Source organism: Panicum virgatum, chromosome 6K (genome assembly GCF_016808335.1).
Source record: "Panicum virgatum strain AP13 chromosome 6K, P.virgatum_v5, whole genome shotgun sequence".
Taxonomy (NCBI): Eukaryota; Viridiplantae; Streptophyta; class Magnoliopsida; order Poales; family Poaceae; genus Panicum; species Panicum virgatum.
In genome coordinates, this window is record NC_053141.1 from 10,267,530 (window position 1) to 10,408,907 (window position 141,378).

The 141,378-nt window shown below is 45.6% G+C and overlaps 8 protein-coding genes, 1 long non-coding RNA gene and 1 pseudogene across 38 annotated transcripts; 2 read left to right on the forward strand and 8 right to left on the reverse strand.

Moving 5' to 3' along the window:
• Positions 1-6,987: 6,987 nt before the first annotated feature.
• LOC120711683 (putative F-box/LRR-repeat protein 9) lies at positions 6,988-9,831 on the reverse strand. 3 transcript variants are annotated; one of them, XM_039997290.1, is made up of 3 exons: positions 9,094-9,831; positions 8,126-8,192; positions 6,988-8,032 (listed from the first exon to the last, which is right to left on the reverse strand). In XM_039997290.1, the coding sequence occupies exons 1-3, from the start codon at positions 9,771-9,773 to the stop codon at positions 7,430-7,432; spliced, it is 1,350 nt and encodes a 449-aa protein (XP_039853224.1). In that variant the 5' UTR covers positions 9,774-9,831; the 3' UTR covers positions 6,988-7,429. The 3 variants fall into 3 exon arrangements, with proteins under 3 accessions (XP_039853224.1, XP_039853223.1, XP_039853221.1); XM_039997289.1 differs by lacking the exon at positions 8,126-8,192 and having other exon boundaries at positions 6,988-8,099; XM_039997287.1 differs by having other exon boundaries at positions 6,988-8,192; positions 9,094-9,829.
• Positions 9,832-25,843: 16,012 nt separating this feature from the next.
• Positions 25,844-34,149, reverse strand: LOC120711684 (F-box protein SKIP19-like). 24 transcript variants are annotated; one of them, XR_005690417.1, is made up of 13 exons: positions 33,913-34,149; positions 33,447-33,776; positions 33,256-33,373; positions 31,735-32,580; positions 31,588-31,618; positions 31,458-31,497; positions 31,308-31,347; positions 31,072-31,188; positions 30,561-30,630; positions 30,037-30,178; positions 28,642-29,045; positions 26,808-27,317; positions 25,844-26,512 (listed from the first exon to the last, which is right to left on the reverse strand). XR_005690417.1 is itself a non-coding variant. In XM_039997294.1 (9 exons), the coding sequence occupies exons 6-9, from the start codon at positions 30,612-30,614 to the stop codon at positions 27,203-27,205; spliced, it is 681 nt and encodes a 226-aa protein (XP_039853228.1). In that variant the 5' UTR covers positions 30,615-30,630; positions 31,072-31,188; positions 31,735-32,580; positions 33,256-33,373; positions 33,447-33,776; positions 33,913-34,149; the 3' UTR covers positions 26,527-27,202. The 24 variants fall into 24 exon arrangements, 5 of the variants coding, with proteins under 5 accessions (XP_039853228.1, XP_039853227.1, XP_039853226.1 ...); XR_005690418.1 differs by having other exon boundaries at positions 31,296-31,347; XR_005690411.1 differs by having other exon boundaries at positions 31,072-31,347.
• Positions 34,150-37,843: 3,694 nt separating this feature from the next.
• On the reverse strand, positions 37,844-44,747 carry LOC120711686 (disease resistance protein PIK6-NP-like). Of its 2 annotated transcripts, XM_039997298.1 has the most exons (3): positions 43,834-44,747; positions 38,485-40,448; positions 37,844-38,420 (listed from the first exon to the last, which is right to left on the reverse strand). In XM_039997298.1, exons 1-3 carry the CDS (start codon positions 44,643-44,645, stop codon positions 38,305-38,307), a joined length of 2,892 nt encoding a protein of 963 aa, XP_039853232.1. In that variant the 5' UTR covers positions 44,646-44,747; the 3' UTR covers positions 37,844-38,304. The 2 variants fall into 2 exon arrangements, with proteins under 2 accessions (XP_039853232.1, XP_039853231.1); XM_039997297.1 differs by having other exon boundaries at positions 37,844-40,448.
• A 26,693-nt stretch (positions 44,748-71,440) lies between these two features.
• Positions 71,441-75,948, forward strand: LOC120711687 (disease resistance protein RGA4-like). The gene is made up of 2 exons (XM_039997299.1): positions 71,441-72,306; positions 73,692-75,948. The coding sequence occupies exons 1-2, from the start codon at positions 71,516-71,518 to the stop codon at positions 73,975-73,977; spliced, it is 1,077 nt and encodes a 358-aa protein (XP_039853233.1). The 5' UTR covers positions 71,441-71,515; the 3' UTR covers positions 73,978-75,948.
• A 2,833-nt stretch (positions 75,949-78,781) lies between these two features.
• LOC120711689 lies at positions 78,782-79,713 on the forward strand. Its single transcript, XR_005690422.1, has 2 exons — positions 78,782-79,290; positions 79,384-79,713. It is a non-coding gene; the product is annotated as an uncharacterized LOC120711689 (long non-coding RNA).
• Positions 79,714-89,690: 9,977 nt separating this feature from the next.
• Positions 89,691-92,025, reverse strand: LOC120711691 (putative F-box/LRR-repeat protein 9). Its single transcript, XM_039997300.1, has 3 exons — positions 91,876-92,025; positions 91,430-91,788; positions 89,691-90,076 (listed from the first exon to the last, which is right to left on the reverse strand). Exons 2-3 carry the CDS (start codon positions 91,782-91,784, stop codon positions 89,952-89,954), a joined length of 480 nt encoding a protein of 159 aa, XP_039853234.1. The 5' UTR covers positions 91,785-91,788; positions 91,876-92,025; the 3' UTR covers positions 89,691-89,951.
• A 4,089-nt stretch (positions 92,026-96,114) lies between these two features.
• Positions 96,115-99,393, reverse strand: LOC120711690 (annotated as a pseudogene).
• Positions 99,394-100,656: 1,263 nt separating this feature from the next.
• LOC120713219 (vesicle-associated protein 1-1-like) lies at positions 100,657-103,192 on the reverse strand. The gene is made up of 6 exons (XM_039999221.1): positions 103,075-103,192; positions 102,454-102,524; positions 102,263-102,344; positions 102,061-102,176; positions 101,796-101,915; positions 100,657-100,841 (listed from the first exon to the last, which is right to left on the reverse strand). Exons 1-6 carry the CDS (start codon positions 103,190-103,192, stop codon positions 100,749-100,751), a joined length of 600 nt encoding a protein of 199 aa, XP_039855155.1. The 3' UTR covers positions 100,657-100,748.
• A 2,877-nt stretch (positions 103,193-106,069) lies between these two features.
• LOC120711692 lies at positions 106,070-109,009 on the reverse strand. Of its 2 annotated transcripts, XM_039997302.1 has the most exons (3): positions 106,750-109,009; positions 106,581-106,679; positions 106,070-106,487 (listed from the first exon to the last, which is right to left on the reverse strand). In XM_039997302.1, exons 1-3 carry the CDS (start codon positions 107,316-107,318, stop codon positions 106,388-106,390), a joined length of 768 nt encoding a protein of 255 aa, XP_039853236.1. In that variant the 5' UTR covers positions 107,319-109,009; the 3' UTR covers positions 106,070-106,387. The 2 variants fall into 2 exon arrangements, 1 of the variants encoding a protein (XP_039853236.1); XR_005690423.1 differs by lacking the exon at positions 106,070-106,487 and having other exon boundaries at positions 106,656-106,679; positions 106,750-109,008.
• A 6,449-nt stretch (positions 109,010-115,458) lies between these two features.
• On the reverse strand, positions 115,459-117,374 carry LOC120711693 (probable purine permease 11). 3 transcript variants are annotated; one of them, XM_039997305.1, is made up of 2 exons: positions 117,009-117,374; positions 115,459-116,788 (listed from the first exon to the last, which is right to left on the reverse strand). In XM_039997305.1, exon 2 carries the CDS (start codon positions 116,632-116,634, stop codon positions 115,606-115,608), a length of 1,029 nt encoding a protein of 342 aa, XP_039853239.1. In that variant the 5' UTR covers positions 116,635-116,788; positions 117,009-117,374; the 3' UTR covers positions 115,459-115,605. The 3 variants fall into 3 exon arrangements, with proteins under 3 accessions (XP_039853239.1, XP_039853238.1, XP_039853237.1); XM_039997304.1 differs by having other exon boundaries at positions 115,459-116,753; positions 117,009-117,371; XM_039997303.1 differs by having other exon boundaries at positions 115,459-116,762; positions 117,009-117,357.
• Between the last annotated feature and the right edge of the window lie 24,004 nt (positions 117,375-141,378).

Genomic DNA, 141,378 nt, shown 5'->3' on the forward strand with positions numbered 1-141,378 from the left:
TTATAAGCATCCTAGCTCCCATTACAACCATCAGAAAGAGTATAAACTGCCTAGGCTGGATTTTCCTAGATTTAAGGGTGATAATCCTAAGATCTGGAAGGAGAATTGTGAGAAGTACTTTTCTATGTACTCAGTACCTGTCCACTTATGGGTGCCCTTTGCCACCTTGAATTTTTCTGATAATGCTGCTCTTTGGCTTCAAACCTATGAAACCCAGAATGGTGTTAGTAGTTGGCCTGATTTATGTGTAGCTGTGGACCAGAAGTATGGGAGAGATTTATACCAAAATTACATGAGAGATTTGTTAGCCATTAGACAAACTAGTTCGGTCCTGGAATATGCTGAGCGATTTGAGCAGGCTAAACACAGAGTCCTAGTTCATAATTCTAGCATTGATGATGTGTTTTTTGTACAAAAATTTTTGGATGGATTGAGATATAACATTGGTAATGCAATCACATTACATAAACCAAGAACAGTTGATGCCGCCTTGTCATTGGCCCTCATGCAGGAGGAATTATTGGAAGCCTCTACAAAGAGGTATCATCCCAAGTCATCACGAGATATGGTGAAATTCAGTTCAAGACCTTCAACTGCAGGCTCTGCGGGTGTTCTGGGATCAGCACCATCAGAAATTGTCCCAACAACCCCATCTGCCACACCAACCAAACCAAAGTGGGATGACAAATTGGCTACTCTACGTTCTCAGCGCCGAGCTCAAGGGCTGTGCATGAAGTGCGGAGGCAAATGGGGCCGCAATCATAAGTGCCCAGATCAGATTCCTCTGCACATATTGGAGGAAGTCTTAGCTGCAATGAACATAGAAGAAATGGGTGCTGATGAATTGGAACCAGCAGACAGCTCTAGTGATGAGGAGATCTTGTCCCTATCCTGGTCTGCACAAGAAGGAATTCAAGGGAGAAAAACAATCCGACTGCAAGGACTGATCAAGAATCAGGAAGTGTTAATGCTGGTGGACTCAGGAAGTTCCAGCACATTCATCAGTGCCAATGCAGTGCACAAGCTTCAATTCAAGCAAGATGACACAACTGAGGTACAAGTTACTGTGGCTGATGGCACAAAAATTCCAAGCAACAAGCTGGTCAGAGATATTACATGGTGGACTCAGGGCCACACATTCTCCACCACTGCAAGGGTGCTTGAATTGAAAGGTTATGACATGGTGCTTGGCATGGATTGGTTGGAACAATACAGTCCAATGTGGATTCATTGGAAGAAGAAGAAGATGAGGTTTAATCATTTGGGCAAGAGGATTACACTCACTGGTGTCAAGGACTGTGTATCTAAATGCACAAAACTTAATATCAAGAAATTGAAAGGATTGCTAAGAAAAGGAGGTGTTGCTCAGCTAGTACAGTTGTCTTCCATTCAGACCAGCCGACCTACATCCCAGGAAATTCCACCTGAAATTGAAGGTCTATTGCAAGAACATGGGGATTTATTCAAAGAACCAACAACTCTGCCACCAAGCAGAGCCCAAGATCATCAAATCACCCTACTTCCTGGTGTGCAGCCAGTCAATGTGAAACCCTACAGATACTCACCCACACAAAAGGATGAGATTGAGAGACAGGTCAAAGAGATGTTACTCAATGGAGTGATACAACCAAGCACCAGCCCATATGGTTCACCTGTACTCCTGGTCAAAAAGAAAGATGGGTCCTGGAGATTCTGCATAGATTACAGAAATCTCAATTCCATCACAGTGAAGAACAAATATCCCTTGCCCATAGTGGATGAGCTCTTGGATGAACTAAAGGGAGCTAAATGGTTTACTAAATTGGATATGAGGTCAGGCTACCATCAGGTCAGAATGTTGCCTGCAGATGAGCATAAGACTGCATTTAAAACACACCATGGCCACTGGGAATTCAAAGTGATGCCATTTGGGTTGACTAATGCCCCAGCCACATTCCAGCAAATAATGAACACAATTTTTGCACCAATGTTGAGAAAATTTGTGCTAGTGTTTGTAGATGACATCCTGGTTTACAGCACCAGCTTAAGGGAACATATTCAACACCTGCAGCAAGTATTCAACATACTGCATGAGCACCAGTTTTTGCTGAAACATTCCAAGTGTTCCTTTGCTAAACAGTCTTTGGAATATCTGGGTCACATAATCAGTGCTGAAGGAGTTTCAACTGATCCAACCAAAATTCAAGCTGTTCAGGATTGGCCAGTGCCCACTGACCTGAAACAATTGAGAGGCTTCCTTGGATTATCGGGATATTACAGGAAGTTCATCAAGAACTATGGTATCATCAGCAGACCATTGACAGATTTGCTTAAGAAGAACACTGTATTCTTGTGGACTTCCACACATCAAAAGTCATTTGATACTCTGAAGACTGCTCTGACATCAGCCCCAGTGTTGGCCCTACCAGACTTTTCCAAACCCTTTACAATTGAGACTGATGCTTCAGCCACAGGGATGGGAGCAGTGCTCATGCAAAATAGCCACCCAGTGGCATATCTCAGCAAGGCATTGGGAGTCAAAACACAGGCACTGTCTACTTATGAGAAGGAGTGCTTAGCCCTCATAATGGCTGTCACAAAGTGGAAGCAGTATTTGCAGCACCAAGAATTCACTATCATAACTGACCAGCGCAGTTTGATTCATTTGGGAGAACAGAAAATACATCAAAGCATGCAATAAAAAGCATTCATCAAATTATTAGGCCTCCAATATAAGCTGGTGTACAAAAAGGGGCTTGACAATAAGGCAGCGGATGCATTATCAAGACAATCAACTTCTGAAAACCTCTGTGCCACTTCTGTTAGTACTCCTAAATGGTTGGAAATCATTGTAGAAGGTTATCAGCAAGACCCACAAGCTCAGCAACTTCTCACTGAGTTGAGTGTGGTGACTCCTAATGACAAGGGCTATGCATTAGTGGATGGTATCATTAAGCACAAGGGCAGGATTTGGCTGGGCAATCACAAAGAAGCACATCAAGCTGTGCTCTTGGCATTGCATGCAAGTGGTCTGGGTGGACACAGTGGAATTACAGCAACCTATCACAAGGTCAAAGCTCTGTTTTCGTGGCCCAACATGAAACATGACATACAAGAGTACATCTCCAAATGCCAGGTATGCAGTCAAGCCAAAACTGAGCACTGTCGACTTCCTGGTCTCCTAAATCCCCTACCTGTACCGTCTCAGGCTTGGCATACTATCAGCTTAGATTTCATAGAAGGTTTACCCAAATCAAAAACCTATGACACCATCTTAGTGATAGTTGATAAATTCTCCAAATATGGGCACTTCATACCCTTGTCACACCCATACACTGCTCTATCTGTGGCACAATTGTTTCTCAACCACATTTACAAACTGCACGGGTTACCTACCATGATCATATCTGATAGAGATAGAATATTCACTAGCACACTATGGAAGGAACTGTTTCGCCTTACAGACACAACTCTAAACATGAGCTCCTCCTATCACCCTCAAACCGATGGGCAAACTGAGCGATTGAACCAATGCTTAGAAACTTATTTGAGGTGCCTAGTCCAATCTTGTCCTACAAAATGGTCTCAGTGGGTCTCCTTAGCTGAATATTGATATAATACTACTTATCATTCAGCTTTGGGTAAAACACCATTTGAGGTGCTATATGGATATCCACCACGGCATTTTGGCATTGTTCCTACAGATGCTTCTACCATAACCGATCTCCAAGAGTGGCTCAATGAAAGATCAGCTATGACACAAGCCATCCAACAACACCTGTTGCGTGCTCAACAATGCATGAAATTGCAAGCTGACAAGCACAGAATGGAAAGGGAATTCAATGTTGGTGATTGGGTTTATCTAAAACTTCAACCATATATACAGCAGTCTGTTCATCGCCGTTCCAATTACAAGCTCAGTTTCAGATACTTCGGCCCATACCTCATCCTTCAGCGTGTGGGTAAAGTCGCTTATAAGCTTCAGTTACCAGCCACCTCCCAGATACATTCTGTTGTGCATGTGTCGCAGTTAAAGAAGGCGTTGGAACCTGGAACTACTGTCTCCACGGATGATCAGTTACACCATCTCGCCCTGGATATCACTACATCAGAACCTCAGGTACTTGACATCTGCCTTAAAAAGATTGGTGCTTCTGTTGTTCCTCACGCTCTTGTGCAGTGGAAGGATTGGCCTGCACATTGGGCTCGCTGGGAAAATACATCCCACCTCAAGGAGTGGTTGCCATCGTCTGCCACTTGATCAATTGCGGCAACTCGAGGACAAGTTGCAACTTAAGAAGGGGGGAATGTCACAACAGCTTATGGGCCTGAGGCCGTTATCTATTGTACGAGGCCTGCGAGCCAATTTGGGCCTATGTGCCATGTAATGCTGGGCCCAAGGCCAACCTATTAAACACCCAGATGAACACGGGAAATGGGGATCGAACAAGACAATAGAAAACCTAACTGTCTCCTCTTCCTCTCGTGCTCGAGGTGGCGCCGCCGACCTCATCGCCGCGCGCGACGCCGGCATTTACCCCTAGAATCGTCACATGGTCGAGCCTGCGAGCAAAGGCGGCGGGCGGGGGCAGCCACGGCATCGCTCCCGGGACCTTCACGCGCTCGACAGCCGCCGGACGCGGCACCGCGACGGGGCCCCCCGCGCGCTCGACAGCCGGCCCACCCGTGGCGGCGGCGGGGTGGTCGAGCTTGCGAGCGAAGCCGGCGGGCGGAGGCAGCCGCGGCACCGCTGCGGGGCCCGGCGCGCGCTCGGCGGCCTCCGGATGCGGCGCCGGCTGGTTGCGCCGCCCGCGGCGGGAGGCGGCGGAGGGCGCCATTGCGAGTGCCGACTGGGTAGGGGAAGGGGTTTGGGGTGTTGGCTTCGCGAGTACGGCGTCGGGAGGGGGAAATGAGAAGCGCAAGAGACTGAGACCCCGCGTTCCCATGTCGGACGCGTATTTCGCAGTCATACGCTTTCGCGTTTTTGGCGTACGTGTCATTTTCTTTTTCTCTCACTAAAAAAGGGCTGATAATTAATCAGGGACTTTGAGTAGCAAAATGTCACATAGTGTTGTAGGGGTGTTGCAAGGGTGTATAGCATAGGGATCCATTTCAAATTGATCAGAGAACTTCGCCCATTCCAATTTCAGTGGGGTGTAATTGTGCGTGGCTATCTACAGCACGACTTTTGAATACCGAGAGCATAGCACAAAACACTGTCCAAGTTTTCCTCGAGCAGTACATTGAAAGGTTTGATTTGTGATTCCAATGTTTAATTATCTCGATTGTGATGTGTTAACACGAACAGTTTTTGAATATACTATTTCCCGACTTTGAAACCTAAACGTGGAAGCAAAATCTAATTCCAAAGTGTGGATCATTGGCGGCACCTAAATCCGACTTTGTGGGTCCAAAGTTTCCATCAAAACGACTTGTAAACAAATAACAGAACGAGAAAGACATACAGTCTCTCGTTTTCTTCTTGTCTCAAGAAACAAAGAAAACAGACTAGTACTTTTTTGACCACTCGTCTCATTCAAAAATTTGTGTGAAATATTATTTCTTTTGTTGTAGGTTGCTTTATCAATATAAAAATGGATTGCTCTTCGCTGATTTTATTATCTCGTTTGCACCGTACAGCAGGTGCATCTAAACATACATGTGCATCACCGTGGGCAGCAGCACTCCCACGTGCTCTTATCGCAGTAGCCCCAGTGGGTATTTATCCCATTTCTACTGCACACAGTAGCACAGCCCTGGATATTACACTCTTGCCGCGTTCCAGGCATAAAGCACCGCAGCGACTTTGGCCGCACGGGCACAAACGGTGGCGACGCGCATTTGCCGCCGATGCCTGCAACGCAACACCAATCCAACATGAGAAAAATAAATCAAGGGATGAGATCTGGAGTTAGGTAAAAAAAGGTAGGGATCGGGTGATCACAGTTCCCAGCTTCGCAGGGCGGGGCGATGGAGGACATCACTGCAAGAATCAGCAAAACAGCTGCAGTAGTCGTCCAGCGGCGTTGCATCCTGCTGCTTGCCAAATTGTTGTTGAACATCACCATTTGGAACAGCTAGCGTTACTCTTGCGAAGAGGAAGAGGTGGGGTATATATGTCTCCTTACCTTGGGTGTGCAGGTGTTTATATATATAATCGTCACCTACCCGAATTTTATCTCGTCCTCTTCTATGATATCCTAAGGCTAGGATTCCATATCTTTTGGGACCATGTAGATAGCAATTAGGAAATATGTGAATATCCTTAAAAAATAATTGCAGATCTAGCTTATTGAATAAGAAATCTATGTATATACAACAATGCCTCAGTCGCTGAAACGAAATTGTTTCTGATATCTCGGTCGCTGAAATGAAATTGTTCCTGATATCTCAATGGTAGGGTTTGATATATATCCCCTATCCCACTATAATAAATATCGTAGTACGTATTGAACACACGTGTATGTAAATGTATTTCATATATATAACAGCTGGCCTCGCTCCATTTATATTAATTAGGTGTGCTAGATGCATACATAAGTATCGTTGGAGAAATTGAAACATACTATGTGCCATTTTGCCTCGCACACGCCGGCGGCCGGCCTCTGCCTTGGAGCGCTGGCGTCAAGAGGCCCTGGGAGCTGCGTACCAAGGAACCATCCATTAATTAGGGATGTTTTGTAATATATTGATCCTTATTGTCATCAAATTACCCTAGAACATAATTAACTGCAATTTTATTTTACCTGACAATCACACATAATTACTAGTGTGCCACATTTGTTTCGATCAATACCCCTTATGATACCATGATACTAGTAGTCACAAGTAGTATCAATAGATCAATCTGAACCGTTCAAAGTAGGAAAATAAATGGCTCATGTTTATTTGAAGGTACCGTAAAAGGCAGATGTCTCGTTTCTTTCCTTGTCTCAAGAAACAAAGAAAGCGGACTATATTCATTTCAAGGACTCGAGCAGCAAAGCAACAACATTTACACGGGATTCATTTCAGCAACATGCACGAACACGTCAAAGAACTGGGAATTAACAACAGTTGTTCAGCTTCGTCAAGCCAGATAGAGTAAGAGTCAAACAAAGCAAGCATAGAGTAGTTAACTAGTTATACAGGTCCTCCCAGTACGAGTATGGTCTAATGACATTCACACCACCACATAGGTAAGCAGAATCCGATCATCATTACCTTGTTTTCACTGTAGGCATACAGTGCCATGCAGACTTAGGAAACTGGAAACAAAAGACTCCAAACATTGTTGTGAGCATATAAGAATGGTAGCCAGAACATAAATCACTACAGAACGATAGCTAGCGATATTAATTCCAGCACTACGTGATAGATAAAACCCAACACAACGATCCATTGCACCAGCAGAAGGAATGAGCGCTTGAGACAGGCATCAGGCACTGCTAACACAGCATGCAGATATGTTTCATTTCATGAGCGCCCACAAACTCCTCAGGATCATCCTAGCCTCTTCATCTTTATCCATACCATCGATGTAGTTCGAAGGATCATAGATATCATCGTCATCATCGAGATCGGTGTCCAGCTCATAGTAAACATCGGACCCCGGGTAGCCATCATCAGAGTCATCCTCACTCTGGGAGTTATCGGCCCATATAGGAGGCAAAACTCTGAAGTCGTAATCATCAGTTGAATCATCAGGAAGCCGCAGTGTCTTGATACCAGCACACTTTGCTCGGAGAGTGTTGTCCATTTCAACATTGAAGCAGTGGCATATGTCGAGGGACTCCAGGTAGTGGCAATTGTCCAAGATTGCTGTCAGCCCTGCATTGGTGAGGATATTGCCAAAGATCTGCAGGGAGCGTAGTCCAGTCATAGTTGCTATCCCCAGAGCTTCCCCATCCTTATTGTATTCAACATCTTCAAAACTGATGAAACTGTGTTTACTGAGTCTGAAGCGCTTGAGTTGTGGACATGATTTTCCAACAGTCTCAAACACTTCCTGCCCACATACATTGCTAGAAAGTGAAAGCTCAAGCTCCTCAAGCAGAGGAAGCTTCCTTATAGCCTCTGCAAACCCTTTACTGGAGACATCATAGCAAGATATGAGGCGAAGGCTCTTAAGAGATGGTGCCCTGCAAAGATACCACTTCCTTATAGCCTCTGCAAACCCTTTACTGGAGACATCATAGCAAGATATGAGGCGAAGGCTCTTAAGAGATGGTGCCCTGCAAAGATACCACTATGCTCAATATACAAATACGCACCTTAAGATACATATTAGGAAATATTTTGTTTATCAATTAAAAAGAAGGCAACAAGGGAGTTATGTGGCTGAAATCACTAATCACCAGCCTGTAGCAGGCAAAACAATATATAACTCAGATTGTAATTACTAGCCTGAAAATTTTCAATATCAAGGTTTGTCACTCCTAGCTTTGATACTGTGATTTGTCACTCCTAAAATTGGATTCATGTTCTGCCATCCCGGATTCTACAACAGTTATGATTAGAATTTTCCCTAGTCCTTAATTTAACATTTTCAGTGAGATGCCCACATGCTTATTAGTGCTTTCTATTTTTTCCTTTAAAAAAATGCGATAAGCCTAAGAACAATGCTTCAAAGTTATTGGTCGTCCAGAGTCAGCAATCAGTTCTAACCTTCCTTATTCTCAGCGTGTGGGCAGATAATAGTAGAGACCAATATGCTCAAGAATGTCACTATAACATAAACTAGCCCATTAAAAAAAAGTTGAATGACAATGCTTATGATCAGAAGGATATGCTATTGTAGATACTAGCACGAGGGAAATCTGAATAAACTAAGGACCATTGACTGACTGCCAAACTTTTGTTTACCCAAGTGCATTTAGATACTGCAACTAAGACATCAACTACTCAGACTGTAGTAACCACACTTCCACAACCATATATAGCACGATGCTCAGATCTCAGAAGCACAAGCACCCACAACGCAACAAACTATCTGAATCCTACCGTAGTTCCTCCATCTAGGATAACCAATTTATCCACAAATATTCTAACGATGCAACGCTGATAGCTGCCAACTTGAGGCAAATCAAACACGAACGGAATTAGAATTGCGGGAATCGGAGCAATTGTTCTTACTGCTCGCCGAGGAACAGGAGGAACTCGTCGTTGCCGGCGTACTCGCCCCAGAAGGCCTCGCACTGGCCGTTGGCGCGGCGGACGGCGGCCTGCGCCATCCCGTGGAGGTTGACCTGGTTGAAGAGGTCGGCGTGGCCGCGCATGTCGACGCGGCGCCACAGGGAGGGGTCCTCCCGCGCGGCGCGGCGCCAGGAGCGGCACGCCTGGCCGGCGCCCGTGAGGATCTCGATGTGGTCCAGCTTGCCAAGGATGGTTGCGAGCGCGTCCCGCGGCAGCGACGCCCAGTCGCTCGCCGCACCCGCCTTGCGGCGGCGGCGGCGGCGGCGCCTGGAGGAGGAGGACGAGGAGGAGGGCGGCGGCGTCGGGGCAGGGGCCTGGAGAACGGGAGGGCTAGGGTTTGGGGGAGCGACGATCGGGGCGGGGCGGGGCGGGGCGGGGCGGGGACCTCGCGCGAAGGCGGCGGGCGGCGGCAGGCGCGGCGCCAGGACGGGCCCCCTCGCGCGCTCGGCCGCCGCGGCGTCCGGGCCCGGGTCGAGCTCTCGTGCGAAGCCCGCGGGCGGATGCAGCCGCGGCACCGCTGCGGGTGCGGGGACCGTCGAGCGCCCAACCGCCCCCGGTTGCGCCGCCGGGGGTGCGGGCTTGTTGCGCCCGCGACGGCGAGAGGCGGAGGAAGACGGCATGGCGTTGGGCGCGAGGGGAAGGAGGGTTTGGGCAGGCTTTTCGCGAGTACGGCGGTGGGGGAGGGGGGAAATGGCCAAATGGGGCAGAAGTTCCGCGTGTTCTGGTGCCCAATACGTAAATTAGTAATGTACGCTTTTTACTTTTAAGCTAAGACCGCCCACAGTGGAGGAGCAAATGAAGGAGCAAATACACTGTTTCACACTGTAGATGCACTGTTTGGCACTGTAGACAGAGAGAGCGTGGGAAACGAGGAGGGAGCAAATTTGCTCTTGCTCCCTCCGCTGTGGTCAGCCTAAGGGAGTGTTTGGTTCGGAAAGGCTTAAGCTTCAAATAAGTATATTCAATTTAAACACCTAGGCTGAAGCGTCCCCTCGTAAGAGAAGACTTAAATGTGATACAAACATCAGTCCCAAGAGACTGATGACACATTTATTAAATTAGATGGTTCATTGTCGTACAACTCTACGCGGTAATGGGCAGAGAAGCGCCACTATCGCGAGGATTACAACCCACACCCACACAACGATATTAATTATAAAAAGAGGGTCATCAAAGTCTTGTGCCATACGGAATCTCCTGCGGGTGACCCTAATCCACAGGCAAGGCTGGGTGCAGGACGATACCCTACTCGACGTCGTCGGGAACGAAGTCTCTGTCTTCCTCTGTAAAAATAAAGGATGGGGTGAGTACAAACGTACTCAGCAAGTCCAATCACACCCACGGAGGGGATATAAACAGTATATAATGCACAGGGTAAAACAAGGATAAGGCTAGGGTTTAATTTGCGAAAAAATAATATTTTATGCAGTGGTTCATTTGAAAGAAAGGATTTTCAAAGCGATCTTTTCTTTGTACCGACTAACACATAGTGCTGGCCCACACAGGACCCAATTTTTAAGCTGCTGCCGGACTCCTCATCCGCCATAGCAAACGGCACAACTGCCGAACTCGATTCCAAAACAACTCACGCCAACCCATTCCAAGTAAACACTAGTTATGTGACCACACCGTAACTCGCCCAGTACCGTGGGCATGGCTATTCGAATAGATTTTAACTCTGCAGAGGTGTGCAACTTTAATCACAAGTGGAGTACCGCAACTCGATCACCTTAGTGTCGGTGCAGATCCCAACAAAGCCATTACCCACCTTAGCTAGACCTGACTAGCCATCACGGGATCCACCAAGGGGTCATTGACCTATCACAGAGGTTTTAACTGGGGCATAAGTCACACAGAGCAAATCCCTTCTCCTTGATCACTCGTTGCTCTCAGCTCTCCTGATGGCTATTAGACTAACTAGTGGGGTTTATGCTAAGCCGTTGCCCATTCAACGGTCTAGTGGTTTGCACGATAGTGGAGTTAGGTGAGACGACACACCAACTCGGTCCTTAGTTGTGACAAGATGTATATCTCCCTTCCTTGCCCTGCCACACAGGCACGAGCACACCAATCGGCAAATCACACAGAAATGCCATTCATCTCGTCTAAACTTATCTTTCGAAAATTCCATTTTTATCCCTTCCCACACACACCTTTTCTTTATAAAACAAGTTGTATTGTGTATAAGATCCTAAGCGTTCTAGCAATGATTAACGTCCAAACAAAACACATTCAGATATTAATCTAAGTGGTCAAGGAATGGGTATAACAAATTAAGGGGTGGCTATCCAACCGTGTTTTTAGCAGGCAAAACATATGCAATTTTGTAAAACAGGCCAATAGGTTGTGTTTATAAAAACTAGGACAAAACATGCATCAAAGGGCGGGATTGAACTTGCCGTCTTCAAATCCTTCCGGGGATTCCTCATCGAAGTGCTGTCCTTCGGGCTCGGGGTCGCAGAACTGGTCCTCGTTCGCTTGCTCATAGTACTACTCGTCTACGGGCTCTCCTTCGTTCACCGTGATCTACGACGCATTCAAACAAGCACATAATCAAGAAAAAGAAATAAAAGCTTTATCGTTGAGCTCGAATCGGAAACAATTAAGATATGTAGATAGGAGTAATATTTTAGGGCGGTTTCCTAATGGTATGTGTCGCGGGATTTCTAGGGTACCCACAGCCGGGTGGCGGAACGCACCCGCCTATTCCCAGAGAGGGAGTGCTCGGGAAGGTACTAGGCGATTGGGCTGATCTAGCTCTGAGACAAGCACACAAGAACACACGATCTAGAGTGGTTCGGGCCGCCGGAGCGTAATACCCTACATCCACTGGGAGAGGTTTTGATCTCTGTTGTGTATGAATCTATCCTCTGCCGGGTCTTGGCTTTCACCCAGCCTGAGTTTTTCTTCTAGCGGGCGCCCCCTTTTATAGACCAAGGGGTGCGGATACATAGGACGTTGGGGCCCCGACAAGTGGGCCCAACGTGACTGTGCAGCATACTGCGCAGAGTACTCAAATGGCTACAGTGGTTACGAATCTTTCCTCCGATATGCTTCCATCCCCTGCTGACCCTCTGAGGCTCTGACGAAGGGAGGTCTTCTCTTGTCCCGTCAGCAAGGTGCCCGTTGGGGGAGTGTAGCTTGCGGCGTGACCTGTTGAGGCTATTATGTAGGCGTCATAATGGGTGAAGCCGAGCCGTCGTGTCCATCTGTCATGGCAGACTGACAAGCGCGGCGTGGGCGGCGCCAGCAGCCCCACTATGCATCTTGGTAATACGCGATCAATAGTGCCCCCTGGTCAAAGAATCGCCTCGGCTTCTGCTACATGAATGCGGACGTCCTCCTACCGCAATGAATACAGCGGTAGGTGAACCTTAATATGGAGACCAAGCAGCTTTATATACGTGTCTGTTCTTGCAGACACGTGGCGGCTCCGGACCACCCCGAGGCGGAGTGTCGATTCCTTCCCTTGGCGAGGGGTCCGGTTACTATACCGGGGGTCCGAGACCCCAAAAGGGGGGTCCGGGATTTCGCGGGGATCCGGACCTCCACGGGAGGTCCGGAGCCTCCGGCTGTTCGGGCTGAGCGCCTGCTTCTTCCGGAACACGTGGAGCTCCCAGACCTTTCCCAACCAGAGGACGGGTCCGGGACCGTTGTCGGGTGAACAGGGCTTCCGGACCGCAGGGGTTCGGCTGCTGGACGTAGTTAAAGATAACTACAAAGCTCTTCTTGCCTAGACACATCAAGAGGGGGTACCCCAATCCTGGGGTACCGACAGTATGGCCAAAACTAGGTTATGAGAGGCGTGGTAAAGTTTTAGGTCGATTCGAGGTTGTTTGGCGCATGAAATGATAGGTTATATAAAGGTTTAGGGGTTAAATAAGGAGTCAGAGACTTATTTGTAATTAGTGAAAGGACTTGATTAGAATTTCGGGGAAGGTTTGGGTTACTCTGGAAAATGGTAGGGTTTTATTTACAAATAAGATTATATAGTGGGGGTTTTCTTTGTAAATATTATAAAGGGTAGGGCTTAATTAGCAAAAGGGCTAAAGGGGTGGAGGGGTTTTTAAATAAAAACGACAAAGGGCAGGGGGGGTATGGGCATATTTGCCCTGTCTTCTTCCTCCCGTCGCACTGAGAAACCGGGGAGGGGGTGGCACACGCCGGCGGCTCGAGGTGGCCTAGCCACGACGGCTGGCGGCAGTGGGCGGCTGGTGGCGCTGGGCCGGCGCCCTGGGCTCGATGGTGCTTCGGGAGGAGGGTGAAAAGAGAGAGGAGGAGGTGGGGGTCCTATTCCCCTACCTAGCTCAGGCCGGGGTGGAGCAGGGAGGTGGGGCGACGGGAGCGGGCGGCGGTGGCCACGGCGGCTCTCGGTGGCGGCGCTGTGGGCAGTGGGAGGGCGCTGGTGGTGGCGGCCGGAGTCATGGGGGCGAGAGCGACGCCGAGGTCTCCTTTTATAGGCAGGGAGAGGCGGTGGCGAGGCGGGGGAGGGGAGGAGTAGGTGGTGACGGCCGGTGAGCGGCGCGGCGAGCCTTAATGGCGTTCGGCCGCGTTCGCTCATCGCGGAGCGGCGCACGGGCGGCGAGGCGGTGCAGGGGTGATGGGACGCGTGCAGCAGCAGTGGCGAGCAGGCCAGCGGCACTGTGGTTGACGGCGGGCGGCGCGGCCAGCAGTGTCGCGCGTGGGCGTGCACAGGGGCGGTGCATGTGGGCGGGGCCGGGAGCAGAGGCCGGCGTCGAGCCGCAAGCGGCACGGCGGGCGGCGCGCGTCGTGTGGCGCACGGGCATGCACGAGGAGCGCGTGGCCGAGCGGCCACGGCGTGGCGTGGCGTGGCGGCTCGGCGCAACGAGCACCGTGTGCGTGCGCACACGCGCATGTGCATGGGCGGCCAGGGACGGCGCGGCGAGCTGGTCGCTCTACAACGCGCGGGAGAGGGGAGGGGGAGCCGAGCTGGGCTGTGCGTGCGGGTGCGCGGCGTGTGGGCGAGGCGACGGGCTGAGCAGCGCTCGGGGAAGGGGAGAGGGAAGGAAGGATAGAGAGGGAGAGAAAAAGAAAAAAAAAACAGAAAATAGGAAAAAGAAAAGGGGGAAGGAAAGAAGAGAGAGAGATCGTGCGCGCGCCAGCGAAATCCGCGGCGGCGATCGTGGCTGGTCGGCCACGCGCGTGTTGTCGGGCGACACACAGTGCGTCGCGCGGAGTGGGAAAAAGAAGATGGGACGACAACCAAATTCAGGTGTCGGGACGGCGAAAATCGCCGGGAAGGGTTTCGAAAAAAAATTAGGAGCCTCGGACGGAAGAGATGTTCTGAGCTCAACAACGAAAATTAATTTTGATAATAATTTAGCGAGTGGTTTATCTAGTAAATTTTCCGGGATGTCACAAACCTACCCCACTTAAAATGAATCTCGTCCTCGAGATTCGGCTGGTCCCTAAACATATGGGGAAACTCCCTCTTCATAGCGTCTTCACGTTCCCACATAGCTTCTTCCACTCCATGTCTGCTCCACTGAACTCTTCAAATCTGTACCTCGGAGTTTCTTGTCCTCCTAGTGACAGTGTCCAGAATCTTGACCGGTATCTCCTGATAACGCAGGTCTGGTTGCAGATCTATTGCTTCTATTGGCACGTGTTCTGCTTCGGGTACTCTCAAACACCTTTTTAATTGCGAGACATGAAACACTGGGTGTATGTCCGACATTTCTTCTGGTAGCTCCAGTCGGTACGCTACGGCTCCGACTTTCTTCAGAACTCGGTACGGTCCAATGTACCGAGGGGCCAAGTTTCCTTGTATCTGAAATCTTCGAGTTCCTCGGATGGGTGAAACCTTGAGATACACGAAATCTCCTGGGTTGAAACTTATTTCCCGTCTTTTCTTGTCCGCGTAGCTCTTCTGTCGAGACTGAGCTACTTTCAGCTTTTCTCTAATCTCGTCAACTCTTCTTCTGCTTCCTTTATGAGTGCGGGTCCGACTAGGGCACGTTCTCCAACTTCTGACCACTTTAGGGGAGTTCTGCATTTTCTCCCGTAGAGAGCTTCGAACGGTGACATGCCCAAGCTTGCTTGGTAGCTGTTGTTGTATGAAAACTCAGCGTAGGGTAAACTCTGCTCCCAATCCTTGCCATAGGTAAGGACGCATACTCTCAACATATCCTCCATGATCTGATTCACCCTTTCTGTCTGGCCATCCGTTTGCGGGTGATAAGCGGAGCTGAAATCCAATCTGGTGCCCATGGCTTTATGCAAACTTTTCCAAAACCTAGAGGTGAATTGGGTCCCTCTATCTGAAACAATTCTGCTAGGCACACCATGCAACTTTACTATGTTTTCCACGTAAAGCTTTGCTAGCTTTTCTCCACCGTAATTTATCCGTACGGGTATAAAATGAGCCGATTTAGTGAGTCGGTTCACTATTACCCATATGGAATCATGTCATTTCTGTGTTCTGGGCAAACCCACTACGAAATCCATTCCTATGTCATCCCATTTCCAAACCAGAATGGGTAGGGGTTGCAGCAATCCTGCTGGCTTCTGATGTTCGGCCTTGATCCTTTGGCAAGTATCACAACGGGCGACAAACCGTGCAATGTCCGCCTTCATTCCTTTCCACCAATACTTTTGTTTTAAGTCCATGTACATTTTGGTGGATCCTGGGTGGATGGAGTAGGCCGAGTTATGGGCTTCATCCATGATTATTTGTCGGAAGTCTCCTTTCCGGGACACACAAATTCTATCTTTATACCATAAGGTTCCCTCATTATCCACTCTAAAATCTGGTGCCTTATTTTCTCTAGTTTGTGTTCGGATTCCCATCAAGTCCTTGTCCGAACTTTGAGCCCTTTTGATTCTGTCTTCTAGTGTGGATTGGACGTTCAGCACATGGCTGGAGCCTCGAGGGATAATGTGCACATTCAATCGTGCCATTTCCTCTTGCAGATGCTCATCTTTGGGTCCATAGGATTTTCGGCTTAGGGCATCGGCTACCACGTTAGCCTTGCCAGGGTGGTAATGAATTTCCACATTATAATCCTTAACCAGCTCTAACCACCTTCTTTGCCTTAAATTCAAATGCGGCTGGGTGAAGATATACTTCAAACTCTTATGGTCGGTGTAAATCTCACACTTATTTCCAATCAAATAATGTCTCCAAATCTTAAGGGTATGCACTACGGCTGCAAGTTTCAAATCATGGGTTTGATAATTCTGCTCATGAGGCCTGAGTTGGCGGGAAGCATATGCAACTACTTTCCCGTCTTGCATGAGTACACAATCCAATCCTTATCGGGATGCATCACAATAGATGACAAAATCCCGATGAATGTCCGGTAGGGTCAACACTGGGGCGATCGTCAACCTATTCCTCAATTCTTGAAAACTCCTCACATGACTCTGTCCAGGTGAATTTCTTCTCTTTCTTGAGCAGCTCTGTCATGGGCCGGGCTATCTTGGAAAATCTTTCAATGAATCTCCGATAATATCCAGCTAATCCAAGAAAACTTCTGATTTCGCTAACGTTGGTCGGTTACTGCCAGTTGGAAACTACTTCGACCTTCTCGGGGTCCACTGCTACTCCTTCCGCGGTCAAAATATTACCAAGGAAAGCTACTTTCTCCAACCAGAATTCACATTTGCTGAATTTGGCATATAGCCTATGTACTCTCAATTTTTCCAAAACCACTCTCAGATGTTGCTCATGCTCCTGAACACTCTTCGAGTAAATAAGTATGTCGTCGATGAAGACTATGACAAACTTATCTAACTCGTCCATAAACACCTTGTTCATGAGGTTCATGAAATATACAGGTGCATTGGTGAGTCCAAAAGACATTACGGTAAACTCAAACTGTCCGTAGCGGGTGACAAAAGCTGTCTTTGGAATATCGCTTTCTCTGATCTTAAGATGAAAATATCCTGACTTTAGATCAATCTTGGAGAAGTACTTGGCTCCTTTTAGTTGATCGAAAAGGTCATCAATCCTGGGAAGGGGGTACTTATTCTTGATGGTGACTTCGTTCAGCGCCCGGTAGTCTACACACAACCTCATACTCTCATCCTTCTTCTTAACAAATAGTACTGGGGCTCCCCAAGGCGACGAGCTTGGTCTGATGAACCCAATTCGTTGTAATTCTTCTAGTTGTTTCTTTAATTCTGCCAATTCGGAGGCTGTCATCCTATAGGGTCTCTTGGCTATAGGGGCGGTTCCAGGGACAAGGTCGATAACAAACTCTATATCCCTATCTGGTGGCATCCCAGAGAGTTCTTCCAGGAAAACATCTGGGTACTCATTTACCACCGGGACTTCTTCTAAGGACTTGGCTTCCATGCTAAACACCATTGGGTCCGATCCACTTACCCGGGTATGGCAGGTCACTCGTACTCCTTCCGGGTTTGTTAGGTGTACCACCTTGTCAGTACAACCTATGAGACCATTGTGTCGGCTTAACTAGTCCATTCCAAGTATCACGTCTATTCCCTTATACTTAAGTACTACTAAGTCTGCTAAAAATTCTACCCCACTTAAATTGATCCTTACCCGTAGACAACCTAGTTGACACTTGATATCACCTCCAGGCGTCCGGGTTAATAAGGATGTTTTTAGTAGTACTGTAGGTATATTGTGCTTTTCCACAAAACTCGAGGATATGAATGAGTGTGATGCTCCAGAATCAAATAGTACTGTTGCAAGAGCTGAGCTGACTAGGTACTCACCGAGCACTACGCCCTGAGCTCCTTGAGCCTCCTGCGCGTTGATGTGGTTGACGCGGGCTCGTCCAAATGACTGCTGGGGCTGCCTCATCTGCTGACTGTTGTTGTTGGTGTTGTTGTTGTTGCGGATGGGCACTCGGTTAGCACCTGACAGAACTAGCCTTGGTCCATTCACTGTATTGGAGAAAGCTAATGTAGCCGGCTTGTTCTTGGCATATGGGCAGTTAGCAATGAAATGCCCTGTCTCTCGGCAGTTGAAACAGACCCTATCATTGCTGTTGTTAGTGGTGACTTGGCTTGCATTGCTCTACGGGGCCTTCACGGTGTTCTGGCTCCTAAACTGTGTGTTAGGGGTCTGTGGACCTGTCACCTGAGGTTGAGTCCTATACTGCATAGGGGCCTGGGATCTTGGTGCATTGTAGCTGAAGCTTCTGGGTTTCTAGAAGCGATCCTGCTGACGGGACCGGCTTTCTAAAAACTTGCGCTTGTTATCCTTCCTTTCTTCAATTTTGGCTCTTTCTGTAAGAATCGCCTTGTTCATCAGTGTATTGAAATCAGGGTAGATCTGAGGGGTAAGCAAGGTCCGGAGTTCTAGGTTCAGCCCCTTCTTGAACATGTCCTACTTCTTTTCATCATCGTTCACTTCTTCTGGTGCATATCGGGCCAATTCCGTGAACTGATGGGTGTACTCTTCCACCGACATGCTTCCTTGCTGTAGTGCGCGGAACTCATCCGCCTTGCGCTTCATGGTAGCTGAGGGAATATGATATCGGCAGAATTCTTTCACAAACTCTTTCCATGTGATGGTGGATGCGTCTTCGGCAGCGGCACAATAATTTTCCCACCAGGCTAAGACAGTCCCGGTGAGTTGGTGTGCTGCCAAAAGAACTTTGTCCCGATCTTGGCATTCAAACGACTCGAGCTTCCTCTGGATCACCCGAAGCCAGTCGTCTGCATCCAAGGGGTTGCTGGATCCGGCAAAAGTGGGCGGCTTGGTCCTCAGAAAAGGTGTCAGCTTGTCGTTCATGGTTTGCTCTCGTGACTGCTTGTTGACAAGGGCATTGGCCAGTGTTTCTAGGATGAGGGTCTGGTTGTGTATTATCTGTGCCAGGTCTTCGAGGGGTGGTGGTGGCAGTGGCACTTCTTGATTTTCCCCATGTTCTGGCTCACTTCCTGTTCTTCCTGAGGAGGGTTCTGTCCATTAGGCTGGACTCCCGTACCAGCGACTGCAGGGTTCCGAATGCGGGAGGCCCTCGTAACGCTTCGGGAAGCCATCTGTTGATCGGGTAGAGTTTTTGTGAGATTGGGATTAAGTGATGTTTAAGTTGTTTAATTCGTATTTTTGAAAAGGCAGAATCTACCTTCTGCCGATAAGCACACAAACATAGCAAACAACAAGCACACACAACTTTATTATCGCAAGGGAGGGTACAACACGGGGTAAGACTAAAACGCGTACTACACATCCGGGTACAAGTTCATACTTAAGGGTACAACTTAAGCCAGTGGGGCTGGGAAGTACAACACTAGGGTGGCGTCGGGCATTCTACTCGCACGGCGAGCCTTCTTCTGGGGTGGGGTGTGCGAGTAGTCCTTGCTCGCCGTCCTCTAGGTTTCCATTTGCCAAGGGTTGCGTAGCAGCTTCTCCTTCATCGGCGGCAGTAGACCTTTCAGGGTTCTCGGGTGGGGCTTGTGGGGTTATCACGAGGGGTCCCCATCCTATGACGGGCGTCCCGAGTAGAACATGGTCTTCCCCAATTGCCGGGACTGGGGTTCCACTTCTGGTCCATTCTTGCATACGTCGGTCTCGGGCTTGCCTGAGGCTCTCCTAAGCAGCTGCTTCACTGCTGACTGTAGCTGCGGCTCTTGCCTCGGCTTGGGCTCCTCGGATCTGTTGCAGTCTTATCGCGAGCTCTGCTTGCTCGGCTCGATGGGTCTGCTCCCTCAGAATGTTGGCTTGCTCGTCAAAGAGCTGATCCAGGGAGGTTAGGTAAGTAGCCACTTGGTACAGGGGGTCTTCTTTATGGCAGCGCCGTTCCAGACTCCTCATGCGTGCTTCCCAAACTGGGGTCCTGATGGCCGGCTGAAAGAATCTCATTGGTGTGGAAGCGAGGTGTCTTTCAAAAATCCGGCATAGGTAACGGAATGTCTTTCTAACGGCCAAGGGATAGGTGTCTTGGTGCCTAAATCCTGTAGCGGTCACTCGCCATGGCTGGATGTCGGGGTAGCGGTCACTCATGGCGATGACCAGGATCACCCTGCAGTGGAGGGTACCATGGTGCTCGTACTCTCTGCTGTAGTACCTTGGGCGTTCCGTAACACCAAGGCTTTCCACGGCATTGATCAAGAGGCTGGGGAAGCCAGGTGCAGCTTGGCAATTGCCCTGGGTCCATCCTTCCTCAGCCATCTGAAAAATAAAGATTAGGTGAATCCGTTTTGCATAAAAACGGTCTGTGAGGTTAAACAGGGTTGGACCTAATGAGAAACACTTGGAAAAGGGGTCTCGCTCCTAGGGGTCACGTCCTACGGCCAACCTATGGCTTTGATACCACCTGAAGCGTCCCCTCATAAGAGAAGACTTAAATGTGATACAAACATCAGTCCTAGGAGGCTGATGACACATTTATTACATCAGATGGTTCATCGCCATACAACTCTACGCGGTAATGGGCAGAGAAGCGCCACTATCGCGAGGATTACAACCCACACCCACACAACAATATTAATTATAAAAAGAGAGTCATCAGAGTCTTGTGCCATACGGAATCTCCTGCGGGTGACCCTAATCCACAGGCAAGGCTGGGTGCAGGACGGTACCCTACTCGACGTCATCGGGAACGAAGTCTAGGTCTTCCTCTGTAAAAATAAAGGATGGGGTGAGTACAAACGTACTGAGCAAGTCCAACCACACCCACGGAGGGGATATAAACAGTATATAATGCACAGGGTAAAACAAGGATAAGGCTAGGGTTTAATTTGCGGAAAAACAATATTTTATGCAGGGGTTCATTTGAAAGAAAGGATTTTCAAAGCGATCTTTTCTTTGTACCGACTAACACATAGTGCTGGCCCACACAGGACCCAACTTTTAAGCTGCTACCGGACTCCTCATCCGCCGTAGCACACGGCACAACTGCCGAACGCGATTCCAAAACAACTCACGCCAACCCATCCCAAGTAAACACTAGTTATGTGACCACACTGTAACTCGCCCAGTACCGTGGGCACGGCTATTCGAATAGATTTTAACTCTGCAGAGGTGTGCAACTTTAATCACAAGCGGGGTACCGCAACTCGATCACCTTAGTGTCGGTGCAGATCCCAACAAAGCCATTACCCACCTTAGCTAGACCTGACTAGCCATCACGGGATCCACCAAGGGGTCATTGACCTATCACAGAGGTTTTAACCGGGGCATAAGTCACACAGAGCTAATCTCTTCTCCTTGATCACCCGTTGCTCTCAGCTCTCCTGATGGCTATCAGACTAACTAGTATGGTTTATGCTAAGCCGTTGCCCATTCAACGGTCGAGTGGTTTGCACGATAGTGGAGTTAGGTGAGACGACACACCAACTCGGTCCTTAGTTGTGACAAGATGTATATCTCCCTTCCTTGCCCTGCCAAAACTAGGTTATGAGAGGCGTGGTAAAGTTTTAGATCGATTCGAGGTTGTTTGGCGCATGAAATGATAGGTTATATAAAGGTTTAGGGGTTAAATAAGGAGTCAGGGACTTATTTGTAATTAGTGAAAGGACTTGATTAGAATTTCGAGGAAGGTTTGGGTTACTCTGGAAAAGGGTAGGGTTTTATTTACAAATAAGTTTATATAGTGGGGGTTTTCTTTGTAAATATTATAAAGGGTAGGGCTTAATTAGCAAAAGGGCTAAAGGGGTGGGCTTAATTAGCAAAAGGGCTAAAGGGGTGGAGGGGTTTTTAAATAAAAACGACAAAGGGCAGGGGGTATGGGCATATTTGCCCTGTCTTCTTCCTCCCCTCGCACTGAGAAACAGGGGAGGGGGTGGCACACGCCGGCGGCGGCCTGGGCCCGGGAGCGGCTCTGGAGTGAGGGAAAAGAGAGAGGGAGGAGGGAGGGTCCGATCCCCGGCCGCGGCTCGGCCAGAGGCGGCCCGAGGTGGCCTAGCCACGATGGCCGGCTGCAGCGGGTGGCGGGTGGCGCTGGGCAGGCGCCCTGGGCTCGATGCTGCTTTGGGAGGAGGGGGAAAAGAGAGAGGAGGAGGTGGGGGTTATATTCCCCTACCTAGCTCAGGCCAGGGTGGAGCAGGGAGGTGGGGCGACGGGAGCAGGCGGCGGCGGCTCTCGGTGGCGGCGCTGCGGGCAGTGGGAGGGCGCTGGTGGTGGCGGCCAGAGTCGTCGGGGCGAGAGCGACGCCGAGGTCTCCTTTTATAGGCAGGGAGAGGCGGTGGCGAGGCGACGGAGGGGAGGAGTAGGTGGTGGTGGCCGACGAGCGGCGCGGCGAGCCTTAATGGCGTTCGGCCGCATTCGCTCGTCGCGGAGCGGCGCACGGGCGGCGAGGCGGCGCAGGGGTGATGGGACGCGAGCGGCAGCAGTGGCGAGCAGGCCAGCGGCACTGTGGTTGACGGCGGGCGGCGCGGCGAGCAGTGTCGCGCGTGGGCGTGCACAGGGGCGGTGCACGTGGGCGGGGCCGGGAGCAGAGGCCGGCGTCGAGCCGCAAGCGGCGAGCGGCACGGCGGGCGGCGCGCGTCGTGTGGCGCGCATGTGGGCGCGCGTGGAGCGCGTGGGCGAGCGGCCGCGGCGTGGCGTCGCGGTTCGGCGCACCAAGCACCGTGTGCTTGCGCGCGCGCGCGAGTGCGCACGGGCGGCCAGGGGCGGCGTGGCGAGCTGGCCGCTCTGCAGCGCGCGGGAGAGGGAAGGAAGGAGAGAGAGGGAGAGAAAAAGAAAAAAACAGAAAATATGAAAAAGAAAAGGGGGAAGGAAAGAAGAGAGAGAGAGAGATCGTGCGCGCGCCAGCGAAATCCGCAGCGGCGACCGTGGCTGGTCGGCCATGCGCGCGTTGTCGGGCGACACACAGCGCGTCGTGCGGAGTGGGAAAAAGAAGATGGGACGACAACCAAATTCAGGTGTCGGGACGGCGAAAATCGCCGGGAAGGGTTTCGAAAAAAATTAGGAGCCTCGGACGGAAGAGATGTTCTGAGCTCAACGACGGAAATTAATTTTGAAAATAATTTAGCGAGTGGTTTATCTGGTAAATTTTCCGGGATGTCACATAGGCTTATATGAGCAACTCCAACAGCCTATCTAAATCTATCTAGTTAGCTAAAAATGAAAAAAAAAACCAGCAAAACACTCCATCCAACATACTTAGCTATCAGGCTCTCCATCCCCGGCCTCCCGCAAGGCATATTTCCCGAACTGCTCTGCTAGCCATATGTGGCCCCGCGCCCGCCCTTCCCGTCCTCCAGCCTTGCCGTTGCTGCTTCGCCCTCGCGCTGTTGCATCTCCGCACCTTCTGCCACCCGTCCTAACTGAGGCGAACTCGAGCGCGGGGGTGCGGACGTGCAGAGCAGCGTGACGAGCCCTGGGAGCTCGCCGCGCGCGTGGAGCTCATCCACGAGCTGGCTACGGAGGAGGGAGATGCGGCGGCCGGCGGTGGAGGGAGATGTGGTAGCCGGCGGTGGTGTGAGACGCGGTGGCCGACTGTGGAGGGAGATGCGGCGGAGGGAGACGCGGCGGCCGGCGATGGAGGGAGATGCGGCCGCCGGCGGTGGAGGGAGATGCGGATGCCGAGTGGAGGAGGGAGATGTGGCGGCCGGCGATGGAGAGGGAGGTGGGACACGGCGGTGGAGGGAGATGGGGTGGCCGACTGCTGGGCAAAGGAGGGAGATGCGGCGGCCGGTGGTGGCGGGAGATGACGCGGTCGGTGGCGGAGAGATGGACCGGCGATGGGAGGAGGCGAATGGAGCGGGAGGAGGGAGAAGAGCAGGCGAGAGGCGGAGGAGGACGGCATGGCGTCGGGGCGCAATGGGAAGGAAGTTTGGGGCAGGCTTTTCGCGAGTACGGCGGTGGGGGAGGGGAAATGGTCAAATGGGGGTGAAGTTCCGCGTTGTGGTGCCAAATACGTAATTTAGTAATTTACGCTTTCTACTGTTAAGGGGCTGTTTGGTTTGGAGAGGCTTATAATAAGCCTCACCCAATAAGCTCCAAATAAATCTTATCCCATCTAAACACCTAGGCTTATAAGGGGTGTTTATTATAAGCCTCTCCATAAGCCCATAAGCTCGTTGGATGGGTACTTATGAGGCTTATTTCCTATACACCCCGCCAGAAAAGCACCACTTTTCAACTTTTGCCTCTCCGCTGCCCTACCATATCCATTCAAAAGGCATTAATGAGAGGTACAAAGGCCAATAGAACCAAACACCTATTTGCGCCAGGGGTGGAGCTATGTAGGTTGCGGGGGGTGCCCGTGCTCCCACACCGAAATGAAAACTCAGTGTTAATCATCAAATTTTCACCTTATAAATTAGAGAACTAGCAGCAAAATTATGGGCAGTGCATCCCTCGATTCGGCTCTAGCTTCGCCCCTGATTTGCGCTTATTATAAGCCTCTCTATATGAGGCTTGTGGGGTTATAATAAGCCTCATGTAACAAACACCCCCTAAGATTATTGAAATCTCAAGATATATTTTTGCAATAAAAAAGTTTTATTAATTGGGAAATATTTAATTAATAGTGAAGGACCAACGGCATATGTGGCATATTATGGCCCTCTTTGTTAGGGCTCCGGCTTCAACTCCCAAACTGGCTTCAGCTGGAGCCCTCCCAAAAGATGGAAAACACAGCAGCTCCAAGTCCAGAGCTGCACCTGGAGCCTCTCGCGGCTTCCACACACGAGGCGGAGCCAGAAAAGGTGGCTCCACGTGGCTCCTCCCGTCCCTGGACACCCTTGTCCTCGGGAGGGAAGCGGACGGAGGGAGCGAGGCGCGGCGCGGCGCGCGCAGAGGCGGGCGGGACCGGCGGGGCAGCAAACGTAGGCAGTCATGGCAGCACGCTGCACCACCACGAGAAGGGCCGCTTCATGCGGCCCAGCGGGGAGGAGGACAGTGGTAGCGGGGAGCCGAGGCGGCCGGCGGCGGAGGGAGCGCGCGGCGGCAGGGGCCCTGAGGCGGCCGGCGGCGTGGAGAATGCCGGCGGCGGTGGGAGCTCGCGGCCAAGGCAGGGCTCGAGGTGTCCGGCGGCGTGGAGAAGGAGGAGAGGAGAGGAAGCTAGAGGAGTGGAGGAGAAAGGTCTGAATGGATAAGGAGGAGAGGAGGAAAAAAAGGGAAAGAAAAAGAAAAAGATAGGAAAAATAAGTAGGAAAAAAGAAGAAAAAAGAAAATACAAGGAAGATTAATTTGGACATTATACTATCTCAATTCAATAGGTGAAGCTGTTTTGTCAAACGTTTTTCAAAATGGCTCCAACTCCACCAGAGGAGCCAAAGCCGGAGCTATTTTTAGAGGAGCCAGAGCCCTGCTAAACAAGCCCTATAAATTTCTTTTGGGAGCCGGAACTGTTTTTTTTCTTCTCTGCCAGCTCCGTCTACTCGCACGGCAAAATAGCTCCCGCTCTCCTGCATGCAGCGCACAAGCACTTCTTGCCGATGCGTTTGGTGCGGCTCCTTAGCTCCAGCGTAGGAGCTACCGACGGAGCTGGTGCGGAAGCCGCATTAAATAGCTCCCTATAAATAGCCAATGTGGCACACATATTATCGGTGTTTAGCCGTCAAGCTCTCCTAGGGATACCCCGAGTAGATTGATTGTAGGCAGAAATTTGTCGAGATCAGAATGCGATGGTGCAAGGAACACAAAGATTTAGATAGATTCGGGCCCGCTGAGCGTAATACCCTACGTCATGTATGGTGGTTTGTATTGACTTAGGTGATTGTCGATGTTTTGGAGGGGTCCTTACCTGCCCTTTATAGTTTGGGGTGGGGGGACAAAGTTACATAGAAAGTCCTAATCGAGTACTATTAAATCCTACTCCAACGTGATCGAGTAGTTTTCTTGTACATCAACTAGTCCTACTACTGTACGAGTAGTTACAAGAGAGGTAAGGAACGTCCATGCGCTATCCCTTATTCTAAAATATTCTACGCCTATGAGCAGTCCCGTTGCCTCGGGTCCGACAAATATTTTTCACTATATACAAAAAGTAGGATTCACTTAAAAAAACAAAATGTGGCACATTTCAAAATAATTGACACATTGTCCGCTCCCGTGCACGTATACAAGGGCTACATCTGCGATCTGCCGCATGAGTAGCTTGAAATTCAGCACGAGGAGCGAGGTGCTCAGCTACTGTTTCTCCAACTTAGCCTAGAAGATGCAGACAATCTATATCTTGTTCTTTACGTTCATGATTTTTGGATGGAGCTTCTAAAGTCCCGGATTGTCAGGTAGGAGAAATATGAACCAAAGAACAGAATGGTGACAATCACTCAGCTTTGCACTGCAATTGCAGCATATTGCGTATTTGCGTGGTTTCTCTGACCTCGGCCTGACGTGTTCTTGCAAGGCTCCGAAGAGAACAGACTGCGGGAGACTCTCAATGCAGGAAGAGCTTCTCTGAACTTTGCACTAGGCTCTCCTCTCTTTGTCATGTACTACAAGTTGTAGAAGCATTTTCATTAAAACCTGGCAAGAAGTCGTTTGCAAGCGATCAATATGCTCATCAGATCCATTTCAAAAGAGCATACATGCGAATACATAGTCAGGAAAAGGGTCAGTTGGATCCATGCCACTACAATTTCACGAAGTTGGATTTCATGTTGAAATCCATGCCATTGAGTGGCATGATTTTCAACGTGGAACCCAATTTCACGGATACAATTAACACTTAATCATAAAACTCGACTAGGTAGGATTCAGATTGATAAGCACCACCATGACAAATAAAAACTAAATTCATCACTGCCAGGGTTATCCTGACCTGATGATGCAGCTCGCGGGCTCACAGCCCAGTACAGATTGTAACCATCAGATAATTAAGAGGCCATTAGGGAAGATGTCACCATAGCTGTGATCGACGCACATCTTGATGCCAGCACACTTGGCCCGCATTCCGCCATCCATGACAACGTTGAAGCAACAAAGTAGGTCAAGGGACTCCAGGTGAGGGCAGTTGTCAAGGATGCCAGCCATTGCCTTGTTCAGTTCACCACAAGAAATCTTGAGGGAGCGCAGCCCGTGCATTGTTACGATACCATAGGCTTCGTCATGGCCGAACTTGCCGTATGTTGTGAAATCTTTGTCAGCTACGAATTGCTTTAGGTTTCGGCATGCTTTGCCAACAGCCTCATAGGTTGCACGGCCACCTATACTTTTTCAGGTAGAAAGGTTGAGCTCCTCAAGCAGAGGGAACTTGCTGATTGCCTCAACAAATCCTTCATTGCGGATATGGAAGCATGATATTAGGCGAAGAACCTTGAGAGATGGTGCCCTGTAACATATCACTTATATATCAATTAAGGTTCAAAATTATAGATGAAAGCAAGGTGCAGTAGTTTAAATATATTCAAATTGCAAGAATCTCTTCTGTATGAAGGAACAATCTAGGATATAAAATTCATTTGCATTTCTAATTAGGAACATCAGGAGATCTAAACATTTCCAGTACCCACCACCACCCATATTGGCAGAAGCATTTTCCCCCGTGCAATGGACTACTAGCAACTAAGCTTACTCTACACCGACTAACCCAAGGAAGCATTTGATCCAATAAAAGCAGCAAAAAAACATATCCCTATTAGATGACATGATACAGATTCCACTGTTTGAAATAACTATCGAATTCAATTGTATTTTTCTGGTTAGGAAGACCCATGAAACCAGACGAATGGTAAAGTGAAATGACCTTACGTTGCCTGTGGTGTTAATTAATACCTTCAGAGAGTTATATGCTGGGTGTTACTCACAAATCACAAATCATGATAAATCGGATAAAGAGTGAAAAAATCACCCACTTATGTAAAGCTTAGCTTGCAACCTTTATGTTTTGGAACGACAGTGTTCTATAATTTGAAACAAAGGGAGTGTCAAATTTTCTCTTTAAATGCATTTCAACTAGTGGAAACCATTATTTACGATGATTGCACTCTTTGCAATGGGCAAAAATCTTGAAACATGAACCTAGAGGCCATTGACGAAGATAGAACACCTAACACGGCACCATGGACAGCATAGTACTTCTAAACAAGCAGCAAATCTCCTGCTCTGGCTGTAATCACGGCGTTGGTAACACAAAAGTAGTCAGATTTCCTACATTCAGTAACTCTTTGCAACGTGATCCAAAACCAGGCTAAGTCTCATTAGAACTTCACTGAAATGTGAAGAAAATCTTTATTTTCCCTCCACAAATGACCACATTTGTACGAAAGGTGGAATTGAACACAACAAATTACCAAACTCAGCTATTCCTGAAGATTCTAGTGTTTCAGACTTTCAGTATGTGTAGGGTTTAGATCTCAATAAATAATGATGCGAGTCATTGAGTGCAGGAAACGAGTAATGACTAGGGTTTAGATCTCAATAAATAAATGATGCGCTCTTATTCTTTTTATTTCCTCACGAGTTTCCATTGCCAAAAAACTCCACGTTTTCAAAATGGTACAAGTGTTGCCATGCTTAGGGTTTAGATTTTTTTTTATTCTGTACAAATAAAGATTGCAGAGAAATGCTAACTGAAACAAGCAAAAATTACAGCATTTTTTTTTTTGCTAGCAAGACAATTCTGTTGAGGAATAGAAAATACTACAGCTTATTACCTGCCCCCAATGTACTTGAGCAGGTCATCATCGACAAACTCCTCCCCTACGAACACCTCCAGCTGGCCGGCGGAGCGGTCCACGGCCTTCCTCGCCATGGCACGCAGGGCACCCGCATCGCCGGATCTACACTTGTCCTTGACGACATTGTGGCTGCTCGCCATGTCGAGGTGCTTCCACGGGGAAGAAAGCCCCTCGGCCGCGTGGAGCCACGAGCGGCACACGAGTCCGGCGCCCATCAGGATCTCGACGGGGCCGAGCCTGGCGAAGACCGACGCGATGGCGTCGAGGGGCAGCTCCGCCCAGTCCCTGGCCGTGGCCGGCACCGCTTGCGCAGGCTCGGCGTCTCCCCCGGCCTCCATTGTCCTTGGCAAACACCTGAGTAGAAGGGGAGAGGAAAGGAGCTGTGCTAGATCAGTGTTGGAGTAATGGGCTTGGCCCATTACTTCTAAAGCATTAAAAGAATTTAAAGCCCACTATTAATGCTAGGGAATCAATGTTTAATTTCATATCGGGAATTGAGGAGGATCTCAACCGACTTAAAAGGTGGACTTCGTGTACACCACTTGTGAAGCCGGTAAGAGGAGGACGGTGAACCACACGCGCGCGCACGCTCGCTCGCCTCGCCGGGCCGTGGCCGAGACGCGGCGCGGCCGGACGTGACGTGACGGTGCGGTGCGACGTGATGTGCTGAGATGAGAAGGATGTTTTGCAGTAAAGAGTATTAAAACAGAGGGTTAATGTCGTCACTAATGACCGGACATTGATGGCTCTTTACGACGTCCAGGTTCGTTGAACCTGAGGCACATTAACTGCCGCTAATCAAAGCCATTCATGACGTACAGGTTCGTTGAACCTGAGGCATATCGTGCCTATATAAACCAGCACCCTCTCCTCTCATCCTCACTCATCTCAAGCACTCATCCAGGTACTCCTCTTCAGGAGACCTCTCTCTTCTCCCTCAGCTGCTTTCTGCCTTCCCCACCGCTAGCACTGCGCGCACAGGTCTTCTCCCTCAGCTGCTTTCTGCCTTCCCCACCGCTAGCACTGCGCGCACAGGTCTAGCGAGAGCAGGGCCTCCGGAACCTCTGCTCGCTGAAGGTCCTGCACGGGACGCGGGCAATTAGGTTTTTGGATTGTTAGATATCTAGGCAATTTTTGGTATATTTTAATTCCAAATATTAATATCAATTTCATGATATAGTGAGAATAACATGAACACATGCACATATCTTGTACACACATTATCACTCATCTATATCATGAAATTGATATTAATATTTGGAATTAAAATATACCAAAAATTGCCTAGATATCTAACAATCAGATCCAGTGGTTACTGTAGAGCACAGCGCGTGCGAGAGGTTTATGTCGCAGAAGCACTCTGATCCTCACCTTCGTCGCCACCGGCCGTCGAGGAGAAGACGAGCTCTCGGATCTCTGCTCGGCGAATGAATCCGTCCCACTAGAATTTAAGGAGGCGCACCAAACCTTGGGTCTCATCTGGAACCTTAGGCTAAGTTGGCCCGTGCTAACGCTGCGGGTAAAAAAAAAATAAACATATTTAAGTGCAGCATCACATATTTAAGATGCAGTAAGAATCGAAAACAACCAAAGTTAGCTAAAGCAGCGGATAGATCAGTACAGAATAGTCTGCAAATATACAGATATAGAGTTCTGGAAGCTTAACGGGTAAAATTTAGCAGTCAATTATATGCCACAGCAGCTAAACAATTCTCTAAACTTTCTTATTGTATTTCTTTTGATACACTTATAGATCAGTACCGAAGGATAAGAAGCAAATTCTAAACTTTTTTAATTTCATAGTCATTTTTGTGTAGCACATGCATGTGCAAATAGATTACTGGCTTTAGAATGAATTGTGAAGATGCTTGATATGGGTGTTGCACAGAACTGACCTCTTTCTGACAGAAGCTTATCAATTTGAACAAGTGTTTCAGGGACAAGACCATGGAGAAGTGAGATGTCCTGCATATTTGAGAAAAGATAGTACTGTTGGTATTGCGAAGTGGGAATCCCTGTAACTAAATTAGGCTTAAATATAAACTAAATCTGATTATATAGTGTTGCCCTTTTGGCACATGAATGCAGCTTAGACAGGACAGGTTATGCAAGTATGCCGCCACCATATTGCGCATGACTGAGACATGAACTCAAGGAGATAAAATACAGAGTATGGCACAAGTGACGAAGGAACAAATTTATATTCAATCATTCAGCAAGATAGACAATAACTCAAATAAATACTGCATACTGATGGGAAAAGGTACAAACATCATGATAGAAGAGACAGGTGAATCAAGTGTTATTTATGTGAGTTTCCAGATTATTTTCAACTCAACCTATAAACTTGAATTAAGCATTATTGCACTGCAAACCAAAGACCTTTGAAGTGGAAAATGTTGTTACCATGTCCGAAAATTGCATCGAAAGCAGATGGAAGACCAATACTAAATGGGAGGGCTGTCACTGTTTGCAAAATGGAATCTATCAGTCATGTTCAGCTGTTGCAAGCAAACTCATGTCCTACAAAAGAGCATTGGAGTTACATGAGCATCAATGATTAGGACATGTCTGAGTTATTAAATCATATCATAGACATATATTTAAATAGGTGGCATCAAGAAAAAAACATCTGATCCAACCCCATTGTCCATTGAAATCCTGGATACTTTTTCTGGCCTTCTGCTCAAATGTGTGCAAAGAAAAGAACATGAGTCCTCCAAAATTAAAATGTAAAGCTTAAAAAACAATCAATCAGCAAAGATTATTCCAAATAAATGATGGATCCTCACTGAGATCTTCTCCCCCAATGGGCAGGAAATCCTCTTTCCTCTACGAATTGGAGCACAAACAAAGCAAGAGTGAGAACAGGATCAGACTGAGCATCACAGAAATCAGAGGAGAAGGAAGCGCTTTGCTCACCATCTGGGATGAGGACCTCTCAGATTCCAACCTAGTCAACAGTGATTCATTTTGATTCCAATAGAACTCCTTTTTGTCAAATATAAAACCCCACTAATGCAAGGAAATCATCTATAGATAAAACTTTGCATGATATCTACATGTTACCTGCAAATGTACATGCAATGCTTCAGTCTTCTGTGGATACTCTGGAAGCTTAGCTTCAGATACACTGAAAAGGAACAAACTTCATTAAAAACATGTACCTCTCTTCATGAAAAGATACACTGTTCAACACATTTTACACCAATGCTACCGGTAGTGGTGCATAACATGCAGTAAGTAAATTGCGAAGGTGGTGCATAACATGCTGTAAGTAAATCAACTAATAACCTTTGATGGGGAAATTGAAAGAAGCAAAACATCATTAGTTAATATGGTTCCCAAAAAAGAACCAAGAAAATTATGAAGCAAAACTCTATGACTTGTTCTTTGGGTATTCTAGGTTAGCGACAAACAATTCGAAACATGTGACCCCCAATTAGCTCGGCAAGTCCAAGCATTCCATCAGGTGACCCCACTCCTTCAGGACATAATGTTTCCAAACTAAACTAAAGTACACAAAATGTTCTTGAGGTACTAAATTATTCAAGGACATAATGTTTTTCCTTTCAAATCCAAAACATTGCCACTGTCTCAAAATCATCCATTTTTAGGCCACCCAAACAAACAAATCAGCTAACCAGTTTCAATATGTTTAGCTACAACATAATTTCTGATATATCCAAAACTTCGCTATTGACTCAAAATATATTGGTTCTCACACTGATCAAAACAAACAGTACCCATTATGAATAAAGGAACGAGATATTGCTGGTTACCAGAAAAGTAAGAACTGAGTGGAAAGAGAAATGGAATTGAAGAAAAATATTTGAAGCATAGAACACGGCTTATCCTGTCCCTGTGTTACACATGGAATGTAGCAAATACATCCAATGCATATACAATTTAAATCTGCACACAAAAGGTAAAGAAATTGTCAGGTAGGAAATACAATGAACCACATATAACGAAATAATGTTGCAGTGCACCTCACAATAGCTAACTGACCTACACCTCACAAAAACAAATTTGGGCTTCACTGCAACCCCTCAAATCTCCACCGCATTCTCTAGAATCCTAAATCAATCTACACCTCCTGCTTGCGAAATCCCATAAATCGCCAATCCCAACCTCTTGCTAACGAAATACACCCCACTCCCCCAATTTATCTCCTGCTCGCAAAAAAATCCCAACCTCTTGCTCATGAAATCCCTCTGTAATCCCCACTCGTTTTGACCTAAAACCGTCAAATATACCACCATGTGAAGCCATCTCCTGACCTAAAATCGTCAAATCTACCACCATGCGAAGCCATCTCTTGGGGGGGCTGGGGTAGGACTGCAGGAGGAGCAGTAGAAGGAAGCAAGATTCAATTGCAAGTGGAGGGGTACGGTAGTGCATCTGGTGGAGAGGGAGCAAGCCACGTGAGATTATTCTGGTGAGTGATGGCCATTCCTCTAGCAGCATGCCACACAAATTCCACCACAGCTACGCATCCCTGGAGACTGAGACGAAGAGACCAAGGGGAAACCCGAGTAACAGCCAAGGGGTGGTCGGTGACAAATTGGGGAGGAAGGAGCAGTCTACCTGTGGCTCACCGAAATGGTAGCGCCAGAGTAACGCTACAAAGGCGAATCCCTCGTTCTCATTGGTGTCCTTATCCTTGGTGAGCCTCACTTGTCATTCATTCGTTCATCACAAAGAGCTACGAGCATCAGATTCCAAGTCACGAGCTGAGAAGCAATGCAGAAATACCAGGCGAGAAAGAATCCACGGACCTCATAGATTTCACCCAATGGGTCACGCAGCTCGCGGAGGGTCTCCTCGGTGATGTCCCTGGGCAGGCCGTCAATGGAGACCTCGGATCCGTGCGGCGGCGACGCGAGTAGATCCTCCCACTTCCTCTTCTCCTCCTCGTCCTTGGGCCAGTCCCCATTGGCCCCCTTGTCCACCTCGTCTCCATCGCTGCCTCCCACGGCCGGGTCGGCCGCCATCCCGTCGTCGTCCTGGCCGCGGCGGCAGTACCCATCGTCGTCGTCCCCCTCCAGGTCCACCTGCTCCTCCAGCTCCTCGGACTGTTGCCGATCTGGCATCCTGAAACCACAACCCTAGGGGGCGCAGAGCATCAGAAAATCACCCGCAAAACCCAGAACAAAAAAAAAGATGAGATAACTCGCATCAAAACAACACGAATCGGCGAGGCGGGTTACGGATCTACCGGCGGGGATCGAAAATCGTGGTTACCTTTGAAGTCAACCGCCGCGGCCGGCCGATGCCCAGAGGCGGCGCATCCCGCCGCGGCCTCGCGTCCGCATCCTCGAGACTGCCGTCGCAAGTGCCGCGTCCCCGCTCTGCCGCCGTCGCTCCTCGGGCTGCCTAACTGGGCGGCGCTAGTCGAGGATGGGCGACGCGGCTTCGGACCTTTCTTTCTTCCTCTTTTGTTTAGCCGCCCGTGGGATTCGAACCCTGGCGCAGTGTGGGGAGGCAGTGCGAGCCTGGGGGGGGGGGGATACGCGTTGAAGCCTGGAAGATCCATAGAAGATGGGCCGTTGGATGGTGTCCGAAGCCTCTCAGGAAGCGCCGGTAGCCGTTGATTTCAATGTAGTTGGCTTTGTTAGGTACGTTTGGCTGGGTACACAATGGCCGGTTGTCTCAGCGGGGGCATTTTTGTGTGTGGACCGAGCAAAAATATGATCGGTGAATTAGTAGGTCGATTCTTTTGATTGAAAATTATTAACTGTACCAAATGAGTTTTATGGTGATTAAACTTTCCTCACATCCTATAAAACTACCCCCGGGTGCAGGTGCCGTCGCGCGCCCGACTGCCCCCGGGTGCGCCGCCCACTACTACAAAAACAATTTGTAGGAACGCCTCCACTTTTTTTTAGAAATGGACCAAAATTTCACTCATTCCTACAAATAGTGCTCGGTTATTGTAGCAACTGACCTGCCTCTAAAAATGACATTTGTAGGAGCGGGTCACCCCCTCTCTCTCACCCCTAAAAATAGTACGCACCTTAAAATCTTTTCTTACTTATATGCACTTCAAATTTGCTATAGACTTACTTTTACCCTCTTATTAGCTTTTGTGGATTTACATTGACAATTGTCTTGCAAAAAAGTTGTTTTTTCTCAAATTACAAAATAAGGTATCATTGTGAAGTAACTTGAAAAGTAAATTACTAAATACACCAATATATTTTTTCCATGTAACAGACATTATATAGGTTATAATGTAGGAGTTCCATGAATTTTTGAACAGATTCGGTATTTTCTATGATTTAAATGAATTTCTACGTGCTTATCGAAAATAATCCCAAGTTGAACCATGTGTACCTCCAATACGACTCAAAAAATTGCAAACAATATATATTTACGCTCAGATGTTCCATTCTATCTCATGCCTCTAAGATAAATGAAAAAATCACTATTATTATAGGGGAAATTAAAAATTCTATATCCAAATGATCATATATTAATTAAAGTAATATCTTAATTTGGTCAGAAAATTCTAAAATTTGATGTGGCAACATATTTTTGGTTCATAAGTTTGTCATAAAAAACTTAAATGATTTTAATGAAGTGAGATCATACATTGTTTAGAAATGGATACATCTCTCACCTTGTTTCTCATAACACAAGTCAAACTGTAAATTTGAATACCTCATAACGTTTTCGTACTCGTATGCACCCTAAATATGGCGAGGGATGAATGTAGATATGTAGCAATACTAAAAAATAATCACACATTGGACATGACGTGAATTATATTCAAAGATTTGTAATGAATTGGAAATTGAATTTGAACTTTATGCATTTAAGCATTGAATCAAAAGTGCTTTGGCAAAACTTGCATGTTCTTAAACGGAAAAAAACATATAAAAAATACTTTTAAGTTGTACAACAGAAAGCTAAATTGTAGAGACCTATTCTATAAAATTTCATCAAGAGAAGGCACCATACTAAATTATTAAAGATTCAGCTCAAGATTGAAAGCTTTACTTAAAAGAGGTAACAAAATTACCAAACTCGTGCTCAAATCTTTACAAAGTTCTTTCCATCAGTTGGGGGAGTTATCTTGAATTATTGGAAATTTGTGAATCATAGGAACATGGTCTAACAAATCACCTAGTGATTCAAAATTATGGAATTTTTCAGCTCACACAGAGCATATTTAAGGATTTAGATATTTTTATGGAAACTCAACATTGTAAAGAGTGCAGTAAAATTTGATTCACTACTTTTGAAGTTACACAAAAATTCAGACAAAATAGATAATTTTCAGCCTTTTGATAATTAAAAAAATGGACAAAACTGTTTTCTGCACTACATGGGCCAAATTTGGCCCACACATGCGCAGAAACAGGCAGCAGGGGCCACTCGCACGGCCCACCAATGCCCAGGTGGCCTTCTTTTTTTCAGAAATTTTCGGATTTCAGAGAGAAGCCGAACTTCAAAATTGTGAAACCAATAGCAAACTATATCTAAAAATCACAAAATTTTCTTGTAACATAAAACAAAGAGTGGAGAACCCGTATTGAATGAAATTTTAGTTTTAAGATTATAAAACTCCCATAATTGAATTATGAAAAGGGGCACTTTTCAAATAATTTGAACTTTTAGGGCAATCAAACTTCCTTAAAAATTACCAAAAACTCACATTGTGATCCTCATTACATTCTATACATCGTGGTATTTTTTTGGTACATTTGTGTTGAAAATATTTGAATTTAAAATTTAAGGTTCCAATTTTGTTACAAATTTAATTATTTTCACCTATATTTGAAAGTATTTCACCAAACTTCATATGGGCCTATGATGATAGGTGGCTCCATGATAATATAACTTATTTTTATTTATCACCATTGTAGTTTGAGCACGGTATCAAATCTATGACGATTTCTATTTTCATTCTATAACGTTTTTAGATGTTCATCACATAAACCAGGCCCAAATTAGAGCCCGTATGGGCTATATGCAAATCTGTGATGAAAATTTATAAATTGTCATGAATCTTGTCTGGTTGTCACGATTTTCATCAATATCACCGAAAAATCGTCATCGATTAAAGGATTTCTTGTAGTGTTTATGTTGTGGAAATGTACATATTTATAGAAACCATTGATCAAAGTTAGAAAAAGTTTGACTTAAGACAAAAATAGAGTGATATTATATTCTTTTTAAAGAGAAGGCAATACAACATATGCACGGTGCTTTACATTGCCGTAATGGAGGCCTTGGTATCCCATCGACATTAAATAAGGCAATAGCTTACAGTATTAGGATAATTCATTAAGAGGAACTCCAACATCCTCTGTATCTTTGGTGGATAGCTAAAAATAGACAAATTTCGTAGAAACTAGGATTTAGCAGCCTTTCTATCTTGCTCAGCTTGGTATCCCACTTGGCATCCCGCATCGCCGCTCGCAATCTAAACCGAGCGGGCAGACTCGCCTTCTCACTCGTCACGTGCCTCTCCCACCCTGCCGCGCTCTCGCTCCTTTGATTTGATTTGGAAAGAGAAAAAAACTGAATCGCGCATATGGCCTACACACACCTCTCGTCCCTGAGGCGAGGTTGTGCGGCGCAAGGAGTGCGGCCTCCCAAGCCCCAGGCGCGGCGACGTGGAGCAAGGCGATGAGCTGCTAGACTGTGGCGGCCAGCTTGCGGCGATGCCTGGTGGAGGCCCTGGTGAGGCAGCGCACCTCGCGCGCCGCGGCCACCTCCCCGGCGCACACGTCGCACGCCCGTGCTGTCCCCGCCGCCCGAGTCGCACGCCCGTGCTGTCCCCGCCGCCCGAGCCCTACGCTGACTACCTTCCCCCGAGACCACCTCCGACCACGGCTCTTGCCTCAAATTGATCGCAAGTGATCCTCTCGTGTTCTCCCACCACTTCCCCTCCGCTGGTAAGCCCTCCCCTCGCCAGAATTTCACCTCCACCGCCGCAGCTATGCATGGGGATTACATTGCAAGCCCCAAATTCTTTCTAGGATGTTTAGTGCAAAATCTAGGGATCTTATTTGAATTTTACACTCTCAAAGTTTACCTAGTCTGTTGCTTTCCCCACCATTTAGGAGGTTCTCTATTTTTTCACTGGGTTGAAAAAACTCTAAATTTAGCTAGGAGGATAGCTGTTGTCTTGAGTTTGCTCCTACCGCAGTCTTACACACGTCAGTAAGAAATTAAAGGTTGAATCAAGGAAGTGTTTACCAACTGCAAATTAAACATGTGGCACGTAAAAGAAATATATAGTACAATATAACTGAGATGTAAAGAGGCCATTCTGCGAAATTATCAGCCAAGAGGCATTGAAACGGCAGCCGGAGGGTGCAGATCATATATATATGCCGAGCAGCTTCACCTTCACCGTACCTTTCGGAGTCTTGTTATTCATGAGAATATTCTCATCACTATAAACACCACGGATCTACTGATTCATCTGCTGCATAAGCTTCGCCTTCAGCTCCCTCACATTTGCGCCATCAACACTGCCCTTAACTTCGCCACCCCTAATGAAGTAGAACTCTGGCGCACCCGTAACTCCGAATCCCTTGGCAATACGCTTCAATTTATCAATGTCAACCTTGAGGAAAACAACATCCGGAAACTTACTGGAGAGATCAGCAAAAACAGGAGCTATGAAGCGGGATGGTCCGCACCACTTCGCTGTGAATTCAACCACCACCAGCTTGTTGGCGCTATTGGCCTCGTCAATCTGGTCGTACCACTCTTCCTCGTCCTGGATCTCAACTACCGACTCCTCCAGGGGCGGCTCCGGACGCGGTAACAAGCGCCCTTTACGTTTTCTGTTCAATTCTAGCAAGGGTTTGTTGGGGTTCTCAGATACTTGGTCTCTGATGCTGGCTTCCAGAGCTGAAGCTGTTGAAGTACTCCCACAGTAGATGGTGCCACGGACCTGAATGAGGCAAGAGAGATGCCAGATGCCAGACACAAAATCTGTAGCCGACGCATTGATATCTAGCAGAAGCCTTCGGAGGTGCGGCATGGCTCCTGCTTCAAACTGCAACCCGGACGCGGTACCATGCTCACAGCAGTACCAGAATACCTTGAGGCACTGAAAGCCATCCTTGCTGCTCACAGAGAACCTTGGGCTATTGTACGAATATAACTTTAGGACGACTAATTTAGGCAAGCTCCCGAGGGCACGGACACCTTGTGCTTCTACTACTAATACTCCAATATGCAGGTGAGTGAGGTCTTCGAGGAAGGAGATCGTCTGTGGAACTCTTTCGGGGTATCTAAAAAAATGGAGCCAGTCCATTCTTAGCTCAAATTTTTGCAGGTAACCTGACCTCACGTGGGTCCAGACATCAAGCAATAAGCCAAGAAGATGATGAGGGTATTCATCAAGAAAAAGAAACTGCAGGTTTGAGCTTCCAAGCTCGTCAAGGAAATACTTCAAGCCCTCTTCCTCCTCTTCTGTAATATTACTGAATTTTACCCCAAGCATCCGCAGCCCTCTTAACCTGTGAACAAGCCCTATCATATCCTCATGAAATAAGGCATTACCACGCAGACAGACCGTTGATAATTCCTCCAAACTTTCCATTCCTCCTATTCCTCTCGGTATTGTCAAACCGTTGGCAAGCAAAGATACCAACTTCGAGCCTTCAGATTCTGGTAATTTTTTCACCTTAGTTTGCCTTAAGTCTAAGGTAGACAAGTGGTCCAGCTTCATAATTTGTTGAGGCACCTTTGTGACTTTGGTCCCACCAAGTCCCAGGTACCTCAGTAGAGACAAACGTCCAATGCTTTCGAGCTGTTCATTTTCCAAGCCCTTGCCATCAGTCAGATCCAGCACCCGTACAAATTTGAAGATTGAAAGATCAGGGATCCTTCTAACATCCCCATAAAATGCAAGGGATCTGACTTGAGATAGGTGCAAAGAAGTTGCTTCATCTTTGTCGCTACTTGAGTTTTGTTCATCGTCACTTGAGTCCCTACTATTTTGCTCTAAAGTACAATATGTGCTGGAGAACAAGGTGTCACCTTCATCATCCTCATCGCAGTCAAGGCAGACTCGCCGAACGCTGTCACATGGAAATAGTCCACTCTTCAACTTTGCTCCTGCAGTAACAAAGTTCTCCTCAGATGACAAGGATTCGATGAAATCAAATACATCATCATGAATAGTGCAGCCAGTTGGGTGATCATCATCGTCATCAAATGCCGGTTGAATCAATCTCCTACTGATAAGCTCATTGAAGTAGCTCTCCCCTATTTCCCACAAGCTTTCTTCATTTTTTTTAGGGATGAATCTCTCAGCAATCCATCTTCGTATCAAACGGTCTTTCTTGATGGTATAATTTTCAGGAAAAGCACTCAAGTACAGAAAACAAGACTTCACAGGAAGTGTTAGATCATCATAACTGATCTCCAGTATCTTTCTCATCCCTTGTTGTTCGGAATGATATTGATCAAGTGGCAAGCATGCAGATTTCCTTAATAATAATCCAGCCGTAATAGTTATGGCCAATGGCATGCCTCCACACATTTTCAACATTTCATCAGAACCCTCAAGTTGCGAATGTTTTTTTGAACTAGGAATTTTACTATCAAATAATATTTTGGAATTCTTGTTTCCAAGACCCTCCATCTGATAAACCGCATCAGTGGGATGTATGCAACATGATTCCTTTACATCCTTCTTGCAAGTTGTAATCAATATCCTATCAGCAGTCTTGTCATTATTAGGCAAAGCACAACTGATTACCTTCCATGTCCGTATGCTCCACACGTCATCAAGAACAACAAAATAACTAGCAAAAAGAAAAGATAATGTGAACATCAGTATTAGGCTTCATATCACAATGAGAGAAGAGATATGCAACAGAAGAAGATTAATATTAGGAAATGTTTCATGCAGAAATAAATTTTCAGGATGCAAGCAAGTGGTAAATAAAAACCTATCAATATTTGTCCGTTCTTCATGAGATTCGTCATTCTCTCTTGTTGAAGCATTTACATTTGAAAGTATTGGACCATGTGTTAGATACATTAATTAGGTGAATTTGCGCGCCTGCCATGCCTGCTTATATGAGGCGAGAAAAAAACGAAGAACTAACACCGGTTGGGGGTGAGATTAGCAGACTAGCACCGCCATACCACTTATCCCAACAGGATGATTCAACACAAACAAGCCACGACAGCCTAACGAATGCCTAGAGAGAAGTAATGAGTCAAAAGTGTTTATAGTATATATAATAATATAATATAATAATACTTACCAAAATTATGCCCACCTTACCTACACGGAGGCCCTACTTGTTAGGTCAAACGATTTGACGAAAGGAAGGGAGAGATTGGTTTCATCAATGTTTTTCACCAAAATTCTAATACTTTTTATACCAGCAATTTTCTATACCCACCTCTTGTACCCGCGTATTATTTTTCTTTGGCACACACTTTACTTTTCTTTGCACATGCATTCACCCATAATTCGCGTCATTATTTATTTTGAAAGGATAATAATTGACATTATTGTTTATGGAAAGAAAAGAAATATGTGGATTATTTTTGAAAGGAAAACAAATGATATCCTTGCTTGATGGAAGTAAAATTAAATACGTGCCACATCTCCACTAGTATAAAAAATCTTGATATAGGTTTAAGGCTTGCAATATGCTATGGGGATTTTCTGTAAAAAAAGTAGAAAATAAAAGAGGGAAAGCTTAACTGGGAGCCCCCAGTTTCGAAAGTGTCTGCGCAGCCCCCAATTTAGGAATAGTGTGTCAAGCCCACACATTTAAAGATCAAGTTATAGCAGCATCATTTAAAGATAGACGCGGCTAACTTACGGCCGGCCGTAAGTTGGACCAGTGGTATGACCGCCCCTATCAGTGGTGTGTGCATGCACATAATTTCAAAATAAAAAAGATCATAGATTCAACACCGAGCATCGAAATCAAAATCCGATTGCACATGTGTGTTTGTTTCAATAAAAACTTCAAAACAAGATTGCACACCACTATATTTTAATGATATAATTTTTTGAGAGAAAATACTTTTTCGTGTATTCTAATTTGCTTATGATGTTTGCAAAAATTGCTTATGAGTTTACACAATGTTACTTTTGCATGTCCGAGTTCAGTTAAGTGGATATTGGTGTTCATATTGTGAAGATAGAATATTAGTATCAATAGTGGATAAGGGTAAACAACTTTGTCAGATAGGTGAATGTGATCGCATGATCAATAATAGGCAACTTTAACAGAACGGTTGAGCATTGTAACTAATTTATTTTGGCATTTTTTCATTGTACATAAAAGCAATTTATGTGCTTTGAAAAGTATTATCGAAATAAATTCAAGTGGGGTCTTGTTTTGAAAGTCTCCTCGAAAGAGATACAATTGTGCAATCAGAATTTGTATTTGATGGATGGTTTAAGAACTACAACTTTTTTTAGTTTTAAAATTTCTTGCATGTGCCTCTGTTCCGCGGTGGTGGAGGATCAACTTTAGGCTGCCGTACAATAATGCAAACGTACAGCCAGCCGTAATAAAGTCATTACCTTAAAGATACAGTGCGCCATTTGCCCTAATCTTTCGATACAAGAAAAACAATCCTTGTTAGGGCGGATATGCAGTAGGCTGATTCTAGGGGATGCTGCCATATAATAATACAGTGACAACAATACACCTGCAGTCCCTCTTCATGGTTAATTAGAATTCATGAAAATTATTAATTGGTTCCGTACTTTGTTTCTCCTCAGTGAGCAAGAAGAGGCGTAGCAACAGAAAACTGAGCAGAGTTGCCTTGTCTTGCCTACCCTACTTCACTTCTTTTCCGAAGGTAGGAGCTTGACGTTTGGGACAACTTTTTTAAGTTCCCTTTTTGAACCAAAAGAGTTGTCCTAAACATAAATAAAAAAGACAGAGGAAGTATCTCAGTCTCTCAAGACGGTTCACCAGCAATAACCCCTCGGGATAATGGCACAAAAGCTTTCCTTATTAGAGAACTGTCTGAGTGCTAGATATGTTCACATGATGCATCAAAGAAAATATCCTACAAAACTGAAGTCCTCAACAACCACTACTACTATCTTCTTAATGATGTCTTAGTTTTAATTTCTAGACGTGTTTTCCATGAAAGGCCATGTTATGTGCTACTACTCCTATTTGAAAAAATAGGACCTTTACACTTGTGCACAAGGAAGCAGATCAATAACCTTCTTGCCCTTTATTTATACTGCATTGGAAAAGATGATAGCATTTATTAAGGAAGGGCAGCAAGGGAAAACATTGGATGATTTATATTTAGAGAATATTTGGGAAGACTAAAACGATACTATAGAAGACTTGGCGAGATCAACTCAAATTGTATTGTATTCGGGTTATGATATTTATACTAGTACAATGTACACGAGGCCCTCGGCCGGTCATACAGCCTAACTGCCTAATAACAAAACAAAACAAAATCGAGCTTGATCAGGTCATCACAAGATCGGGTCAGCAAAGGGAGAACCCGGCCGGCGTCCAGACGTGCAAGCAATCAACACCGCTAACAGACAGATATATAATTGCAACTTGGGGAAGTATTGGAAAGCAGAGTATGAATTGAATTAGTGAAGTGTATTGGTTAATTAGATGCTAATTAACCGGATACCGGAGCAGGACCACTCCCAAGACATATTGCTAAATCTTGGATGAAACAGAATGCAAGAAATCATGTTTAAGAAATAACTCTCTCGATGAAAGCATAATATTATTGTCTGATGAGAAATCATGTTCAAATAATCTGTCAGTTGGATATATAATGTCTATAGCCTGGGTCTAAAGATCTTACTATTACCAATAGGTAAATGCAAGAACATGAACCAATGACGACACTACCTTTTCCAAATTGCATATTTGATTGTTCCTTCTTCTTAGATTATGTACTACTTGGCTTGTTTCTTCAACAAAACACTAGATCATTCATTTTCCTTCTAGTTACACATCAGCTTTCAACCTACATGAACTTGTATTTGATATCTGGGACTTAAGGAAACATGGAGTTTGAAAATAAATGTGTACTACAGTCTACAGATGTGGTGCGAATATATACATTAATTTCCCAGTACTAGGCTGCTAGCTGAGAATAGATCAGTTTGAAAGTAAAACGACGTACGTACGTGTATCTAATTTAGATGTTAAGGTTTATTACCTCTTTGTTTTCAAGAATGCCCAGAGTTTGGCGACGACATTCTTCTCGTCCCATGCTCCCATGTCGTCATAGTTGTAGCCGCTCCATAAATCCTTTTCGTAGTGCCAGTCAGGCATGACTTGCTTGAGTATGCTGATTAGAGTCGTCTTTACAGATGGGTTCCGGCCAAGATGCACGAAAGCCCCGCAGCTGAACCGCCCTTGTAGCTGCAGCTGTCGATATACTTCCGTGGCAAGAGATGTCTTGCCGACGCCTCCGGCCCCAAGGATGCACACCACCTTACGACGCTGTTCTGCGTCCGTCAGGTGGCTGACAAGAACATTCATCGGCTCTCTGATTGCCACGAGCCGGCATGGCGCCTCCCCATGGAGCAGATCAGGATCGACATCGGCGACGTTGCCGGCGGTTTCACCATCGTCATCTTGTGCAGAAGTGGGCTCGGTGCTGATGGGAAGACCGTACCTTGTGCTGCGCTCGTCCGCGTCCTGGATCTGGGCCTCGAATTCTTCGATTTGCTCCGACACATCGGAGCACCAAAGATGGGTGTCCGGCATGGAGGGACCGATGAGGCAGCCGTCCACCCAGTCCTCCATGTCGTAGCCCACCTCCCGGACTTGCAGCATCCACTCGTTGGTGAGGGCGTCCCTCGCCCTCCGCCGGGCAAATCTGTGCAGGGCATGGTTCAGGGTCTTGAGCCTCTCCCGCACGCCTTCGGCGAGCTGGGGATGCTCAGCCTCCAGTGCCGTCAGCTTGTGGAGTAGGGAGTTCATCGCTCCCGTGGAAGAGCTCACCATGGGCAGGGGATCCCCCATGGATGATCTCTCTCTCTCTCTCTCTCTCTCTCTCTGGGATTTGCTTGAGATGCGAGTGTTGGTAAAGGAAAGGAAATGACGCCTTCACACACGACGTTTTGCAGGACACTCCTCAACATATCACACATTCACTTACATGTACACGAAGTATCCGAATCCATTTAATAATAATAAAAATATATCTTTTAATAGCTGTTGCACTGTTGAGGAAACATAGTAAACTTATACTCCCTCCATTCATTTTTGATTGATATATTTTTATATGACACAATGACTAAAAACACCATAAGTGTGCTTATCAATCTAATAAATGCAATAGAGTTTTTTGTTGGTCCTCTAATGTTTTAACTGGGATCTCCTTGTAACTAGTGCTATTTATTGCCACAACCCATGCCAATAATAAATATATAACTATCATTTTTGAACATTTAAGTTTTTGAAATATAGCCATCAAAAGTGAATGGAGGGAGTACTATGCAGCCACGTAGGTTTCATGGTTAGTCTAGTCATATTTTTGAAGATTAAAACATAATGTATGAAAGTAATTTGTCATCTGAACCTCGTTTAGTTTACTCAGCACATATCCTAAAATATTACTCATTCGTTACCAGAGAGAGTATATTATAATGAAATCAATTAAGTAGTTCTTATATTCGTTAGTGGCCCATCAAGAGTTGTTGGATTCACCCTGACAAATAAGCACAATATACCAACGCGACGAACACTACGAGAGAGAGAGAGAGAGAGAGCAAAACTTATATAATCCATTGTTTCAAAATAAACAAGTGTTAGGTCCCCTTCCCGTGGTCGTATGTGTTAGCCAATCATTTCCCTTCCGCATCTTTCATGATGCACCAGCATGATTGTTTAGCCGCAAAAGCTGGTTGGAGTCATAGTTGTGCATATGTCACTTCATATGGAAAATGGCTCTGCTTCCGACTAAGTCCTATCACAACAGCATCAGCTCGTGAGTCAGTCCAATTCTTTTCAATAAAGAATTCACTACTAAAAAAAAACTTATCCATGATCTTTCCAAAACCCCTCGAAAATGTCATGCATCGGCGAAGGGCGTGATATTCTTTCCCCTTCTTTCCCCTTCCACAGTCTTCCAGGGCGAAACAGGGGCGACGCCGGCTTCCGGCGTCAATCCGTCTGATCCCCCACCTCCGGCGGCCGCTCCGGCGGCGGTGGGAGAGGGGAATCGGCCGAATCGACGTCCGGAGTAGTTGTAGCACTAGTATAGGTTAGGTTTGTACTAGTTTGCTTCGGTTTGCCGTTTGAGTGGGTCGTCGGCGTCTCTGGCCGTCTGTGGACGGCAGTTACGACGGCGAGCTTCTCTCCATGGCGGCTTCTTTTGCTCCTGATGATTCCTTCTGTGGATCTGTCAGTGAGACTGTATAGGATAGGTTTGCTTAGATCTAGGCTTAGGTTGTGCTCACCGTTGGGTTTGGCGGCGGAGCTGTTGTGTCCGGGTGTGGGGTTTGCGTCGGCGCCCTCTCTCCGGCGAATAAGAGTTACTTCTTCGGTGTGCCGGGAGGTTGGCGATGGCGCTGTCGAGGTGGCACCGGCGCTGAACCTTCTACGGCTGATGATCCTCCGATGCGGATCGGCACTCGTCTCCGGCGGCGTCGTGAGGTTAGTGGTCTCGTCCTTTGCGAAAGGGGGGATGATCTATCTGTCCCCATGGGATGCTTTTTCCGGGCCATCGTCGTTGGTGGCGCTGGATCTGGGGTGGTGGGCGATGAGATCTGAGGAAGGTGGGATTTCGGGCGTTGCTTCGTCTTCTCTGGTGAGGGAGCTGCTGATGTGCCACAGTGGTAATAGATGCGTCATGGTTGGTGCTCCGTGGCGTTGGCTCTTGCAGCGTTTCCAAGCTTTGGAGCTCCTCGGCGGGGAGACGAACTTCTCCTGCCTCGTCGGTGCCGGCGGTCGTCGGTGTTCTGCGAGGACAGAGGCAAGGAAGACGAAGGGCTTCATTGTAATTTTTGTTTTCTGGAGGTCTTCTTTCTAATTTGGGGATGTACTGTGCTTCATTTCTAATTCCATCCTTCCTTTCGCAATTTTTTTTTTGAACTACCTCGATTAATGTCTCGAATTAATCGAGGCGGTCATTTTTTTATTAACCGAAATGGTTACAATAAACCGCCTCTTAAAATATATTAACCGAGGTGGACAATGTAATATAACAGTCTCGGCTAATGCCTATTAACCGAGGCGGTTTTATTATAAAACCCGCCTCCTAAAACTAAGCCCAGCCCGTCACTATTTCTCGGCCCAACGGAAGCCCGATAGCCGGAGTGATATAACAAACAATTAGGGTTTCTCAGCCTCCCTCCAGTCCTCTCTTCCTCTCCCTCTCGTGCAGCACCTCCCTCCCTTCACTCTCTCCCACCCTCCACATTCTCTCACGAGCGGCGGCCGAGGAGGGGGCGTGGGCGCGGCGACGGCCGGGGCGGATGCGGGCGGCGCGGTGGCGCGTCCTTTCCCCGTCTTCCCCAAGGACGGCGGATTCCGGAGGCATCGCGGGTGCGGGCGAGGCGAGGCCGGTGGATCCGGCGGCGGCGACGGATCCCTTCCCCTTCTTCCCCATGGACAGTGGATCCTGAGGCGAACGCAGGGGTGGCGAGCTCGTGGATGGGCTCATTAGTGGGCTCATCGACGGTTTTTTTTATTTTTTATTTAATTAACCGAGGCGGGCAGCAAACTGCTTCGAAAAATAGTTATTGTAGTAGTGATTAATCCAGCCTCTATGTCCAACTTGTGGATATATACGGCCAAAATTTATAAAAGTTCTTACACTCTAAACCTCAAATTAAGAATTTTACAACAAGAAAGAAAGTTATAATTAAGAATTTTACAACAAGAAAGAAAGTTATAAAACAAAGAAAAAAAGCTAGAAGACTAAGTTTCAATCTTTTTCTTCGTTCCCGCTTCAGCCTTGTAATATCTTCACGCACTGCCAATCCACATCTCTTATCTACTTAGAAACTTGATGTTCAGATCGTTTGGTGCTTGCCAAATCTTTTCACATCAATCTCCGCTTAGCGCATGGGTGTGAGGAAATATTGACATTGCTTACAGGAAAGAAGTGGCATCACGCGGTGCCACCGATACCAACACCAGCACAATACCACGCGCGGTGAGTCAGTCCAATTCTATGCACCGTTACTTTATATTGGGGTGCTAAACCAAGCTTTTGAAATCAAAGGTTAGGTGCCGTAAACAAAACTGTCCCTCACCAACTCCAAGGACATTGTCAGGAAACTAGTGAAACTAGTGGCGTTAGGTGCCAACTAATAAATTAGCAAAAGCCGCCAACCCAATGATTCCTTCATTTAATTTCTTAGCCGGTTGCTTCTCCCAATCAAATTAATCTCGAGAATTGTTCTTCCTTGAGCCAATTACAGCCGGAGTATTATAGAAGTGTCATAAACATTAAATTTACTAACATATACTAATAATATGAAAAGATTAAATTTACTAACATATACTAATAATATGAAAAGAGAAGAGAGAAGTGTCATGAAATATGAGAGAAATGTCATCACCATGACATTTCACTGACACAGTTCTCAAATTTGTAGTCTTGATAACTATGTCGATGACATTTTCATTGAGGCTGACCTTAAAATAATGAATTATCCCCCGTAATTCATTAACTTAAAATAGATTTTTAGGCAACTGGCTCTTGGTCCTACGAGACCTGATTTTATGTCCTCGATGACCCGGTCGTCAACCTATGACGATTCAGCAATGTGACATGATTATTTACGACAAGCTATACGCAAACCTAACATGCATGTGATAGCTAACTGCCAACTGCTGCATTCATAAACGTACAGCCAAGAGAGCTGGTATGAAAAGTTGAAGCTTCCAAGCAGATGGAGTCGCTCCTCGACTTGATATATCCGTGGCTTGCGAATTCATCTCTGAACGTTAAGACATACCGCAGACATTTCCAGACGGCGCTGCTAGAAACACAAAATCTAGTAACGATGTTAAGAAATATCCACTACTGAAAACTATTTTTTCTCTGTGTGTGCCGAATTTCCCTGTGTGTTTTTTCAGCAACTCACAGCGAAATTCACGTTTCCTTGTCGGTTACCGAAAGACTCACAGGAAATAATCAAACACACAGGAAAATACCGAAAGACTCATAGGAAATAATCAAACACATAGGAAAATTCACTCTGGCCTGTCGGTTGTGTGAAAACTCCTAGAAAAAATTATGAACAAACAGGGAAATAAAGATTTTCTTTGTCGGTTGGGTAAATACTCACAGAAAAATTAATATTTTTTTGTCAGTTTTGTAAAAACACACAGGCAAATTTGTGAACACACAAGGAAATTTGTGTTTTCTTTGTCGGTTCAAGAATACTCATAGGGAAATAGCAGACACACATAGGGATAATGGATTACTAGATGGATTCAAATGAATAACACATGTATAGTTCGTCTTTCTTCTTTTGATCCTGGATTAAAACTTGTATGTGGTATTGCTCTCTCATATGAACTCCAAATTCGCTGGTTTTTTTCCTATTTTCTCTAAAATTGCGTTCTTTCATTCAATATGATTTATTTGTATGATTATTGCTGTTATTTTGGATTTTTACATATGTCTTATTTTCTTCCACCTAAGTAGAGAATAGAAAAATATGTTTTATATAATATTTAGTGATGTAACTTCATATTTTTCTAATATAATCATAAATGTAAGGTTATATCCAAATTTGGGGTTCATATGAGTTCAAAAAATATTACGAGGTATTCAAATCTCAAACTTTGACTTGAGTTATATGAAACTAAGTGAGTGATGTACCCATTTATGAACAAACTATAGTCCAACTTTATTATAATTCTTTGAAACTTTTATGTCAGGCTTATATATCCATGAAATGAGTCTATGTCAATTTACAGAATTTTTGGAGATGTTTTAGGTTTTATTATCATTATTGTATAATGAGGTTGTAAATAGAAGTTTTAATTGTCCCTAACGAACATTTGCACTTTTTATCCCATTTCAGGATATGATCTATAATAGAATAGATGTCCTTAAAATCTTTTTTGTTTAAATTTTAAATAATATTTGAGATATATGTATTTCAAATTGTAACTATTTTCAATAAACACACTGAAATTTATTTAAATCAATGAAAATAGTAAATAAATTCCAAAATTGTTGAAACTTCTAAAAGAAAACTAATTTGTAGTGTATTACATGTAAAAAATATATTGATATAGATAAGATAATTATTTTTGAATGTTAATTCACAATGGTACAATAAAATAAAATAAAAAGAAAAAGAAAAAAATATTAAGCAAACCAGGCCCATTTAAGCCCAATTGACCCAATTATTTTTGACCCCTCATCTTTTATCCAATGGTTCAAAACATGCTATCATGGTATAAAACCAGGCACAACCCTAGCTCCTCCCTCCTTCCCATTCGCATTGCACCCCTCACTCTCCGCGCGATCTCCACGCGCCGCGCCGCTCCCTCGCCACCCCCCGCTGCAGCTAGTGTAACATCCTGAATTTTCCTGGAATGTTAATAAGTCGAAAAATGTGAATTTCAAAAAAAAAATCGTGGCAGTGCCTTAATTCTTCACTTAAGTAGGATTTCTGCCCTTCCAAAATTCCTAGTATATTAAAAATTTCGAAGTTAATTAAGGATAATGTTTTGCTAGTGTGAAAATACTGGAGTTATTTGGATTTATTTGGCTCTACCTTGTTTACTAGGAATTGGATTCGAATTTATTTTCTTGTGTGAGAAATTGTGTGGAAATTAAATTGAGTTGTGCCCCTCAATTTAATAAACCCTAACGCTGGGCAGGATTTAATTTGAATTGATCTATTCAAAATGAAATCCACACCATAGCAAACACTAACAAGCCCTAACCTATCCTACCCTAGACCGCGACCCGTTTCACGACCCGCGACCCGATCCGAACCCAAACCCTAATCCAGGCCCAGGTTCAAACCCAGACTAGCCCAAGGACCGAAACTCACACCAGTCCAGCCTAGCACCCCGGCCTATCCTGCCTTGCCCAGCCCAACTCGCGGCCCGCTAAGCCTGAGCTAGCCCAGCACCACAGCCCAACCCGCCACCCTCTTTCCCTCACCTCTAGTCGCTGACCACTGCCCATGCCCTGTTCCCCTTTCTTCTCTCTCGTGGACGCTGCCGCCCTACCTTGCTTTTTCCCCTTTACGACCACTGCCCATGCCCTCTCCGCCTCTCACGCCGACGCCGCCTGCCCGCTCGCGTCACCACCTGCAGCCGTGCCAGCCAGGTCGGCCACCGCTCCGCACCCCCGTGCCAAATCCACAGCCATGGACCGCTGGATGGCCGCCACGCACCCCTAGCCCGGACGCTGAGGATCGCCGGCTGTCCGAGCCAAATCTGCGCGCCAAACCCTAACGCCGCCTATAAAACCCGTCGTAGCTGCCGCTTAAACCCTAGCCACGAGTTCTTTTCCCCAACCAGCCACCAGAACAGCGGAAGAAGGAGGCGCGGGAGAAGAAGGAGAGGAAGAAGGAGGGGAGCCGCCGCCGCCCCAGTGGGACGACATCGAGCCGGCGCCCCCGATCGACGACCTCAGCGTAGCAGCGCTTCCGGCACTGCCTCGCCCCGTCACGGCATCACCTCGCCGCCACGTCAAGCTCGTCTTCCCCAACCTAGACCGGTAGGTGCCACCGCCACAACGTCTCTCTCCTTCTCCTCGTTTGGAGGTTGTGCGAACCCCGATGGAGAACCCACCGTAGCGGCCCTAGGAGACTCGTCCCCAGGTTCGCTGTAGGAGCCTCTTGCACCATCGGAAACCTCTGTTCCCCGATGACCACCACGCCGCCGTGCCGCGGGCCAGGAAACCAGAGGCCTGTGTGTACACGCGCACGTGAAACCGTGGGCAAAGGCTCTGCCTTGGCCTTCGTGCAAGCTAGCCCCACACCCTTGATCGCCGCGCTACGGTCATGCCGTTTGCACGGTCGCCTTGCCGCCACCGCGCCCAGACTCGGCTGTGCCACGACGTCGTGGCCCGGCGAAGCCAAAATCCCTTTTTGCCACCGGCCCTACCCTTGTTTCTGCCGCCGTCCTATGCACCGTGCCGAACCACACCGCCACCGTAGCACCATGGCCGTGCCATGATACGCCAGGCGCCCCGAGCCATTCGTGCTCGCTCCACCCGCACACAGGCCGCCGCCTTGCCACGGCCCTGTCGGCACCGACTCCCCGGCCTCATTGACCGTCGGCCAGGCCACAAAGGCCAGGCCCCCTCACCGTCGCGGCCCGGAACACTGAATCGCTGCACGAGGGCATGCCCAGCCTTGCCTAGGCACCAACCCCACCGCCGCTGTGGGCCTGGGTTGCCCGTGCTCCACGTGCGAGGCCCTGCTCGCTCGTCATCCCGCCACCTCTCGCCTCGCCGCCGACCGGAGCAGCCACGCTGTCTCTTCGCCGATCTCTGACCCGGCTTCGTCGCCAAGGAAACCTCGCCGACGCTGCCACACACGCCGCCCGCACTTGGGCACGCGCCCGACCGAGCCGCCGCCATCGTTCTGTGGTGTTGACGCAAAAATCAACACACTGGAATCTGAAGGCACCGTTCGCCAAGTTTCAGAATGCGGACCAAGCGTGCCAGTCAATCTGACCTATTGATTGGTTAAATTCGAGGGTGTATCGGCTGCAGTTCCGAAGTTCCCTCACAGGCTATATCGGCAGGCGCTGCCGATACAGAGAGCGACAAAATCGGCTAAGTCAGCCGATTTGAAACAGACAATTGGCTAGGTCAGCTGATGTGCGTAAGGAGAATTGTAAAGGCTACGAATGTGTAACCTAAACAACCTTATCAGACAATCACCTGGAATAGATCTAATCGGCTATATGATGTTTCGAATAACAGTTGACCAAACGTATTCCAAGTTGGATATATATATATATATATATCGGTAAAAGCTAAAACAATAGGTAAAACCTATAGAGCTAGCAGATATCGATAAATTTTGAATAAATCTAGACGAGAAAACAGCGATACGCCAGAGATCAAAGCCTAGATGAATTCGATAACTTTTGAATAGATCTGAACGAAGCCACAGCGATGCGCCCGGAAGCTAAAGCTCAGATTTACTCGGTAAACGAAATCCTACAAGCAAATCAAGTTGCTTGAATATGAGGCGTCCTTTATCAACTCGAAAGAACTCACAGAAAAGGAAAATGGCAAAGTCGCCGACGAAAAAGTAAATTTCAAGGAAAAATTAGGGTTTGTTGATTGATCGTGTGATAAAACTTTTATAATAGATGAAGGTACATATTTATAACATGAACCAACTTGCCTGACAATAAAATCTAAATTAAAAGGAAATACTAAGATAAATGGACTCTAACTTCCCTTACGTAGAGTCCTTGCTAATTAAGCTTCCTCCGTCCTGTCCACGAAATGACCGATCCGCATGCACGATTAATCCTGGACTCCTCCTTCCCACACATATGGGCCTTCTTCATGACGTCAGGCTTGCTTGCATGCTAATAACTCTCCATGTATGCACGCATGCAAATAATCTCCATGACACATGTAGCACCCATGCATCTCTGTTTACTTCATCAACCTCTTTGCATGCACATGCTGATCCCTCATATAATTTCTTTATTCTATAGACTCACCGGCCCCCATGTCTTCTATTATCAATAATAAAATAATCCGGCCATGATGTTAACCATATTTGATTAATGAGGACCCTTCACGTGATATGACCATGTATCTATATGCAAGTCTTATCAGCTTTCTCCCCTTGTTTTCTTGTGTGAACTTCACATACTTGCAAGCTTCCAGCTCCGTCAGCTACTGCCAATGCATATTGGCTTCCATGCTGATACTCTGACCAGGCACACCAATAGCCAATAGCTTGATGATTCAAATTACATCGGATTTGTCAAAATCCGGTGTCAACACATGGTGTTGCCACACGACCAGGCCCAAGCCGAGCCCTTGCTCGTGCTCGGCCAGCACGTCTGCTCCTCGCCCCCGATGCCACCCTGGGAGCCCAGTCGCCGCCGGCGTGCCTCGCCGCACCAAAGCCGCCGCTGCCGCCGCTCAGGGCTCCGCCCGCATAGGCGCCCACGTACGGGATGAGCTGCACGGGATGGCGCAAGGCCACGCCGGATCCGGGGTGTCACTGACCCCCAGGACCCATTTGTCGGTAGGCTGGGGGGAACCGCCGTCCCGTGGGGCTGCCGGGTCAGCTGCAGAGAGGGGGAAGGGAAGTAGGAAGGGAGGCACTGCTGGAATGGGCCGCTTCCGGCCCGCTTCACCATTGCACGAGCCAAGATCGAGCCTGCCCGCAACCTGGAGCCGAGCCAGCCTTTTTCCGGAGCCACCCGATCGGGCCGGCCTGCGAGCCGCAGGCCGAGCCGACCCGATATCCCGAGCTGGGCCTCTCTGGGCCGCTTGAACAGTTCCGGCCTAATAACACCCAAACCCTTTTTCCTTTTTTCAGTTAACCCTGACACGCGGGCCCCACCTGTAAGCCTCTGGTGAGAACTGACCAGTAGGACCCACTGACACATGGACACCACCGACGTGTTGACCACTCAACAGTCAACGTTGACTCGGTCAACGCTGACATCAGCAGGGCCCACTGCTGACATCAGCCAGCCCGACCCATCTGGTGACATCATCATGCCACGTGGCACACTCTGGCGCTGCCACGTGTCACCTCTGTGTTTTTCTTTTTCGATAATCATTTATTAGTTTCGAAAAAATTAAATCTTACAAAATTCATAATAAATTAATCGGACATCCGAAAAATATGAAACTAGTTTTATAATTCTTTTAAAATCATGATCTACACGTTAGACTATGTTGTGTGGTGATTTGGATCGTGTGGTGATTTGGATCTTATTTGAGACGTTTTTGGTGTGTTCTTGCACTTTGGCCGCTATACTTATGTGTAATTACAACTAGGTCCTGACGAGAAGGAGTTGATCGACGTTCCGAGCAACCAGAAGATCAAGAAGGACTCCCCCGACGCCCGAAGAATCTAGGAGGACGTACTGGACGACCAGAAGCCCCTAGAGACCGAGGGAGACTACAAAGACCTGTCAGGTTCACGCCCATTACGATTTAATCGCCTATTAGGCATTGCTTGCTAGATACGCTATGCTTTACTTTCCTGTTATGATTAGATGAGCCTGCATAGCCTATTTATTTACCGTATTCCTTGAATTCCCATGATTACCTTGTATTACTATTGAATGCTTTGACTACTACGGTTGACTTTGCATTTGTGTGGGAATTTGTGATATGATAGTCTTGGCATGAGTGAAGTTGCCTCCACATATAGGAGTTGGTGACTAGGGCTTTAGCGGGGCCGAGCGAACCTTTCCCGATCTTCGGATTGGGGGTTGGGGGTTGTGTGTTGGGCACAATCCTGAAGGGCACCTGTGATGGGTGCAGGACCTTTCCTTCGGGAACAACAGCGGTGTTAGGCGGGCAATACGTGTAATGGGTGCCGACCGCGGACCGTGTTTACGGATAAGCATTTCTGGACGAAGATGCTCGCCCTGGCAATATAGTTCAAGATTGTGGACCTAGAGACGAAACTATGTCAAACGTGCACGCCACTTATCCATTATGAGGATGGACCCAGTTCGGACTAGCTATGCATGGCACCAAGTCTGCAGGAGGACAGGACGTCAGTGTAGAGGGAGAGGGCTGACCTATAGCCCTCAAATAGGAGGATTCGTTTGAATCTCATTCTAGATTGCTTCACAGCCCTGGGCGACCTCTTGCGGGAGGACACAACCCAAACCAGGAGCAGATTGGTGCCGTAGCTATTAGCTTCTTTAGACTGGTGCTTTGGAGATAGTCAGGTCGCTCCTGGCTAGATTTGGGGCGAGTAGGTACAGTTGTACAACTCCTTCATGGTGAAAACTATATATATAGCCGCGTACTCGGTAATGTACAACTCTGAATCTGGCTTCACATCATAGAGTAGATCCACGTATCTTTTCTACCTCCCTCTAGTCTACTTTTTCTGCTCGGATAGCAGCTGAGGTGCGGGAGAGAGGGAGTTTCCACATTGAACCAGTGATGAGTTACTCTGTAGTGGAAGATAGGAGACCGGGTGTCCGGGATGGTCCGCGTCGAAGAGGTTTGGATGACACACGCGCGCACGCGCACACACACATATACTGTTTGCTGCTTGCATAGGAAACCCCTGCCTTATCCTTTGGCAATACTTTTATACCATTTGCATTCATAATAAGCTTGCATACGGATGGTGACGTGAACCTATCCCGTCCTTGGGGATAGCCTGATAGATGCAGGATTCGAGAGGAGTCAACCAAGACGTTGAAAGGAGTTAAGGACGGCCCGAGCTACACTCCGAGCTGCTTGTGGAAAGAAGTTGAGAAGATGGAGTTTGCCCAGAAGACTAGATATCGTTTTCGCTTTATGTTTGTTTTCCTTTTAGCCCAAGAGGCTTACTCTGAGTTTCGTACTACAATTCTTGAGATCATGTAAATAATAAATCCATGTACTATTTTAACGCGAGATATGTCTGTAATATCTGATTGAAATAATTTTTGTATGTGATAGCTACTAATTCAGAACTATCATAACGACGCAGTGAGTCGGGTTGTCCTTTCACAAAACCCTTTTCGTTTCAGCAGGAGGACGCTGTTGCCAAGGAGTCCTCTTCTCAGATCTGCCGCCTGCCGATCTGTCGCTGCTCGTCTGCTCCCATCCCTAAGTGGGCGACGGCGGTCGGCGGCTGCGGGCGGTCGACCGGCAAGGCTCGTTAAGGTGCGAGGGGCGCGGCACGTGGTGCGACGAGCGAGGCCGCGAGGGGCGAGGCGGCTGACCCCTCAGGCGCACGCCGCACATTGCAGCGTCCCGGCCACTCGGCGTGAAGGCGTCCAGGTGGGCGGGTGGACTTACTGAAGGAAGGGCTTGCGAGGTAATTTCATTGCCCTTTTTTGCTTCCTGAATTGCTTGTGCCTGTACTGTACCGGTGCAAATTGTTGCCTAGGCATTGAAGGAACTTGGTTGTGCTGTTAGCTTTCTTTTTGCACCTTTGATGTGTTCCAAGGAAATGAGCATCAATTAGGAAGTCTATAAAGCAATAATTATGCAACCGAACCTTTTGCTTCATCAGTTTTGAGCAAAATCAAACTGTCTGTTGTGCTTTTCTTGCTATTCAGAATACTGTGGAACAGCACTTATGGTGTGTTTAGATACTGCAAAAATTTGGGCGAAATTTACTGTAGCAATTTTCAATCGAAGATTAGAAAGACTAAACATGGTCTAATTATAAAACTAACTACACGGATGGGCGGGAAATCACGAGACGAATCTATTAAGCCTAATTAATCCATCATTAGAGATTGTTTACTGTAGCACGACATTGCCTAATCATGGTCCAATTAGGCTTAAAAGATTCGTCTCGCAATTACACCCGGGGGTCATGAAATGAGTTTTGTCAGCTATCCACATTTAATACTCCTAATTAGTGGTCAAACATTTGAAGTTACTGTAGTGCTAAAAACTTTTGGATTCTAAACAAGGCGTTAGTTTCATCCATGACCACTTCTTAATAGCCACACTTGAGTTCTTTATGACTACTCTTTTTTTTTGCATTATCAAACTGGCCACATGTTTGATTCCAATGTTGGTTCTGTCCTTATTCTTTTTTTTTTTTGAAATCTGCCAGGAGCTTTGGCGCATCTTGTAAGAAGGAGTGGAGCACCCGCGCCCGGCCGGCGTCGAACGCGGGTGGGCTTGCCCAGCCCCAGCTGAGCTAACCAACCGAGCCCCAGCTCGGTCCCCGTTCTGTCCTTATTCTGCAGCACATGGAAGCAAGCCAATATGGTCTGCTGACTTGATTCAGTTATTGCAGGGTAAAGACAGAAGGAAGAGACCTGACAGATTTTATATAGGCAAAAAAATTATAGTTATGAAGGTAGTTCTCAGTTTATGTGTAGGTCATTGAAAGCATTGTCCCTCTTGGTTGCCGAATCTTTTGACTTGCCTAGTCTTTTCTTCATTTCTTTACCTGATATCAATCATGTTCGCTCTGACAAAGGCCCCGTTTGGAGGGCTTCACCGGCGGCTTCACGAGCGGCTTCAGGTGAAGCCCTCCCAAACGTTTGTTTCAGGACCGGCTTCACGTGTGAAGCCAGTTCTGAAGCCGTCGGCGGCTTACACAGGCAAGGTGAAGCCATGAAATCGTGGCTTCACGCGGCTTACACATCAATCTAACAAGTGAAGCTGTTTTACCAAACATTTTCTAAAACGGCTCCAACTCCACCAGAAAAGCCGCTCCATCTGAGGAGCCAGAGCCGGAGCTGTTTTTGGAAGAGCCGAAGCCCTGGCAAACGGGGCCAAAGTTTCTGAACAGCCAACCCAGGATAAAATGGTTGCATCAGTCCCAATGGCTAATTTTCAAATGGCACCAACAAACAGTGCAACCCCTTTTTCGATATCAATGCAACATCGAAATCAACAAAGCCAGCTTCCCAAAGAAGGTAAAGCCTCCATCTATCTCTTTTCGTTTCAAGCTGTTCTTAGCATCATCTTCACTTCACCTAACAAGCCTTAAGGTTTGAGCTGCTGTTTGGTAAAAATTGTCACTCAGTAATTTCATTAGATTGTGAATGGAGACAACTATTGGAAATCAGCTGGCTTCATCGTTGCTCTCTGTTGTTTCTTAATTCATAGTGGCATGTATATGATTTACTTGTCATCTGTATGGAGCTAAACATTAAATTTCCCACTGGTTAGTTATTGGCTATTTCTCTCATATTCATACTGTGATAATAAGAGGTTGATGATTTCTAGGATTAAAAAGCAAACTTCATTTGCTTGTGTTCTTAATCCTGCTCTGCATTTCCTAGACCCAATACAAGCATGAGAATGAATTAGGATAAAACACAAGTAGAAAAGTTTCCATCTAGCTATGACTTGCTTAGATAGATTATCGCTGCATGTACGTGCTCAGTTCAGTCTACAATGTTCGGTCTTTATCATTGTACATAGCATATAATAGCATATAATGATGATATACTCAATGCATATTGAAGAATATTAAGTACTCTATCCTGCTTGTGATGAGTGAATTGTCAACCGTGCGCTGTGATCGTGCGCTTGGTCTTTGGATTGCAAATACACGGGCGTCGAGTGTCGACGGGGAGCTGCCGTTGAGGTGCTGTGGCCGATGGACCGTGCGGTGGACGGCGGTGAAGGGCAGCCGGGACCGGAGCTCGGACCGGGCGGCACCTGTGGCGTTGTTGTCTACCGAAACCCACCGGCGAGCAACGACGGGCAACACGAAGAGCCGGGAGGTTGCTGGTGCGCTGGCAGGCACTGCTCCCTCGTCGACGGCCCGCAATTTCCGTCACGCGCCCGGGGGATGTGTGAAAGCCGGGCGTGCCACCTGACCTATACCCGATCAGGAGGGTGTAGACGTGCCCCGAACAGTTTGCTGCATACAAAGACACGTGTAAACATTAGTCCGAGCCGTGGTCGGCTCCCCGGGACGACTCTTGCATCGGCTTTTAAAGAGCCGATCGAGTCCCGGTGTCAGACGAGATCTGATTGTATCCGGATATGATAAATAGAGCAAATCACTATAAAACTGCTTCAATCAAGTCTAATTAATTTTAATCCACGATGGTAACAGCTTCACTACTAGATCGGAACATCCTACACGTGACTAGGCCTAGCGAACGTAACAGACAACTAAACCACAACCTAAAACAGAGGCCTAAGAACTAGCAAGAGCCGATTCCCGGAATAATCCCTATCAAGGCTAAGATAGAGCATCTATTACACCACCGGATCATCCAATCCGTTTGCAAGGCCTAACCTAGCAGATATTACGCCAACTCTTAAGAATAAGAGCAAACCATAACAGATCAGATCTACTAGACACAAAAGAAGCAGGGTGTTGCCTCTGTGCAACTAATTCTATGCGACAAGAACTAGCATAAGATTGAAACGTGACTGCACAGAGACAACATGATATTCGTAGATGATAAGCAACAAAGCACAATGGATCTACTAAAAGCCATGCTACGAACATCAGGATAACTAGCATTACTCGCCATAAAAAACGCTTCAGTACGAGTAATATTAAGATAAAGGCAAGAACAATGCTGCCCTGATCGCGAGAAGCGATCAGGGCAGCATGGCGCTTACTTGGATGAAACCCTAGGATTAGGGGCGGCGATGCGCCGAGGTTTGTTGTGGTGGAGACACCCGCCGTGTGTAAACGAATGCCGTCATCTTTATTCAATAGCATATGGGTACATATTTATAGTCCGAAGACTTCTTGCCGTGCAAGGCAACCCCTAAACTCTTTCCTAACCGAAGACTAGAGATAAATTACAACTCAATAAGGACTCTAAGATTAGATAATATGATCTGGACTCTTTCCTCCACCGGCCCAGATCTTCATGAAGCTTCCAAATATCAGCCGAAACACGCCGTATAGTTGTGGCAGATTCTGGTCGTCCTATTGTTTCGGCAATTCCCGTCGACTCCAAGCGAATCTGGACGTGATTCTAGTTGTATTGGAAAGCTTATCTCCTTAGCTTTCCATGCATATCTAGAACGCCTAAAACGGAGTCCATATGTGGCCTGGGCGTCCATTTTCGTCCGGCCTCTTCCTGCAGTCCGAACCAGCCTCGCGAATAAACTGGGCTTCAACATGGATTAGGCCTGTAACTCCATCTCGGCTTGAGCCTTGAGTGCACAGTTATCATCATATTTGGTCAAACTTATGATATAAGCCTGGCTAAGTGGACTCCTTTACCGTGGGCTTCTTCTGACATTTGGCCTACCAATCCCGGTCAAATTCTGGCGATAACAGGCGTCCACTCCTGGATCGAGGGCGCAAGCGGCGACGGAAGGCGCGTTTCTTAGTTTGCGCCACAAAACCAAGGAGGCGGACGGCGGTTGAAGACGCCAAGTCGTGGAGGCACGGGCGTCGGTCTCGGGACTGACGGAGGCGACGGGCGTCGACGGCGTCTAGGGCCTCGCTGCGGGCGAGTAGGTGACGGGCGTCGGGCGGCGTCTAGGGCCGTCAGAAGGCCGAGGCGGGAACGGCATCTAGGGCCACGGCGTGGAGGCGGGAATCTTCCCGCGCGTGAGGTTTTGGCGGTTTTCTCAAAACCGGCCACCTACCCGGGTTTCGCGGACCCTCCAAAACCGCAGACTGGATCTGACCGGTACAGCGTACCGGTCTGACCGGTCCCGCGGGTATAAATACCCCTTCACTTTTGTTAGGTTAATTGCGGCTTTTAGAACTTGTCCGTGAATTCTCTATTCCTCCAGGGCACCACCCCTGTGTTCCTCTCCCCCCGTTCTTCTCTTTAGAGTAGATTTTGTCCTTGACGATCCCAATGCTGAGCCCTTGGCGCAATTACATATGTGATTTGCATCAAGTATAGGTAAATGCGGAGCCCTTGGTGCTCCGTGGCGTTGGCTCTTGCAGCGTTTCCAAGCTTTGGAGCTCCTCGGCGGGGAGACGAACTTCTCCAGCCTCGTCAGTGCCGGCGGTCGTCGGTGTTCCGCGAGGACAGAGGCAAGGAAGACGAAGGGCTTCATTGTAAATTTTGTTTTTCTGGAGGTCTTCTTTGTAATTTGGGGATGTACTGTGCTTCATTTCTAATTCCATCCTTCCTTTCGCAAAAATTTTTTTTGAACTACCTCGATTAATGTCTCGAATTAATCGAGGCGGTCATTTTTTATTAACCAAGATGGTGTATACACAGAGAAATTATTTTTCTATTTCCCTGTCAGTATTTTGCATTCCCCTATGGGTATGTGCACTCTCAGGGAAATTCCAGTTTCCGATAGTGATCAATAACGTTCACACCTAAGGAGGTACGCTTCTCCACAAAGCCCGCGGAGAGCAGCTATAAATAAATAGATGGGCAGCATATATAAAGGGGTTTTTAGTTGGCGAAAAAGTTTGAGTTGGGGGTATTGTAGCACGTTTCGTTGTTACTTGACAATTAATATCTAATCATGAATTAATTAACGTCATTAGATTCATCTCATATGAATCAGTTAGATTGTGTAATTAGTTATTTTTTAACTACATTTAATGTTCCATGCATGTGTCCAAAAACTCGATGTGATGGATACTGCGCAAAAAAATTTGGTAACTAAACGCTGCCTAAGATAGATTGAACAAATCTAAGAACCAACACCACACAGGACATAGGGTATTACGCTTTCAGCGGCCCAAACCTGTATATATAAACCACATTGTGCGTGTTACACCCCTCATCGAATATCTAAACGGGTTCCATCGAATTGCTGCTTGCTATACTCACCCACCATTAGGCTAATATGACTAAATGTTTTTAAGTCATTTTGTTTGGAACTTTAGTGTATATAAAGCGATTAAAGTATACTCCGTGGTTACCTTGCTTACGGAAAACAGGGCCTATTTAGGTGACATGTCAGTTAAAAAAAACTGATACTGACGTCTTATTTTAATACGCACTGGACTATGCTGGGGGTGTTTAGTTAGTGAAAATTTTTGGTCCAAATGTTATATCAAATGTTTGACCAGATGTTGGAAGAGATTTTCAGGCACTAATTAGAAAACTAATTTCAAAACTCGCTTGGAAACCGCGAGACAAATCTTTTGAGGCATTTGACCGCATCATTAACACATATGGGTTAATGTAGCACTTATGACTAATCATTTACTAATTAGGCTCAAAAGATTCGTCTCGTCGTGTACATTCAAACTGTGCAATTAGTTTTATTTTTTAACTATATTTAATGCTCCATACATGTATTTAAAGGACATGCAAAAAATTTTGTTAACTAAACGGGCCTCAACTTACTACTGCTGCTAGTTATTCCAAATGTCCTCGTCTGACAGTGAATAATGATGACTACAGCACTAGCTGAGTCGGTTTTGTCCGAGGTGAAGCTGAGTGAGAACGGATTTGGGCCCTGTTTGGATGACTGGATTCAAAATTTATGTCAAAAGAATTTTACATACATGCTATATCAAATAAAATTTATTTATAATTTTTTCACAAATAAGTGTAATTTAGCGCAACGAATCTAATGAGCCCAATTAAATCATAATTTACTACAGTGATATTACAGTAACCATCCACTAATTATGGATTAATATACCTCGTTAGAATCGTCTCGCAAAGTAGTTCTAGAATTTTACAATTAATTTTATAATTAGATTTTATTTAATATTTTTAAATAATAAGATTTCATGATCTAAAATTTTAGATCCATGACCTTGTAGCCCGGGCACGGGTCGGCCGGAAATATGGACGGCTCTTGTCCTGTCAACATTGGCGTGTGAATATTTTATTTAGTAGATGATATAGTACAAGAAGTTTCTAGGTCCCTGTTGAAAAGCTGCAAGTACCCCGTACCATCATTCGGTTGATGCTGCCCACCATTCTTGATGTGGCAATACACTAGCGGCTGCAAAAACACTTTACTTGTTCTGTTAACCATCTTCAAATTATTGTAGTTTATTCATTATTAAAATATAAGTGAATTGTCCATTTTTTCCATCAACTTAAATTTTCGAATTGAATTGGTTGGTACATGCAACTTAATTTTTAGATTGAATTGGTTGGTTCATGCAACTCAATATTTATAAATGCTATATCCTATTGCTAATTGGATTAAACTATCTTGTTGCTTATGATTTTACAAAGATATCGAGACGTACACATAATAGATATGTTTTGGTAAAAAAAGGCTAAATGATCCCACATGTCATACACATGACAAAATCAAAAGTTGGCATTCTAAATACCATGTCAATATGCACGTAAATTATATATTTCATGAAACTATCTAATTTGATGAATATAATACGATTCTACTTTGAACGTAGAATTAATCGTAGTAAAACTCAAAACTATTATAGCATGAAGTTGTGCACATATTGTCAAAAACAATATAGACATATTTATATATACATGATACATCCAGCCATACCTTTTTTATGAATTCGTAATAATGCCCATATTATTTGATATACATTGGCATCATAGTAAACTGAGATGCATTTGTTATGCGCTTGTTTTTCATGAAGCAAATTATTCCATAAATGAAAATGTGTGCGTCATTAACATTTTCATGAAGCAAATTCTTTTGTGCAGAAGAAAAAACTCGAAACTGAGATGCACTTTTTTTTCACGGAAGAAAAAAAAATCAAGTTTTCGCACAAGAAAGTTTCTGTTGCAAGTATTGCATTGGAGATGTCAAAAAAAATTGCATTTGGATTTGCGTGAAAATATTAAATCTTATAATTTGAACTAATTTTATTTCACACCAAATCATGCTGACCGAATGTTCAAATATTAACGATTTGTCAAGTTAAATTATTGAAAAGTCTTAGACAACCTTCTCGACGTACATGGAGCTGGAATTTTTAATCATGTATCGCTATTCGCTACAAAATGGGATCATACACAGAAGTTAAAAGCTACTCCTATTTCAAAATAAATATAATTTTAAGACGAACACGAAAACTTATATTAGATATAAAATTATAAAAATACTTTTTGTCTTTTTGTAAGGTGCCCCCTCGACGCTCAGCTGGAGCTTTGGGCATCCGATACGCTCCCGCTCCCGGCGGCTCCATTGATTTTCGGAAGCTGAGAGGAGAAGAAAAAGGGCAGCCGCTCGGCGACAGTCAGAGTTGGCAGGCCCCACTTGTCTTTTTCTTTTCTCGTTGCTGGATCGTTTGCGCCCTCCTCCCAAGGCCCCGAGTCTTCTTCCCCAGCTCTGACCAGATATTTACTGCATGCATAACATGTACTATAGTAGATCCCATGACATTTGAGCATTAAAAGTTATTGTAGATTCCATAAAAAATTAGTGAATACTAATCTCCGTTTCAAAATAACTGACAACTTTGATTTTACTATTTAAAGTTTGACCGTATGTCTTTTATATGAATATTTGCATATATAGATAGAAGTGTATTACATCGCTACAGTACTTGTCACAAATTTAATGATGCTTGTTTTCCTTTACGTAATTTTATAATTAAACAAATATTATTGGTTAAACTATAAATAGTAAAAGTCAAAGTTGTCAATTATTTTAAAACGGAGGTTGGTAATTTTAATAGGAAGTCCTAACAGCCAACTGCTACATTCATATTGTTAACGATCAAAATTGGCAGCAGACCAGACCAACAGGTCTGACCGGTCCTCCTGGACGGTCTGACTGGTCTGTGATGTTGTAGCCGGTCTGGCACGACCAACCGGTCTGACCGGTCAAAGCAGAGTCCTAGTACAATTAGAGTTTTTTTTATAGATTTAGATCTTGTAATAGGATTTCTTACGGGACAAGTCCACTCCACCCTATAAATATAAAGGGCCACGGCCGATTGAGAGAGACAACCCAATCGAACCAATCAAATACATTTATCTTTTATCATCTTTTATCGTATTTACCTTTTTCTTTATCCTAACTTTTCTAATCTCAACATGTTATTCTTCTCTCGTCTCCATGGCATTTGAGGAAGTCCTAGCTGGCCTGCCGAGCCTAGGGCAACCCAAGGTGCGCCTGCTTCGACGGGGTCCCTCCCGGGCGGGCGTTCGTTGGATCCTCGTCGGGCTGCCCCGACGAGACTGGTCTGACCGGTCCACCATACCAATCTGACCGGTTGGTGTCGCAGCGCTGCAAGGAGCGTCACCGTTCGCAGCGCGATCGTGCGCGTTCGTGTGTTGGCCCAGAATCGGCGCCAACATATTTTGGCGACTCCGCTGGGGAAGAGAATCTGGCTATCATGGCCGATCCGTCAAACCCTAGCAATATATCGGCACATGAGGAACTACTTGAGGAGTATCGGCGAGAATATAATCTGGCGGACGAAAGATTGCTTCTATCCTGTTACTGTAAAATCGAAGAAGGCGTCATCAAGATAAAGGAGTGGACGCCACCTTCCACCATTGATTTATTAAAAGAGGTACAATCTTCAGGTAATTTATCCGATGCTCTATCTGAACTTGTTCAATATTTGATCAATCAAGAAAATAGTTCAGTTCCAATTCTTGCTGTTCAAAAGTCGGCTATTGAAGAGCCGGCTAATAATCCTTGCAAAGATTTGCCAATTTGTGATGTTGCTGGTCAAGATACAATTCGGCCGTCTCAAGCCGAAATTGTCGAACCAAATTCTCCTAGCAAGTACACAGAAACTAATTCTAGTACTTCTACGCTTGGGAGGCAACAAAACAAAGGCAAAGGCGCCGGTTGTACCGCAACCGGTCTGACCGGTTCTCCAACCGGTCTAACCGCCTCTCCCAGAGTTTTGCAAAATAAATCAAAGCCAAAGATGGTTAAATCCAAGAAACCCGAGATTGGTGTTTGGAAAACTATTGAATCCAAAAGCCGTCATAAGCATGAAAAGAAAAAGCTGAAGCCAAATAAGAAGCTTCCGGCTAAATCCTAAAAACAAAAGGATATCAAACATGCTAGTCGGGCTAAAAATTCCAAGCAAACAAAATCTGTTCCGAAACAGAAATTCTATGATCAGATTCGGCAATGGAATTATGCTCCTACGTCAAAGCCGTTTCCGTCATATGGATCCCCAATAAGCATGCCATGGGGTGCTGATTTCAGTTTGCTTTATTCTTGTGCACCATGGTTTTATAATTCATATATGCCGTTTCTTTCTATATATTTGTGCCCAAATTATATTACCTATAGGGAATTGGCAATTAGTAAGCCATCACCTACAAATAACGGCCTGTGCAGAAAAGGAAACACAAGGTGATCAAGCAAGTCTATCGTGTCAAAAAAGATGGACGATTGAATAAAAATTCAGATTTGACAAAAGATAAAGAAAAGCCGACCATTGAAGAAACATCGGCTAGTTCTATTGAAAAAATTATCCCTAATCTTAAATATGTTTCAAATGATATGGCTGAACAACAATCAACTTCGGCTGGGGGGCAAGATAAGAAAAAAAAGGCCTGCGACAAGCCAACCGGTCTGACCAGTACGCCGATCGGTCTGACTGGTATGTCCAGTGAACTTGAGAGTTCCTCCAAGAGCAAGACAAGGCCGAGTTTTAAGGAACTCTTGACCAAATATGAGAATGAGGGAGCCACCCAGAAGCATAAGGGATGACCAAACAAAGTCAAGGATGCAAAGTCAACATCAATATTTGGTGAGCAATGGGATTCTCAACCATGTCAAGATAATTATGTTGTTATACCACATTCAAGGCCGATTACTCCATGGTTTTGGCCGTATCCTTATTATTATACATCTTTGGATTATAGTAGGAAGTATATGCAGTCATATTATATTCAATATTCTTCTACATATCCAAGTTGTATTTCTCATTAGCAATAATCTGATCGAAAAAAATCTTAGTTGTAGCAAGGAGGGTGAGAAGGACGTGAAGAAAGATTCAAAGTACTTACAGCCGAGATGGTGTCCCTCAGCCTTGTCTCACACTCAAAAAAGAAGGTTGCAATGTTTGCGCAAGCAGGAATCGATGGAGCAACAAGTGGAGGTCAAGCCAGCAAAATCAGTAGTCAAAAACAAAATTTGGAGGCCTAAGTAAGTTGTTTCATCATCAATTTGAAGAAAACAAGACATGGCCGATAATTTTTATCGCTCTTAGCACAAAAAATGGCCGATGTATTTTTGATCATCGCCCTTAGATAATTTTGGTCCAGAGAAGTGTTCTTTGGCACATAAGCTTTATCAAAGAACAGGGGGGCATATGTTGACGACTAAAATTGGCAGCAGACTAGACCAACAGGTCTGATCGGTCCTCCCGGGCGGTCTGACCGGTCTGGTCTGTGATGCTGTAGCCGGTCTGGCACGACCAACCGGTCTGACCGGTCAAAGCAGAGTCCTAGTACAATTAGAGTTTTTTTCATAGGTTTAGATCTTGTAATATGATTTCTTGCGGGACAAGTCCACTCCAGCCTATAAATATAAAGGGCCACGGCCGATTGAGAGAGACAACCCAATCGAACCAATCAAATACATTTATCTTTTATCGTCTTTACCTTTTTTCTTTACCCTAACTTTTCTAATCTCAATATGTTGAGGCCTAACTGGCGTTTGAGGACACCCTAACTGGCCTGCCGAGCCTAGGGCAACCTAAGGTGCGTCTGCCCTGACGGGGTCCCTCCCGGGCGGGCGTTCGTTGGATCCTCGTCGGGCTGCCCCGACGAGACCGGTCTGACCGGTCCACCATACCGGTCTGACTGGTTGGTGTCGCGGCGCTGCAAGGAGCGTCACCATTCGCCGCGCGATCGTCCGCGTTCGTGTGTTGGCTCCGAATCGGCGCCAACACACACACACATATATCCATATACATACATATATACATACATACATATATATATACATATATATACATACATATATATATGTACACATATATATATATGTACATATATATGTATGTATGTATATATATGTATGTATATATATATATATGTACATGTATATATATATATATATGTATATATATATGTATATATATAAATGTATATATATATGTTTATATATATATGTATATATATATATAGCCAAAAAAGCTGGATGAAAATCTTGAAGCTTCCAAGCAGATACGGTCGCTCATTGACTCGATTTAGCTCGGGTCGTTGTAAATTTAAAATAATAGCCTGTATGCTCAACCAATTTTTTAAAACAAAGGACACAGGCCCTATCAGGAAACGTTGCAAAAATAGATTAGGGCACGGACAACGCGCCGTCGGTTGCCGTCGCCATGCAAGGAAGTTTTGCAGAAGCCCCCCTGCGCGCGCGTCGCCGAGGTCTGGTCGTCGTCTCGCTCGTCTACGAGCGGAGTTCGTGCTCCAAGGACCGAGCGACGACTCGGCGCGCGTTGTAGCAGCCGCTGTGGGGAGACGGCGGCGGCGGGGATCCCTTGCGCGCGCGGGAAGGTTCGCGCCAGAATCCCCCAGGGATGCTCGGCGTGTGCCAGTGCTGCGAGAGCGAGGGACGAGGAAGAAGGCACCGGCGGGGAGGCGTGTGCGGCGGTGCGTGCGCCTGGCGGAGGGAGCGAGGGAGCCGGGAGAGATCGAGTCAACGGAGACTACGAGAGAGATCGAGAGATGCGGCGGTGGAATACAAGGAAATATAGAGAAAAAAGAAAAAGAAAAGAAAAAGGAAGTGGAAAAAAAATAAAAGAAAAGAGATGGAAAAAAAAGAAAAGGGAGAAAGATAACACCATGTATGCAACAAAATAGCTACAAAGATCAAGTATGTATTAGATCATCATGATTTGTGTGTCAAAAATGCATTAAACACCCTGTAGACAGCTAAACAGATAACCCATTGTACAAGCTGTCTGTTTAAGTTGTCTATTTGTGTAAAAAAACAGTAGCTGTCTCCACCGTTGTACTTGCCCTTAACCCTCGTCAAGTACTACTACCCTTGCTAGTTTTCAGAAAACGTTGCAAGCGGGGGCAAAGCTAGAGCTGAACCGAGGGGGTGCACCGTCCATGATTCTACTGCTAGTCCTCTGATTTACAAAGTAAAAATTTGACCGTTAGCACTGCGTTTCATTTTAGGTGGAAATTTGACTGTTAGCACTGTGTTTCATTTTGGCGCGGGTGCATAGACACCCACTGGATCCTACATGTGGTTGCAAGAATAGATTAAGGCTCTGTTTAGATCACACCCCCATAAACCCTGTAAACACAAAAAAAAATATCGCATCGAATGTTTCGACACATGCATGGAGTACTAAATAAAATCTATTTACAAAACTTTTTACATGGATGGGCTGTAAATCGCGAGACGAATCTAATGAGCCTACTTAATCTATGATTTGCAACAGTGATACTGCAGTAACCATCCGATAATTATTGATTAATTATGGATTAATTAGCATCATTAGATTTGTCTCGCGATTTACAACACATCTATGCAAAAAGTTTTATAAATAAATTTCATTTAGTACTTCAAATTAACAAGATTCCAACGCAAAAAAATTTGCGCGTGGAACCAAACACGGCCTAACCCTCGTCAAGTTCTCTTAAATGTCCCTGTCTGAGTCTAAGTCTGACGATACGATGAATAGCCGTTACTCCTGGCTCGTGACGCAGTGGTGGTAGGCGTGTCAGCGTGTGGAGCAGTCGAGGATACTCGAAGTGGTAGGCACTGTTTGATTCCCGCTAGCACACCTGGCGCTATAAAAAAATCTTGCATGTATGAAATACTAAACAAAATTTATTTGTAAACTTTTTTCACATATGAGTACAACTTTGCGCGATGAATCTAATGAGTCTAATTAATCCATGATTGGCTATAGTAATACTATAGTAACCATTTTCTAACCATGCGGTCAAATGCCTTGTTAGATTTGTCTCGTGAAGTAGCGCAGGAGTTGTGGAGTTAGTTTTGTAAATTGTTTTTATTTAATACTCCTAATTAATGGTCAAAATTTGCGACAGTAACCTAGCACTACTAAATCAAACAAGGCCAGTGTATCTGACTTAAGCATAGAATTGGCCATGTAAATGCATAGGATTCCGGCAGCGCTTGCGAAAGGATGGGAGACTTCTGCATCCCTGCTAGGTTGCTTGTCTACGTTGCTGGTGTCCCGGGAGTCTGAAAGTTTCAGGTCGCTGATTCCTCCACCGGTGGCGGCGGATCTCAATTCTTCTTCTGTTCCGTGGCGTTTGGGTGGCCGATTTTCTTTCAACGGAATTGACGTGTCTTGGCGGAGACCAGGCGCTGACTTATGTGGAGTTCAGCATCATAGTGCGTGGAAGATTGAACGCTCCTGGTGCCGATGTTCATCGTCGGTTACCGGGCTTCAGGAAGACAGCAAGCTGCAAGAAGCTGGGGTTGCTTCATGTAATTTTCAGTTTCTTCAGGGGCTTTTTATTCAGGCAGGGGTGTACTGTGATGCTTCAGATGCTTAATATATTTCCTTTTGCTAAACCAAGTTTTTTCAAAACAAAAGGATACGATAAACAAAACTGTCCCGCACTAACTCAGAGGAAAGTGGCAGGATAATTTCAATAGAAGGGGCCCAGTAGACGCAGACACACGTTAGGTGCCAACTAAACTAGCTAGCCGTTGTTGATCCATGAATGTGGCAGCATGTGCGTGAATGATTATTTACAACAATCTAGGCAAATGATCGAGCTTTGATAAGATGCCTACCAACTACTACATTCATATATCGATACGGCGCCCGTTCCTAGCTGGCTCGACTCAACTTGGCTCGGCTTTTTTTTTAATTTCTGTTCATATCTCGTTGTTAATTTCTAATGAGCTAAACCGGCCGGTGTTTCAGCTTGTTTCGTCGATGAGATGGCTCAAGATAATTTTACCTAAAACCCTTTCCAAACAGGACCTTTCTCATGTGTATCATACTCCACATCTTTGATGATCGTGCAATATATGGACCAGCGTGGTTGTTTAGCTGCAAAAGCTGGTTCCTCCTGGAGTCAGAGTTTTTTTAATTTTTCACATCATGGCCACCCCCGAAATTTCATTACTTATCAGCAACGAGATTACACAGTTTATGCATACTGAGTATCATGTCTACTAAAGTATTATAAACATCGATTAAAAAAAAGTATTACAAACATGGCCTGGGGGACCTATATCTGTTCAACCGATAGCACGAACAGCTATCCCAGCATCACAGCAGAATCTACCACTACTAGAAAACGGGTCAAAGATCCAGACTAAAAATACCCGCTGTTAGTTGATGATGACGTGTGCGCGCCGGGGGAGGGGTGGTTGAGGGTGAAGCGTTTGTCTGTATAAGTGATCTAGGCATCTAGCTCACGGACATAATTCGCCCACTAACACTACTCCACTCCACTTCTTCGCTCCACTTGACGACCATTCCCAAATGAAGGGGGGAGAGGTGATTCAAGCTGTGAGCTTAGCCAGCTCTGTGGTTTCCAAGCTGTTTGATGTGATCGCAAGAGAGAAGACCATCAGAGGAAAAGTGAAGAGGGGTCTAGATTCCATCCGACAGGAGATGAAGTTGATGATCCACGACATCAACTTAAATGAGGAGATGAACCAAGGAGGGACGCATGAGATCAAGCTTGTGCTACTGAAGGAGTTGGCTTGTGACATCGAGGACTTCATAGATGTTACCTGGGTTCCGGGAGTAGCGTCTGGCCTCGTCTTCTCGGCCACTGGGATTGAACCCCGAAATGATATACTGGGAACAATCGACGGTTTCAAGGAAAGAATCCTGAGTGTACGGAATTGGAAGCCCGGCGGTGACGGATCCAGCCATGTCGAAGACGGTGCTGGGGCGTGTTCCTGCACTTCAGCTGCATCTGGTCATTCTCATAGTGAAGAGGCTACTCGCAGCAGCCAAAAAGAAGAAAAAGAGGCTAATCTCTGGGGCATCTGCAAACACAGAGAGCTTCTTTGCGAGTTGCTGTCAGAAGCCGAAAGGCAACCACCGGCGCTGAAGGTGATCTCCATCGTCGGATGCCGTGGCGTGGGGAAGACTACTCTCGCAAGAGCAGTCTACAACCACTGTCGTGCCTCCGATGATTACGACTGCGTTGCTTGGGTTGTGGCATCCGAATGCCACCATCGGGGGAACCTTCCGAGCAAGGTTCTCAAGGAACTTGGATCAAATGGGATATGCAGCCTCCAACGTTTCTTGCGGGACAAAAGGTCTATCTCTTCCCCCCCCCCCCCCCCCATTATGATATGTTTAAGTTTTTTAGATTGAACTTCATACTTCAAGAAATTCTCTCGATGTGAGGAATTTGAATAACTTGAAACATGATATTTCAGAAATATCATGGAAATTAAAACACCTATGTAATATTTCCGTCATAGTACCTACAAAAATATAAGCCATATGTTAAAAGTTCTCATATAAAAATCTCATCCTGGTCCTTCAACTCAAATGCATACCCAAATCACTCCACCCATATGGATTGGGTGGGGGTTGAGAGTTGTCTAATGGGACCTATTCTATTTAATTACTACCTTTGTTTTCAAAATTATTGATGTTGTTGACTTTAAGTTGTGGAAAAAATGGCGCCACGTGTGATGGCTCTAGACTTGACTCATCCTTCTGGCTCTAGGCTCAGCTCATAGTTTTGCCTGCATGCACTTTGGCCTCAAGCATCGCTCAGGCTAGACGGGAATATGATCCAACTCTGATTCAGTGCTAGAAATCCTGAGCTGAGTCTGAAGCCACATGAAATTAGTTTTTGCCACATAACGTCCAACTTATCCATATTTGGACCTTAGGGGTATCTAAAATCTCTTAATAAATAGGAAAAGTCCGATTTAAACTCTTGAAGTATCACAAAAGTCCAATTTTTAACCTTCAACTACAAAACCAGATAACAAAAGCTATCCAATTGTCGAAGCTGGGCAAGTTTAACCCTTAGGGCGGCTTTGAAGGTGGTTTTGTATTCTTTAAATTTTTTTAAAATATATAATTAGATCTAAAAAATCAAAACTAATTCATCTTAAATAAAAAATATGAAACTAGTACCAGAATTTTTTTAAAATATAACCTATCTATTATTACTCTATTTGAATCTTATGTATATATTTAATAATAATAGGTATAACTATAAGCAACCAAATATTATGAACATAAAAAATTAGATCTGAATAACTAACAAGTATCATGCCAATAGATAGGTTATATTTTTTTAGAATAATTTTGATACCTATTTCGTATTTTTCTTGTTTAAAATGAATTAGTTATGAAATATTTTTAATTCACACAAAATAGAAAGTCACCTTCCAAACCACCTAAGGGGCCAAATTTGCATAGTTTTAACAGTTGGATGGTCTCTGTTATCTGGTTTTGTAGTTCAAGGTTGAAAATCAGATTTTTTGTGATAGTTGGAAGATGTAAACCGGATTTTTTCCCCAAAAATTATAGGGGTTGATTGACATAAATTTTTTTACAAAAAAAAAACCCTAACTTGCTGTGGGTCTTGGCAATATATTTGGAAAAAAAACGCTTCTTTTTTGGACCGGTAAAAAAGGCTATTATATTCCTAAAACCGTGGTCGCAATGTGCTATGCAGGTGCCTGATTGTTATCGACGACGTCAGCGATCCAAAAGTGTGGAAGGATATAAAACATGAGTTCCCTGAAGAAGGCCCCAGTAGCAGAATAATTGTGACCAAAGCGTCCACTCCGTCGCAGCTGAATGCAGCTGGGGCAGTTATGTGTATACAATGCAATGTTTGGGCAAAGATGATTCAGAAAAGGTATTCTGGGAAAAGGTTGGTGAAAAGAATCGAACACCTGCCCTACAGCGTGCTGCACAAGGCATCCTCACGAAATGTGGAGATTTGCCACTGGCGCTGATCAGCGCAGCTAATTATTTGCGCAAACAAGGACAGATCGTGCTTCACGAGGCGGGAGGGATCACAGTAAAGCACTGTGAAACCGCTGCCCGCACACTCGGACAGAAGATACTACACCAAGATGCCGAGTTCTCTGATATTAGTAAAGCTCTTCTCCAGTGCTACAACAAGCTTCCCAATTCTGTTCACCAGAGCTGCTTGCTTTATGCCAGTGTGTTCCCCAGAGGCCGCCCGATTAACAGCAAGGTTCTGCTTAGAAGATTGATGGCTGAAGGATTAGTTGTTGCAGATGGCTGTCCCACCGATGAAGAAGATGCCAAAGGCTTTTTAGATAAATTCATTGACTGCTGTATCATTGAACCCGTAGAGATCAACAATGACAGGGTTGTCAGGTGCAAAGTTCAGAGTATAATGCTCGAATTCATCATCCACAAGGCGGTGTCAAAGAATTTTATCGCTCTGGTTGACAAAGATGAGCTTCTGTCAAACAAAGGAACTGTCTTAGGTGTCCGTGTCCGCCGGCTCTCTGTTCAGGATAGCAGCGAGGAAGGAATTGACGAAGCTGTTAAAGGTATCGACTTGTCAGTTATGAGGTCGCTAACGATCTTCGGAAGCCCTCTTCTTGACCTCCAAGCCTGCAAGTTGCTGCGAGTTCTGGATCTGGAAGGTTGCAAGGGGTTCTGGAATGATGATGTTTTCGGAATCATATGCAATCTGCTGTTTCTAAAGTACCTCAACCTCAGGCACACTGATGTTGTCCATCTTCCCGCAAAAATACGCAGCCTAAAATACTTGGAAACCCTGGATATTCGAGATACAGGGGTCCATGTTGTCCCCACTGAAGTCATCAGTCTACCACGGTTAGCTCACCTGTTTGGCCAGTTTAAGCTAGCCCATGGAATCAAAGAGGAAACGTCAAAGAAAAGTAGACTGCAGACTCTGGCTGGAGTCGTCGTTACCAAGCAGGAAGACCAAAGTTTTGAGAACATTATTCTTCACGCTGGAAAGTTGAGGAAGGTTAAGATCTATGAAAGAACATCACAGTCCTCCAACATCTGTCCCAGTAATAGAAGGTTGAGACTATGCACTTATTTTGGACGCCCTGGAGGAGCATCGTCCTGCAAGTCGCCCTTGTTGCAAATTAAGGAACGCTTCACCGGCAACAAAGCTCTCCATGTTCTATCAATCAACTCAAGTTACTTCTCTACAGAGTTTGTAAATTACTTACAGGCTCCCTGTGCTATCACATCTCTCAAACTACGGGGGAAACTGAAGGGTTTGCCTGATACTACTACCCTGGAACAGCTGGTCAATCTAAATAAGCTGATGCTCATCTCAACTGGCTTGAGCGGTCAAGATTTATCGGCCCTGCAGAGTCTAGCTTACTTGCAATATCTCAAGCTAGCAGAAGAACACAATGGGTTTCCAGCCGGCAGCTTCGTTGTGAAGAGTGGTGGATTCCCGAGCCTAAACCGACTGTGCCTCGAGGCCCCAGAGCTTCCCCAACTGGAATTCCAACCCGGATCTATGAATTCTCTGACCATTCTTGACCTAATTTGTCCACATCCAGATATGCCAGAGCCTGGTTCTTCGGGAAGCAGGTCTAGCGTGGTAGGCCTATCAAATCTTGAGAATCTCAACGAGGTGATCCTCCACTACTCTACCATGGAGCAAAAAATGAGAGCATGGAAAGAGGAAGCGCTTAGGCACAAAAACAGGCCGTCTGTGAAGAAGCAACCAAAACCAATCATCCACGCGGCATAGCCGTGAATGACTGTTTGTGTCCCTATGTGTTTTAGTCTGGTTCGTTCGCGTGTAATAATTGTCAGAGCTGCATATTACTGCGCCCTTTTGAGGCATCGAGCAGCACGATGATGTGGTTTGGTTTTTGTAACTTGTTCACCATGTATTGATTGTGATTGTACCAAAACGTTGGTGTATGCAGTGAATCGATCATCTTATTCAATATTCATATTAATATTGCAGCACTAAAGAAAACGGACCAAAGCAAAACTGATGGGTTACTGCAGTCTGTGTAGTCATCATCACAGTCGGTTCTTTAGCCGGGCCGTCAGACATGGCCATGGAGCTAAGAAACAAATTTCATAATGTCTACAGCTGGCTGATGACCAAAACTGATCGCACTACATATAGTATCATATATAGTAAGCTCATCGAATGGAATCGAAGTCTTATCTCATCATTAGCCGATTACTATGGCATTATCCTTAGTAACTTTCTTCGTGTTGCAAAATTTGGGAAATTTATTTATACTCAAGCTTTTTTTATCATCCTTTGAAAATGGATCAGGAGGTACACCATTGATTTGTTGATAAAGAGATACCACATATTACGGCGAGCCATTATTGTGCAGTTGGCGGGAGGGGGCAAAAGGTAGCGTTGTATGGCCACAAATTTTATTGCGTTGCCATATGTTCAACTTTCGTTGTAGGTTAACACCTATTACAATATTAACTTATGTTGTTGCATTAAGATGATTGTTTTGCCATGCTAAACTAGTGTGTAATATTTCAAAAAAAGTTATTATTGCCATAAGTGAAGTAGCGTTGCAATATATGAATATTATTACCAAATTTTCTAACTATTGCAACGTTTTTTATTCATTCTCATGGTGAATAGAGAGGATAAGAGTTGCTCTAGTGTAGTGGTAAAGGTTTGTAATCCTTTAGATCCAAGGTTCAAAGCCAACTAATAGCAACTTTATATTTTTTAGTTATAATTATTTTTTTGTTTGTCACAAAAATATATCTTTGCAAGAGTACTTTATCGCCACGATCATGTTTGTGGCAATTGCTACCACTTGTTGTTCCAGTATTAACATAAAAAGTGTGTGGAATACTCTCTAATGCGACGCTATAGTGTGTTGCAATTAAAATAATAATGTGGTATCTGTTGTTTCCATGTGTCTAGGCGTGGCCTTGACCACATGCTTTGGCGTGGGGAGAGGTAAGGGGGTTTATTTTACCTCAGTTCAAAAATTCGCTCTCATGGGGAGTAGAATTCATGCCACAAGAGCTCCTAGCCACTAGGCTAGAGGCCAATCTAGCTTGTAAGGTTGTGGTAGAGGGGGAGTGGACTGTAAGATTGTGGAATCTAGCGGAGTTTGATTGTGTGAAAGCTCGCACCAAAGGTTAGTTTCACGATTGCATTGTGTGAAAGCTCGCACCAAAGGTTATTTTCATAATTGTGGAAGCTACAATCCACAATCTAAAGCTGAAATAAACAAGACCTAATTATCTGGGTTAGGTGCATATGAGAGATGCACACTTGCTAGGTCAAGTCTTCGAAGGAAGCTATCACAAAGTTTTGAAAAGTCTATAGAAAATGATTTAAGTATCTGGGTTAGGTGCTTATGTGGTGTAGACTTGTGATTTCCGAGTCTTCCAAGGAACCTATCACAAAGGTTTTTAGAAGTCCAACTGAACACATTACAAGTTGCTATCGAAAAAATTGTATACATGTGGGTTAGGTGCTTGCTACTCCCTGATCCGTCCTTAAAAATTAAGTCATTCTAGAAATTTTAGGATAAATTAAGAAAAAGATAAAATGATATTATTTGCCCATATTTATTAGTCATATTTGGCACTAATTGATTCTTGCCTACCCATGCACATACTAAATTTGATAAGATGACATTTTTTGGGACAAAATTTTAATTCTAGGATGACTTATTTTTTGGGATGGGGGAGTACTTAGTATATTTAGAATTGCGAGGTCCAAGTTTTGTAAGGAAGGTATCACAAGGTTTTTAAGTATGACAAAGATGCTACCTGCTCTTGGAATAAAACACTAAAAGTTGTGATGAGGTACGCCGGTTGATTGAGTTCGTCGAGGTGTACTACAGAGCCTTGAGAAAAGGAAGGAAAACTTACTATATATTTGACACTGATAAAAGTCGTCTCTGTTAAAGTACACAACGGAATCCGGCCCGGCCCGGCCCGCACATGGCTCGTGGGTATAGCGGGCCAGGCAGGTTTTCGTTGCGAATTCTCGGTTTTATTTTTTCTGTCGATAAAGTAGCGTTAAATTCACTTCATACAGGCATACACAAAAATGTAAAATTCTTCACCGTATGCTTTTGCTGTGAGTTAACAGACATTTTAACAGCCACTAGAATGTTCTCTTTCTTTTATTTCCTTGCACCCGTTACCTTCTCTTCCTCCATATGATTTCCCTTTGCTCTGCTCGGTCATCCATTTTGTATGGTCATGCAAGAAAGCAAGCAATTACTACCTCTGTTTTTAACTAAAAAGGTTGTCCTAAACATTAACAAAAGAAAAAACAGAACTCTACGCAATACGAAATTTACTCTAATTTAGTCAGAACCTTACACAATTCGAAATTAACACGAAGTTAGTTTAGGACTTGTGCTCATCCTTCCGAACCTAGACTCTGGAATGCAAACAGATTCCTTGTCCCCTTGCCGGCCTTTGCCGTCGTTGTGACCAGTTCGTCGCCACAGTTGCACGTCTTGAGTGAGTGGGAATTTGCGGCCAGTTTTGGCCCGGTTAGTACATTTGAGCACTGAACGGCCCAGTGGTTGTTGCATCTAAGTGACCTGCAGAACACGATGGTCCCAGAAGTCGGAAATAATGGGCCGTGCTAGCCACAGGTTGGCTAGAGGCTGTGCAGTTCGAGAGCAGCTCAAATCATCATCATCTGGACTCAAATCGCTTCATCGTCGTGTGCGGCCCATGGGCCAGCTCCCGTGAATGGCCGGGCTTCACTGGCTTGCTTGCCAACTTTAGGCAACAAGCATATATGTAGATGTGACGAGTGCCTACCTCTCGCTCGTCTTTCCCCACTCTACATTACTTCGAGGCGACCGGCGGGCGATTCTCGATCCCGGCCCGTTCCTGCCGATTCCTCCCCTCTGGTGCCCTCATCGGCATCGGAGGGTGTGGAATCGGCAAGGAATCGTGGCCGGTTGTCCATACCTTCTATCTATAGCTTGTAGTTACTAGCTTAATAGGTTAGGGTTAGAGTTCCTCATGGCAATTTGGTCGTTTGGGGATTTTGGTTCCTTGCCGGCGGCGGGTCTCTGGCGCAGGGTGAGGAGGATCTCCCTCCGATGCAGCGTCATCCTAATTAATGCTGCAGTTGGGAGGTTCATCTTCCTCCTAGATGGAGACGAAGAGGAAGGCGTCATGGACGTCGATCTTTCCTCTGCTCCGTCTCGGAGGTACCCTTCTCCTGGTGGCTTTGGGCTTATGCCACTGGTGTTTTTGTCCCTCCTGAGCATCTTCGGCAGCTGCGCTTGTGGCGTCGCGACTGCTGGAGCGGCTTCTGTGAGGTTTGTCTACTCCTACCTTGAGAAATCGGGTTGGTGTTCCTGTACCACTGCTTCTGATGGTTTCTTTTCTCTTCTGGGACTCTCGTCGTCCAGCGAGCCGGGGTTGTTGGTGATTGAGACGCCAGATCCCTTGTTCACCGGCGAGATGATGGCCTTTGGTCATCTCGATTGGCATGTTCGTTCAGTGATCAAAAGGCATGTCGGTCTCCCTGATGTGCTGCTTATGGTGCCGCTAAAATTATCTGCTGTTCTTCGTCGGTATGGCGGTCGGCTTCACGGGCGGCAGCTTCGATCGTCGGCGACGAGGCAGACCGGGAGTATCTTGCAAGGGCGTGGATGTATTTTGTATTTCTTTCAGAGTTGCCTTTGTAAGTTTGGAAATGTAAGCTACCAGAAATTTAAGTGAATATAATCCCGGTTTCTCAAAAAAAAAGCATATATGTAGATGGGTGTTCTTTCCTCGAGCTACAGTAAATCGCAGGCGACTCGCAAGCAATTTCTGATTTCCGGTGCCGATTCCGTCGGTCCCTCCTCGTCTCCGGAGGCCGTTCTGGCGCTGGAGATGGGGAGGAATTGTGGAATCGGAGCCCGTTGTATATACCCTGTTTTCTTAGCTTCTCTCTTTGTGTGCTAGGGTTAGGGTTGGAGTGTATCCTCCATGGCTTCCAGGCAGTAGTTTGTGTCCGGGGTGGTTGGTGCTTGACGGTGCTTCATGGGCGTACGGAGCATGAAGCTGGCGTTTTTATGCAGAGGTTTGATTTCGACGAGGTTCATTTCTTCGTTTTCTTGTGCGTCAGTCTTCAATTTCTCTGTGAGCTTCCTGTCGCCGGGTGTGCCCGTTTTGTCCGTGGCATCGTTGGCTTGGCAACCATCGACATGTCTTCTGGTGTTTGGAAGATTCTTTTGTCCCTCCGAGGTAGGGCTGTTCGTGGCTGCCTTGTGAGGTTAGTATCCCCTGTGGGTTTGTTGTTCCAACCCGAGAAATCGAGTTGGTTCTTTGTTCCCACCTGTTTTGGTGGTCCAGTTCCCCTTCTGGGCACCTCGTCGTCCGGCGATTCGGGGCTTCTGGCAGTTCTTGAGGCGTCAGATTCCTCATCGTCTGGCGATGCGATGGCCGACGGCCATCTTGTTCAGCCGGGTCGTTCAGCGTCAACAAGGAACGTCGGAAGCAATGTGCTGCTCAAGACGGCATCAAAAAACTGTGTTTCTTCGCCAGTGAGGAGGTCGGCTTCAAGCTACATGCTCCAGCCGCCGGTGGCGAGCAAGTCCGGGAGATGCTTACGAGGACTAGAGTGTAATTTCTTTATCTTTCAGGGATGTCTTTGTAAGCTGTGGGCTGTAATCACCAAAACATATGAATAAAATTTAGTCCCGGTTTCTCAAAAAAAAAGCACATATGTAGATCCATGAGAACATCTCCGGTGTTATCAGCCATTATGTGTTATCGTGTTATAAACTTTAATTACATTTAAATTTATGCATGAAAAAATTGAAAAATATATGAATGGATAGACCACGTAAACACCTACCATCATGCAAAGTTTGAGGTTGAACAAAAAATTATGCAAAAAGAAACAAAAAAGAGAAACTTGCACTTATATAGTTGCGGGTTCAACTGTTCGTCTCAAACCCATAACCCACTACTATTTATAGGCTGATTTTTTTTATCATCGCACAAATTTCAGTTGCATCTTAAATTTTGCATGAAGGTAGATGTTTGCATGCTTAATTTATTTATATTTTTGTTAAAATTTTAGATGTATAAATTTAACTATAATTAAAATCCGTAATACGGTAACATCCAAATGGCATGTAACACTGGCTATATTCTCGTAGATCCATATTGCTCGAAGTTTTGAAGGTCTACGTAGGGTTCACGACAAATTGAATAGTGGCGCGTGTCGTACATTAATCATGTCTGCTGGCTGGACATTAATCATGTCTGCTGGCTGGTCATCGTGTCTGGTTCACGCCCAGAAACAATCAAACCGAGGGTCTGTTTAGTTTATTTTGCAAAATAATTTTGCAAAGGAATTTTGATCATTTGAAGTACTAAATGAAGTCTATTTGTAAAAATTTTTACATAGATGAGTTGTAAATCGCGAGACGAATCTAATGATGCTAATTAATCCATGATTAGTTAATAATTAGCGGATGGTTACTGTAGCATCACTGTTGCAAATCATGGATTAAGTAGACTCATTAGAATCGTCTCGCGATTTACAGCCCATCCATGTAAAAAGTTTTGTAGATAGACTTCATTTAGTACTTTAAATTAGCAAAATTCATTTTCACTTTAATGCGTTTACGACTTTTTTGCGTTTACATGTAAGAACTAAACAGTGTAGTTGAGCTTGCTTGCCTCGTGTACAGGAGTGCGTCTGTGTCTCGCCATGAAATCGAGGACAGGAGACATGGCCCAGTCTACGTGCTTTGGCTGCTCCTCGTGTTTCTCGCCTCCTTCGCCCCTCCGCCGAAGGCATATCCTATGTCCCCGTCTGACGCCTTCTCTCCGCCTGTAGGAACACGACCATTCACATAGTGCTGGGTGGCGGGTGGACTTCCGCTTCCATAGAGGCAATCGGACAGGCCGAGCGGCGCGGTGCGCCAGTGAGACGCGGTGGCGCAAGAGGAACATGGTGCCGTGGCACGGTCTGCGAAGGGCAGCGGCTTCCGTTTCGCCGGTGGTCCATGCCGACCGAGGGTGAAGGCCTTCAGCCATTATTCAGGCTATTTTTTCCGACTCCACTTCTCCGCTTCCCCATCCTCGCTCCTACAGTGCTGCCTTCTTTGGCAGTGCCAGTCTGCCCGATGCTGTCAACACAGTGGCCACACTCCTATCCACAACCAGCACTATCGAGCCTCCTCTGCACTCTCCAATTCATATCTCATGCGGTCGTCGAGTGCCATCAGATTGGCAGCACTATCTGTTCATGACTATACGACAAGGGAGCCTAATTTCTCTGTCTTTGGGCTGCTCAAGGTTCCGACAAGTTGTCACTATTGTCCGTTGGTTTACGTATATTGGCTGATTGTGCTACGCTAAGAACTGTAGCAACTTTGATTATTAATTAAAAGTATTAAATAAAATCAGTTTGCAAAATTAACTCCACAACTCTTGCGCTACTTTGCGAGACGAATCTAATGAGGCCTTTGACCGCATAATTAGAGGATGGTTACTATAGTATAACTGTAGCTAATCATGGATTAATTGCCGTCATTAGATTCGTCGCGAAAAGTTGCATCCATCCGTGAATAGTTTTTGCAACTGTTCATCAGCACAAGTAACCAAACGGGGCCCAAGTTCTTGCCGAATAAGCTAACTGAATCTTTACTTGTGCAAATGCCAAGTGCCTAACAGATTTGCTAATATTGATGCTCCATTTTCTGCACTTTATATAGTTCTTAGGCACTTTCCCTTCTCTGGTTGAACCTGTGAGTTTTTAGTATTTTTGTAAGTCAGGTAGTACTGAAATCCAAACTGCATGAATGACTCAATTCAGGGATGGCGGAGCAAGCAAATGAAATATCAAAATCCAAATCCCATATTTATGTTAACAGGCTATATGAAATATTTCTGTCATGCTATAATATAGCTGATTACATTGTTATATGTCCACCATTATTCATATGATTTCTTCCTACATTTCTTTCCTACCATTGAGAAACTTTCCCTACCATTAATTTAATTGCCTAAACATAGTATTTTTACCTTGAAAAATAGCAAAATGAGGAGTATTTGCTCGATCTCCAATTTATTCTTATTCAAGAAAGTTGCATCCAAAAGGCAAAAAATCAGGGATGATTATTTGCTCAGGAGGTTTCAGTTCAATGCCCCGCAATACTCTATATTCTGTATATGTATACCTCACAAATCAGAAGCGTTGTGGTTCACACAACGTTATAATTTTTTTTGAACGAACAAGCACAGACTGTGATTATTTCTATTAATAAAGAAGGGTACACGGACGAGAAACCACGAAAGGTTCCTCTAAATGAGACAAAAAACACAGGAAAAAAAACTGTACAAAGGGCGGCTCAGGCCAGCCACTATCCACCAACGAAACTCGCCAGGTGTCTGGCTCCCGTGATTCCCCCACGCCCTTGCTTCCTCCTTAATTTTGCCCAGCAGCGCTAAAGTCGAAGCCTCGCGTCGGTCCAAGGTTCTTGCGTTCCTTTCCTTCCAAATCTCCCAATTTACCAGCAGTAGGAGTGATTTAATAGCCTTTTTCGGTACGTTCCGAAGCTTTCCCATGAAGTGCCACCACTCAGTGACCGAATGCGTGATGCCCCACAAACTTGGGTGCAGCTGTTGACAGTGCAACAACTCAGCGATTAGACTCCATACTCGTTTTGTAAAACGACACGTGACAACAAGTAGGTGATGTGCCGTTTCTGGTTCAATGCAACATAGGGAGCACACGTTGTTTCTCAGCCAGCCCCTGGTCGCCAACCGGTCGGACATCCAAACTCTATTCTCGATAATGAGCCACGTGAAGAATTTGCACTTTGGCGGCGCCCACGGTTTCCAAATCAGCAGGTGCAGGTCCGTTTTGACTGATCCAAGGAATTGCGCCCGATATGCTGAGGCTGCAGTGTACTCTCCATTGGCTATCCACTTCCACCTGATTGTGTCCTCCGTGTCCGGATTAAGGCTGGTCTCCCTGAAGGCCAACTTGAGTTTTACGAATTGCTATAGATGGTGCAGGCTAAAGTTTGGGCCAACCGTGATATCCCGGATCCACTGGTTGTCTGGCAAGGCTTCATGCAACTTCCTATTCTTCCTTCTGGACATGGAGTAAAGATCCAGCGCAATGTCCCTTGGGCGGCGGGCGGCCACCCACGCTGATTCCCAGAAGTAAATTTTCTGGCCGTCCCCAATCCGAATTTCAGTGGAGGCCATAAAGAGTAATTTGTCAGTCTCACTACACGGCATGCCCATACCGACCCAAGGCTTCTCAAACATCATCCACTCCTGCCATAACTAGCGTAAGCGTAGCGCTCGAGCAAATCTCTCTAGATCTAGTAGACCAGCCCCTCCCATCTTCGTCAGTCTTGCGACTATGGGCCAATTGATCTTGCATTTTCCCCCGGTGAGGTTTTCATCCCCCGCCCAAATAAACTTTTTCAGAGCCTATCAAGGGATTCCAGGACCTCCTTCGTGATGTTTAAGGCCGTTAGAAGGTAGATGGGTTGCGAGGAGAGGACCGATTTCGTGAGAGTAGCACGGCCTGCTTGCGAAATGTTACGACCCCGCCACCCAGGCAGCCGGCTTGCAGCTTTATCGACCAGCGGTTGGAAGTCAACTTTCCGCAGGCGCCTAATAGACAGCGGTAGCCCAAGGTACTTGATCGGGAAAGTCGCCCGAACCGCTTTGAAGTCCGCAAGGACATCGTCAAGGTCAATTCCCTCACAATGAATTGGGGCGATCGAGGACTTGTGGACATTCGTGTGTAGCCCCATAACTTGCCCGAAGAGGTTCAAAAGGTGGCCCAGGACTCAAACCTCCTACTTGACGGGTTGTAGGAAAATAACGGCGTTGTCCGCATATAAGGAAACCCGTAGTCTTGCACGGTTCCTTGCGACCCTCGTGAGGACACCAGCCTCAGTGGCTAGGCTGAGTAGATGTTGCAGGGGGTTAATTGCAAGAATGAACAGCAGGGGTGAGAGTGGATCTCCCTGGCACAGGCCTCGACCGTGAGTGATGTGCTGTCCTAGAATACCGTTAAGTAGGACCTGCGATGACGCCGTTGAGAAGCTAGCGGCAATCCAGTTCCTCCATCTAGCCGGGAAACCCATATGCTGCAAAAGGGAAAGGATGTATTCCTAGTGTACCGAGTTGAAGGCCTTCGAAATGTCAAGCTTTAAGAGTAGCATTGGGGTCTTGCTTCTGTCGAATCGCCTTGCCATATTCCACACATACATGAAATTATCATGGATGCTGCGACCTCTTATAAAGGCGCTCTGGCTCTTAGAGATGATCTGTTGCATTGCCGGAGCTAGCCTCAGTGCCAAGATCTTTGCCAGTAGCTTCGTGATGCTATGAATCAGGCTGATCGGCCTATAGTCTCCAATTTTTCTGCCCCCTCCTTAGGAAGTAGCACGATGTTCGCCGTGTTGAGAAGGTCGAAATTCAAGCAACGAAGGTCATGGAAAGTGTTTAGCGCCGTTACAAGATCGCCGCTAATGATTTCCCAGCAGGATTTGAAGAAGTTCGCGGTGAACCCGTCTGGCCCAGGCGTCTTTCCAGAGGGTGTGAGGGAAACGGCCTTCAATATCTCGTCCCTGGTGAACGGGGCCGCTAAGGCTTCGAGGTCATAGCGCTGAGTGTTTAGGACTTCCCAGTTGAAGTCCCTAATCTACGGTTGTGGTGGCCCCATTACCACCGCAAAGTAGTCTTGTATTATCGAAGCCTTGTCCTCGTGTGTGGTGACCCATCCCCCTTGATGTTGCCATCGTTGTATGTTGTTTTTCATGCAGCGGGCATTCACCTTTTGGTGAAAGAATTTTGTATTGGCATCCAATTCCTTTAGGTTTGTTATTCTTGATGCTTGCTTTTTCCTAGCTCTTTCAACCACTGAGATTCCCACTACCCGTCGTTTGAGGCCCCGTCTAAGTGTGAGCTCGACATCAGAAAGGGCCCTACTTTCTTGAGCAATGTCAAGTCTCTTCATTACTTCTAGTGCCATGAACAATTTCTTTTTTGCGTCCGACAGTATGGATCCATCTGCGTAGGTGCCATGCTGTACAGGAGAGTTTGTGGTGAAGGATTCGGATTGGTTGTGAATGTGGTGACGGCCTTTGCCAGACCGTTCGCACCTTGTCTAAAAATCCCGGAATTTTTGTCCAGAAATTCTCAAAACGGAATGGTCACGGCCTTCTAGGGCCCGCAAGACTGGAGAGCATTAGAGGGGAGTGGTCGGAGAGAGCCGTGGCCTGCGCTTGTAGGCCGTGCTGCTCGAATACGAGGTCCAAGCGCTCATTGCAGAACACGCGATCTAGTCCGACCAAGGTGGGCCGCCACCTTTCGTTACTCCAAGTGAACTTCCGATTCTGGAGGTGAATTTCTCTCAGCTCGCAGAAGGAAAGTGCTGCCTGAAATTGACGCATTCTATGCAAGTTTAAGTTCTGATTGTTTTTGTTCCTGGCTTGGTAGATTAGGTTGAAGTCACCCAATACAAGCCACCCGACATCCCTAACCGGTTTGGAGTTTCGCAGCTCTCGAAAAAATGCCTGTTTGCGATTGTCCTGTGCCGGGCCGTAGACTACCGTGATGGAGAAGGTAGTCCCACACTCAACGATGGATACAGTGGCTGTTACCGAGAATCGCCTGATCACAATATCACGTACACTACGGGAGACTGCTGCTTTGCCGTGTGCCAAAGCCCTATATGCACACGGCAAAGGCTTTGCCGTGTGTCGCACACGGCAAAGAGCACACGACATTCAGACGTCGGCAAAGTCTTTGCCGTGTGCCAAAACTGACCCATGGCAAAAAAAAAAGTAGAAAACCTGGGAAGTGATGTGGCGGCCGCCTTTGCCGTGTGCCTGTAGACGTGGCACACGGCAAAGTATTTTTTAGAAAAGAAAAAAAAACAGTGACAGCCGCTGCCGCCACCATGCCGGCCACCACCACCACGCCACCAGCCGCCGTCACCACCACCACGCTGCCGGCTGCCGTCACCAACACCACACCGGACAGCCAGGAGAGGAGGGGAGGGGGCGGCGCCCGCAGGATCCCACCGGCCGCCGGCCGTGGCCGGGCCGCGCCCCGTTGGCCCCGCTGGCCGCCGCCGCCCGGGACCGCGCCCCCGCCGGCCGCCGTCGCCCGGGGCCACGCTGCCGCCGGCCCAACCGGCCGCCGCTGCGCGGGACCGCGCCGCCGCCGCCCGTGGCCGGGCCGTCGTCCGGGGCCGCGCCCCCGCCGGCCGCTGCCGCCCGAGGCCGCCTAGGCCGCCGCCCGAGGCCGCCGCGCCGAGGCCGCCCGCGCGCGCATGCCGGGGGCGCACCGGCCGCCGCTGCAGGGAAGAAGGAGAGAGGCGCGCGAGAGAGGGAAGAAGATGGCCGCTGGTGGGGATGGATCCGTGGGAAGGTGTTTTAGCCAATAGGAAGCCTTCGTTTCAAAGAAATGGATTGCTGACGTGGCGAGTTGTGTTTTTTTATGATCTTATACTGTATTTTTGGATAGGCAAATGAGCTCAAATAAAAACGTGTTCAACGAGCTCTACAACTTTGGTATAGAACTTAATTACATCCGAAGCCATTTGAAATTTTTTAAATTTTCAAATTTGAAACCAGATTACTTATAATGTACTTTTGAAGTACTAAACAATCTCAAATAAAAAAGTTTTCAATTACAAAGATTTATATTTTGTTGAGTTTTATAACTTTCATATATAACTTATTTACGTCCGAGGTCATTTGAATATTTTAAAATTTATGATTTCAAATTAGATAACTTATAATAATATTTTGAAATATTAAACATTCTCAAATATAAAAGTTGACAACTACAAAGTTTTAGATTTCATCGAGCTGTACGACTTTGGTATAAACCTTTTTTTACATATGAGATCATATGAAAAAGTTTGTATTCAAATAATACATTCACTAACTCTCTCATATATAATCACACATATACTTCTTATGAGATGTTTCAATTTTGTAAACATCATAATGATAAAATTGTGCGTAATCTTCTCAACTTTTTATCACAGCATCCACGTGTGATACCATCACATCAAGACAAATCTCATGATTTTCAGACTTCATTTGCTATTTTTAGAATTTTAAAATCATTTGGACACACATTAGTGGGCGCTTTTTCTAGGACAAGATGTTAAAATTTTCTTTTTATTTCATGTGTAAGGCCTCAAATTGGACTAAATAACATGAATATAATCTTTTCGCTACTTTTATTCTATTATTTGAGTCACTTGCGGTTCAAATTTGACTTGATTAAAAAATTGCTTGAAATGCAATAAATTAGTTAAATATAGTAAAATAATTTAAAAATATGCAAAATTTTAAAATGGAGTACTAAATGTTGTATGTAGAGGGTAGAAAAAGTTTCGAGGTGGGAAGTGAAAAAAAATTATGACTTTGCCGTGTGCCAAAAATAACACACGGCAAACTATTGAGTTTGCCGTGTGCAAAAAAAATGCACACGGCAAAGTCTTTGCCGTGTGCCATTACACGGCAAAACATGGATTTTGCTGTGTGTTTTTTTTTGCCGTGCGTTTTTATTGTGGCACACGGCAAAGTATTGTGCCCGACAAAAAGCACATGGCAAAGACCTAGGCACACGGCAAACTAGTGATTTCCCGTAGTGGTAGGTCTAAATGGTCGTCATTCCAGAGTAGGAGGATGCTGCCTTTAGTGCCCTGTGCCGGCTTATGCGCATAACGGTTGTGCTTGTAGCTGCTTATGAATGCCGTGAAAGGCCCGTCGACGGATGCTAGCTAGTTTCCTAAAAACAAGCAAGGTGGCAGGGTGTTCCTTACAAGAGAGGTAAAGAACGTCCATGCGCTATCCCTTATTCTAAAATATTCTACGCCTATGAGCAGTCCCGCTGCCCCGAGTCCGACAAATATTTTTCACTATATACAAAAAGTAGGATTCACTTAGAAAAACAAAATGTGGCACATTTCAAAATAATTAACACATTGTCCGCTCCCGTGCACGTATACAAGGGCTACATCTGCGATCTGCCGCATGAGTAGCTTGAAATTCAGCATGAGCGAGGTGCTCAACTACTGTTTCTCCAACTTAGCCTAGAAGATGCAGACAATCTATATCTTGTTCTTTACGTTCTTGATTTTTGGATGGAGCTTTTAAAGTCCCGGATTGTCAGGTAGGAGAAATATGAACCAAAGAACAGAATGGTGACAATCACTCAGCTTTGCACTGCAATTGCAGCATATTGCGTATTTGCGTGGTTTCTCTGACCTCGGCCTGACGTGTTCTTGCAAGGCTCCGAAGAGAACAGACTGCGGGAGACTCTCAATGCAGGAAGAGCTTCTCTGAACTTTGCACTAGGATCTCCTCTCTTTGTCATGTACAAGTTGTAGAAGCATTTTCATTAAAACCTGGCAAGAAGTCGTTTGCAAGCGATCAATATGCTCATCAGATCCATTTCAAAAGAGCATACATACGAATACATAGTCCTTGAAATTAACACTTAATCATAAAACTCGACTAGGTAGGATTCAGATTGATAAGCACCACCATGACAAATAAAAACTAAATTCATCACTGCCAGGGTTATCCTGACCTGATGATGCAGCTCGCGGGCTCACAGCCCAGTACAGATTGTAGTCATCAGATAATTAAGCGGACATTAGGGAAGATGTCGCCATAGCTGTGATCGACGCACATCTTGATGCCAGCACACTTGGCCCGCATTGCGCCATCCATGACAACGTTGAAGCAACGAAATAGGTCAAGGGACTCCAGGTGAGGGCAGTTGTCAAGGATGGCAGCCATTGCCTTGTTGTTCAGTTCACCGCAAGAAATCTTGAGGGAGCGCAGCCTGTGCATTGTTGCGATACCATAGGCTTCATCATGGCCGAACTTGCCGTATGTTGTGAACTCTTTGTCAGCTACGAATTGCTTTAGGTTTCGGCATGCTTTGCCAACAGCCTCATAGGTTGCACGGCCACCTATACTCTCACAGGTAGAAAGGTTGAGCTCCTCAAGCAGAGGGAACTTGCTGATTGCCTCGACAAATCCTTCATTGCAGATATGGAAGCATGATATAAGGCGAAGAACCTTGAGAGATGGTGCCCTGTAAAATAGCACTTGTATATCAATTAAGGTTCAAAATTATAGATGAAAGCAAAGGTGCAGTAGTTTAAATATATTCAAATTGAAAGAATCTCTTCTGTATGAAAGAACATTCTAGGATATAAAATTCATTTGCATTTCTGATTAGGACCATCAGGAGATCTAAAACATTTCCAGTACCCACCACCACCCATATTGGCAGAAGCATTTTCCCCCGTGCAATGGACTACTAGCAACTAAGCTTACTCTACACCGACTAACCCAAGGAAGCATTTGATCCAATAAAAGAAGCAAAAAAAACATATCCCTATTAGATGACATGATACAGATTCCACTGTTTGAAATAACTGTTGAATTCAATTGTATTTTTCTGGTTAGGAAGACACATGAAACCATCCGAATGGTAAAGTGAAATGACCTTGTGTTGCCTGCGGTGTTAATTAATAACTTCAGAGAATTATATGCTGGGTGTTACTCACAAATCACAAATGATGATAAATAGGATACAGAGTGAAAACATCACCCACTAATGTAAGAAAAGCTTAGCTTGCAACCCTTATGTTTCGGAACGACAGTGTTCTATAATTTCAAACAAAGGGAATGCCAAATTTTCTCTTTAAATGCATTTCAACTAGTGCAAACCACTATTTCCGATGATTGCACTGTTTGCAATGGACAAAAATCTTGAAACATGAACCTAGAGGCCATTGACCATGATAGAACTCCTAACACAGCACCATGGACAGCATAGTACTTCTAAATAAGCAGCAAATCTCCTGCTCTGGCTGTATTCACGGCATTGGTAACACAAAAATAGTCAGATTTGCTACACTCAGTAACTCTTTGCAACTGATCCAAAGCCAGGCTAAGTCTCATTAGAACTTCACTGAAATGTGAAGAAAATCTTTATTTTCCCTCCATAAATGACCACATTTGTACGAAAGCTGGAATTGAACACAACAAATTACCAAACTCACAGCTATTCCTGAAGATTCTAGTATTTCCAACTTTCAGTATGTGTAGGGTTTAGATCTCAATAAATAATGATGCGAGTCATTGAGTGCAGGAAACAAGTCATGACTAGGGTTTAGATCTCAATAAATAAATGATGCACTCTTATTCTTTTTTATTTCCTCCACGAGTTTCCATTGCCAAAAAACCCCACGTTTGAAAAATGGTACAAGTGTTGCCATGCTTAGGGTTTAGATTTTTTTTATTCTGTACAAATAAAGATTGCAGAGAAATGCTAACTGAAACAAGCAAAAACTAGGAGATTTTTTTCCCTAGCAAGACAAATCTGTTGAGCAATAGAAAATACTACAGTTTTTTTAGGGTAGAAAATACTACAGCTTACCTGCCCCAATGTACTTGAGCAGGTCATCATCGACAAACTCCTCCCCTACGAACACCTCCAGCTGGCCGGCGGAGCGGTCCACGGCCTTCCTCGCCATGGCACGCAGGGCACCCGCATCGCTGGACCTGCACTTGTCCTTGACGACATTGTGGCTGCTCGCCGTGTCGAGGTGATTCCAGAGGGAAGAAAGCTCCTCGGCCGCGTGGAGCCACGAGCGGCACACGAGCCCGGCGCCCATCAGGATCTCGACGGGGCCGAGCCTGGCGAAGACCGACGCGATGGCGTCGAGGGGCAGCTCCGCCCAGTCCCTGGCCGGCGCCGCTTGCGCAGGCTCGGCGTCTCCCCCGGCCTCCATTGCCCTTGGCAAACAAAAAATAGATCCAGTGGTTACTGAAGAGCACAGCGCGTGCGAGAGGTTCATGGCGCAGAAGCACTCTGATCCTCACCTTCGTCGCCGCCGGCCGTCGAGGAGAAGACGAGCTCTCGGAGGTCTGCTCTGTGAATGGATCCGTCCTGCTGGGTTGGAATTTAAGGAGGCGCACCAAACCTTTGGGTCTCCTCTGGAACCCGAGTTAATGTGAAGAGTTGGACAGGTGCTTCAGCTTCACCGATCAGCGGCGACCCTGGCGTGGTGGTTTTGACCGCCGTTGTTCACTCGCACCAATGTTAGTGCGAGTTTTATAAGCACAATTATTTATTGAAAACTAAGTAACGGTATCAGATAAATTTCATAGTAATAAAACTCTCTTCACATCTTATGAAACTCCATACTCTTCTCTTTGCCATGTTAGCAAAAATGATGGTATTTAATATTATGAAATCCTTCATGAAACACTCATTGAGACTGACCTCCGTCGAGAAAAAATGTGCTCTTGAGCTGTGGCTGCAGTGATTTTATTTGTGGACACTATACCCATTCATGTGCTACAATTTCTAGTATGGAATACGTGCTCCATAAAGTCATAAAATTGTACCTAAGATCTAGCAATAACATACTCTCAGACTGCGTATTTGGTTGATGGGATGCAGTAGAATGGATAGAGTGAATCCTTTTGTATAGTACTATTTGGTTTGGGAATACATGGTACAAGTTCATTTTAGAGGAAACCAGAAAATGAAACCAGGGTCGACTCCATCAATCATTGGGTCAAATGCATAGGTGAACAGTGTTAAACAATATTTTCCCACTCGTTTGTTTTGACAAACTCCATCGAGGTCTGGCGACTCCGACAGCTTAAGGCAGCTTGTCCCTAGAAATGTTCCCTCATCATACAGGATGAACTCGTCCTCTCAATTCTTCACATGAGACGTGCACAGTACGTAAGTGTCGATGACATAGGCACGTGGGTGTGAGCATTAGCGGTGAGTCTTCTCTGCAGTAACGACAAGGGGACTCTCACTAATGTGCATATCCAGTGGGCATGGATCCCACACGCCAGTGAGGGTAGTCCCTTTGCAGTTACTGTAGAGGAACTTCTTCCGAGCATCAGTAGTGAGTCCGTGGGTGTAAGGAACATAGTCTCATTAGGCCACTGTTTGTGATTTTGATGATTGAGTGACAACATAATCGATGTGACTAACAAATTTTGTGAGATCACATTTGTAGATTTTTAGGTCCCATGAATACAATCTAACATATCCAATCCACCGTAGAGACGTCATGTCCAATCTCCCGTTGAGATGCCAAGTCCAATCCGCCATAAGGTTTTATAAGATTCCGCTATAGGTTTTATTTATTTTATCTTGTGTTTAGAGCATTTATCATGAATTAAATAGAATACTAGCCATAAAATAAATATAAGGAAAATAGGTTTGTGCATTTCATGCCGCACTGCATGGTTTTATCGATTGTTGTTCAGTTTGAATTTCAATTCTTTGAATTTAAATTGAATGTGTTTGATCTCTTTAAAGAAAATGCAAAACCCTTTTCTTTTCTCTCCATCTCTTCCAGTGCAGCCCACTCCGTTTCTCCCTCCTTTTCTTTTTCTCTCCGCGGCCCAAAACACCCTACCACCCCCACTTTCTCCCCAGCCCGGCCCACTCTACTCTCTCCCTCTCATCCTCACCGCCAGGCGGGCCCCGCCTGTCGGGACTCCCTTCCACCTTGGGTCTGACCGGGACTCGAGCCGAGCCTGAGTCCAGCCGACGCATGCCTACCGTTGTCCGCCATCGCCTTGGCACGCACGCCAAGGACTTCTCTCGAGCTATAAATGGGCGCGTAGACCCGCATCAAGTCGCAGCCGCCGCCCTCACTTGCAAACCCTAGCTTCCGCTGCCGCCATTGCTGGGATCTCAGATCTCCGTGCCACGCCGCTGTTCACACTACTTCCTTGTCGATTTCGGCCGCCCCAGGAGCTTCGCGTCGGGGTGAGAAAGGTCGCCAATCCCTTCTCTCCCTCTCCTTTGCCTTCACGCGCTCACCTTCTGCACCTCGTGCAAGCCTCGCAAACGCGTTCGCCGTCGCCCCCGTGTGCTCCCCGTCCAAACCATGAGCCGAATCATGCCCGGAATCACGTTTACGCGATATGCTGGCGAACCACCGCCGCCCAGCTTCGCCGTCGGTGACCTGCGCCGCCGTCCTCTCCACCCGAGCCAATCTGAGCCGTCCGATCTCCATCCAATGGCCTACATCTAAACCAATCTGAGTCAAACTCAGCCCATACCAGGTCAGCCGTGCCTGATTTGCAAAAGAGCCCCTCAGTTTTTGTAAAATAAACCCGCCGTCCTCTGCAGTTCAAAAATATTTATAAAACAACCCTTTTCTTTTATGGTTTAAACCCTGATCTTTTAGGTTTTTCGTAGTCAAATCCTAAAACCTTGTTTTAGCTCTAACTTGATCGTTTTAGCTCCGTTTTCGATGATTTTTGCGCTCATGCAAGCATTGCATCGTGTATAATAATTTAGTAACCTCATTTTATTCTGATTATATTGATTGGTGTACTGTTTCTTATCGAGTTTATTTTTTTGCTTGTATGTACTTGCTGTGGTGTGTTAGACGATCCATAGTTCGAGCAGCAGCAAGACCAAGGCATCGAAGGACCGGACCAGCAACAACACTTTGAGGAAGGCAAGTGGCCCTTGATCATATTTGTTGACCCCGAGATTTCACTAAATTTACTTTACTTTATATGCATGCATGTGTCTATAATATGGTGGGTTCCGATTAATGATATGACTAGTTTGTTTACCCGTTCCTAGATCAAACTTGGGTTATTTAATTTATGTTGAGTAGTTTTGCTAGATGCTTTCACTTTGGGTTATGGTTGGTTAATGATGAGACAAATGCTACGCTTGTTACTTCATGTTCTTGATGGTTAATGTTAAATAATTAAGATCATATGTTTAAATTTTTAATCAGAATATGGAGAACCGTCCAGAAAAACCGTACAACCACAATACCATATGGCTCTGGTCTTGACTGATTAATTAGAAACTCTAGCTTGTGACAATCTTACCGAAAGGGCAAGAGGGGATGTATCGTTGGGTATAGCTCTGTCCTCTTAAGTAGTGTAGACTGTCTAAGGCGTCACTCTTATTAGGAAGTGTTATGGCCGCTTTGGCTTGAAACCTTAGTGGGTTCTCACAGGTTGGGGAATCTTTGTAAAGGTCTCGTAACGTTCCTATGCAATCATACATCGGAAGTGTGATATTATGCTTGGCCCACACAACGTAAATTGGGTATAAAGTTTTTTGAACTTTTACACGAATTGTGGTGAAAGTATACAACCTCTGCATAGTGTAAAACTGATATATCAGTCATGCTCACGGTCTTAAGCGGCATGGACCCTAACATGATAATTGAACTTGAAGATGATCTAAATCGATGTTATGTATTTATGATGATCTGTTATATGCTTATCTTGTGAGTTAATGGTTTAAACTTGTACTTAGTTAATGCTTGCTAATAAAATTTGGTCAACTAAAAGTGCTTAATGCAGTTAAACCATGTCAGCTATTCCTTGATTTGGCCATGCATGTATTATAGTTTTTCTCTACCACTTGTTGAGTACCAACCATAAGAGTACTCACTCTTGCATAATTGCTGCTCAGACCAAGATAACTGCTCGGTATACTCAGAAGACTTTGAGGATTTCTAGGCATATGTCTCCCAGTCATCTGTCTGTGAAGTTAGAGATCTGCTACTACTCTATAAACGTTTATTTATTCGCTTAAGATTAAGACATTCGGTCATGTAATAAAATTCTTAATACTCTCTTTTGTTTATGCATTGTGATGATATTCGCTTTATAAATCTATCGTATGTGTGTAAACTGATCCTGACGCACATATGAGATGCATTCAGTTTCTTTCTTAAACCGGGTGTGACATATGTAGTCAAAGTCAAATAGTCAGGAATTCAGTGAAGGCAAACAGATCTTCAAAGATGGTTTTAGGAAAAAAGAACTGTTCACCTAGGCGTATTGGTAATATTAAGAACTAATTAGCTTCTGAATTTTAGTTGTATTATATTTTTAAGATGTTTGTATGGCGTCGCCACCTAGCCGTTCACCTTACTTGCCAAGGCGTCCGGAAGGGTCGTCTCGCCTTACTGCGCCTTTTAAACAATACAACATTCACACGTGATTCATTTTAGGAAGATGCACAAACTAGTCAAAGCACTGGAGATTAACAGCAGATGTTCAGCTTCGTCAAGCCAGATATAATAGCAGCTATCAGAGTAAAAGTCAAACAAAGCATGCATGTATAGAGTAGCTCTCCAGGTCCGAGTCTGGGCTAATGACATTCGCACCACCACATAGGTATGCATAATCCGATTAACATTACCTTGTTTCCACTGTAGGCGTACATTGCCATGCAGACTTGGGGAACTGGAAAAAAACGGAAGACTCCAAACAATGTTGTGAACAAATAAAAATGGTATCCAGAACATAAATCACTACAGAACGATAGCTAGCAATATTAATTCCAGCACTATACGTGACAGATAAAACCCAGCACAACGATCCATTGCACCAGCAGAAGGAATGAAGGATGGACAGCGCCCACTGAAGACAAAATATGCAGAAACTTGAGCACTTGAGATAGGCATCAGGCACTTCCATCACCGCATGCAGATATGTTCCATTTCATGTGCGCCCACAAACCCCTCAGGATCATCCTAGCTTCATCCTCTTTATCTGTACGTAGTTGGAAGGATCATAGAAATCATCGCCGTAATCGAGATGGGTGTTCAGCTCATAGTAAACATCAGACCCCGTGTAGCCATCATCATAGTTATTCTCTTGTCTCTGGGAGTCATCAGTCCAGACAGGAACTGAAACTATGAATTCGTAATCATCAGTTGAGTCATCAGGAAGCCTCAGTGTCTTGATACCAGCACACTTTGCTCGGAGAGTGTTGTCCATTTCAACATTGAAGCAGTAGCGTATGTCGAGGGACTCCAGGTGGTGGCAGTTGCCCAAGATTACTGTCAGCCCTGCATTGGTGAGGATATTGCCAAAGATCTGCAGGGAGCGTAGTCCAGTCATAGTTGCTATCCCCAGGGCTTCCCTATCCTTATTGTATCCAATACTGAAGAAACTGTGTTTACTGAGTATGAAGCGCTTGAGTTGTGGACATGATTTTCCAACAGCCTCAAACACTTCCTGCCCACACACTCTGCTAGAACGTGAAAGCTCAAGCTCCTCGAGCAGGAAGCTTCCTTATCGCCTCTGCAAACCCTTCATTGGAGACATCATAGCAATATATGAGGCGAAGGCTCTTAAGAGATGGTGCCCTGCAAAGATAACACTATGCTCAATATACAAATATTAGGTGTATTTTCTTGCCATTAGGTGTATTTTCTCCCTTTTCTAGTATTTCTCCTTGTATTTGGCAGGTGAATTGACCATATTGCCCTTCTATATTCTTTTTTGCACCATGTGCGGTTCTGACTGAGGGCGCTAACGTGCTGGGCAACCATGTCCCTGGCCACCACCACCTTGGGCAGTGCTGGCAGGCTAGGCTCCCTGGGAACCAGAGTATACATCAAATTGTAGGCCAGGGAATTCAATTGTATTTTTCCGATTAGGAACACCAAATACACATGAAACTAGCGGAATGGTAAAGTGAAATGACCTTGTGTTGCCTGCGGTGTTCATTAATATCTTCAGAGAGTTATATGATGGGTGCTACTCAGAAAACACAAATGATGATAAATAGGATACAGAGTGAAAACATCACTCACCAACTTACATGCATATGCTTGCGACCATTATATTTTGATGAAATGACAGTTCTATAATTTCAAACACAGGGAATGCCAATTTTTCTCTTGAAATGCATTTCAACTAGAGGAAACCATTATTTACAATGATTGCACGTACTCTTTGCAATGGACAAATATTTTGAAACATGAGCCTAGAGGCCATTGACCAAGATAGAACTCCTAACATGGCACCATTGACAAATATAGTACTTCTAACAAAGCAACAAATCTTTCTGCTCTGGCAGTAATCAAGGATTCACGGCGTTGGTAACACAAAAATAGTCAGATTTCCTACATTAAGTAACTCTTTGCAACGTGACCCAAAACCAGGCCAAGTCTCATTAGAACTTCACTGAAATGTGAAGAAAATCTTTGTTTCCCCTCCACAAAAGACCACATTTGTATGTAAGGTGGAATTGAACACAACAAATTAGAAAACTCACCGCTATTCCTGAAGACACTGTAGTGTTTCAGACTTTCAGTGTGTTTAGGGTTTAGATCCCAATAATGATGGGAGTCATTGAGTGCAGGAAACAAGTAATGACTAGGCTTTAGATCTCAATAAATAAATTATGCGCTCTTATTCTTTTTGTTTCCTAAGAGTTTCCATTGCTAAAACACCCCACGTTTGCAAAATGGTACTAGTGTTGGCAATAAACAAATGATTCTGTACCAATAAAGATTGCAGAGAAATGCCGACTGAAACAAGCAACAACTAGGAATAGAAAATACTACAGTCAAGATCATACCTGCCCCCAATGTAGTTGAGCAGGTCATCATCAACAAACTCCTCCCCGACGAACACCTCCAGCTGGCCGGCGGAGCGGTCCACGGCCTTCTCCGCAATGGCACACAAGACATCTGCAGCATCGCCGGACCTGTACTTCCCCTTGACGGCGTTGTGGTGGCTGCTCCCCATGTCAAGTTGCTTCCACAGGGAAGGCTCCTCGGCCGCGTGGAGCCACGAGCGGCACACGAGTCCGGCGCCCATGAGGATGTCGACGGGGCCGAGCCTGGCGAAGACCGACGCAATGGCGTCGAGGGGCAGCTTCGCCCAGTCCCTGGCCGGCGCCGCTTGCGCAGGCTCGGCGACGGCGTCTCCCCCGGCCTCCATTGTCCATGGCAAATGGAACGGCAGCAGCTGAAAAGAAAGGGAAAGGAGACGTGCTAGATAATCGGATCCAGTGATCCAGTGGTTACTGAAGAGCACAGCGGTCTTCGCCGGCGCCGGCATGGCGCTCGTCGTTTTCCACCGGCGGCCGTCGAGGAGACGACGAGCTCTCAGATCTGTACTACCACTGAAATTGGTCCAAGTATTCAGATATCATTGTTGCAGAAAGCAATACAGCAGTACTCCCTCCGGCCATTATTTCAGGCAGATTTTGGTATGTAGTAGTTCTTAAAAGCAGATTTCGACCTTTAATTTCTCTTGCAGCACTTTATTAAGAGCACTTCAAAATATGAATCTATTGATACAACTTCTGTACAGTAGACAGGCATATAATTTGATTTAATTGTTGGACAAAAATTATGATGTTTGATTCAAATAAACACTTTATATGGGGGGAGTATATGAATAGGCACAGGTTAGTTGATAGATATGTAGTTCTCAACTTATGGAAATAATGAAAGACCATTAAGCCAAAGGAAATACAAAGACTGTCATGGGTAGGAAGTACACTGTTTACGCCATGAACAGTAATAGGGTCCAGATATTAGGAAATGTTAGATTAGATTGGTTTGTTATTTCCTTAAATTTAGAGATTGGTTTCTTAAGGGTTAAGTCAGGGTTTCTTAAGAGTCAAGTCAGTCCATCTATATAAGGATAAGATTGTATCTCTTTTTATCAGGCAATGAAGAAAGAAATCCAAATCCCCCAAATACTCTAGTCTCCCTCCACGCCGACTTTGCCCAGCCATCTTCCTGGCAATGGTTATCCTCTCTATCCCCCTAATGAACTAGGGTTCATAACATCTGGTATCAGTTAGCTTTGGTTTCGATCTGATTCCATGGCTTCTGCTGCCGGTGATCCATTATCATCGATGAAGGATTTGTGTGTCGACATACGGGAATGTTGCGCACAAATCCAAACCGTACTCTTGAAGTTGAAGGAGAGCTTGCGGCGTAAAGAAGCGGCGGTGCGGCTACAGGCGGCGGCGCGTGGATTCCTCGCAAGGCAGCGAGCGCGGCTTCTACACAGGAGCAAGCGAACAGATTGTTCCTGTCTCCATCCGTCGGAGGTGGCGGCGGCACTCCTTCAAATCGGCATGCCAGTGGCCATCTGCTGGGAGCTGTTGGCCGTCATTCCGCGTAGGGACAACATCGTCGGAGGACTCGTGCTTGCGGTGCTGCTGGCCATCTGCTCGGAGCAGCAGGACGTCATTCTGCGTAGACAGGCGATCACGGGTGGAGCTGCTCCGACAACCATCCGCACGAAGCCACCAGTCGTCGTTCTGCTCCATGTTAGTAAATCTGTACATTCTTGGTCTTGGCTCTGGATGGTTGCAGGCAAGTTTGGTGGTTTTCCATGGGATCCAGGAGAAACAAGCATCACGTGCAGGTCAGAGCTACTAGGGGACTATGAAGGGCTGTAACCGTGGCCTCCACCAGACCACCACAGCTCGAGGGCGAGCTGTCTTCGAAGGAGGGATGAGATGTCATGGGTAGGAAGTACTGTTCACGCCGCGAACAGTAATGGAAAGGTTAGATTAGATTGGTTTGTTATTTCCTTAAATTTAGAGATTGGTTTCTTAAGGGTTAAGTCAGAGTTTCTTAAGTCAAGTCAGCCCATCTATATAAGGATGAGATTGTATCTCTTTTTATTAGGCAATGAAGAAAGAAATCCAAATCCTCCAAATACTCTAGTCTCCCTCCATGCCGACTTTGCCCGGCCATCTTCCTGGCAATGGTTATCCTCTCTATCCCCCTAATGAACTAGGGTTCGTAACAAAGACAGCCCATGTAACACAGATGTACAGGAAAGGAAGCGCACAACAGATCAATACCACTACTTTGTCTAGCCTAGAAAATAAAACCGCAAAAATCTGAATGTAGTGCCTACAGTCAAAGGGAAAAAATGCACTTGAGTTTATTAACTGTTTTCGTAATAAGCTAAAAAACACTAACCAATTCTTGCCGAAGCTTGTTGTTCAGTTCAACAGCAGAATTCTTCTCCTCCATCAGTTTCGAAATCAAAGCAAATGGCTACAAAGACATAAATAAACCATGTCAAGGCTCAATATATCACTGGCATCTAGGACACTGGACACCTATTAAGGCCTCAATCACTTTGTTAATAAGATTTTGTTGAAATGCTGAAGAATTCGGTATTGGTAGAAATGCTAAAATATGTGAGCATCATGAAATGGTTAGCGAGTACCATAGGAAAATACAACCAATTAACTTCTGTTTACATCTAAATTTACACAGATAAAGGACCAATAATTAATGAACCAAAATTATGCGGTACAGCTTATTGATATAATCAAAAGACTGCATACATCAACTGTGAGGAGAAAATTGATCAAATACAGTTAAGTCTGTTGTCAGTTATAACGTCCAATATATATAAACAGTTCGAAAAAATGTTATAGGCTTAAGCTGAATGCTATTAGACATGTTAGTTGGAGTGTATATCATTCGGAAACAAGTAAAAGAGAAGAAATCTTCCACGTCAACTTCTTCTTCTTCTTGAACTTAGATGCCATCTCTAATTTATGAATCTTCTCTAGTTTGCATGCAGTGGCTGACCAATACAGGAATGAGCTCAAGTGATATTATAGAACAATGGTTAGCTTTATCTAGTTCAGAGCAATATGTCAAGTCTGCAATAGTACAACATCTAGAATTGTTAGTAGATACAGCTTTTTTTTATATAAAAAGAGGTTCACCTCAGACATATTTTTTCTTGTTCTTTAGTTTCTTTTGTTTCCATTTTTTTTCTTGTTCATTAGTTTTTTTTTTGCTTCATGCAAATAAAGATCGACTTTCAGTTCAAGGTTGACAGCAGGTAGAATTGATGATCGCTGGAATAGCTTATCAGTTTGGCAGTTGCCGAAAATAACTGCAACTACTCCATCAGACAGTTAACAGTTGCACATATTGCTAACAAGCATGGTGGTCAACTATAGAACAATTGCTCCAGGATCATAGCTATACCTCTTGATAATTCAAACTGACCGCAGAACCATCCTCAAATCCCTCGCTTTGGGTGGACGGCGTGAGATAAACAACCTTCAATTTCACTTCATCAACTACATTGCCTGATTCTTTGGTAAACTACAAAAACAACACGTACGATTTTTTTTAGTGAAGAGGAGAGGAATGCTGTTACTGACTATATAGTATATAGAAAAACTGCCACTAAATCAAAAAAAAAAGAGAGACAGAAAACTGCCAATATAAATGCTGAACCGCAAAATACCATGTCTCCGGTGACTTCCTTTGGCACAATCTCCTTGGCTACAATGGCGCTCTGCACAAGGGATTTGTCCTTGCATTGCATGTCCGGTGGCGCCTCCCGCTGCGCTTGCATTGTAACTGAATCGAATAATTGCAGGGCGCACGTATAAGATGTTAAGGCCTAACCAGTTGTGTCAGGATAATTGATTGATTCACGAAATTACCAACAACATCGGCTGTGGACCGGGGTGCCACAATGCCATTGTTCGGCCGAACGCAGTACTTCTTCGGGCTCGTTGTCTTGACCTACAGTCACAATGTTGCGCGAATTTCAGTCCCAGCGCTGCCATTTTCGCGCAATTACAGGGTTTACATAGCTTTTGCCTGAGGAAATCACGAGAACGATTCGTTTTACCTTGAACGCGACCTGCTTGTCTGTCTTGTTCGTCAGCTGCAGCTTGCACGAGATCTGCTTATTTAATTCGACTGCATGGTTGAGAGAGGGGAAAAAAATAGGGATATTTACATTTCTCCCACTAGTTTAGCCACTCTCCTCAGTATTCCCCCTAGTTCATCCTCCTCCTCAGTTTTCCCCCTCCACCTCAAATTTGTGCTCAGATTTGCCATCACGGAAGACTTCCGTCCATCCTGCGCCCCGACAGGTGGGACCAAGGCGTGGGGCCCACACATCAGCCCACCCAACCCTAGATCGCAGGCACCCAAACTAAATCGCAGGCACCCAATCCCATTTGGTCGATTCGAGGAGGCTCCGTCCCCGTGGACCGCCGCCGCCGCCGCTCGTCCCCGGCGGACTACTGCCGGCCTCCGCTCCCGCCGCCGCACTGCACCGTCCCCGCGCGCTCCTCCCTGACCGACCATGGCCGGCCTCCGCTCCTGCCGCCGCTCGGCCCGGTCCCCGCGCGCCGCGCGCCTACAGCAGGTCGACCCCAAGCGCCCGCCGCCGGCCTCCGTTGCCGCCGCCGCTCGGCCCCGGCCGACAGCCCAAGCGCGGGCCTGCTGCAGCACCCTGACCGACCGCGGCCGGCCTCCGCTCCCGCCGCCGCTCGGCCCGGTCCCTGCGCGCCGCGCGCCTGCAGCTGGTCGGCCCCGAGCGCCCGCCGCCGGCCTCCGCTCCTGCCGCCGCTCGGCCCCATCCCCGCGCGTGCAGCTCAAGCGCGGGGCTGCAGCAGCACGAGCGCGATCTAGCTTGGGCTCGACTCGGCCTCGACCGGCCGCCGCGCTTCCTCTGCTCGAGCACGGGCTGGAGCGCAGGCGCCGTTTGAGCTCTGCCGGAGCGCATCCAGGAGCCCAGGCTGCCGTCCCCGCGGTCTACTCGCTGTCCCCCGCTCTCGCCATCCCCGCGGTTTGTTGGGCACCGTCCCCGCGGGCTGCTGGAGCGCGGGCTAGTCGAGTGCGGGCCGGAGCGCGGTGCTCTCGGCCGCCGCGCGAGCTCTACTCAAGCGTGGGCAGGAGCACAAGAGCTCCCGCTGCTGTCGACCCGCCTTTGCTCTCGGAGCACCAGAGCCCCCTGCCCGACCACAAGCAGGAGCCCTCGGCCACCGACCTGCCTGCCGGCTGCCTCTACTCGGCCCTGTTGACCGGCCGCCTCACCATCCAGCCTCGCTGTCCCCGCCGGCCTGTTGTGCGCTCGCCGTCCCTGCCGGCCTCGCTGCTTCAGGGAGCATGTCGCGTGCGAGCAGCTCATCCGAGGGAGTACATGGCTGGCCCAATTACGGCCCTGTGCCGCTCACCCGCTGCCCTGATTGCTCCCGCTTGCAGCCGCTCGTGCGGCTTAGAACAAAAAAAACAGAGAATGGAAACTATGGTCGGGAGTTCGTGAAGTGCGAAAGCAAGGCACAACCAGGAAAGGTTTGTGCTTGTTTTGTCGATTTTGGTTTACCATTCATTTCTTTTTGTCGATTTCATGTGATTTTAGCTTAATTGATGTTATTTTGCTGGATTAGATCATTAAGAAATGCAACTTTTTTATGTGGCTCAACGAGTACATTGAATCGTTGCGCTTGAATGGTACGATGAAAGAGGCACGGACCAATTTTGGGGAAGAACAAGCTGCTGCACAACTGATGGTGTCCAATTTTGGAGAAGAATGTGATGCAAGTAGAGCTGATTTGTCCATTCTTGCCGTTGAATTGAAGAAGATGAATGGCAACCTCAACAGAATTATTGAATTGAAAAAAAAGAAGTGTTGCATGTATACATTTTGGCGGCATTTTGTGCTTTTATGATTTTTATCGGCTTGATTTTTGTTATGATGAACTATGGATGTTAGCACTAGAATTGTAGGTCAAAATTGTAATCACTATGTATTCTCCAAAATTGTAGCTATATAAAGGAGACTTTGCTGGTATGGCTGTTGCTGCAGCATTATATTATCTAATTGTCCATAATCCTGTAAACAACATGAGTCTTGAAGTGTATAGTTCTGTTGATGGTTGTGAACTTGTGATGATGTGGTCTCGTGAAGAATTGTGAAGATCATCACTTGGCACTTGGTTTCTTATCTTTTTCTGTTTGTTATAGTATATCTATAACATGGCAAAGCATTGGTGATGTTTCTGTCTAATCTAGCTGGTAGGAAAGCCTAATAGTTGCTTGTTGATTATGTGCGCATAACAAACATTTTTACCACATTACTGTAACCTTTTGTGTACTGCTTACATGATACATGATATAACAACCCGGGTAGAACTCATGAAGTCATGATACATGGTAGACCATCGATACGGAATCTGGGAGTTAAAAGTGGTGTGCTCTGTTCCAGGTAAGTTTGAACTAAAAGCATTGCTATTCTGCTTAGGGTCCTCTGCTGTGCTGACACTAGTGGAGTGAAAAGGTGAGTGAAGTTCACTAGTGCTCCTCAACCTAGCTTAAATATGTTAAGGTCCTTCATTTGTGATCTGTTGCATGCGTACACATATTTTGTAATGAACTTAAAACATACTGGGTTGATGTTTGCGTGCAGTAAGTAGCTCCATTCCACCCCTGATTTTGGTTGTGGCATAGAGTTAGTACGTAGCTCCATTCCACCCCTTGCCGCTGCGATAATAGTGAAGCCAAAAAAAGGGCCAAAAAGGCCTCTTTTTTGAGGCAAGGGGGGCTCGAACCTACCCCCTCTCGAGACAGGGATGGACAAGGTTGCTGGCACTGGCCACTAAGGCACGTAACAGACTTTGTGCAAGGATGACGCAATAAGTTATATGATCTATGCTACCATGTAAATCCTACCAAAATTGAAAAAAGTAGCTAATTTGAACTATAGGTACCTCAACCAAAGTTCAAAAAAACCACCAAAAATTATATTTTGATACTAAAATATAAATGTACATCATATACAAAATAAATTTCCAAAAATCAACTATTTTAGGTACTATATTTTGAGCTTGTATTTGGAAGCCATTTTAAAAAAAATTAAGAATATGAAAATGTGGTCCGAAAATTCTGAAACTTGGCATGGCGTCATAGCATCATAGTAAAAGCATGACAAAAAAAGTTTCACATGATTTTACGATATTTTGTGTTAAAGTGTTCACAAATTGAATACATCTCGTATATCTTTCACACATTCAACTACAACTCCCTATTTTGCACTATATAGGTTACGTTTTTTATTATTTTCATTTGAAATTTGGTACACACATTCATATAGGGTATTTATTCATTTAGGATCTAGAAATATAATTTTCTTACACAATAACCAATTTCTATCAATTAAATGAATTATCAAATACTTAATAATAGAAATTTGGCACTTTGGGCCGAGTGGACCTACGAGGCCCAGTTGCCGTTGCTGGATCATCCGCATTAGCTGGGCTAACACTGGAAAATGCTCCTTGGTGACTTGCTAGCGTGTGGAAAATGCTAATAACCAGCGCTCATAGATCTTGGTCTGTCTTTTACACCCATCTTCATTATTCCTTAACGCCGATAAAGGCTTCCACTAATCTTTTTAGGTAGACTACTAGGCACACATTAATTGACTGTCATCTTCTTTAAACCAAACTAAAGACACATTATCAAACCTTTTTCCTTTTCTTTTCTGCAAACCTATGTTACATCAATTCTTCCTCAAAATGCTTGCGAAGAAAGAACTGACGCCAGACAACCAATCTGTTGCGTCATCAAGACAAGCTAGCCATCATGTTTCAGCTACAACCATCTTCCGCCCCAGACAAACAACGATGCTTCATCATCAACCGCAAATATTACAAATTATTACAAGTCCTAGGCTCAAAATATGCATACATAATGTTGCACCACAAATAGTTCAACCACACATAGAAATATTACAATTAGTTCTGGGTTCAACCACACATAGAAATATGGAAATATTACAAATCCAGAATTTGCCTCATCTTCTTTGATCGGACAGGACGCTTGCTTTTCCCGTCTTCAGCTGGGCGTACCACCTCCTTTCCCCTCTTCCTTTTCCTGTAGAACCAATAAATGACCAATAAAAATGAATTATTCATTCATGATAGTAGTGCAACAAGCGCACAACAAATAAATGAACAAGGGCAATACCTCTGCTGTGCAACAAGAGTGGAGGGCTCAGCTAGTGGCACTATAGCAATAGTGTCTTCTCCTTCCTTCTTTTTCCTCTGCTTAGGTGCATTCTTTTTCCTATCCAACAAATCAAATTATTATTGATTCACGACAGTTAAATATTACAAAATAAGCAAACCTACAATACCTGGAGGGCTCTACTGCATTTTCTGGCTCTACTGCATTTTCTGCACCCCAATGCTGATCTTCTCCAAAAGATGGATCAACTGCATTTTTACATTTGCTAGCAAAATGTCCTAATTCTCCACATCTTTTACATATTCGCTTCCTAGGGCCAAGTCCAGTGCCCTCTGCACTTGATCTTATTCTAGTCTTCTTTGGCCTTCCTGGTGCTCTTGTCTGCAATGGAGCGTGGAGAATGAATCCTGGATTAATGATGTCCCACTTATACTGTGACTCAATAGAAGGAACATTCTCAGCATATGTTGCATTAAACTTAGCGACAGAATAATACTCATCCACATATTGGTCGATTTCAGCAGCCGAACCACGCAATGAAGAAATGAAGAACAGGGCATGGATGCACGGCAACCCAGAAATTTGCCATTGCCTACAACTACATGTCTTCTTTTCTAAGTTTACAGGGTACCTCCATTCCCTATTTTCTCTGTCCTTGGTTGTCACCTCTGCCTCAAATGGTGCGCGCCTTATCATTGTCATCTTCAAACCTCTAGTTTTTGCAAGTAATTTCTTCATCACAGATGGAATTATTTTATGGCCAACAAACTTTGCAGCTGCAATTCTCTAACGCAACTCAAACTTTTCCATAATCATCTGTCTAATCTTGTCCAACATTTCCACCAAATGAAGCCCCTTGATTTTTCTAACCTTCGCATTGAAAGACTCGGCAAGATTATTGTTTACATAGTCTACCTTGCATACTTCATTGAATTTGCTTCTTGCCCATAACTTTGTATGACCCTTTTCGAACCAGTTCTTCACCTTTGGATGATTTGCTGCATGCAATTGCCTCAAGTGATAATTATGCTTCTTGAGGCTGCATGTCAATGATGCAGGCCATAGGTTGTCATCAAATATCTTGCCTTTAAAGATCTTGCTAAAATTTGCAGCTAGGTGACGCATGCATTCTCTATGCTCCACTCCAGGGAACACCTTCTCTACTGCAGTTTCTAAACCCTTGCAAGCATCTGTGTGTATAACTAGTCCATGTGGAAACCCAATAACCTGAAGTAGATTCTGAAGAAACCATGTCCAGCTCTCTTCTGATTCAATCTCTAGCGCACCATAAGCTACTGGAAAAAGCCAGTTGTGTGCATCAATTGCACAAGCAGCTACTAACTGCCCTCTAAACCTTCCATTCAATGCAGTTGCATCCACTGCCAAATATGGTCTGTAACCATCTAAAAAGCCCTTCCAACATGCCTTAAATGAAACAAAAGCCCTTCTAAAGCATTCCTTCTCCATCGTCTCCTTTCTCATTTTGTAGGTCACCGTGTGCTTGTCAACCTCTACAACACTTTCTGGACATGCTTTCTCCACTTCAGCTTTGAATGTGTAAATCAACTTAAAACTATCCTTCCACGGACCATAAATCTTATCAAGAGCCATTTCCTTACCATACAACACTCTCATGTAAGGTACATTGATTCTATACTTCTCATGTATATTCTTTATCAATGCAGTTGGACCAATACATGGGTTATCTCTCACCCAATCCGCCATAACTTCAGCGCACCACCTGCTCTTGGCTACCTTCAATGTCTCTTTTCTTTCCGTACTTGGACAAGTGTGAGGCTAACGGTTCACTTTGACTTGAACAAGTGTGCTATTTCTCATCAAAGAAGCATGCATCCTCCATCTACACCTCTCGTATGTGCAATGCACTCTCAACTTGCTTGGCTCACTCTTGTCAATTTCAAAGTCAAATTCACCCTTAATGCAATAAGTAGCAAGTGCATTCCGACAATCAACCATGGATGGAAATATGGCGCCTTCTTCTAAGGATGGATTGTCCCTATCATATTCAATGACCAGTCTGTCCTCATCCTCTTCGTGCCCAGACATCCCCATGTCATTGTTCTCCTCCTCCTCTTCTTCATCAGTGTCAGCAAATTGTGCAGGCCTGTTACCTAGTGCCAACATTGGATAGCTTTCAACCACGTCTGGATACAACCTCTCATCCTCATTGTCATATAAAACAAATTTATCATGTTCATCATCATCTAGTGCTAAAATTTGACGACTTTTGCTGCTAGATGGTTCAGAGCATATTGCGTGATTTGAAGTCTCTGGACACTCAAAAGAAGTATTCGAATCCATCCTATTTTACAGGATAATGAACATAATCACTCCTCAAATCTATAGTGTTGAAATTCAATTCGAAAGGTAGGAAGAGCTTACTACTGACCTGGTGCGATGCAGAGGCAAGCAAAGGCAGCTCTGGTGCGATGGCGACGGCAGCCTGGGCTCCTGGACGCGCTCCGGCAGAGCTCAAACGGCGCCTGCGCTCCAGCCCGTGCCGCGGAACTCCCTCCGTGAGCCAATCTCGATCGGCTCGACTCGGTCCGCCACCAAGAGAAGATTCCCCAACAACCCAGATTGGGTTCAACTGCAATCGGCCCCGTGCGCCCGCCGATCAGAACCCTGAACCACACACACCGGCCACCAGCTCGACTTTTTCATTTGTTTGTGGTAAATATTGTCCTACCATGACCTAACTAGGCTTAAAAGATTCGTCTCGCAACGTACATCAAAACTATACAATTAGTTTTTTTTATTTAACTATATTTAGTACTCCATGCATGGATCATTTGTTATATTTAATGTTTCGATGTGATTTCGATGTGATGGAAAATTTGAAAAATTTGTAGAAGTTTGGGGATCTAAACACACCCTTCACAGACAAGAGGAGACAACAAGCTAAAGCCAACAGCAGTGCTAGTGTGCTACCTGACAGTTTGGGTGTCGCGACAGATAAACGATCCTAGATGCACACACATGCTGAGATATGTAGGTGGAAAAGAGGGAATTGACGATGATCATCGTGGCGTTGTTCCGTTTGTTACGACCATATACAAAAGTTGTATCTCCAAAGACCAAAGGAGTAATGCTGTTCCCCTAATTTGCATGGTGATAAGCATCAGGGCAGGGCTCAGGCTGCGGGAATGTTCTGTCTACAGAACGAAAGAAAATTAAGTTCTCGTGTATTCCTACAAAATTCATTTTTTTTCTCTGTGCATCCTAAAGTCATTGCCAGAGGGCTAGAAGCCTAGGCCTATAAACTCAGCCATCATCGGAGGCCTCTGTTTTAGGGAAGGGCGCGTTTAGTCCCCAAAATTTTTTGGAAAAAATTACTGTAGCAATTTTCAACCGAAAATTAGGAGGACTAAACATGATCTAATTATAAATCTAATTACACGGATGGACAAGAAATCGCGAGACGAATCTATTAAGCCTAATTAATCCTTCATTAGAAATTGTCAAGGCTAGCATATTTTTTGAAAAAAATTATTGTGGCAATTTTCATCCAAAAATTAGAACTAAACATGATCTAATTATAAATCTAATTACACGGATGGACGGAAAATCACGAGACGAATCTATTAAACCTAATTAATCCGTCATTAGAAATTATCAAGGCTGACATGCTGCAAGCCTGCAGCACAATACAGGAAGACAGATCCCAAGCCACGCCTCCACCTGTCTACCGGACTACCAGTACAGCACAAGACGATGCAGTACGAACTCGCATCGCATCCTCCGGTAACAGCGTACGCTTCTTTCAGAACTCATGACCACTGACCACTAAAATATCCCGATGGCCGTTAGACTCCCCGGTTATCGGCCCTTTTGTTCTGTGCGTGAGTGCTAGAAAATTTTGACAGCTAATTATGATATTAAATAAAATTAGTTTACAAAACCAATTTTAGAATTAATTTCTGCGCTAGGAATCTTGAAGAATCTAATGAGATCTTTGACCGCGTGATTAGAGGATGATTACTGTAGTATCACTGTAACCAATAATCAATTAATTACCGTCATTAGATTCGTCGCGAAAAATTATAACTATATCTAAATTTTTTACAAATAGACTTCATTTAGCACTCCATACAAGATTTATTTTTTTGACTTGTGTGCGCTAGGAGAATCAAACAAGGCCATCACCGAGAAGGGGCGTGCGCTGGTCACAGTCCAACAGTGTCACCACTGACCAGTAAACTATCCCGATCGGCTCGCTCGGTCGCTCCATTCTTGCCGATGGCTGATCGAGACGTGCCGGTGTGCCTAGGCGGCCGACGGCCCCCGCGCAGGATGCGTCGGATTTCGCCGTGCTAGCTCCCCCCATTTGTGTGGCCGCTGAGGGATTTCGCCGTTTCGGGGACCAGCCGGCGAGGACGGCCGGCGGCGGCTCCGCGCAGGGATGATGTCAACGGTGACTGGGCCTGTTTTTTTTTTTGAGAGGAGTGACTGGGCCTGCAGCCAGGTCTCTTGACGCTGGGCCTTTAATCCTCTCTTGGTGGGCTCAAGGAAAAATGAGTACGGGCTTCTTTTTTTGAAAGACAGTACGGGCTTCTTTTCTCTGGGCCAACCGTCTGACTGATGACATTCAACACAGTGGTGTTTTTTTTTTCTTTTTTGGCTGACCGCACCGCATCCATCATCACACGCAGACCCCTGCAAGGAAGGAATGCCATTGTTTGGAACGAGCAGCAGCAGCAGGAAGGCACACCAACATCAGACCTATGTATGGCCAAATAGGCCTGGCCCAATGGGCAGCACGAGGCTCAACATACGACACTAGCGTGGCCCGGTCCCAATAGCTATAGTGTCGTGCGCTGGCACGACACGATGAGTCGGACCATGCTCAGGCCAACCCGATTAGTCGGGCCATGCTTGGGCCACAACATCGGCAGAACACGACACGATTTTAAGCTTAATACAATTTTGGTCCATTAATGGCTCATAAATTTCTCCACTCAACCCTAAATCCCCAACCCTCCCACACTACACCTGGCCGCCACTCTCTCGCGCGGTCACGCTGCCTTGCCCCTTGAACCCCCCAGAAGATCAGCGGCCGGCGGGTGTGGGATCGTAGGCAGGTGATGATCAGCGAGCAACAGTGGCCTGCGGTTAGGGGACGACCGGCGTGTAGTGGCGGCCGGCGACGCATGGGGCCGCGGGCAGGGGATGGCCAGCGTGCAGCGACAGGCGGACGTGGGTTAGCTGACGGGCGCGGACATTGGCCGGCAGCGGTGACATGTAGGGGGCGGTCGGTGCTCCTTGAGCGGGAGTGGCGCGTGCGCGGGACGGGGACGAGAGCAGGAGGCAGCACGACACGTGCGGGCCAACCGTGCCATTGTATCGGCACGACACCACTACGCACCCTTCAGGTCATGCCTGGCCACAATTCGTGCCCTTTTTAGCCTCTATAAATAAAAATCAGTGAGACGGTGGCACAGGGAAGTTTGGATGGCAACAGGGTGGGACGGGATCGGGGAGGTGCTTCCCGTCCCCGAACCTCGAGTGGCAGATCGGGGCAAAATCCATCCCCGTCCCCGACCCCGTCCGGGCCCCAAATCCCCATCGAGATTCGCGGAGGATCACTCTATCAGAAATTTCAGCACATATGTGTCAATAAGAGCTCAAAAAACAGCAAAAATTGCTGGGTCATTTGTTTATGTCTGGATCGAGTAAATAAGAAATTAAAACCCGCTAGTTAAACTTCCAATCGATCAAATCAAATCAAATCAGCGGCCACAGAATGGCCAAACAAGAAACTTCCAATCTATGGACGCAAGCAAATAAATAAAAGGGAATCAGACGTTTGTGTTGGTGCAGCTTGCATGCTTAGGGTGTGTTTAGTTGGTGAAAAAGTTGGAATTTTGTTACTGTAGCACACTTTGTTGTTATTTGATAATTAATGTCTAATTATGAACTAATTAAGTTTAAAAGATTCGTCTCATCCTAATCAGTTGAATTGTATAATTAATTATTTTTTAACTGCATTTAATACTTCATGCATGTGTCCGAAGATTCGATGCCACGGGTAATATGAAAACATTTTTGAAAACTAAACACCCCTTTAGAGTGGACGAGGGCGAACCAGCGAGAGTAAACTGCCGCCGCCGCTCTTTTACGCGACATTCAATGAGTGATAGGGTTAGGGTTTTTGAAAATGCTAGATATACTCTCTCCATACCAGAATATAAGGCACATACGTAATTCAAAATTCAAACTTAAAAACTTTGACTACAATTATTAATTTTTTATAATAATTTTTTGTCTTTTAACAATCATAATATTGTAATTTAAAAGTAGATTCATATAACTATAATTTTGTTGCTACAAATATTATATTATAGAAGATATTAAGAGTCAAATATTATTATTAAAAATATTATTATTGAAGATTGTGTCAAGTTTGACCACGTCTCATATCTAGAGACGAAGGGGTTACTGAGCTGTATTATTTTCATGGCCATGAATTTAACATCCATTATTTCGGGTTGGAGGGCCCGACTCCACCACCTAGGGCTGGGCGTTCGGTTCTAATCGAACCGATCAGTTCGGTTCCTCGATTCTTTTGAAAATTCGGTTCCAAGAAAATAGGAACCGATCGGTTCTTTTCAGATATAGGAACCGACAAATTTTGGTTTCGGTTCTTTCGGTTCAGTTCCGGTTCTAACCGAAAGAACCGAGTGTTCACAAAATAAAAAAAAGATCTCGGGCAGTCAGGCCGAGGGAGCCGCCGCGGGCTCGCGGCGCCGGCGAGCCACGCACGCGCTGGCCGCGCGCCTGCTGGGGCCTGGGGTGGCCGCCGCAGCCGCGCACGCGCTGGATCCGCGCGCTTCAGGAAGACAGGGGCGGGCCCAGGATTTTAAGTTTGGGTATTCAATTTTTTTAAAGGCTGAAAAAAAAATTGACAGCCTAAAGAACACAAAGATATAGTCATATAGATGTACTCAATGATCAACATAGCAAATGACAATATCTCAAATATATAGAGGGTACAATCATAAAGGAAAACATCAAAAGAAATGGATGAAGAAGCTTACAAATTTTATGTTTATATGCACAACATCAATGTAGAAAGCACCAGCACAACTGAAAAATTCAAATCAATAGGCAGTGCAGGCATTCCCTCATGCAACATTGCGAGCTTAACTTCTGCAATTCCTGATGTTGCTAAATTGTGCAATTCACTAGGGTTCAATGCACAGATATCATAAGCAAGGAATCCAAATTTTGTACAGTTTTAGTTACGATAAAGGAGACAAAAAGTTAAACATCAGGCTTCTTATTTTGCATAGCAGGGATAGCGTGAGCCATTGATCGTGGAAACAAACAACAATGACAAATTCCTTCCAGAGGGTATCGGACACAATGATGTCCTTTCAGAGGCGATGCAGATGAGATGAGCAAAGAGAATTTGAGAAATTTACCTTACAACTGTCCAAGTTTGACTAAAGAACAGGTGATGTCGATGAGATGAGCAGAGATTGGAGGCTGGCGCCTAGCGGATACATGCGCCGCCCGCAGCACAAGAGCGCGAGCTGCCTTCTGGCTGCCGCCGTGCCGCGCCGCCGCTGAGAGCGGGTGCCTACGGCCGCAAGCCGCTGCTCGCCTGGGCGCCAGGCGCCAGCCCTCCGCCCCTCCCCGGCTCGCTGCCTCGCTACTCCTCCAAGCTCCAACCTCCGCGCGGTGCGTGCAACGTCGCAGATCGCCGGCTCGCCGCCCGCCGCCGCCGCTTTGCCTGCAGTCCACCGCTCCGCCGCCGCCGCCGGCCTAGGGAAGTAGGGTTGGAGAGGCTATTGTTCGAGTGAGGGAGACAGAGGGGGGCTCGTGCACGGGCCGGCAGGAGAGGATTGGCTATTGGGCCGATTATTGCTTATTGGGCTGTTTGACCCAATTCGAGGAAGGAGGTGAGCTGCACGTTGGATACCCTGATTTTTTCAATTGTTTCAATATACATACACCTATATACTATATATACTTATTTTTTTGCAAAAATAATGGGTATTCAATGAATACCCTTGAATACCAAGTGGGCCCGCCCCTGCGGGAAGAGGAGGTCGACGGAGGAGCCGAGGAGGTGCACCGTTGGGGTCTTGGGAGAGGAGGTGCGAGCGGCCGAGAGCGTCGTCCTCTGCCTCCTCCACCGCAAGACCTGCTGCCGCGAGCTCCTCCGGGGCGGGCGCTGGGCGTGGGCGGCCGGGGTCGGCGAGCCGCGAGTTCTAGCCGGTGGGCGGTGGCGAGCGAAGCCCAGCTCTGAGGGCGGTGGGGTCGGCGGGGGGCCGGGGGGCGAGGGAGGCCGGGAGCGGGGGGTCTACGGCGGCCGGGGGCGAGGGAGGCTGGGGGCGAGGGTTTGCGGCGGCCGGCGCTGGTGGTCGGGGGTAGGGGATGCGGCGGCCGGCGCTGGGGTTGGGGATAGGGGATGGATGCGGACGTCAGTCGGTGGCTCGGTACGGGGGCCTGTGACCCTAGTTTGCCTTAGTTGGGCCGGTGCTGGGCTTGATGATTTAATGGGCCGGGGTGGATGTGCATTAGTTCGGTTCTTTCGGTTAACCCGGGAACCGAACCGAATTAACCGAGTAAATTCGGTTCCCGAGAAGAAGGAACCGAACAGGAACCGAAATTACTCGGTTTCGGTTCTTTCGGTTTCGGTTTCGGTTCTCGGTTATTTCGGTTCGGTTCTCGGTTAAATTTGCCCAGCCTGACCACCAACCCCCCCTAAATTTTGGGGCCCCGCCCCGCTGCTTCGCGGGGAATTTTCTTCCCGTTATAGCCCGAGTCCCCGGCCCCGCGGGGATCTGCCCCCACCGGGGAAATTGCCATCCCAAGTGGGGAGTTTTGAAAGGTTGTATTAGCCATATAATTGAATTCCCAAATATTGGTCTCTATTCCTCAAGAAGAGTTAGTGTTGCAGCTGAAGTTTGCAAAAACCATAGAAATTCATGCTTTCACCGGACGGGAAGGATAAAAAATAAAAGACTATATATGCAAAAACATGGAGTCTCAACTCTCAAGAAGCGCTCGAAACGGCGTTGCTTGCCGCCCGCGCGGCGCACACGGCGCACTCGGCCCCGTCCTTCCCCGCCGCCGCACGCCGGCCGTCGAGGTAGTGCTGGTACACGTAGGAGAGGAACCCCCAGACGGCCATGAGCATGGCCACGGTCTTGACGCCCGTCATCCTGTCCCCGAACAGCACCACGGCAAACACCGGCACCAGCGGGAGCTGCACGGCGCCCGTCGCGTTCGCGAACAGCGACGACACCCTCGCGACCAGCCGCACCTGCCCTGCCAGCGCCGCCTGCCACGCCGCCGCCGTCCCGGCCAGCGTCAGTACGTACCTCGCCGGCCCGTCCCGGAACGCCGCCATCTCCCCCGGCACCGTCCGCCACTCCCCCGACGCGAGCAGCCCCGCCGCCGCCACCGCCGACGCCACGAGGTTGGTGTGCATCTGCGTGCGCAGCACCCACCGCGGCGTCCGCGCTCGGACCACCCTCTCGAAGGCGAGCTCGTAGAGGGACAGGATCAGCGCCAACACGGCGGAGGCCGCCAGCGTGAGGACGAACCCGGCCGCGTACCTGCCCCGCGGCGGCGCGCCGGAGGAGGAGGTCCCGTCGCCGTCGGAGGAGGCGCCGACGCCGAGCATCGCGGCGGCGAAGGTGAGCACGACCACGGAGTTGGCGATGAGCGGCGTGAAGCGCTGCGCGTTGATGAGCCGCGACGTGACGGCGTTGAACGCCAGCTGCGTCGCCGCCACCAGCGAGAAGGTGGACACCGGCAGGTACAGCAGCGCGTACGCGTACATCAGGTTGTCGACGCCGATCAGGACGCCGATGCCGAGGTAGACGGCCGCCAGCTTGGACGGCGCCGGCCGTCGGCGCTCCTCCTCCGGCGCCGGCGGCGTCAGGAGCAACGGGATGGCCAGGAGCGGCGCGCCGCAGGACTGCGTGAGCGTGGACATCCACTTGCTGTTGCCGCCGGAGTTGTAGTACAGGCGGCTGAGGAGGGTGGCCACTGTCCCTCCGGCGAGCAACATCAGCATGTCCACGGCCACCAGCGCCCACCACCGGACGCCGCGGCTTCTCGGCAACCGGCGTGTGGGAGGTTCATCAGGTTCCGGTTCATCACGGCTGTCGCAGCCCTTGTCGCCGGATTCCGGCTCCGGAACACCTAATTATTAGCTCAAAGAGAAAATTCTGCCACAGTTTAGTAGTGCAGTTAGTTATATTCAGTTTCAGTCTTTTTCCAATACATCAAAAGGAGGTTAAGCAAGTATATAGTCAAAGTAGTCAGGAATTCAGTGAAGGCAAAGTGATCCTCAAAATTGGTTGTAGGAAAAAAGAACTGTTCTTGAAAACAAACACGTTCAGTTGGCCAGCGAGCAGAGACAAAGAGAGTATCATTTTGATGTACTACCTGTGATTTGGAGCTGAATTTCTTGAGCATGTGCCATATTGCTGGATGGAACTCAATACCTGCAGGAACAGAGGGCAACTTCTTCACTATCCTCCAGCAGTTCCTTTTCACAGTTCTTTCAGTGGACAATGAGCTCCAGGCTCCTTGGCATCCTATATACCGATACCGATCCCAAGATTTTATAATTGTAAAGAGATATCTATTTCCAGTAACGGTTAAGAGATTTATATAAAAAATTGGGTAGCAGAGAATCTGATGTGCACTACAGCACTAGTCATAGCTGTTTCAATCAAGTCAGTCATGCCATGCAGTAGGTGTGCCTTTTCCATGTTCTACTTCTATGATTGGGGTGCAGGCAAGAAATAAAAACTTGAAGCTCTGAGGGCCCTAGTCCAGCAATACTTTGCAACAGTTAGTCCAAGCTTCTCTGACTGGTATTTTCGTACTAACCTATATTAACAGTAAATACGTACGAGGCCATACGAATAATCAGGCAATTAATCGACCAAAAAGATTGTCCAAAGCTTGATCTACTCCAAGGTGTGTTCGGTGCACTGCATCAAGCAGTTCGTCCATATAATGTTAAGCTATTAAAGAAAGGTATAAGCAATAATGCAATAGTAGAACTTGTCGCCATGTATATTCACGTTGACCGACATGCAAGGTTCCTTGATCCTTAATCCGGGCTAGTTCTTAAAATTAAAATTTAGTACCGGAGGGGTAATTGTTAAAAATAGTTTTTTCGTATAAAACAAATAAAGTGAACTAGCATAGCTCAGCTGTTTAAGTTTCTTGAGATGAAACCTACGCACCTGGTTTGAGTCATCGATTCAGAATAAGTGCTCAAATTTTTTGTAATTTATATAGAAACTACCAATACTATTCATTCTTTTAGTGGTAGCTAGATAATATGTCCGAGGACGATAAGGTTTTTTTTTTTCTCGGAGAGGTGTTGAATCAGTAAGATATGTAAGAAAGGACACTCCGGCTAATCGGTAAGAGATAGGTGCTCATTTATTCATTTTGCATGTCAAGTCTACCTGAAGTGGACATAAACAACTAACTTCAAGATGTGACGAAGGCTTGTATTAGTCTCCCAATGAAGATTGACCAAATACTTCACGAAAGGAACATGTTGCATCTCTCATGCATATCTTCTAGCAAGTGGTGTATATTCTTTTAATCTCGATGCTCTTGCCTGTCACGCAAGTCACCTGTTGTGTAGAATTCATGCAAGATCCAAACAAGAGCAAGCATATCCTGATACAGTTCTGCATGTCAGTGTCTTCGATTCGTATAATTTTCTTTCTTTCTGTCGTCGCATTAGGCCGTTTTTATCCCGGTTATGGTATCTTGGACTTATCCTGTGCATGTTTTGACTGATGAAAGCAGCTAGAGCGGAGGCCTTGAGATCTTTGCCTCTTTGGTTGATTATTAGACACACACAGGTTTCGTAAACAACTTTCTAAGGGGCTCATCAGGTATTGAATCCAGCCTATACCATGTCAGGCCACCTGACTGGATAAATCTGACCCGATCCAAAAAAATCGACCCAACCCAATATGTGGCCCGGGCTCGCATCGAAATTTTCGACCCACAAATAATTGGGATGGGCATGAGCCAATTTTTTACTCAAAACCTAAAAATCTCCTGACCAAACTTAAAAATTGTATATAAAAATCGGATTTAACCTGATCTGACCATGTGTCATGTCAGGTTTTGGAACAAAAAAAAAAGTCTACTTTTCCCCTAACTAAGTGTCGCTCGAGAAGCTTGTTTGCCTCACAAACACGTCTCCTGAATGACACTTATTTAGGGACGACCGAGGGAGTAGATCAGTGGTCGGGTCAGGTAGAAGAAAAAAAATACCGAATTTATTTTTGACTTGAGCCGGGTCTGGCCTATAATTAGGTATAATCGTCCATTCACTCTTCTTAACATGACAGCCATCAGCCGCATATACTGCCCTTTATTGCTTTGTTGTCTTGTCCATCCAGTTCCAAGTTTTCAAAGTTTGACGGTAGTCTTGTTCAAAACAACACGAACTATGGAATTGGAGTTTTGGCAGGCCCCCCAAGTACTTTAGAGTTGTGGCATTTGTCTCGGCTGCTAATTTCCTCACCATCCGAGATCGAGAAACAACTTGCAAAATAATGAATTAATTTTGCAAGCAGAAATAGAAGGACACTCCCAACCCTTCACATCAGTCCCAACCCTTTGTTTATGACTGAATTTGGCAAGGACCGGTCTGACCATACCTCTAAGCGGTCTGACCGATACCTCTAAGCGGTCTAATCGGTCTGACCGGTGGGTCTGATCGGTCTGACCGGTCCAAGCAGAGTCCGAGTACAATTAGGGATTTTTATAAATTTAGATATGTAAATAGGATTTCTTGCATAATAAGCCCACCCACCCTATAAATATAAAGGGTTACGACCGATTGAGGCATCCAATCGATCAAAACACATCAATACATTACTTTTTTTTATGTTTATTGCCTTTACTTTTATCTCCAAACCCTAGCTCTTCCAACCCCAATCTGCTGTTCTTCCTTCGTCTCCGCGACGTCTGAAGGCGTTCTAGGTGGCCTGCCAATCCTAGAACAACCCTACGTGCGCCTGCCCTGACGGGTCCATCCCGGGCGAGCGTTCGTCGGACTTCGCCGTTCTTCGCCGGCGAACCGGTCTGACCGGTCCCCCCTGACCGGTCTGACCGCCCTGAGCATCGATGCTGCTGCGTTTGTGCTGTCGCTCACTGCGCAATCGTGCGCATTCGTATGTGTTGGCCCTAAATTTGCACCAACACCCTTGAATAATATGCCAATGCCATGCTGGTATCTGTTCCCATGTGCCATAAAAAAATATTGACATTTTATTGCACGGCTTTGCTCGAGTGTGTTCAGCTAATTATCATGTTACATGGCTTGCCACATCTGAATCTACTCTATTTGGTGAACGTGCATGGACTAATTAATGTTTTGGCTCTATAAAAAATGTTATAAACACTATTGATTGGAGAGCTAGTATCTATATCACTATATGTATATTATCACGCTCTGTCTTCTCTAGACACCACTTATAAACATCATGGGTATATTTAATTATTACGCTCTCTCCTCTCTAGACACCACTCATAAATATCATAGGTTGAGACTGCTCTAAGGATTCAGCAATTGTAATGGTAATAAGATTTTGGAGGCCAGAGGCTGGGTTAGCCCCCAGGTTCTTTGGAACCTTAAGTGGGAAGCCAGGTTCTCTCTACGATATGCGTGGTCGGCGACGCCCTCACTCCCGGCGAGGTGCGCCGCCCGGGAAATGGTAATAAGATTAATGTAATCAGTTGCCGGTGCCATCTGTCATATTGTACTCTCTCTATTTTTATTTGCAAGTCATATTAGGTTTACCCTAAGTCAAACTTGCCAAACTTTGACCAAACCTATAGAAAAAATAATAACATTTTCAATACCAAATTTGTTTCATTAGATCCACTATGAAGTATATATTTTGATAGTGCATAGGTTGAATAGTATAGTTGTTGCTATATTTTTCTATAGATTTAGTCAAAGTTAGTCAAGGTTGACTTAGGACAAACCTAATACGATATGTAAACAAAAATGGAGGAAGTAGTGGAAAACATCTTTGGTTGGGCATTCTAACTGTTGTGAATGGAATTTGCAATGTAATGAACATAAATGTAAGAGGTGAATGAGCAGCTTTATTCATTGATCATCGGAGCCTATTTATAGATTACAAGAGGTGTTCAAACTCCTTTCTTTTTCCCGCTCAACTCCACCATGATCCACGAACTCCAGTTCGTGGTTGGTTGCCCACGCACTGCACGAACGTGGAACGTGATGGTGGGCTTGTAGGCGGGAACAGTTTGGTCTTCAGTGTTTGAATGATTCGGGTGAGATCACCCCTATTTCAAACTTAACACTCCCCCTTGATCGAATCCGAGCCTTGAGATCAATTATATTATTATCTTCCAAAAAAAACCCTGTGGGAAAAAGGAAGATTTGAATGGTGGATACTCTATCATAAACTCAAGGAGTTTAAGGAGTATTTTATGTCCTTTTGATATCTCCATAAAAACCCCGGTGGGGAAAACAAGAGATAAGACATAAGCTCATGTTAACATTGTCTCATTAAAAATTTTGTATGAGAAAATCCTTATGAGAAAAAAACTCATAAAAGAAAAGAGTTCAACGAAATGTGAACAGAGTTAATTCTCAAGAGACACCCCTCCTGAATCCTGCAACTCTCGAAGCCGTTTCATACCAATCCCTCGAACACATTTTTCAAATGAGGAGGTTGGTAGAGATTTGGTGAAAAGATCGGCGAGGTTGTCTCAAGATTTTGTCTGCATGACATTTATCACTCCGCTTTGCTGAAGCTCATGCGGAAAGAATAATTTGGGAGCAATGTGTTTTGTCATGTTGCTCTTGATATAACCCGTCTGCATCTGTGTAACACAAGCTGCATTATCCTCATAGATAATGGTTGGTGTTTTAATGGAACCAATTCCACATGATTGCTCTATGTGGTTTATCATCCTGCGGAGCCAAACGCATTCGCGTGAGGCTTCATATAGTGCAATGATCTCAGAATGATTTGTGGATGTAGCCACAAGCGTTTGCTTGGACGATTTCCATGAAATGGTCATTCCTCCATGAAGGAAAATGAACCCTGTCTGTGATCTAGCATTGTGGGGATCTGAAAGGATCGACACTAGGCCTAGAGGGGGGGGGGGTGAAAAGGCCTATTTAAAAAAAATTCTTGAAAAACTTGACAGAAAATCGTCAGGGTCGGATGATTCGGCCCTGTGTCGGATGGTCTAGCCTTCCCAAGCCCGGATGATCCGGCACACCTTCGGATCTTCCTACAGGAGGTGATAAACTAGTACGAGATTTGAAATCTACTTAGCTTTTGACGATTCCCTTTGAATACAAAGTTGACAAATGATGTAGCTAAGCCTGTGAGCAAGTTCTATGCGAAAGATAGGCTACTAACAAGTAGATCGGGTCAAAAAGCTCAAGAACAATATGAAGAACAAAAAGTAAATGAGACACGGGATTTGTTACCTAAGTTCACTCCACAAAGGAGCTACGTCTCCGTTGAGATGCTCACAAAGAGCCGGGTTGTCACTAGTCCCAAGTCTCTCTCAATCAACCACGAAGGAGGATTGAGTCACTTACTATTATTCTCACAAAGAGAAGGTGGTGATATAAACTTCCGGAGGCTCAACCACAAAGGTGTGGGAGCTCACTGGCACCTCTAACCATCCAGGAGCGAAGCTCCAAGAGTAACAAATGCGAATCGACGAATCAAAGGATGCTTCAAGTGCTTCTTGAGATGAACAGGTGATAGCTCACGAAGTGCTCACAACTCAACCATCAAATTTCACTTCCTCTCAATCCCTAGGTGAATCCTTGCAAGAATCAAGCTCTTGGATGAAGAGGAGTGGAATAATGAAAGCTTGGGAGGCTTGGTTGGTCGTGGGGAGAAGAAGAAGTAAAAGAGGGGGGGGGGGGGGGTGAAGGGGTATATATACTCCCACCTCCGCAGCTGACCGTTATGTGTGTTTTCTGGGGTTCCTGGATCATCCGGGTAACATTGGATCATCCGGGAGAGTAACAGAATAGGCTAAAACACACTCGAAAACTCCCACGTCCGGATCATCCGGCGTTGCCCAGACACTACCAGGCGCTCACAAAGTTCCAGGTTCGCATCATCCGGGCCAAGGCCGGATCATCCGGACTTGGACAGAGAGGTTTGGGCTCATAAAAACCACAAGGACCGGATCATCCGGCCTAGGGCCGGATCATCCGGCCTTATCCAGAGAGGTTTCGGCAGGGCAGGCCGGATCATCCGACCTAGGGCCGGATCATCCGACCCAGTGCAGAAAGCTTTTGTGCACAAGTGTTTTGTGAGTTAACAAGTGTCTCTCAAGTGTGAAAGTCATCTCAATAAGGCACTTTGACAATCTAGATTAATCAAATGCGTCCCCCTTGATAGTATGGTGGTCCTATACTCAATTTCAAATCAAAAATTAAAATTAAATCTCCTATAGAATCCACCATACAATAAATTTGAATTGGGGACCTTCCTTTCATCTTCTTCTTGATTATTTCAATTATACCTGCACACATCTTATTGAAAGCATCATATCCCAAATTGTGATTGTCAAGAATCACCAAAATTAATTAGGGGCCCAAATGCACTTTCAATCTCCCCCTTTTTAGGTATTGATGACAATACCAATTTGGACTCACAAAGGGAGGAATAAAGATACATGAATTGTAAATCAAGAGATAGGAGAGCTCCCCCTAAATATGTGCATGAATATTTCAAAGTGGCCTCAAATGCCAATGCACATATTTAAGTGGACTCCCCCTAAAACATTGCATACAAGTGCTTTTGTATGATAAAATAACCGTGATGCATATGACAAGATCAACACAACAATAAAATGAGAAATAACATTACATCATCCATAAGCATCACACGATAGATAATATCAAATTCGACATCACACTAGCAAATAAGTCTTACAAATGAAAATAGTTCACGTGGCACACACCACACATAACACCATCACATAGTTCTTATATGTCCATACAAGAATGAAAATGATAAACGATAAAAGATAGATGGGGGTCTTCAAGCACCAAATCCACTCCCCCTTTGGCATCAAGCGCCAAAAAGGAAGCTACTCCTCCTCCTCATCATCATCGCCATCGTCATCACCCTCGGACTTCTTCTTCTTCTTCTTCTTCTTCTTCTTCTTCTTCTTCTTCTTCTTCTTCTTCTTCTTCTTCTTCTTGAATCTCTTGACTGTCATAGTCAAGCTCATCATCATCATCACCAAGAGGATTTTATTGGGGCACAAAATCATCCCAAGGGTTGTAGACTCTAGGAGGAGTGGGATAGTCTCTAGGCTCACGAACAGGAGAATGAGGAAGATCAACCTTGGCCATGATATCCTTTTGCCTCCTCTCCAACTTGAGGAGTTCCTCATCCATGTATCTCCTATGCTCACGCATCTCTTGAGCATTCTGGCGATATATATTGAAGTAAGCAAATACACCTTGAGCAATGATTGTCAGCTTGCTTTTCTTAGCCTTGGAAGCCTTGTGTCTCCGTGAAGTAGAAGGACCCGCAGGAGGAGACGAAGGAGCAGCCCCAAAAGATGATGCACCAGGAGCAGTGGTAGATGGATAGGCACTTGGAAAATCTTCACTCGGTGTGATCCCAGTGCTTTGAGTGCCAATGTGAAGTGCTTGCTCAATCTTGCCCTTGCTTGTATGATATGGGGCATGAATGGTACTATGCAAAATGTTGAGCTGTGTCACTGTCTTGATCATGATGACAGATTCATACCAATTAGCTTGATGAGGGAACCAAAAACAAGCATCCCCAAAGAAACTACGCTCAACAATAGTAGGATCTTCACTATATCTCAGGTGTTCAATAGAATTTCCACCCCTCTTATAATTTACCATAGGGGGATCACGACGATCACGAGTGGGACGTATGATAGAAGCCATGGCATTTTCAAGATATGAAAGATTAATATCAGCATTAGGCTCAGGTATAGGATTTCTGGGATTAACTAGTGCAGTGCTAGAGCTAGACTGTTCACGAGCCCTTCTTGGGGGGTTACCTCTGCCTTGCCTTGTAGGATTTCCTGCACCCCGTCCTCTCACATTTCTCTTGGTTGCACCCTTCTTTGTGCTTGTCTTGCACTTGACATAGATTTCACCATCAGAGCCCGTTTCATAATCCTCACTGGATTCAGAGTCAGTGGGGTGACCCTTCTTCTTGGTAACCTTTTTTCTCACCATCTAGATCAAAAGATATGGAAACATGATTTAGGATATGATGGAGAAAGGGTCGCGAATTCATGAATGAGTTATTGTTTCCTGACCACAGTCGGATCATCCGGCAATGGGTCGGATCATCCGGCCCTGTCAGGGTCGGATCATCCGGCCTATAGTCGGATCATCTGGCTCTGGTCGGGAAGAACACCAAATCCATGAATCCGAGGATTCGACCCACCAAATCTTATGAAACTCTAGGCATGACCTCTAGATAGATAAAGAAAGTGATTCACCGGAGGAAAATGCCTAGAACTTCCTACATTGAGAGATCGGGGCGAAAGGATTTTGAATAAAATACCTTTGAGTTTCCCGCGCGAATCCAAGAAGTTCTGGAGGGGTTCCGGGTCTTCCGAGGTGTAGGGAATCAAAGGACTTGATGGCTCGACAAATCCTTGGTTGAATCACAAGATAGCCGCGCAGAGAATTTGAGGAGTAAGGGGCGGTGGCGGTAAAAGAATGAGAGGGGCTAGGGCTCCTCACGGTTCAAGCTATTTATAGGAGAACAGTCACGGCCGGATGATCCGGTGTAGGGCCGGATCATCCGGATCCTACCAGAGGTGAACTGAGCAAGGGAAGCTGGATGATCCGGGGTATGGCCGGATCATCCAGCGGGCACCAGAGCCGAACTGGCTTGATGGGGCCGGATCATCCGGAATAGGGATGAATGATCCGGGCTCCACCAGAGACGAAAAGGATCAAAGAGTTTGGATCATTAGGCCAAAGGTCAGAAGATCCGACACACACCAGAGAGATTTTGAAAGAAAGAGATTAGATCGATGTGATGAGAGATTTTGGATAAAGGTGTATGAACATGTGAGGCCCTTGACTCAAAATGATCAGCCACATTCAACAATACATAACCATGATCAAATGAGGCAAGGAGTGATCCAAAGATCACAACATCGATAATTTTGAAAAACTCACACAAATAAGATTTTTCTTAGTCTAGGCATCAATACAAGATGTATGCAACAAGTCAAGCCAAGTTACGAGAATCCAAGATATTTAGCTCACTCCTAAGAAAATAAAACCTTTGCTCATCGAGGGGCTTTGTGAAGATATCGGCGTACTCACATGACTTAGAGCGATATCTCCTTTGGCTTCGTGATCTCTTAGGAAATGATGTCTTATGTCAATGTGCTTGGTTCTTGAGTGTTGGACGGGATTATTGGCTAGTTTAATGGCACTCTCATTGTCACACAAGAGAGGGATCTTTTTGTATTCACAGCCAAAATCACTCAAGGTTTGCCTCATCCAAAGTAGTTGAGCACAACAAGCACCGGCTGCAACATACTCGGCCTCGGCGGTGGATAGCGCAATGGAATTTTGTTTCTTAGAACTCCAAGACACCAAGGACCGCCCAAGTAATTGATAAGTCCCCGTTGTGCTCTTTCGATCTATCTTGCAACCGGCATAATCCGAATCGGAATAGCCAAGTAGATCAAAAGTGGAGCCCTTGGGATACCACATGCCAAGGTTTGGAGTATGCACTAAATATCTCAAGATTCTTTTAACAGCTACCAAATGGCATTGCTTAGGATTAGCTTGAAATCTTGCACACATGCACACACTAAGCATAATATCCGGCCTAGATGCACAAAGGTAAAGAAAAGAACCAATCATGGAGCGACATACCTTTTGATCCACTGATTTTTCATCTTCATTTAGATCAAGTTGTCAATTTACGGCCATAGGAGTCTTGATAGGTTTAGCATCGGCCATGTCATACTTCCTTAGCATATCACTTGTATATTTAGTTTGACATATGAAAGTCCCTTCTTTCAATTGCTTGATTTGAAAACCAAGTAAGAACTTCAATTCACCCATCATGGACATCTCAAATCTCTTCGTCATGATCCAACTAAACTCTTCATAAAACTTTTCATTAATAGAACCAAATATAATATCATTAACATAAATTTGACAAACAAAGAGATTTTTATCTACTTTTTGAGTGAAAAGAGTAGAATCGGCTTTGCCCATTACAAAACCGTTCTTGAGAAGAAATTCCTTAAGGCATTCATACCATGCTCTAGGAGCTTGTTTAAGCCCATAGAGCGCCTTATGGAGCTTGTATACGTAGTTGGGATGCTTGGGATCTTCAAAGTCCGGGGGTTGCTCAACATATACTAGCTCGGATAAAGGTCCATTTAAGAATGCACTCTTGACATCCATTTGATATAGCTTGAAATCATGATGAGCGGCATAGGCTAGCAATATTCTAATTGATTCAAGCCTAGCCACCAGAGCATATGTTTCACCAAAATCCAATCCTTCAATTTGAGTGAAACCTTGAGTAATCAATCGAGCCTTATTTCTTGTGACAACGCCATGTTCATCTTGCTTGTTCCGGAAAACCCACTTGGTTCCAATCACATTTTGCTTGGGTCTTGGCACTAGTTCCCAAACTTCATTTCTTGTGAAGTTATTCAACTCTTCTTGCATAGCCATCACCCAATCCGGATCACCGAGCACTTCAACTACCTTAAGAGGTTCCAAGGAGGAAACAAACAAGTAATATTCATAAAAAGTTGCTAAACGAGAATGAGTAGTTACCCCTCTTCGAATACTCCCAAGGATATTGTCAACGGGATGATCCCGTTGTATAATTTGATGCACTCTTGGATGAGACACTTGGTGTTGAGGTTGAATGGGTCCATCATCATCATCATTTTCAGCTTGAGGTGCTTCTTCTCGAGTTTGTTCACCTTGAGCTCCCCCCTTGATCCATGCCATGATCATGATCGTCACCATGAGCATGACTTTGATCCTGTGGGATGTGAGAACTTGTTGGTTCAACTCTAGTGGATGATGATGGATCGTCATTTCTTGCTTCAACCATAGCATTACTCCCTTCTTCTCGTGGCTTCACTTCACCTAAGCCCATTCTCATGATTGAGACACTTGGAGGCTCTTCTTGATCTACAAAACTTTCATTAACTTGCTCTACTTGAGAGCTGTTGGATTCATCAAACTTCACATCTGCCGTGGTCTCAACACAACCGGTGGTTTTGTTGAAAACACGATAGGCATGTTTGTTAGTACCATAACCAAGAAGAAAACCTTCATCAACCTTTGGTGCAAACTTTGAGCTTTTGGTTTTCTTGTTAAGTATGAAACACTTGCAACCAAAAACTCTAAAGTAGTGCACCTTAGGCTTGTTACCGGTGATTATCTCGTAGGGTGTCTTGCCCAAATACTTGTGGATGTAGAGACGGTTGATGGCATGGCAGGCCGTGTTGATTGCTTCTACCCAAAAGATATCCGAAGACTTGTACTCATCGAGCATGGTTCTTGCAGCTTCAATCAATATTCTATTCTTCCTCTCCACAATACCATTTTGTTGTGGAGTATATGGAGCGGAGAATTCATGCTTGATCCCTTTTTCATCAAGAAATTCTTCAACATTGGTGTTTCGAAATTCCGAGCCATTGTCACTTCTAAGATTCTTGATCTTCAACTCAAACTTATTTTGAGCTCTTCTAATGAATTTCTTGACGATTCTTTGAACTTCGCTTTTGTCATGCACAAAAAATACCCAAGTGAATGTAGAAAAATCATCAACAATTACAAGACCATATTTGTTACCACCAATGCTTATGTAGGTAATTGGTCCAAATAGGTCCATATGTAGAAGCTTCAATGATCTTGATGATGTCAAGATGTTCTTCGCGCGATGTGGAGCACCAACTTGTTTACCTACTTGACATGCACTACATAACCCATCTTTCTCAAAAACAACATTGGTTAGTCCTTGGATGTGCCCGTCCTTTTGAAGTTTGGCCAAGTTCCTCATGCCAACATGGGCTAGTCGGTGATGCCAAAGCCAACCCAAGTCGGATTTTACCACTAAATAAGTCTTGGGCTCAATTTTCTCCTTAGAGAAATCAATAAGATAAACTTTGCCTTTTAAATGACCCATAAAAGCAATAGAGGAATCCTCCCTCCTAGAGACGGTCACACCCTCATCAGTAAAGAGACAATTATAGCCCATCAAACAAAGTTGTGATACGGACAACAAATTGTATCCCAATTTCTCAACCTAATAAACATCATTAATTGAATTATTTTGAGTGAGAGCAATTTAACCTAAACCAATTGCCTCTCCTTTGCTATTGTCTCCAATGACAATAGTTTCTTTAGGAATGTCATTTGTTTCCAATGAAGTGAACAAGTCTTTCTCCCCGGTCATATGATTTGAACATCCACTGTCAAGCAACCATGCACTTTCACCTGAGGAGTATGCCTTATTCCCCTTGGCCATGAGGCACATGGGGTGATCATCTTCATCATCGGAGAGGTTGTTGAAGAGCTTTGGTGTTGATGAAGTAGTGAGCAAGGCAAGAGATGTCGTGCCCTCATTGTCGAAGTCGTCACTTGACTCCCATCCTTCACCAACACGAGCCTTGCCATTCTTCTTCTTGTACTCCTTACTCTTCTCTTTGTACCTCTTCTCCTTGTCATAACTCTTGTCTTTGACTTTGTCCTTGTACTTCTTATCATCATTTTCATTGTTGTTATTTTGAGGACAATCTGCTATGAAGTGATCCTTTTCACCACACTTGTAGCATCTTCTTTGTGAGGTTCCTCTCTTGAAGTTTCACTTCTTCATGAACTTCTTGAAGTTTCTCACCATCATGGCGAGTTCCTCATCGGTGCTATCTCCATCACTTGATTCAACTTTCTTCTTTTGCTTTGTTTGCTTCTCATTTGTTTCAACCGTCTTGCTTGGTTTGGCCTTGAGAGCAATAGTCTTGACTTCTTCTTTGAGAAATTGACTTGGCAACATCTAGAGCATTCATCTCATAAAATTGCAACTCATTCAGCAAGTTGATTGGCTTCATCTTCTTGTATGACTCTTTGCCTCTAATGTAAGTTGCCAACATAGAGTTCTTGCGCGCATAACCTCTAAGCCTCTTCTTAGTGACCTTGAAATCATCCCAATCTTTGCTACCAAGAGTTTTAATCTCGGTAACGAGAAGTGTGAGCCTATCATGCATTTGTTGAATAGTTTCATCCTTCTTCATGACAAATGCTTTCAAATCTCCTTGGAGAAGATCTATCTTTCCCTCCTTAACTTCATCATTTCCTTCATGTGACATCTTGAGGGTGTCCCAAATCTCCTTTGCACTAATGATTCCTCTAACTTTGTTTTACTCCATTGTGCAAAGAGAGCTTCTAATGACTCTCACGGCTTGAGCATTGCGAAACATATCATGTTCATATTCCGGAGTAGCCACTTCATCTTCTCCAAGTGGAGGCACACCTACACACACAATAGTCCAAAGATGTGGATTAAGTCCATATAGATGCACTTGCATATCTTCGCTCCAACGGGCATAGTCAGTTCCATCAAATGGAGGAGGTTTGCCCATTGGAACTGTAGAGAAAGAAATATTGGAAGAATTAGAGAATTGTGAGGTCTTGTATGGATGAGACACGGTGTGAAATCCTTGTTGATTCTTCTTCTCATTTTCCGATTTCATCTTCTCTTTGAAAAGCATTTGAGCCCTCTTTTCAACTCTTTCATTCATCTTCTTCTTTATCTTTTCTTTTCGCTTGATTGTCCTTTCTTCCTCTTCCATTTCTCCTTCAATATCGCTCACTTCAAAGTCACTATCATTGACTTCGAAAGTGGAGGAAGTGCCACCAACGCTTTCATCCCTACCACCGGCCATAATGTTTTTCCCTTAGCGGTTAAGCCTTAATCAAAAGATTAGGCTCTGATACCATTTGAAAGGAATGACACTAGGCCTAGAGCGGGGTGAATAGGCTTGTTTAAAAAAATTCCTGAAAAACTTGATAGAAAATAGTCAGGGTCGGATGATCCGGCCCTGTGTCGGATGATCCGGCCTTCCCAGGCCCAGATGATCCGGCACACCTTCGGATCTTCCGACACGAGGTGATAAACTAGTACGAGATTTGAAATCTACTTAGCTTTTGACGATTCTCTTTGAATACAAAGTTGACAAATGATGTAGCTAAGCCTGTGAGCAAGTTCTATGCAAAAGATAGACTACTAACAAGTAGATCGGGTCAAAAAGCTCAAGAACAATATGAAGAACAAAAAGTAAACGAGACACGGGATTTGTTACCGAAGTTCACTCCACAAAGGAGCTACATCTCCGTTGAGATGCTCACAAAGAGCCGGGCTGTCACTAGCCCCAAGTCTCCCTCAATCAACCACGAAGGAGGATTGAGTCACTTACTATTGTTCTCACAAAGAGAAGGTGGTGATACAAACTTCTAGAGGCTCAACCACAAAGGTGTGGGAGCTCACTGGCACCTCTAACCGTCCAGGAGCAAAGCTCTAAGAGTAACAAACGTGAATCGATGAATCAAAGGATGCTTCAAGTGCTTCTTGAGATAAACATGTGATAGCTCACGAAGTGCTCACAACTCAACCCTCAAATCTCACTTCCTCTCAATCCCTTGGTGAATCCTTGCAAGAATCAAGCTCTTGGATAAAGTGGAGTGGAAGAATGAAAGCTTGGGACTCTTGGTTGGTCGTGGGGAAAAGAAGTAAAAGAGGGGGGTGAAGGGGTATATATACTCCCACCCCCGCAGCTGACCGTTATGTGTGTTTTCTGGGGTTCCCGGATCATCCGGGCAACATTGGATCATACGGGAGAGTAACAGAATAAGCTAAAATACACTCGAAAACTCCCACGTTCGGATCATCCGGCATTGCTTACACACTACCAGGCGCTCACAAAGTTCCAGGTTCGCATCATCCGGGCCAAGGCCGGATCATCCGGACTTGGACAGAGAGGTTTGGGCTCATAAAAACCACAAGGACCGGATCATCCGGCCTAGGGCCGGATCATCCGGCCTTATCCAGAGAGATTTCGGCAGGGCAGGACGGATCATCTGACCTAGGGCCGGATCATCCGATCCAGTGCAGAAAGCTTTTGTGCACAAGTGTTTTGTGAGTTAACAAGTGTCTCTCAAGTGTGAAAGTCATCTCAATTAGGCACTTTGACAATCTAGATTAATCAAATGCGTCCCCCTTGATAGTACGGTAGTCCTATACTCAATTTCAAACCGAAAATTAAAATTAAATCTCCTATAGAATCCACCATATGATAAATTTGAATTGGGGACCCTCCTTTCATCTTCTTCTTGATTATTTCAATTATACCTGCACACATCTTATTGAAAGTATCATATCCCAAATTGTGATTGTCAAGAATCACCAAAATTAATTAGGGGCCTAGATGCACTTTCAGAATCAGACATGTCTTGCTAATAGATTCACTGTGAAAGCAATGTCAGGCCTGTTACTATTTGCAAGATACATGAGCGCTCCAATGAGACTGAGATAAGGGTATTCAGAGCCCAGTACGTCTTTTCCTTCCTCCCTTGGTCGGAAATGATCTTTCTCTAAGTCCAATGACCTAACAACCATGGGGGATTTAGCTGGATATGATTTATCCATTTTGAATTTCTCCAATACTTTCTCGACGTTGACAGATTGATGCACTAATATTCCAGATCGAAGGTGCTCAATTTGCAAACCTAAGCAAAATTTGGTTTTACCCAAATCCTTCATCTCGAATTCCGTCCTTAGATGATTGCAGGCTTCATCTATATCTTGGTGCCAATGATGTTTAAATCATCTACATACACGGATATAATGCAGAATCCTGTGGAGGACCTTTTGATGAAGACGCACAAACAAACATCATTGCTAGAATAGCCCTTTTGAAGAAGGTACTCACTCAGCCGGTTGTACCACATTCTTCCCGACTGTTTAAGACCGTATAACGATCTTTGAAGCTTTACACAATACATGTTGCGATTTGGGCTTGAATTTGGTATAGAGATTCCATCAGAAACCTTCATGTAAATATTCGAATCTAGTGACCCATAGAGATATGCAGTCACAACATCCATCAACTGCATAGATAGACGCTTTTGTACTGCCAGAGATATTAAGTATCGGAAAGTAATTCCACTCATTACTGGAGAGTAAGTTTCATTGAAATCAATGCCGGGTCTCTGCGTGAACCCTTGTGCTACAAGCCTCGCCTTGTATCTCACCACCTCATTGTTTTTATTCCATTTCCGAACGAAAACCCATTTGAAACCCACAGGAAATGTTTTAGGAGGTGTAGGTATTACTGATGAGAGTACCTCTTTTTTTGTGAGGCAGGCCAATTCCGCCTCAATTGCTTCCTTTCATTTGTTTCAGTCCGAGCGCTTTTTGCACTCTACCATGGACTTAGGATCTGGATCATTTTGAAGGTTTTATACAATTGATGTTGCAAAATATATGTCGACAATTGTAGTCTTTCTGTTGTATGATTCTCCAGAATCAACATAATTGGTGAAAATTTCTTGCACCTCATCCGGTTGTTCAGTATTTCCCAATACAACATTGTTGGGGTGTTCCGATGTCCCATCATCCGGATTTAAGTGCACTATTGATGTGGGATGTGGATTTGGTATGTCCACTTGGTGTCTCTCAACTTGAGGTTGAGTTGCATTTACCAGTTTAGAGGGTTCATTCCTCTGTTTCCTGGTGCGCTTACGAGAAGTCGTAGCCTTAGGAGCAGCCATACTTCTACCTTTCTCTTGCTGAGATGGTAGCTGAATAGTTTTATTTGGTACCTCTAAGCTGAATAGTTTTATTTGGTGCCTCTATTCTTTCCGGCACATACCTTGCTAGGAATGATGATTTTGTGACACCTTTGGTGTTGGTAAATGCATCTGGTAAATTGTTTGCAATGTGTTTCCACTCAATTATTCTCTGAACTTGAAGTTTAGTTTCTTTGGTACCTGATCCTCCTTTAGGGTGTCAATGGCATCCCAATTGATTTCCTGGCATTCAGTATGGTACTTGAATTCTCCCCCTAATGCCGGGAAATGATCTTTATTGAAGATACACTGGGCAGTGAGTAGGTCCCTTGTGAGGCGCTCTAGGTATTTTATGATCGATGGAAATAAATACCCCACGTAGATCCCCAATTTCCTGTGAGGGCCCATAGAGGTATCCATTGGTGGTGAAATCGGTACGTATACAGCTCAACCAAATTTCCGTAGATGGGAAATACTTAGAGGATAACCATGAACCAATTGCAGTGGGGAGGCTGAATGGTATGCAGTTGGGCACAATTGTATCAAGTTTGCAACGTGTAGGACTGCATGACCCCCAATAAGTTGTTGGAAGATTACAATCTTGCAATAATGGTCTAGCGATGAGCTTTATTCTCTTGATGAGAGATTTTGCTAAACCGTTCTGAGTGTGAACATACGGCATTGAATGTTGTACTTCAATTCCTAATTCCATACAATAATCATTGAAAGCTTTGGAAGAAAATGCAGCCGCATTGTCCATTCTGATTGACTTTATCTGGTGTTTACGTTGACTTTCTCTAAGTCGAATGACTTGTGCAATCAACTTTGCAAATGCATGGTTTCGCGTCGACAAGAGGCACACATATAACCATCTTGTGGATGCATCGATGAGGACTGTGAAATATCTGAACGGCTCGGATAAAGGCTGAATGGGTCCACATATGTCTCCTTGAATGCGTTCAAGGAACTTGAGTGGTTCAGCTTATATTTTGAGATGTGAGGGTCTCAAAATTAATTTCCCACTTGCGCATGAGGTGTACATGAGATCTGATGATTGTGGGAATTTCTTATCACTCACACCATGACCAATTGAATTGCTAATAATTTTTCTCATCATCCTGATTTTGGGATGGCCAAGGCAGTCATACCAAGTTTGGAATGTGTCAACATTCTTAAAAATCACTTTGTATGCAACATATGGTACGGGTTTGATATAGGTGTAGTACAATCTAGATGGGAAAAGGGCACCTTTTCAAGTGTCTCTTTGCCTTGTCCGATATCCTTGGTAAAAAGAAGAAATTCTTCTTTATTTTCTTCATATGTTTCCACATAAATACCATTTTTTCAGATATCACTATAGCTTAGTAGGGTACGAGTTGAATCGGGATACAATAATGCCTCCTCGATATGTATTTGTGTACCTATTGGAAGTATGATAGTGGCCTTTCCAGAACATACTATCATAGCATTGCGTCCAACTGGTAAGAACCATTCCTTCCCTCTTTGTAAGAGTTTGGAAATATCTCACTTCCCTAAGTATAGTATTAGTGGTACAGCTGTCCACTAGGCACATCTCTTCCTCCATTTGGGTTGACTCCCCGTAATGATCTATATAATTCAGAATTAAATAAAACTCATGAAATAGAACACACCAATGACATTAATAGAAATAGTACTTAATTACATCCAGCAAAGTGAATGAAAAGTAGCAACATCATGTTCAAATTACAATACTCCTTGCAAATTTAAATGGAATGACTAAGTAGTATGGAGCCTAGAGGAGGTCTCCATACACATCAGTGGAGTAGTCCACGATTATGGCGTCGATGGTCAGAGGTTTCTTCTCAGTAGGTGGCGAAGTCGTGGCGTTGCTTGGTCTAGCTCCATGTGGAGCTTGATCCGAAGTGCCCGTCTCTAGCTCGTGAGAAGCGAAGTGTGCTTCAAACTTTTGACTGTCCTGTGCACGACCTGCAGACTTCTTGTAGAGATCCACCAGATATTTCGGGGTCCGACACTTCTTTGCCACATGATTGTAACAACCACACTTGTAGCAAGCAGTTTTGTTGTTTTTATCATATTTTGGCTTAGAGATGCCTTTCCCTTTCTGGAATTTGCTACATGGCTTGCGGGTTCTGTTGCGCTTGCCTTTGCCAGTTGAACCTCCAGACTGGGTGTTCATATTCTGACCAGATTTCTTAATGTTGGCATGTACCTCAGGTTGAGGTGCAGTTCCCATAGGGTGCTGCTGAGAGTTCCAGATGGTTATCTCATGGTTCTTCTCTGCCTGACGCAATGTCTGAATCAGTAAGGCATAATCTGTAAAGTTCTTCTCACGGTATAAGAGTGTAAGGATTCTTTCAGATGGAAGCATTGTCAATATCTTCTCAATCTTTTCCGCCTCAGTTGGCTCCTTCCCACAAAACTGGAGTTTCTGGCTAACTCTATGAACAACATGATTGTATTCATCTACAGTCTTAAAGTCCTATAGGTGCACATAGTTCCACTCATGAGATGTCTCAGGTAGAACTATTGCTTTCTGCTGTTCATAGCGCTGCTTGAGATTGTTCCACAATGCATGTGGATTTTCCTCCATCCTTTATTCAGACTTTAAGTCTGGATGGATATGATTTCTTATGATGTATAAGGCCTCATATTTGTTTTTCTCTGTCATGGATTTTGTACTTGTTTTCGAGTCTGACAAGCATGCATATTGTCCGCATCATGACAGACTCACTTTGATGTCCGTCGCCCATGTGGGGAAATTGTGTCCATCAAGAGCGAGAACCTCAAACTCTTTGTTGGCCATCTCACCTACATTCCAATTTGCCGATAATTTTGAGAAATTTAGCAAACTTGATGCAATAGTGTGAATTCAATGAAATTGAACTCCAACAATTAAATAATCTCAATATTTTGGTGTGAAACCGAGGCTTATTTTGTATTTGATTAAGCTGGATATTCATCCTTTTATTTCAAAATTTGAAAATCATATGTTGGGATAGTCACTTATTATAGTGTAGATCCCTTAGTGATTTTGGAATATCACTTTGCATATGACCAATTTTGAAAAAAATTAGATAGGATAGAGCTATTTCAAATTAAATTTGAGCCATCAAGTTTATTTTGAGTTTGAGGAGATAGTCGCAATATTGTTATATCGTAGATCTCGTGTTTTCTCAAACTTCAAGGAAATTTATTCCTAGTCGAGGAGATAGTCACTATATGTTTGTATGTGTAGATTTCATGTTGTCTCAACATTTAGTTGAGGAGATAATTACTATATATTTGTATGTGTACATCTCATGCTGTCTCAACTTCAAAGAATTTATTCCAAAATAGATATTGCATTTTGTGTGTAAATTGCATAATTTAAAGGGCAACAATAGTAATTTGCAAGAGTAAATATAAATAAATAACATGGAAATGCATAAGGGTGCTTGAACAAACACATATTTACATTAACTGGAAATATAAAGGGTCTGAATATAAGATTACAGACTCATATGCTTGCTAGAATGTAAATGGTAGAAAGCCTGAGGGCTTATATGCAAATTGCTGAATTAAAATGCATAATATAAAAGAGAAAGATAACTTGGCGGCGGGCCGAAACAACTCTGGTTTTGGCCCGCCACCGGTTTCAGCCCAACAACTGAGGGGACGAGTGGGGGGCGGGGTGGTGGGTGAATCCTATATATCTTTCACAAGATTTTTTCATATCAACCTTTCAGTGTTTAAGATTCGCGCAAACAATTATAGCCCTTGGATCCAACCAAACCCTAGCTTCCTCTCTCTCCCTCACTCCTCACTCCTCCCTCTCCCCAACTCCACCCGCGCACCGCCGGCACCCGCGCATGCCGCGCGCAACCACACGGCCCCATGCCCCCGCGCATGCCGCGCACCCTCGCACGGCCCCGTACCCCATAAGGCTCTGCACATGCCACGCTCACCGGCCGGCCCCGCGCGCCGCCGCCGATGAGGTGCGGGCCGCGCGCCCCCGCACATGCCGCGTGCCCCGGCCGGCCCTGCGCCCCCCCGCCGGCCACGCGTGCCATCGCGGGCCACGCCCCCCCCCCGCCGGCCACGCGCGCCGTCCGCACCCCGCGCCGCCGGCGCCGGAGAAGAAGATGAAAGAAAAAATATTTGTTCAACATTTTAAAAATTGGTTCAACATTTTTGAGATGCTCGTTCAACATTTTTGAGATGTTAATTCAACATTTTTGAGATGCTAGTTCAACATTGGTTTAATATTTTTTATATGTTGGTTCAACATTTTTTTTTCAGTAAAATGTTAAATGGGCCATCAGCTGGGCTTTAGTGGGCTTTAGATATAAGTTGTTTATCCATCTTTCGGAAAATATATAGGAGGGGGGCAATGGACGAGGGTGGGTGGGCGCGCTGGCAGGCCTGCTGGGCCTCTGCGCCGCCCACCACGGCCCGTGGTGCTGGAGGGGAAGGCTCGTAGGCGAGCCGGCCGAAGCCCAGCTCTGTAAGGAACATGGCTCCAATTATGCCATTGTTTGTGATTTTGGTGATTGAGTGACAACTTAATCAATGGGACTAATGAGTTTGTGAGATCACACTTGTAGGAGTTTTTAGTTTCCATGGATATAATTCAACACGTCTAATTCATCGTCAAAATGCACTGTTCAATCTATCGTCGAGACGCGAAGTCCAATTCACCATCAAGATGACAAGTCCAAACCGCTGACGAGGTGCCAAAGTATAGTGAAAATTCAGAGACAGAAGATATTTGATGTATCCAGTTGATCGCCGCGACAAATTGGACAAGAGGACGTAGAGTCAGCTGCACCGGTTAAACCGATGGCTCCACCATCGGTGCATCCGATGGTTGTCGGATACACCGACGCCCCTGCATCGGTGCATTTGGTAGTGCATGCTGAGCCAAGTAAGGAAAACTCAGCAGCACCGGTTTAACTGATGGGTCAGGAACAGGCATCGGTGCAATCGACGTACTATTGTCCAGAGATGATGTCAAGCGCGCAGCAGCCAAGCCTTTAGCACCGGAAGAACCGATGGCCACCGGAGCAATGCATCGGTGCAATGACGTCAGCAAAGAATTATCAAGTGCAATGGCTACGAGAAGATCCTGTACCACCGGAAGAACCGACGCCCAAGCATCGGTTTAACCGATGGTCCCAAAAAGTTGCTGCAGCCGTGTCAGAAAAGCCAACGGCTATATCAGAGCGCAGTGTGACCGGAAGAACCGATGCCCAAGCACCGGAAGTTCCGATGCCTACGCAGAAAAATGCCCAACGGCTCTAAAAGGCTAGTTCTAGTTGGAGGGCCATATATATGTGTTCCCCCAGCCATTTGAAGCTTGATGGAGTTCCAAGACATCACACACACACACCCAAGAACACCTCCAAGCCATCCAAGAGCTTAGTGATCAAATCTTTAGTCCTTAGCACACCTTTGAGAGTGTTAGTGCTAGGTTAGCTCCTAAGTGAGTGAGAGAGCAAGGTGCTACTGCCTTGTGCTTTGGTTCTAGAGTGAACCACACTTATATTTCGGTGTGCCGGCCTCCTTGGAGCATTGGTAGCTCGCCGGCACGTCAACGACCCTCCGGCTTGATACGGAGCGGCGTCGACAACATTATGCGGGGGACGGAGACCCCTCCTTTGTGGGCAAGCTCCCTTAGTGGAAAGCGAGATCAAGGTGACCGTGATTGTGTTCACGGAAGAGACTTGATTGCTGGAAAGCGATACTCTTCGTGAGTGCTTCAACAACGTGGATGTAGGGGCGCCTTTGTGGCAATCCGAACCACGAAATAAATCCTCATGTCGAGAGTTTGCTTCCTCTCATCCCTCCTCTTTAAGCTTCCGTATTTCATATTGCAACTTGTGTGTCTTTACTTTCTTAGAGTAGTATCTTGTTAGGATTGGCTATGATGTAAACGCGGCCCGATCTTCCGAGAGGTAGGGTAGATTCGATTGATGGAGTACGTGACGTTGGCGATCCGACTTCTAATCAGACACGAATTTGAAGCCTGCAACCATTACACCACCGCTCCGCTGGTTATCAACCAAGCACAACTTGATTGACCTCGCCGAGAAGGCTTTTCCTGCAAGCGAATCGAAGAACATTAGCAAGAAAGGATAAACACGCAATCTGAAATTGCAGATCTGAATGAAGCAAAAATCAAAGTGGGGTTCAAAAACTCGATTCCAAAGGACTAATCGACATAGTGGAGGAGATCAAGAACGGGGGCCCTGGATCAATGTATAAGGACTTGTCGCCACAGATACAACGATGCAATGTCTGTTCCTCAAAGGAAAACTCAAGACTAAACAAAACCCGAGTCTAAGCGGCGGCGGCTACTGAGTTTATATAAGAGCTAGGGCATCCTAGGGTTGGGGCGACCAGGGAGGGGGCGCCCACAACTTGGGCTAAAGGCCCGACACGATACACGGGCCATTGGCCCAAAAGAGGTGGCGCAGCACCTTTCCAGATTCTGGATGTCGAATTGTTTCATGAATTCCCGTCGATTCCGAATAGATATGGACCTGAATCTGGTGGCGTTAGAAAGGTTATGAAATTATCTTTCCAACCATATAAAGATCTCCTCAAACGGACTCCGTATGTGGCCGTGGCGTCATTTTTGGTGCAGACTGTTTCTGAAATCCGAGAAGGAAACGAAGTCCAAGTTGAAGACGAGTCGGACTTCAATGTGTACGCATCCGATGCAGCGATGTCCTCATCATCCTCCCCTTCTTGAATTGGAGTCGTCCTCGACTCCATCCCATCATCAATCTCCTGCAAAAGGTTAGTGACAACAGGATGCATTGTGCAAGACATAGGAGTAGTTGGAAAAGATTTATATCGACAAAGCATAGTATAACAAGGTGCATCATGATTATCACAAAGCTCAGCAACAGCAGATGTAGTAGCAATATAAACACCTTCTTTCAATTTAATTCCATTCGGTTTAGCATCAGACGAGTTATTGCTAACATTTTCAGCATGCTCTTTAAAATGTTTCCTAATATCAGCCGGCGATAAAGGAAGCAAAGTAATCTTTTTGTCCTTATGCATGAGAGTATATGTATTAGTTCTACCATGGTGTGCAGCATCAGTATCAAATTCCCATGGTCGTCCTAACAATAACGATGATGATTGCATAGGTACAGCATCAAAATCAGCATAGGCACGATAAGAACCAACAGAAAAATGAATGCGTGCTGACCTAGGCCTCCCCCTTGCCGGTGCGGGGAGGGCTGCGCAGGGAGCGCCCATTCGGGATGTGACCCGTGGGGATCACGCTCGACCGGCGTAGGCCCGGGCGGCAGTTGGCCGCCGCCGTCGCGTTCCGGCGAGCCGAAACCAAGGGTGGGAGTGGGGGGCCATGACCGGCTCGGCGATACCGAGCTCGTCGAAGACCACCTGGTCTGCCGCGCTGGAGCTCGCCTCGTCATTGTAGAATGGCACCGCGGCATGCGGCCCTGGTGCGCGGGAGCTCGAAGCCCGGTGGCTCCATGGGTGTCGGCGTGTACAGCGGCATCACCGGCGAGTACGTCGGCGAAGCAGAGCGGATCGGCGAGGGAGACCGGCGCGGCGAGGCGACGGTGTGGAGATGCGATGCTGTCGGCGATCCTCCGTGCTCGACCCGCACCCTGGCTGTCCATCCATGGGACAGGCAGTGGCGTAGGAGCTCACGAGGATGCGTCCCTCCACGGTGCAGTGGTCTGGTGGCACTGGGGGCCACGTCGAGCAGCCAAGTCCTCATCACGAGGAGGTGCGTCGAATACGAGGTCGTCGCTGCGCGCAGGGTCTCCAGCGAGCTCGGCACGGCGTGCGGCCTCTCTGGCGAGGCGTGCATGACGGCGGCCGGAGGTGGAGCCACTGCTGTGGCGGCGTGGAGCCCTCATCAGGTCACTGATCTGCTCCCAGAGG

Coding starts and splice junctions, on each gene's coding strand:
- LOC120711683 (XM_039997287.1), bottom strand. CDS start 9,773: ATGCCGTCTTCCTCCGCCTCTCGCCGTCGCGGGCGCAACAAGCCCGCA. Junction 8,193..9,093: donor CTCCTGTTCCTCGGCGAGCA/GTAAGAACAATT, acceptor GTATCTTTGCAG/GGCACCATCTCTTAAGAGCC.
- LOC120711684 (XM_039997294.1), bottom strand. CDS start 30,614: ATGGTCTTGTCCCTGAAACACTTGTTCAAATTGATAAGCTTCTGTCAG. Junction 30,145..30,560: donor TAAGCTTCTGTCAGAAAGAG/GTCAGTTCTGTG, acceptor CTAAGGTTCCAG/ATGAGACCCAAGGTTTGGTG. Junction 29,046..30,036: donor GACGGCCGGTGGCGACGAAG/GTGAGGATCAGA, acceptor GATCTAGCACAG/CTCCTTTCCTCTCCCCTTCT.
- LOC120711686 (XM_039997297.1), bottom strand. CDS start 44,645: ATGGGGGATCCCCTGCCCATGGTGAGCTCTTCCACGGGAGCGATGAAC. Junction 40,449..43,833: donor GCATTCTTGAAAACAAAGAG/GTAATAAACCTT, acceptor TCTTTTTGCTAG/TTATTTTGTTGTTCTTGATG.
- LOC120711687 (XM_039997299.1), top strand. CDS start 71,516: ATGAAGGGGGGAGAGGTGATTCAAGCTGTGAGCTTAGCCAGCTCTGTG. Junction 72,307..73,691: donor CGTTTCTTGCGGGACAAAAG/GTCTATCTCTTC, acceptor TGTGCTATGCAG/GTGCCTGATTGTTATCGACG.
- LOC120711691 (XM_039997300.1), bottom strand. CDS start 91,784: ATGGAGGCCGGGGGAGACGCCGAGCCTGCGCAAGCGGCGCCGGCCAGG. Junction 90,077..91,429: donor GCTCAAGTACATTGGGGCAG/GTAAGCTGTAGT, acceptor GCTATTTTACAG/GGCACCATCTCTCAAGGTTC.
- LOC120713219 (XM_039999221.1), bottom strand. CDS start 103,192: ATGGGGCCGAGCGGCGGCAGGAGCGGAGGCCGGCGGCGGGCGCTCGGG. Junction 102,525..103,074: donor GGGAGCGGAGGCCGGCCGCG/GTCGGTCAGGGT, acceptor TCAACCATGCAG/TCGAATTAAATAAGCAGATC. Junction 102,345..102,453: donor ACAAGCAGGTCGCGTTCAAG/GTAAAACGAATC, acceptor TTGTGACTGTAG/GTCAAGACAACGAGCCCGAA.
- LOC120711692 (XM_039997302.1), bottom strand. CDS start 107,318: ATGAAGAAATTACTTGCAAAAACTAGAGGTTTGAAGATGACAATGATA. Junction 106,680..106,749: donor AATGCAGTAGAGCCCTCCAG/GTATTGTAGGTT, acceptor TTTGTTGGATAG/GAAAAAGAATGCACCTAAGC. Junction 106,488..106,580: donor ACTCTTGTTGCACAGCAGAG/GTATTGCCCTTG, acceptor TTGGTTCTACAG/GAAAAGGAAGAGGGGAAAGG.
- LOC120711693 (XM_039997303.1), bottom strand. CDS start 117,045: ATGGCACATGCTCAAGAAATTCAGCTCCAAATCACAG. Junction 116,763..117,008: donor AATTCAGCTCCAAATCACAG/GTAGTACATCAA, acceptor GCTAATAATTAG/GTGTTCCGGAGCCGGAATCC.